General features: G+C 41.4%; 3 protein-coding genes and 2 long non-coding RNA genes across 7 annotated transcripts; 2 read left to right on the top strand and 3 right to left on the bottom strand.

The window, feature by feature from the left end:
* Window positions 1-19,589: 19,589 nt before the first annotated feature.
* On the bottom strand, window positions 19,590-21,868 carry LOC115598477. The gene is made up of 4 exons (XR_003987683.1): window positions 21,631-21,868; window positions 20,699-20,771; window positions 19,878-19,929; window positions 19,590-19,717 (listed from the first exon to the last, which is right to left on the bottom strand). It is a non-coding gene; the product is annotated as an uncharacterized LOC115598477 (long non-coding RNA).
* On the top strand, window positions 21,440-39,653 carry PCNX4 (pecanex 4). The gene is made up of 12 exons (XM_008501036.2): window positions 21,440-21,652; window positions 24,261-24,313; window positions 24,957-25,683; window positions 27,217-27,396; window positions 27,495-28,009; window positions 28,832-28,932; window positions 29,074-29,196; window positions 29,452-29,815; window positions 32,509-32,612; window positions 33,087-34,123; window positions 34,645-34,831; window positions 37,575-39,653. The coding sequence occupies exons 3-12, from the start codon at window positions 24,995-24,997 to the stop codon at window positions 37,824-37,826; spliced, it is 3,552 nt and encodes a 1,183-aa protein (XP_008499258.2). The 5' UTR covers window positions 21,440-21,652; window positions 24,261-24,313; window positions 24,957-24,994; the 3' UTR covers window positions 37,827-39,653.
* A 2,600-nt stretch (window positions 39,654-42,253) lies between these two features.
* DHRS7 (dehydrogenase/reductase 7) lies at window positions 42,254-61,961 on the bottom strand. Its single transcript, XM_030451826.1, has 7 exons — window positions 61,795-61,961; window positions 56,635-56,787; window positions 51,506-51,612; window positions 50,268-50,507; window positions 44,811-44,933; window positions 43,161-43,376; window positions 42,254-42,464 (listed from the first exon to the last, which is right to left on the bottom strand). The coding sequence occupies exons 1-7, from the start codon at window positions 61,928-61,930 to the stop codon at window positions 42,429-42,431; spliced, it is 1,011 nt and encodes a 336-aa protein (XP_030307686.1). The 5' UTR covers window positions 61,931-61,961; the 3' UTR covers window positions 42,254-42,428.
* An 833-nt stretch (window positions 61,962-62,794) lies between these two features.
* Window positions 62,795-78,267, bottom strand: LOC115598429. The gene is made up of 4 exons (XR_003987645.1): window positions 78,148-78,267; window positions 71,902-72,027; window positions 68,905-68,998; window positions 62,795-62,993 (listed from the first exon to the last, which is right to left on the bottom strand). It is a non-coding gene; the product is annotated as an uncharacterized LOC115598429 (long non-coding RNA).
* Window positions 77,805-112,832, top strand: PPM1A (protein phosphatase, Mg2+/Mn2+ dependent 1A). Of its 3 annotated transcripts, XM_030451825.1 has the most exons (8): window positions 77,805-78,202; window positions 80,237-80,291; window positions 86,947-87,000; window positions 92,385-93,236; window positions 95,022-95,139; window positions 100,105-100,213; window positions 102,550-102,607; window positions 104,906-112,832. In XM_030451825.1, the coding sequence occupies exons 4-8, from the start codon at window positions 92,403-92,405 to the stop codon at window positions 104,933-104,935; spliced, it is 1,149 nt and encodes a 382-aa protein (XP_030307685.1). In that variant the 5' UTR covers window positions 77,805-78,202; window positions 80,237-80,291; window positions 86,947-87,000; window positions 92,385-92,402; the 3' UTR covers window positions 104,936-112,832. The 3 variants fall into 3 exon arrangements, with proteins under 3 accessions (XP_030307685.1, XP_030307684.1, XP_030307683.1); XM_030451824.1 differs by lacking the exon at window positions 80,237-80,291; XM_030451823.1 differs by lacking the exons at window positions 80,237-80,291; window positions 86,947-87,000 and having other exon boundaries at window positions 77,810-78,202.
* Window positions 112,833-143,769: the final 30,937 nt, after the last annotated feature.

The raw sequence follows: 143,769 nt of genomic DNA, 5'->3' as shown, positions 1-143,769 counted from the left end.
GTTTTTGTGTTAAAGGAGACTCAAAGATTCAGTGCTTTAATTAACCTTTCTTTTCATCCCACTTACAAAGCAATTTCTTAAGAACTCCTATTCCTGATAAATGTTATTCCATTTCTCAAATGTAACTCTTAGAAATAATTTTCAGTATTCTCTGAAGAGGAATATTTGAGAAAAAAAATTGTGGTTGTTTTTTTAAAAATAAAATCATTATAATAACTGATCCAGATACTTCTGTTCACTTTGCTGTTTTTCTCTATTCAGAACTGTGCCTGATGGCTTTTTTGGGAACAAGCTTTCTGCAACAAAGAGCTGCTGCATGGCACATTTTGTTAATGTCTCAATATTTTATTCCTCAAAATGTTTTACACATGCTTTTTTCTAGTCTCATGAAAATAAGTAGCAAACAAATATATATCAGTAGCATTTTTAAATTTCACTTCTTATTCCTTCCCATCAATTTGGCTGAAAACAGGTATTTGCAAACACTGCTAGCCTAATTTCTTATGGCCTTTCATTTTTTATGAAGTGTTTTCAAAAGACTTCAATCAACCTTAATGGTGTGTTTTTAGTTAAGGAAACAGAATGGAGAGAAGTCAATTTAAGCTCCCCAATGAACAAGTGTGTACAGAAAAAAAGCCATAAATGGGTTTAGAAAACAGAGCCAGTACAAGCAAAATGCAGCGAGCAGAGCGCTCAGGGAAGCCAAGATATAATGGAAAGAGTAAAATACTGCAGAGCTTTTTAAACTATATACAATTGGAACAATGGCCTGGACCCAGACATCTATGTTAAACTGTTAGAAGATAGGTGAAAAGCAAGCTGCAATTCTGTAAGCAGGGCTAGAGAACACTAGAATGGCAGGGCTTAAAGCTGAAGCAAATGAATGTGGGGTAGTTTAGAAGCATAGAAATCAAGTCAAAATTGGCATATTTCACTGTTAAACGTTCCATGTGAAGGACCATCTCCTGGATTTCTGCATTAAAGGACTATTAGTACCAGCCTCCTTAATGAAGCTGCTTTTATGCCACCTGTGAAATAACAAGATGTTTTTTGGCACACCTATTTTCACCAAAATACTTTAAAAGCACTGGGTAAATAAGTCATCTATCTTCTGTGAGGGTACATCATTAATCTACAAAATATATAAAACAGAAATACATTTGGGAAACTACTCCCCAGCAATTGTTTAGTTGTCTCTCGTTATTTAACCATGGCATTAATCATACACAGAACATATTTTTCCAAAGCATCACAACCTCATTGGTAAAAAGGCAACTTTATAAATATTAAAAATCCAAAGACTAAAGCAGTTCAGTCCTGCTAAACCAGACTGATGCACACTCCCAGCTCCCTGGTCACCACCACCTCTTTGTAAGAAACCACCACAGAGGGTGTCAGCAGTTATTACCACTTGTGTCGCAGTGTTATCAGTTTATACTTTGCTTTTATGCATGCTTACAGCTGAGTGCAGTTGTTCCCAATGTCTGCCTTACAGTGTGATTCAATCCATTGGGCAGCTTAATGCAAAGATTTCCTAATGTACACAGGGCTGAGCAGCACCAAGGCAACGAACATCGTGCTCATTATTCTTTTAACGGCGATGTCAACAAGGAGAGGAATTAGAGAGGAAATCGTTGTAACTCCAAAAGAACATCTGACTAACCACTACAGATGACATGGGTTTTTTCCCCCCTTTTTATCCTCTTCTTGAGCCATAAAGCAGGATTTTTTCCAAAACAATTAATTTGGTTCCCAAACCCTTCTTAATTCTAAGGAGATTTAAAACTCATCTACTTGGAGTCTGTCTCATGGAGCCAGACCCACAACGGGATTAGAGGCTGCTCCATCATATGGCTGTTGTTAGCCCAGTTGCTGCTCTGGGGCACATAATTGAACTGTTTAAAAAAAAAAAAAAACTTAAAAAAAGAGAGAAGGAAGACATACAAACCTCCAAGTCTTCTTTATACTAAGCCCACCGGCACCTCGGCATTTTATTATTTGTGTTACTTTCTCCTCAAAATAAAAGCTCAGCATCCTGAGAGCAAAAGAGTTCTCCAAAACTTCTTCCAAGTAGCCTTGGTGTGTAGTCTTCATAACAAACATGAATTCTCTAAAGTAAAGAAGCAAATTGACAGCAATGGGCATTCCAATCCAACAGCAAAACAGAGGTTTGTCAGTAAAATGACTCTTTGTGTCTAGAGTTGGAGAGCATATGGCAAATTTCCACTTAACAAGACTGTTGCAACACAAACTTAAGACCCTTGTTAATTCTTTTAATTATTGTATCTGTGTGTGTTTGTGTGCACACAAGTCTGGGTCTTGTTTTGTTTTCTTAGAGAGAATTGGTGACCTTAAAAAATCCGAGACAGACTTAAACAGAGATTCACCCCTTTGTAACACGACTGACACAGAGCTGGAGTCATGGTAATATTTTTTTTTTCTCTGTTCATGGTGCACAATGTTCTGCATTTGATCTTTGCAAGCCAAGATAGGGCCAAGTTAGACAATGTCTACACTGATAGCTGTGGTCTTGGGCCTCTGATGATCCAAATAATAGAACACCAGGTTGCACAGGACCTCAAGGATCATCTGGGCCAACCTTTCAACCCAATCAAAGCCTTCCTGAATGCAACACACCATCTTTGTGAATATTACCTTTATGTGGGAAACATGGAGGCCATGGAAGTGGGAGGAATGTCCCAAAGTCTTGTCCTGAGATGACACCAGAAGCATTCATCGGTCATCCGGTTTTGGTATAGTGATTAAGTCCTCAGATCAGGATTTCAACCTAAAATATAAACAACTTGATTGTTTTACTGTCAACCTCATTCATCATCCTTTGTTTTCATTCAATGTATTTCTTTTATTTAATGTAATGTAGATATGTAATTATTACTAGGCTTGTAAGCATAATCTTGCAAGCATAAGCCCAGAAAGTGCAGCTGCTTGCCCACCTCAATGCAAAATTAACAGGAACTGGTTGTCTCTAACAGAAGAACAAAGGTCTTAGGCAAGTGTATTGAATAGGAAGGTATTTTTTCTTCCATTAACTTTAAAAAATAGTGTAATATGCTAGTATCCATTAAAGGTGCTGCTTTTAATTTTTTCTTCCCTTTCAACACACACTCCTGGGGTGCTGTTTTGTAACTTACACAAGTAACAGATCCCACAATATTAATCTGATCATATGCAGGTAGGAGGACAAAAGTTTCAGATAAGTAAATATATACCAGCAGCAGGGGTGTCTGCTGGTGTAATTTCTTCATTTCTTGTTATCTCTTTGCTGCACTGAAAGAGATGAACCCAGGAATAAATCAGTGCTCTTAGTTGGCAATAGTTTTCTAATTTAGCAAATCTAAACCACTTCCAAAGAGGAGATGCTTGTACTCTTTTATGTCCCTTCACTCATCCTGTCCCTTTCTAACCCAGTTTGTGACAAGACATGATTCTGAGTCAAAGGGATGCTGATGCATGTGAGAACTAATTATCCAAATTCCTATACAGCAGCCCCAGTTTTACTTACAGTTGAATCATTTAATTTAACCATTTAAGTGTGGTGTGCCAGGAAATAAATCACTTAAACCTAATCATTGAAATTCAGACAAACTCTTTTAAACTATAAACCACAAAATCAAAATGCACTGGCATCAGATTTTCACCTTTCATTTTTTCATTTTGGTTTCATTTTTCCAGCCTGTACTACGAGTCCAAGTTTATCTTGTCTGATAAATGCTGCCCTTGTCCTAGGAAAGGAGTTGTACCACAGTTCCCCTACCCCAGCACTGATCCTCTTTGAAGAGGAAGGCTGAAGTGTGATTAATTCCAGCCCCTAAATCCAAGGTAAGATTTTCTCCCCACCTCTGACAAGCAGCTTTGGCAGTCCCTCTGCTGCTCAGCAATGTGTGGGATCTGTTTATTGTGCCACAGAAAAGCACAAAGAAATTCCCTTACCATTCCTCATCCTTCTCCTCCAAGGCTTGGAGGAAATGCCCCTTCTTCACTTCTTTTTTGTGCAGCTCAAGCCAAATTTACTACCCTTAAATGGCAACACCCCTTCCTATTTCTGGTTTGTTTGGCCATATCCAAACAAACATCTCGAACCAAGCAAACTGCAGCATTTCCTAAAAGAGAAATTGATTTTTAAAAAAAATTGAGGCTGACCAGATGTTTGCAGCCTCCCACCTGGGAATGATTGCTGCCTCCAGAATCCACCCTGGATGCTCCTGCACAGTCTTTGTGTTGCTCACCAATCTGTCAATCTGTCTGCATGGCAACACAGCTCTTAAGTTGGCCTCATCTTTATCTGGGGTACCAAAGCAACCTGGATTTGGACTGACAGTCTCAGTAACTACAAGTGTCACTTCTTCTGCTAGAGGTCCCTTTACAGTGACAGCATGGCTTTTCTTGCTAGACTGTTATCTCAGGTTGGTATTTTGCTCCCTTTGGCCTTTCAAAACTGTTTCAGAAAATGACAGCAAGATACTAGTGGAGAGCCATGGTGTTACTAGGGAATATAAAATAATAAACATTGCGTTTCTATATCCATCATTTTTATCTACATAAATGTGTTGCTTTCAGTTTGGAGCTACATAGTTGAGGTACATGAAAATGCAGGGAAAAGTTGTGCTGTTGTATAACATACAAACGAACTCACAGAACTCCCACTAGTTTTACTGTGACCAGAATTTGCCCAGATATGTATTTTTGCTAGAGGTGGTTTAAAACAAGCAGGCCAGGACCCAACATTGCCAGTGTAAATAGAGTAGTACCACACTCCAAGGGAAGTCTCACTGAAATTAGTAAGCTTTCTGCTGCAGACATTATCCATCCTGACTCTGGATACTGAGTTCTGTGGGCAGTGAGTGTGGTTTTTCAGTATTTTTCTTTCTTTTATGTAGTTTTGTATGTGAATGATCTAGCTGAACTTGTCTTCTGGCACCACAGTGGGAAAGGCTTCTTGTTGGGGTCATGAAAATTTGTAAATGACTTCTACCATCCCTGGCTCAGCAGCAGACTCTTTCCTTGACAAATTGGTCTTCATCTCACTGGGCACATTTGCTCTGCAGCCCTCACAAATCAACAAGACACTGGGATTTATTTTTTTTTCACAGATCTGGGTAGTTTATGGACTAGACTGAGAGCAAGTACCAGGTTGTCATTGTAATCATAATGTATCTCAGTCTGTTGCTACACAAAGGAAGGTAAAAGTTTAAATCTTTAATCTGGAAATAATTGATTTAGTTTCCTGTTTTCCAAGATGATCTAGTTCATGCAGGGTTGACTACCTGACTGGAGAGATCTAATATTAACTTTTTATTGATTAATATAATTCAACATGTACATTATGAGCCTTTTTTATTTAAAAAAGGTATTTAAAAGAAACTGAAAGGAAATTTAAAGTGAGTTAAGCAAAGAAAATGGTGAAGTGAGATTGACATTAATACTTCCTTTGGTAAACTGCTGTAAGGCAAAGCTTGCATCCCTTCTGTGTATGTAACACAGCCCCTCTACCTTACAGCTGGCATGCTGGTGAGCAGAGAAGTCAGGCCTGGTTGTAGGAAGGTTGCCTGGCACTGCAGCAAGGTGGAAACACAGACACAGGCATTTAGCTGAGCACTGCCCCAGAGGCAACACACCACATCCCTGTTCCTGGCACCACTGAGCCCTGTCCCAGCCCGCAACCCCTCCTTCAGCCTCTATGTTTTGAGGGTTTTTTTTTTAAGTAAACAATCTGTCTTACATATGCATCACATAAATAAGTACTGATGTTCTATTAAATAACTTAATTAAGTAATCTTACTTCCCAATTACTTTTTATTCATAGTTAAGGGGATAAACACCAGCAAAAGTTATTGTGTTACACAGCTGACATGCAGACAAACATTTGCAGCAAAACTTTGTCTCTTAATTCAGTATTTAAGCACATTTTAGAAGTGCATATTAGGGCAAACCAAAAGATTTACAAGAGCTCTGAAAGCCCACTGCACATCTCTCTTTGCAAAGAAGGCTACAAAAGTGAGGCCACTTCAGCACATCAGGGAGTTTCTGAATCACATACTGAATGAAACCTTTCTGTATGCACCGGAAAGTTCTTGAAAATGTATAACCCATGAGCTGGGCATTCTGCATAGAGTTATAATTAGACATAGACAATTATTCCCAGATTTTCCTAGTTTCACTCTTTTTCACTCAATTTTTTATGGCTGTTTTTTATTCTTATTTGCTTGTATTTTCTGTTGCTTTGTTACTAGTGTCAATAAGATCCATCATCAGAATAAGCTCTAAAAGAAAAGACATGCACATCGCAGTGCACAGTTTCTCTACTGTGCAGAGAAACAACATGAAATCTGCAGGAGCAAAAAGCCATCCTAAACTACCCCCATACTTACACTGGCATTCAGGCCCTGTCAGTCCTCTTCAGGGGCAGTAATAACATTATAATGGGACTGGGAGAGGAAACCGTCAAATTCTTTCCACGACAATCTTCCAGGCTCATCAGCATAGACAATCATTCCTTTCACTTCTGGAGTAATAGGAAGATTTTAAGCAATATCTTTTGATTTGAGTTGGACTTGAAAAATGACATAGCTGGGTGCCTTATTTGAAATGCAACAAGACTGAAATATAAAGCGCAATTTCCCATGCGCTCTGCGGAGAGAATGAGGCACTTGTCCCAGTTCTCTTAATTGTCTCTGATTGCTGTTTGTGTAGCACAGTCACTTCCTCATCTTCAAAATCACCTTCAAGAGCTCCAACATTTTTCACTTCACTGTTTTAAATCAAGAAGGGCTAAACACCCACCCATCCAACCATTACGGCTCCTTTATGTTATTTGCGTGGTTTATGCTATTAGGCTGTAAAATTTTGTTTGTTTAATTGGCCTTAACAAGGACGTAAGTAACAGGTTTGAGGACACATCAGTGGGACTTGGCACATGTTGATTAAGGTGTGCTTAACCTGACAGTTAATATTTTGTACCATTTTCCCAGCAGCCATTACTGTTATGGAAGAAGTGCTAATTTTCCAAAACTGGTTAGAGCTTGATTATTATGTTGGTTCTTTATTCACATGGCTTCATTATTTTGTTGGCGCTGCTCTGTCAGAGATGAAGCAGTGCTATTATTTCTACTCCTTTCAGTCTCCTGCCATCATTTAGGCACATGTGTGGCATTACTCAGAGAAGCAATTCTGTTTGTCTTCAGTGAGGCTGGGCAGATGAATAACCCCTTTAAAACAAGCTGCTCACCTTCAGGAGTGACCATGCCATCTTCTGCTGTATACTTGGGGTGGTGAACCAGAAACAGTAAAAACAGGATTGTAAGTCCCATGAAATCTTCTTTAAGTAAATAGTTTTTCCTCTAGAAGAGATGTTCTGCCAGCTTGAAGGAGGCAGGGAACTAAAGAGGGAAAAATAAGGCAGTGGAAATTTCCAAGAAAAGTTCCAAGTGTGTGGAAGCCATAAAGGATTAAAGGATGCTTTAGTCTAGAAAGACTGTGTTGGTCTGTGGCTGGAATATTAAAAGCTGGTACTCCCAAGTTATCCAAGACATCACAAGTCCAACTTAGCTTTTTACATCAAATTATTCATGAAAGTCACCAGGAACTGGAGATAAACTATTCATTCTGTGCATATCTATGTGAAAGGAACTCTTGGGAGAGATCCTCTAGGTCCTGCCAAGAAAACAAATGGAAAGAAAGGAAGGAAACATTTATAATTGAAATCACCAACAGCATAATTTGATTAGTTAATTCTACCATAATAAAGATTCCACCTTTCCCTATAAGAAAGAGTGACACAGAGGAGAGCAGAGAAGAGTCTGAGGGCTGAAAGGAGTGTGACTGTCACCCAAGTGTGCTCTCCCAGCCTGCTTTTAAACATGACACCACTAGACCTCTGTGGCCCAATGCTCAAGGCATCCTGACCTGACCAGAGTACCCAGGTACACCTGCAACCTCTCTCCTTCCTTTCTTCCTGAGTTGCTAAGGGAAGTGGGAAGTGGTATGATGACCATCATCACACCACTGTCAGCATCTTGTGGAGGTGCACCTAATACAATATCTCCTGCAACCTCAGACTCATCCAAAGGGTTTCCAAGACCCTTTGAGAAGCCTCTGATCCCATAACATCAGAGTTGCAAATGAAAGGCAGGACTGTAAACAGAAGCTGTCTCTCATTTGCCTAAGAAGTTGAAATGCTGATTGAATGTTGTCTTATTTCTCCATGGCTTTTTGCTGTTATTAATCACAGTATCACAGGAATTCCCCAAGGAGCTCATAAGAACATGGTGAGAGAGCATGGATGGGCAGAGACGAACAGACCACAGGAAGAAATTCATAAGCCAGGTTAGCATGTGTCTGGGGAGGACTCAGAACACCTGCACTTTCATACTGAAGAAAATAAGACTCCAGTAATGCTAAGGACAGTGCCAGTCTCAGACCACTTGAGCTAACTTTGTTTTTTCCCCAGAAAAAGAAAGCTAACATCACGTGAAACATGTATTTTCTTTGAAGCTCTTAGTCTAGCAACCAGGAAAGGGAATAAAGTATGTTTTTAAAATTAAAGCTTTTGCTTTAAATACAGCATTAAAAATGAAAAGTATTAACTGTTTTTTGTTTACCTTTAATAACATGTTAAAGGGGTTCTTAGCAGTACTTGTGACAATGGGAGTAAGTCAGGGTTAACTTGGCAGAAACCCCAAACCACACTTAGCTGTTCCCTATTGTAGCAGTGAACAAAGGTTTTATTAACATCTTACCCCTTGTTGGGCCCAAGAGTCCCTCTTTTCAACACAACAGGAGCTTGAAGTCTTCCAATTTACAGCTCTGTGGAGAGGATTTCTGCATTCAGATTCAGCATGTTGTTCAGCATTTGTTTACATTATTTCCAACTGTCCCCATCAGAAGTTATATATAAGAAGCAGAGACAAAAAAAAAAAAAGGGTATGTTTAAAATGTCTCCAGCCTGGGCACAAAATCAACACATGAAAAGCTTTCCAAACTCCAAAACTGAGCTGCACATAAAAGACTGGATGGAGGCAGGGTTGTAGCTCCTGAAGTCCACAATCTGTATTAACAGCTGAGGAAAATGACAGCAAAAAGCCCTTCACTGAGAAAATCTTGCTCCTGAGGTGCCTACAGGTTCAGGTGCCTCAGAAAATCACAGCTGTAATGCTATCAGGAGGAGAAAAGGTGTCATACAGCTTGTTAAGGCAACCCCATTGAGTCACATTCATCATCCCACCCTGCTGGGGGGGTTCATGGGTTTTCTGGGTGCAGCCCCTCTGCAGGGAGTCACAGCCCCTGCTTGCTCTCAGAGCAAGTCCAGTTAAGCACTCAGTGCTCATCCAGTCTGAAGGGAATATTGTTAACCCAAAAACAGAGGGTTTGGTCCAATGGACATAACAGGCTTCACAGTGACCAATTGCTGTTGGGGTTCCTGGGTGGTTTTAAATTGCAAGAGGGTAGATTTAGGTTAGACATTAAGAAGAAATTCTTTAGTGTGAGGGTGGTGAGGCTGGAACAGGCTGCCCGGAGAAGCTGGGGCTGCCCCAACGCTTCCCATCCCTGGAAGTGTTCAAGGCCAGAGTGGATGGGGCTTGGAGCAACCTGGTCTAGTGAGAGGTGTCCCTGCTCATGGCAGGGGGTTGGAACTGGACGATCTTTAAGGTCCTTTCCAACCTAAACCATTCTGTGATTCTATGACACCTGGAAGAGGCAGGAGGTCTGATATGACTCAGACTTTAGTAAAACACAGCCAACAATTGCTTCCTGTGTCTATTCACCTGAAACTCCCATGGAATGGGATCAGTCCAAACTGTTCTAGTCCAAACCAAAAGTGACCCTTCACTGACTCTTAAGGACTCACCAAACTGCCAGTCCTTGCTCCTTGTTGGATTTAAGATGAGGCACTTCTGGAAGGACAATCTGCTGACAGCTGGCAAGAGATATTTCAAGACCAAACATTCAATAGTAATTTTTAAAGAGAAATGTACAGCTTGCAGTCCTTCACAGTAAGGTGGTGATCACAGCCAAGGTGTTTGGCTTCCACCCACAAGCACAACCCCCTCTGTTTGATATGAGCCCAGACATTGTCCTGGTTTCCCATATCAAGGGACATATCAAGGTTTCCCAGTGCAGTGTAGTAGCCAAACATGTCAGCATTTCCTCATGTGCTCTGTGCTCAGCTTCAAGGACACCAGAGCGTGTTGTGGGAAATGTTCCCTTCCTGCATGGAAACAGCCAGACTTTAACCTTGCCGTGATCCTCTATCTCACACTCAGGTGAAATTCACCTTTGTGGCCTCAGGGCACTGCAAAGCATCATCATACCCAGTGCTTTCAGTGTCCTTTGTAGTGGAAAAGCTGGAGGCAGTAGGATCGGCACAATTTTTTCTAAAATGTGAACTAAAAAAAACACTGACTTTGCATGGACTTTATAGCAAATTCAATTTGTTTTTCCAAGCAAACAGCAATTTCTCATCCCCTCCACCCAGGTCTGTGTTCCCAGTTTGTGCTCTGCCTGTTGTAAACGAGCAAACAAACCGGGATGCTCTCCTACCTCGAGGGGGCACCACAAGACAGTTGAAAAGAAAAATGGAAACAGAGAAGCTTTACCTCAGGCACCAAGTATTCCTGTCATGAGGATCTTCAATTACAGTAATTAGCAATAATCACATAAGCAACAGGAGCTTCCCTTACCTCCTTTCACCCCTCCGAAGAATGGAGTCTGCTTCATTAAAACCTCCATTTCCTCCTTAATCCCAGGGACACCTCCATGGGTGCTTCCTTCAGAGACCTGAGGACCTGGAGTCACCACCACTGCTTCCCAGTGCTGCTGCTGAGATGCTGGCTCCGTGTGCTAACTGCCAAAGGAAAAAAATAAAAATAAATAAATAAAAATACTTATCATGAATCACCTGACTTCAAAATGGAAATTTTAAAAGGGGAAAAAAGGACTTAAATGTTAGCAGGATCTATTAAACAAGCCAGAGCCTATTGTTAGTATGGCTACTGCTGTTGTCTGTAACAACTCTGACCTACTTAACAAGAGATGAGCTCTGCCTAGGAAGCAGGTTTTGGGTTGTTTTTTCTTAAATAATTATGTTTTCCTTCCTACCACCTGGTATCCAACCAACTTAGCCTGATGGTACCTCATTTGCAGGGGGAAAGCTGAAGTGGGCAGATGTCCTGAAGGTCAGGTGAAATCACATTTGTTTAAAGAAAACAATTCTTCACTTTTTCAGCCTGGAAGCATCTCAGTTCAGTAACTTCAACACAAGCCCATTCTTCCACCCTCTCTGGGAAGCTGGGAGGTGTGAGGCTCCACACTTGCAGGGCATGCAGACAGGAAGGCTGTGTCCAGCCAGGCAGGTAGAGGACAGGAGCTGAGCAGTTCTTGTCTGCAGCCCAGATCTCCATGAACCCACAGAGATTCAGTGCTACCATGCCACGAAGATCCTGTGTCCTGACCTGCTTGAATAGTGAAGTTCAGAGTAAGCAGATTAATTGCAAATATCCTGAATTAATTTTAGCAGTATTTCTACTTCTTTTCTTTGCTACAGCCACCAGAACTGTTGTTCTGGTTGCACACCATGACATTTTTGGTGCTATTGATAAATTTTCAGTAGAAAATGTGATGGGAACTGAAGAAATTTTAAAACAAAGAAGTAAATTCAAGTAAAATGTGTTTATCTGTTAAAAATCAGCCAGAGGGTAAAGAGAAGTAGCCAGAAGGTTTTGATTCTGGATTCAAGGTAGGGCCCAAAGCAACTGAGTTTCATAGCTGGGTTTAAATCCATGGCATGAATCCATAACCATCCAATGTGAATGACAAAGGTCAAAGAAAAAAACAAAAGCTCTATCAGACTGCTCCATGAAGATCTGTGTCCCTTCTACCCTCTAAGCAACAGTGGGTGACATTTCACAGCCAGCATTTTGCTGTATTTTGTATGCTCTAGAAACAACACAGACAATCTCCTTCTTCACCATGGGTGAGCTGAGGGCAAAGGTGGTGAGGCTTTGATGCTGGAAAGAACAACACTGCAGCAAGAAACTAGTATATAGAGGAAGCTGTGAATTTCAGTTATAGATATATACAGAAAATAAGTGGGTTTTCTGTAATCCAGGGCACTCCATTTACACACATTTACTTTTGGGCAGAGTTCCTGTTGTTAAAACAGAAATTCCATAAATACAAAATTTGAGGGCTCAGATTACAACATGGAGAGTTAACCACCTGCAGTTCCTTTCTGTACAGACTTACAAAGCTGTTCATTGGGGTTGGTAGGGACCTTTCAAGGTCACATCTAGTCCAACCCTCCTACAGTGAGAAGAGCCCTCTTTGATTAGATCAGGTTGCTCAGAGCCACATCCAGCCTTGTCTTGAATGTTTCCAGGGATGGGACATCTACCACCTCCCTGAGCAGCCTCTGCCAGTGTTTCACCACTCTCATTGCAAAAATTTCTTTCTTATATCTTGTCTGAGTCTGCCCTCTGAGTCTAAAGCCATCAACCCTCATCCTATCACTACAGGCCCTACTAAAAAGTCTGTCCCCATCTTTCTTATAAGTTCTTTAAGTACAGGAAGGCTACAACAAGGTGCCCCCAGAGCCTTCTCTTCTCCAGACTGAACAACCCCAACTCTCAGCCTGTCTTCACAGGAGTGTTCCTGCCTCCAGACCATTTCTGTGGCCAACAGGTCCATGTCTTTCCTTTGCTGAGGGCTCCAGAGCTGGACACAGTACTGCAGGTACTTCCAACCTCCTCACTGCTGTGACTGCCTAGCCAGTTTTGGTTTTTTTTCCAAGTTACTGATGTGTCTTGCAACAGGAAGAGCAACAAGCTGGATCAACAAACTCTTGCCACTGGAAAAGCTGAATTAATTACTCGAATCACACCAGGCAGCTGGAGTGAATATGAGTTTCTATTCTAAGGCTGCCAACATAAACATTATTGTTGCAGAATCTGAGCTCCAGCCTTGGGCTGTATGCCAGGTTTCTTGATGTGCCTCAAGAACACAGACATGGTTGGTGACAGCATCAGCACCCTGGTAAGTGCTGAATGGGATGGGGAGGGGTTTGCAGTGACCACAGGAGCAACAGATGCCTTGGCCTGGCCAAAAGAATCATCCTGTGACAAACATGGGATCACAGAATGGTTCAGGTTGGAAGGGACCTTAAGGACCATCTAGTGCACCCTAAAGATCATCTGGTATAGAATCACAGAATCATAGAATCATAGAATGGCTAAGGTTAGAGGGGACCTTAAAGATCATCTAGTTCCACCCCCCTCCATGGGCAGGGACACTTCTCACTAGACCAAGTTGCTCAAGACCCCATCCAGCAGGGCTTTGAACACTTCCAGGGAGGGGACACCCATAACTTCCCTGAACAACCTGTGCCAGTGTCTCAACACCCTCATACGAAAGAATTTCTTCCTAACATCCAACCTAAATCTCCCCTCTTCAAGTTTTAAACCATTTCCTCTTGTCCCCTCACTGCACACTCATGTAAAAAGCCCTAACCCAGCTTTCTTGTAGCCCCTTCAGATACTGGAAGGTTGTTGTACAAGTTATAGACCTGGACCATCTACTGTGGACTTTAAAGATCATCTACATGATAGAGGAGAGAACCATGAAGATGGTTACAGATTCCATTTCTAGTCTTCCACCCTGTCCCTGGACAAGGAACATTTAATGAACATTGATTTAAACAGAAATACTGTGCTGCTCCGTGACCCCAGGTGGACTGGGAGTAACAGCCAGGCAGCAGAGCAGAAAGCAGTGAGGGATCTGCAAGACTGAGCACTGGTGGGAAGGGGTGGGCTGGAAGGCACAGGTGTATTTACTGTGGCAGGAGAGGATGCAGGGAATGGCTGAGTCTTGTTAATGCCACGTGGTGCAAGGGCCATGGAGGCCCCCGTGACAGGGGACAACCACAGTGTCACAAAGGGCAGCCACACTGCTGGGCAGCCATTCTGCACCACCATCTGACCCACTGTGTCCAGCCCCACAGGCTGGTACAGGACATTGTCCCAGCCTGAGCACTGAGGTGGAACCATCCAAACCTCTTTGTGCATGGAAAACAGGAAGAGAGAGAGAGAATGGTCCTTCCTTTCCAGTTCCTGGTTAAATGATGAGCTGCTCAGTGGAGATAAGGGAGATTTCATTGCCAACTGTGCCTGTTTGGCTGAGGGCTTTTTTAAGCTCCAGTTCCTGGAATACATTTAAGCTTTCATTTTTTTTCCAGACCTAATGACTCCAGAAAAAGCAATGTAATTCATAAAGACCCAAAGCAATACTCCTTCCATCTCAAAATCCTTCAGCCTACTTTTTAAAGTCCATCACTCAGGGGATGTGGTCTGCCTGATTATTTACTGAGTATTTGCAGATGAAAACCCTATTCTCAAGTACATCAAGTGTATTATAAAAAGCCAAGTTTTAGGCCTAATAGTGCTGTCTGTTACATCAGTCACAGGAAGGTATTTTAACATGAATATGATTATAGGCTTTATTAGATTTAACTGCAATGCTTGCCCGACCCCTTCTATATAGAATGTCATGAGACAAAACAAGCTGGAGCTAGATACTTAGGAATTATTTATTTTGAAAATTATTTTGGTTATTTAATCAAGATATGGTTATTTAACCATGGTAGAGCTGGTCAGGAGCAAAATGCAGCTTTAGGCTGGCTTTATTTTTTGTTTTGAAATATGTCTCTAATGTTGAACTATAATTTATTTCTAACTGTTCTGTTGTTTTTGTTGTACACTCAGTAAATTCACATCTAAGAAAGGTCAATCCCTGCATTTTGTTACTGCTCAAGCAATTTTCAGTTCAAATCCTGTTATTCTTTACTTTTTGCTTTCTTGTCCAGTTCTGTACATCAAATATCTGTAATTGCCATCCTCCAAACTGCAAATACAGCCTGTTTATTTCTCACCTTCAAAACAGGAGCACAAGAATAAAGGTCAATTTCCTGAGATCCAACCCTAGCTAAATTTCTAAGAATTCATTTAATTTGAAGCAATTTATTATTTCCTTTGCCTTTAACAGAATGCATTTTATCTTCAGGCTTCTATAGAAATTGTCATATAATTCACATATAATTGTCAATAATTCACAGGCCAAAGAACATCAGTGGATAGAGGTCTGAGGACCTGAGCAGACCTACTGCATTAAATGCAGCCCTCTTTGTCTTTTAGAAACTAAATTCTTTATTGCCTTTACCCTGTAATAGACTCAAACGTCAACTTAAGATTTAAAATGGATAAGAGAAATATGACATACATGTTAAGTGAAAATTCAGATATAAGGTTTTCTAATTTGCAGAAACAGCTTTGCTGGAAATGGTTCATTCTTCCCAAATTACCTGTGACAAGTAAGAATTTCACTGATGAGCCTCTCAAATACTCCAGCTCCTGTTCAGAGGAGTATCTAAAAACTTATCATGCACAGTCCTTGGTGAAGAACAAGAATTCAATTCAAACTGAAAAGAGGCAGTGCTGGGAGAGGTTCTGACATTCAGAAAGAGTAGGAGGATAAAAGAGAGAAAAGTGACAGACTCAGTCTGCACCATTACTAAAATCATTTCTTTTGTTCTCTTGAACCTTCTGCTCTATTTGCCAGGAATGATATTAGCAACAGAAACTGTGAGAATCTGTCCAACCTTATTAGAGAAGCTGGACACGAAGAAATTATGAATATTTCTTTCTTTATGTGCTTGCACACAGAGGAAGAAAGGCAGAGTTTTAGAATTCTGCAAGATTAGATCAAAACCGATGTCAGAAAAACTGGACATCAAACTAATAAAGCTTAATTAACTGTATTGCAGTGTGCTGAGCACCAGCACAGAACAGGACATTTGTGTCTCTCTATATATTGTTTTACTACTTAGGACAGACTTGTGCAGTCTTAAGCAAAGGCATGCTCACAAGTTAGGAAGAAGTTCTTCACCATGAGGGTGAGACCCTGGCACAGGTTGCCCAGAGAGGTGGTGGAATCCCCATCCCTGGAAGTTTTTAAGGCCAGGCTGGACAGGGCTCTGAGCAACCTGATCTGGTGGGAGGTGTCCCTGCCCATGGCAGGGGTTTTGAAACGAGGTGATCTTAAAGGTCCCTTCCACCCCTGATGATTCTATGATTCTAAGTTTTTCTCAAGAGCAACCAGTCCACCCAAAATGCTCCTGTCCTGCCTAAGCACAGTGTTCAATGCTGCCACCCAGAAGAGCTCTGAAGGGCCAGCTCTGCACCTTGGGAAGCATTTTGGTGTCTGGCAGTGAAGCTCTTCTCCGTGGGGGAGATTCATCAGCAGACCTAATGGCCTCTGATGCTGTAGGAGCAAGTGATGATTCCGGTCTATACCATGACACTGCAGCTCAACTCCTCAATATTGTGGGAATTTTATGTGAGAATCCTCACACAGATCTTCCCTTGCTAGTCTGCTTCTTTGAAGACATAATTAGAAGCAACAGATAAGGACTAATTCAGGCACAGAAGGGAAATGCTCGTCTTTGGGTGATGGGATTGGGCCCCCTCTCTGGTCTGATTTTACTAGACAGCAGGTAATGGCTCTTCCATAGTCTTGTCTGTAGCCTCATGGTTCAGACATCTTTTATGGAGTGGAACAGTGAGTTTGACTCTTTCAGACTAAGATCCTTGGCCTCCTTCCTTTTGGGAGAGGCAACCACTACCCTACTTCACAAAAGGCAGTTCCTTTCACCATAACACTGCCTTTTAGTTCTTCTTAAGCAAGGCATGGCTGCTCTGAGTGGATCAAGGCACTTCATGCACAACCCCAAATCAGATGCACTAAGACAGCAAGCTCAGCCCTGCTGCTGCAGTGATGTTTCCTATTGGGTAACCTCAGCAACTCTCCATGTGATGAGCACCCAAGAGTCCTCCAGAGAGACATCTGCTGTGTTCTCTTCCCAATCTTGCACAAAGCCCAGATGTCTCATTTAGATCTCTGAAATTTTGGGGGGAAGGGGAAATCAAGAATAATTTTTTAAGTCGTTGCAAATCTGGATGCTGGATGGTGGTGATCTGAACTTGGTCTTTAACAACTCATATGTGTGTGATTATCATCCTTAATTGGGTGAAGTTCTCAAGGACATAGGATACTCTGCCTTGCATGTAGATGGTACAAACTAGAATACTGCTATGGCAGCTACAAATTGTCCCAAAGCTCTAGCAGTAAAAGGTTGTGTGTTGCTGGAGTGCAGAGTCTTGCCCATGACCTCTCTCCATTTATGACCACAACAGCTGTGTGGCCATGGACTGAGGTATAAATGACAATGGAGAGGTCTGCTGCACCCTGACAAAGTAAAGATGCAGAATATCCCATCATCAATCCTGGGTTGTCACATGTGGTGCTGGTAGTTTGCAAATTTGCAATTTGTAATTCTTCATCTCTTTCTCCTCAGATCAGAAATAGATCCTCAAAACACAGCAACTGAAAGAGACCTTCAAGGCAAGTGAGTCTTTCCCAAAAGAAAATTAACTAGACTGTATCCATAATCAAGATGTTTTCCAATAACTGCAATCAGGAAAGAAAGAAAGAAAAAAAATAAAAAAGGAAAATGTTGCTTTGCTGAACAACAAAAAGAATTCATCACACAGTTCCTGACCTTAAGAATAACCCATATAAGTGAAAGACAGGGGCACCTGCAAACCCACAGGTGGTTTTGTCCTTCACTGGCAGCAATATTGGAAGAGTATGGTTCTCATAAAAATCTAAACTGTACTGTACACAAAACTAAATTTATAAGAAATACTTTCATACTGCTTTAATGTCATGATAAATAGCTGGAATTTTTCATTCTGAAATTCCTTGAAGCATATGCTTAGCTGCCATACAGGAAGTGTGGCTGAATGTGAGCTGATGCTCCAGCTGATAAAACTTAACTACCCTGGACCATGGTAGGTCAGAAATGTCATCATAAACCTTTGCCTTCAGGAAAACATAAGTAACTTTCACAGGTAGGAGTCAGATTTATTTTTTTTAAAGTTTATTTTAAAGGGATTAAGCCTTGCAGAAAGAAGCAAGCTCCCCAGTGTGTCCTGTTTCTCTGCCAGCCTAAGGTATCACTTCCAAGGCAGCCATAGAAAAGTAGCCATGGATAGCACACACCCAGTGCCTGCAGCTATCTGTGGGCTACAGAACAAAAAGAGTAAAACGAGGAGTCAGATTTCACTCTGATAGCTGTCTGAGAACGCCAGTTTACAGACCTCAATATACCAATAATTCACTTTGGACATCAAGAAAAAGAGAATAAGTAACTTCCATGATGTGATTTGACAGTATTAATCTATTTACTTTTTGCCTAGTACTAATTCTTTCTACAAATCATTGTAAACAAATAATTTCCTAAAAGCTCTGCCTGCCTTAATGATCACTAAATGCAAGAAAGCATGTTTCTCCTATACTTAAAGGTGTACACAAAGATCCATTCCAAAACAGAAATCACTTTTTCAGTTTACCTACAAAGAGTATAACTAATTTAGTAAGAAAAGTATCCATAATTATAAACAAAGGATGCGGGTGGAGGAAGAGAAGCAGGAAATCATGGCTTGACCCTCGTGATCCCTCAAATTTATCCTGAGTATGAGGTGTATGGGATGGAATACTCTGTTTGGTCAATTCTGGCATCTATCTTGTCCATTCCTCCCCAAATGAGGCTGCAGGTGGGACCTCTTTATTCCTTCTGGAGGGTAAAATGTTCCTCAGAGCTGAGCAGTGTCCTTGGCTCTGCACACCAGTCTCTAGCATAACTATAAACATCAAGTGTTACCAGTCCTAGAAGCACACACTGTCTGAGGAACTTGCTGTTAATTTCAGCAAGTGCAGCTACTTACAAGAGACTTAGCTAAAAGCAAAAGTACATGACAGAAAATCACCTTTATCCTGGCCCCAAACCAGGACAATGCAAAATTATTATTTGGGGAGTCAGGATGAATAGTCCTCTCACCAACTAAAAAGAAGCAAACCAAAAACCAAAGTCCCAACTCTGCAAACGGTTTATGTGTATCATAATTTGAAGCAGATGAGGAATGCTATTAATTCCAGTGAGACAGTTCACATGCTTGCAGACACACATGGTGTGATAACCTGCAAAAGTATAGAATCATAGAATCATAGAATTGGCTGGGTTGGAAGGGACCTCAGAGATCATCGAGTCCAACCCTTGAACCACCGTTGCGGTTGCTAGACCATGGCACTGAGTGCCACATCCAGTCTTTTTTTAAATGTCTCCAGGGACGGAGAATCCACCACTTCCCTGGGCAGCCCATTCCAATGCCTGATCACTCTTTCCGTAAAGAAATTCTTTCTAATATCTAACCTAAACTTCCCCTGGCACAACTTAAGTCCATGCCCTCTTGTCTTGTTGAAAGTTGTTTGGTAAAAGAGCCCAACCCCCACCGGGCTACACCCTCCTTTCAGGTAGTTGTAGAGAGCGATGAGGTCTCCCCTGAGACGCCTCTTCTTTAAGTAGCAGGAGGTTGGCAGAATATACCTGGAACAGTTTACTCAGCTGCTTACCTTGTATTATCAAGAAAATCCTTAGAGCTCTTCAGAGAAATAAATTAGTATGCTCCCTTCTCCAGTAAATGGCTTGGAGTTTGCACTGACTGAAATGATGATGTATTCTTCTGAGCAAAAGTAGAGTCATAGGTGAGGTCAGGCAAGAAGCAGTCTAAGTTTTGAAATGCAGGTGGCAGAGCTTGAAACAAATAACAAAATAAATCTAATTATGGCTTTTCCCTCCCCCACAATTGGTTTTTGGGATTTACATATCCCAGAAGAGAATCATCTTCTTTACAAAATCATAACTGAATTAGTAAACTGGGGCAGGATGAAATTTGTCAACCAATATGTAATACCTGCTCCTGATGTTTAGTGAATTCTACAGTGATGCTGCTGGCCTGAGGTTATCTATGAGACATACAAATACTTAATATTAATAGGATTGCAGCAGGTACATTTGAAGGGCAGGGTGAATAAATCTTAAGTCAAAAATCCTGAAAAAAAAGTCTTTTTTTTTTTCTTAGATACTTCTATTTGTATTGCAAGAGGATGGACTCTAGATAAATCATTTGTACCACTGAACTTCATTTAAAAGAAAATGAGTACATTTAAATGACCATTTCTCTTTAGCAGTGTTTCCATGGTTTTACACTGGGCACTCCATCTAACCACCTTTTTATTTCCTCTGAAGAACAAAGATTAACAGACCTATAAGAAGGCTGTGATGATTCTGAGAAGTATTAATCACTGTGAATCCTTTAGTCTATCTAAAATTCTAAGCATATGCCTGAATGTTAAGTCAGGGATTAAAACTAAAATGGCTGCAAAGGTTCGTAAGAATTTATTTGGTGATTGTTGTAACATCAATATTAAGGTAGACATGCATGCCCATGGTGTTTAATGAGTACTGTGAGTTATTAATTTTAGCATAATTAAGCATGCTCACTCTTACATATTCTCAGTGCTTAATGAGTTTAACTGGAAGTGGTAAGTAGAATTGCTTTACTTCGATTTGCATCTGAATTTGCCAACATTCAAGACAAAGGAAACCTATTTTAAGTGTATTTTATTATCCTGTTAAATGTTGTGAAGATTCGTGCTAAATATTTTAATACTACCCTAGAATGTTGATGTTGCACTGATAAAAGAAACCAACCCATCTGCTTTTGCACTTAACTTGTTGAGACGGAAGATGATGGCAATGGCTGAAGTGATGAAAACCCTGGCCTCTTGACATTTCCATGCCAGCTCTGAGGGACAGAAAGAACCTTGAGCAAACCGAAGCCGTCTGGGTGACAAATTCATCAGCTGAAGTGGGACCGGTCTGGAAAAGCTTTGAGACTGGGAGGGCACCGACCCATGCGGGCAGAGAAGGCCCTGGAGACCCCAAGCCCTGGCCACAGCTCCTCTGCGGACCGAGGGGCTTTCTGCACTCTTTTTCTTCACTTGGGCAAGCTGCTGGTAAGCACGGCTGGACACGCCGCCTTCTACAGGGGAAGGTCGGTGGCTCTGTACCGCAAGCAGAGCTCCGCAAGCCCCACTACGGCTGAGGGAAGCGCGGCCGGGCAGGGCTGCGGCCACCGGGCTGCCGTGAGGAGCCCCCTCCATCCACGGGGACTCGGGAGGGCCACCAGCCCCTCCATCCACAAGGGCTCGGGAGGGCCACCAGCCCCTCGCAATCGCCGGTGCTCACAGCTCCTACGCTGACTCCACCGAGATGCCGCGGGCCGGGGCCATTTCCCGCAGGCAGCGCAGACCCCCACCTCGCCGCTCCGCCATCCATCGCCTGCCTGAGGCGGGCAAAATGGCGGCGGTGGCCGAGGGGAGGGAGAGGGGGCGGGGAGAGGAGGGGGCCGCCGCGGCGAGGCGAGGCCGGGCCTGACGGCCGCCGATTGCAGCCGTTTCCACCTTCTCTCTCCCCGCCGTCCTCAGCAGCAGCAGTAGCAGCGCCGGGGTGAAGGGGCCCTGCTGGCGGGGTGGAGCGCCGGGCCGCAGCCTCCGCCGTTCACACTCCCTCGGGGCGGGTGGGGGGACGCTCCGCCACCCTCCCGCCGCAGGCTCAGCCACTTTCCCTTTCTTCCCCCCGCCCCGGCCCGCAAAGCCCCTGACCTGCTCCGAGATCGGGCCAGAGGTAGGTGCCCGCCTCTCAGAGGCTCTTTACCGCGGCTGCCTCTCGACGATCGTTCGCCGCGGGGGTGCAGGCACCCACCTGCCCCCAAGGGACGGCAGCAGCCGAGCGGCCCTTTGACTGGAGCAGGCAGGGGAGCCGGGGCCTCCCCGAAGCGGAGAGGGGAGAGCTGGGGGAGGCTTTGCCCTCCTCGGCTTTGCCTCCTGAAGGTGTCTCGGCGAGCGCGGTGTCTGCCTGGCTCCCTGTACTCCTCCGGAGTGAGAAAAGAGCGAGAGGCTTTTGTTTTAGATCGTTCGGTTTGATGATTTCTGTGCCTGCAGAAGGTCAGGGGGAGAGGTAGCCGGGCAGGCAGTGTGGTGGCTCCGCTGGGAGCCCATGTATCTGGTGAGGTGTTTGGGGAAGGAGGGAGTCTGCAGAGCCCTTCCCAGAGCGGTCCCGGGGTGCTCATCCCGGGACTGGAGCGCATCAGCCTCGGTGTCACTGAGGGGGATGGCATGGATGCCACTGGGGAGAGGGAGGGTCCCCGCCTGTGCTTTGGAGCTCCAGGGTTGGCAGCAGAGCTGAACAGTGACCCAGGGAGTGAGTGTCTGGGCAGGGGGTGCACATCCATTTCTCTGCCCAGGAGCCTGCCGTTGGCTCTGTCCCCTGCCAGGAGGTGGTTTATGACCTTTTCCGGGGAAAAGACCTCTAAGGTCACCGAGGTTTAAGTATTTTCTGTGCTTCAGCGGCTTAGGTGGCATCTTCTCCAGGTACCTGAAATCAAACCAGACCCCACGGAGGTGATCCCCCAGGTGTGAAGGGTGATGCTTGTCTAGGGAAAAAAACCTCGGGCCCTGCTGTGAATTTCTGCCTGGATTTGAGCAAGACTGGCTTTGATTGCCTTTGTAAGAAGGGCACAGAGAGAATGGTGCAAAGTGAGGGGGGACTTCATGGTGCTAATGCCCTCTTGCCATCCTTGTGATAGCATCTGAGTGGCAGGGATGCTCTCTGGTGATGACAAAGTGTTGTGGTGGGGATTGTTTGGGTAACCAGGCAAGCTGCCCGAGTCAGGCCAGGCCTGTATGTTCGGAATGTCTATTGAAGCCAGGTCCTGTAAACACCCACTGATGTGTGGAGTCCTGTTGCTAGGGCTCTGCACAGAAATAACACATGCATGAGTGCCTCTTTGAAGTCCTAATGTGCTACCTGACCATTTGAAAGCCAGGAGGAGAGCTGAGGGTATCCTATCCATAGTTCATGAGCTTCACTCCGAGGATTTTAATTTACAAATAAATTCACATATTTTTATGGCTCAGTTTGGAGTATAGCCAAGTAGAACTATATTGTTTATGTACCTAGATTTTTTGTCTCACACAAAGATGTCTATTATTTACACAGAAACTGTAAGAAGAATGTTTTGTTAACATTTTGTTAGCAATATAAACTGACAAATACAAATGCAGAGTAGAACTTGAACCAAAACTAGTCCTTCTTAGAGCAGAAAGACACAGCTGCACAAAAACTGTTTTCCAAGGAAAAACTATGCAGGCTTTGATTCTACCTCTCTTATAAAACTCATCTTGTATCATTTATGTGCATCTAAATCTACTGCCTATAACTTTCCCAGCAAATTAGTCTGGTGCTTGTGTTGCCCTCTAAACAGTGTTTCTGTTTCTAAACATTGTGATTGTGTTGTGGTTTTTTTTTTCCTAATTACATTTGACATTTGTTTCTAGCTGGGTGTGTCACTGTTAAATTTCCAGATTCCTGAGCTGACTGCAATGAATTACCACTCTCCATTGTCAACATGTGTCTTTCCCATTAAGACTGATGGCTGCCTTCTCCTTCCCTTAAGAAGCTTTCAATGGCTTGAAATAGTGTGACCAAAAAATTTCCATGCTTTCAATATTCCACGTTCAGCACTGTATGTGTAAAAATTCCAACTTGCAGTTTTTACTTTGCCTTTTTTTTTTTTTTTTAATTTCACAGCCTCCATGAAGAGTAGCTACAGAGCCTGGGGGTCCTGCTTTTTGTTGTAGAGTGTGTTGACTTGGTGTACTTGACTGCAAATTTCCAGCATGGCTTTTAATCTATCTCATTTGCAGTGTTTCTAACTTAGTCCCTGGGTGACCAGACTGCTTACAGTCAAGTGATTGATGTCTAAATGTAAGGAGAACATTGTTCTCAGAAGCACCTAAAAGCATTGGTATTGGGATCACATCTAGCTTGGAAACTCCGTGGCAGCCAAGTGTTTAATATTTAGTATATCACCATTATATCAGTAATGGTGGCTGATAGGTTTTTATCAGATTATATGTCAAATAGAAGAAAGCCCACATTTCAGTACTGGCACATTCCTAATGCACACCAACACCTCTTTTTTAGAATTACTGTTAATTGAATGCTTTCACACTCTGTATTCATGCTGGTTTTCCACCCTGTTTCTCTCCCTGTCATTCATGGATTCTGGCTTTCATGACTAGTAGCACAAAATTATGTCCTCCTATCATAATTACCATCTTGCATTTGCTATGTCTACATTGCCTTATCCTCTCTAAATGAGCATTCATATCTAATTTATATTTGATTATTCACTGTAAATGTTTACAGGTATCTTTTTCCCCTTTTTCAGCTTTCTCCATTGACATACAGAACAGTATATGCTGATTCTGCAGGAACTCTAAAGTAATTTGTTATTTTGTTTTATTTTACATGTTTTAGAAAGAAAGAAGTGATTTGTTTATGTCTAGTGCAGTGCTCAGTATAGTGAGATCCTGGTCTGCAAGTAGGCTGTGTGGGGAGGACAGTAAAAATGCTGAAGTAGAAAGCAATTTTTAATGCTTCTACTATTTTTTTTGTTTTAGTTTATTTCATAAGGCTTAGATTTTTAAAGGGATCTTCCTTCCATTTATGTGGTTATTCACTGAAGTCACTGACTGTTCTGTTTGCACATTGAGATGTTTAACAGCATTAATTGCAATTAGAGGTCTGTGGCAAGATGTGGTTGGAATCAAACCAGAAGGAAAAAGCAATTCAGTTTTAGGAAGGTGGAGATGAGTTGGCTTTATCATCTCTCAAGAATCGGTTATATGTTTTTATTTCTTGTCTAAAGCTTCAATTATGAATTAATTCTTTATTTTGAAATAGATGTTTGCTTAGTAGTTGTATTTTATCAGTCTGTGGGTGCTTTAGCATGATGTTTATTAACACTAACCTGTCAGAATTCCACTGTAATTCATTAAATGAAAATAGGACAAAGAATTTCCTGGTTAAGGTTTGAATCAGATTCAAGTAACATTTATGTCTTTTCCTTTCTATTCTTGTACAGGAAAAATGATCCTCATCCAGCATTCCTGAGTAATAAGAATGGGTCCAGATGTACCTCTGCTGAATGATTACAAACAAGAGTTCTTCTTGAAGCGTTTTCCACAGACTGTGCTGGGAGGTCCCAGGTTTAAATTAGGCTATTGTGCCCCTCCTTACATATATGTGAATCAGATTATTCTGTTCTTGACACCATGGGTTTTGGGAGGACTAGGAACACTTTTGTACCAGTTAGGAGTTCTGAAAGACTACTACACTGCAGCACTTTCAGGAGGACTGATGTTTGTTACTGCACTTATTCTTCAGATGACAAATATATATGCAAAACAGAAAACAGTGACAGTAGAGAGAATGCAAATTCAGAATTCCCTAACAGATGAAGATGAGTTTGAATTTTCCAGCTGTGTAGGTTCAGAGACAGTAAAATTTATTATTCCTGGCAAGAAGTATATCATCAACACTGTATTTCATTCCCTTCTGGCAGGGGCATTGTGTGGGTTGGGAACTTGGTATTTGCTGCCAAACAGAATAACTTTGCTGTATAGCAACATTGGAGGAACTGTTGTGATCTTTGTGTTTGGATGGGTGACTATATGTATAGGAGAGTATTCATTAATCATAAATACAGCTACTGAAACAGCTACTTTCCAAGCACTGGATACTTATGAAATCACTGCTCTGATGAGACCTTTCTACATTTTTCTCTTCATTGCAGTGGATCTCGCACACAGGTAAACATAATACAACATCCAGCTAATTAAAATAGTGCTTATTCTATAGATTTTTAATGAGAAAGATTAAATGATTCTTTGGAGGAAAGTTTACTTTGAGATTTTAATCAACTTACGAGCTCCAAAAAAGATTGCATGGTAAAAGTCAAAACTTTATCTGTATAGAAAAGGTTGTTCTTAAATTTTTATAGAATTCCACATAAATTAGGAAGAGTAATTAGAGCAGTTTCTAAGTAAGGGACAGCTAAAATTATCATCTGCCAATTTCAGTATTTCTGTTCAAGAGCATTTGCATCAGTGTCCTTTTAAAGGATGTGTTTTCAGAAAGCATCTTCCTGAATTTGGTTCTAATGAATGGATAAGCAAATGCAGATGTTGCTGTATCTTTATTATACAGATTTTGGACATGGATTTTAAAATGCTTTTGTAGTACAAAAAATGATGTCAGTAGAAGTAGGAGGCTTCTGTATTTGTAATTTTGAGATGAGCATTTTAGCTTAAGTATTTCTAGAATCTCTTAAAGCAAAATGCTTTTAGATTTACTGTATGCATTTTTTCTCCCTGTCGGGTGATGTTTGTATCACTTTGTCACATGTACATATTTTATGGCTGAGGTACTTCAAATGCATAAAATCATGTTTGATTTGAGTAGTTTTGTACTTGGAAATGTCTTTGATAATAATTTTGTTGTTGTTGTTAATACTTTCTTTTAGTTACCTCATCACTTATTCTATGAGAGTTATGCATGTGGTCTTAGACCCCAAATTATTCTGATTTTCAGAAGAGAAAATTCAGACATCCTTTAAATTCCTGACAAAATTCCTTCTAAGCTTACTTACTTATTTAGTAAGAAGTAGAGAGAAACCAAGTATTTTGGCAGTCCACCCTTAAGATAATTAGGTATCTGGTGAACTATATATGGCTTAGAATTTATGCAGATTCCTAATACTGATTTTTACATCTTTATAGAAAGATTGCAATAGTTCTGTGTAGAAAATACAGAACATGTACCAAAGAACATTTGGTGTTCATAAGGGGAGTTTCATCTCTTGGTGCACAGACACCATGCCAGTTCTTTCAGTGTTAACACATTTTATGTCTTGGATTTGCATAAATTTTGACTTTTCTAATTCTGAAAAAAATACTTAGCATATTTTTTTTTTTGTTAAACCAATGAGGTCTTAGAGCTTGTGTCCCTTTGTTTTTGCACAAATATTTCTTCAATGTGTTATCACACAGTATCAAGATAATTAGGATACTTAACATAGCTTGACTGATCTGTGTAATCTGAAGGCTTTAGATTTTTTGAATGAAAACTTAAACTGTGTTCTGATGTCCTAATCAGTGTATTACTCCTCCAAGCATAAATATATGTCCTTATTTACCTTTTTAAATATACTATTTGGGGGTTTGTAGATCAAATATGTAACATTTATACTTCTGGATTTGCTGTAGCAGTTAAACAAAAAGTCTTCCCATGCGTCAGTTATCATTTACTTCACAGAAGTCAAATCCTTTTCTTCTTTTATCCAGGTTTGCTGTCAACACACCCATTCTAGAACAGACAAACCAGATTTTGCACATCATATTTCTTTTTCTGCCATTCTTATGGGCAATGGGAATCCTGCCCCCCCTTGACGCACTTTTTCTGTGGGGAATGGAACAGCTGTTGGAGTTTGGACTGGGAGGTTCACCCATGTCAAGTAACACAAAGTAAATGCTGCTTGTATAATTGTAAAATATATCAGTATTGTCTATAACCTTTTTTTTTTTTCTCTTCAAGCAAATCTTCTTTATTTTCTCCTTCACAGGTTATTAGTAATGTTTCTCATTTCTGCTGGAACAGCAATAGCACCGTATTTCATTCGCAGCACTCTCGGTGTGATCCTCTTCATGACTGGATTTGGGTTCATACTGAGTCTTAACCTAAGTGAGATTGGTTTTGCCTTCAAACACACCATGATCAGCCACTTAGCCTCCAGCAAATCTAAAAATATGCACAGAGGTCTTAGAGTACAATTCGGGTGGAGGGAATTTATTTTTTATTTGTCTATATTGGCATTTGCTCTCATTGAAGCCAGCCTGCTGCATCAATTTGCAGGCTTTTCATCATTTTCCAGAGCCAGTCCTCAGGCTATAGCAAGTTACATTCTGATTGTATTACTTATAATTATGTGGATTCTTAGAGAGATTCAGAGAGTGTACTTGTTTGGAGTCTTCCGAAACCCCTTTTATCCAAAGGATGTCAGGACTGTGACTGTGTTCATGGAGAAGCAAAGAAGGCTAATGAAAGTTGGTGTTGTCAGGAGGATTTTACTAACACTAGGTAGGAATACACACTGTCTGTTGTTTGTTAGATGATGCTTGTAGGAAGATTGAAGCAACACTAGAATTGCTGTATGTGCAAGATTCTGTGAATGAGCTAAGAAAAAACAAGTAGCTGGAGATATTTGTTCATGTTTTGCTAAGTTGTGCACTGAGGTCAAAATTATTAGTTCAGAACATTTGAAAGTTATTTTATATATTTTGTTTTTAGGGGTAAACATAACAAGGTGAGCTTTTTAAAGGTCCAGCTCAGAAAGCAAGGTCTTTCAGGGGATTTTAGGTAAAAAACATCAGTACTGACTTCTGAAAAAATGGCTCTTGTAGGTTTTTTGAAAGGTACTTAGAAAAAAAAAATGAGTTGAGAATCTGCAGGCTAACTAAATAATTTAGTTCTTACAACTTGCCAGTAAAGGGAACGGTCTCCTTTCTGGTAGGTTAGGGACAAATGTATCTGCTTCAGGGGAACCAAAACTTGATCTAAGTTATTTAATTTAAATAAAGAAGCATCAGTTTGGGGAAGTTTATTGAGGAGCACTATTATTTTTTTGCTTATGTAAGTATTCCCATTCTCGTGGGGAAACAACAAAAAGCAAGTAACAAGTAAAGATAAATTTTTGCCATCTTTGGCCATCAGTGCAAACGTGCTGGTTGGTATCCTGGAAGTGTCATAAAAAGAGTAGATTGTACTAGTGAAGGGAACTGTTTTGTTGTTTGTTTTGTTGGTTTTTTTTTAATGCTAAAATTTCCATTCTGCAATAAGACTGATTACCTCTTCAATTATGTTTTTGAAAGGAAATCAATGAATCTTTTATTTCAATTCCAGTGTCCCCGTTTGCTATGATAGCATTCCTGTCACTCGACCGTTCTCTGCAAAACCTTCACTCTGTGTCTGTTTGCATTGGATTCACAAGAATATTTAGGATGGTAATTTGGATTTTAAATATGTTAGCCTAAGAAATCAGCCTTCTACATGAATAAGGTGACCTGGAAGAAATATTCCAGGTCATGAAAGAAGACACAGATAAATATATTTTTAAAAGTATGTCTAACATGTCTCTATTGTAGGTCTGGCAGAATACAGAGAACGCCCTCTTGGATATAGTGGTTGTGTCATTGGCACAGATGTTGGTGTTGAATCCTGACCTCTGGTGGAACAGGAGCCTTGATACAGGAATCAGACTCTTGCTGGTAATTATCATAATGGAAATTCAAGCAGTTAATTCTCACTTCAAGTCTTTGTTTCCTTGCCCTCCTCTGTCAGAGTTCAGGCCCTAGGAAACAAAAGCTAAAAAGCTGTGTACTAACACAGGCACTCTAATACCAGTCCGTGATAATCACACTTCATTATCTTAACATTATTGGAGGTGAAGCAGCTTTGTCAGTGCTGGATAGGACACGATGCAGGACAGGAATAAACCTGTGCTTGTTGTATGCACCTTGCAGGTTGGTTTCCTACGGGATCGACTGCTTCAGTTTGTCTCCAAGCTGCAGTTTGCCCTCACCATCCTCCTGACATCCTGGACAGAGAAAAAACAACGCCGTAAATCCACAGCCACCTTAATCACACTCAACGTCGTTTTCTTCCCCATCCTGCTGACCTTCATCACCATCTCCACACTCCTTTCTTCTCCTTTGCTGCCTCTCTTCACACTGCCAGTATTCCTGGTCAGCTTTCCCAGGCCGGTCCGAAGCTGGCCAGGACCTGTGGGTGCTGCTGCCTGTGTTTGCTCCGATACCGTCTATTACCAGCAGATGGTTCCGAGCCTGGCTGTTGCTCTGCAGTCTGCACTGGCAGCTGGCAGCCTGGGTAGGTGCTCTTAACAACTCTGTGGAGGAAGGTAGCTAAATATTTTAGGGAATGCTGGAGAAGAGGGAAATCGCAGTGTTTGATTTAAACCCCTTTCTGTGGGTTTTTTTCCTCTGAGATTGTGCAAATGAGAAAAAAGTGATTACTTTTATCCTTCTGGCACATCTGTACTTCTTAAATTCTTGCAAGAAATCAATTGTGGCTTGTTATCTTTAAAATAACATTAGAATAACCAAGTGGTGATGAAACAATACCAATCCTAATCCTCTTATACTGAACAAAAAAAGGGTGGTGTGCATTCAGTCCACCTAATTTGAGGCCATAAATTGAGTTTTCCTGGCAGTCGGGGAGAGAAGGTGTGTGTCACACTGCTCTTTGTGGTTGTATATGTGTGTGTGTCTCTGCATCATATTACTCAGGGTCCAGAGTGTGACTTCACCGATTTGGCTGTGTTAATGGGGTACAGTGAATGTGGATGTTTGCAAAATACATCCTGTAGCCTAACGAGCAGCAAACAGTGGAGATCAGGACCAGCTGCTGAGACTTCAGGTCATGTCTTTTGTGGGCTGTTAGAGTAGGGTTGTAACAGGACTTGTAGTCTTAAAACAGGTGAAAAACATCACGATGGGTATTTCACAGAATTACTAAACAGAAGAAAGAGAGTTTTCTCCCAGCTGGAGAGAGAGTAACTGCTTAAATTGCTCATTTTTTTTGAGAAACACTTTGTGCAACCTAAATCAACCCAATCAAAAGATCTTGTCCTTAGACAAGAGGCAAATATTTACATAAACCTCTTAGAAGATGGCCTGTGACTAGAAAAAATGGACTAATGTTTAAAGACAGTGGAAGTTAACCCTAATCACACTTTTCTCAAGACAATATGGAGGTGCTTCACCAGGAAACATTAGCTGAAATTTATTTTAATACTGATACAGAGAGGTATTAAAAAATGAATCTAGGAAGTTTTTTTCATCTAAAGAAGAGATATTCACATTTTTCTGCTTACATCAGCCTACATATGGTTTTTATATATAATATAATACATAGCACACTCTGCTATGTGTCTGTGCTATTTTATATATTTTATATATATATATATATATATATATGCATTTCCCCTTTGCCATGATGACTGGTGGCATGTATGCCTCAGATTAAATAATTTAAAACACTACTCCTGAGCAGGGAAAAGTCTCCACTTTAATGGGAAAATCTGTGAAATAATGTCTTCCAGCAAGAAAAAGAAGTGGTGTTCTCAGATGAGTTCAAAATGAAGAAGTACCACTTTGTGTGTCTCTATTTTAATTTAAAACCATCCTTTTTCCTATGTAAAGGAGTTTTAGTAGCTTTAACAGCTAGCAAGAAAAGAATTAAAATCTTTGCAAAATGTTAGCAAGGAAATGCACTTCATTAGCTCAGCAGGATAGAAAAGGTTACTTAAAATTTAACCACAGCTTAATGGTTGGTTTCACTGATTTCATCTTACAGCATTTAAAACCTGAAATTCTCTGTGCAAGTGAGTGAGAGCAGAAGCAGGTCATAAACCAGCACTGGTGTGTTGGAGAAGTTGACAGTAGTCTGTAACTTAAAAGAAATACAATATAGCCATCAATTGCCAGGAAGTTTGGTATTGCACTTTTTACTGAAATAGGTAGAAGAGAGAAAAAGTACCATTTTTTTCCTTTGGACACAAATATCATCAGATTTTTACAGTGAGAGACAGATTATGGGGTTTTTGAGTCCTGAGTGCTTTGATGTCTGTGATCTGCAGTTCTTCAGGACTTGGTTTTCAAATTTCAGTTTATTTTGTGTGGCTGTATTTTTGTGACTTAAGGCAGTGGGTTCAGATTTATTCCCCCCAGACACATACATGGGTACTTGAGAAAGAACACAGAAGATTTCCACTCCATCTGCTGTTAGTCTTCAATGTGTGGGATAGTGATTCACAGTTTTTTAAAGATAAGCAGGTGTGCTTGAAAAGGTTCATCTTTATCTCTGCTTCTATTTGTGTGTCTGTAAAATGGATTTGATATTATAACACTTGAGCAGAATCATTTACACTCTAGATCTTGCATCCTAGGTGATATTTTCTAATAATTCTGAACTACAGACAGGTCAGTGTAGGACCTGGCAGTGTAGGTAACGAATCTTATTGTGTTAGATCTTTTTTTTTCCCATTAAAAAAAAATTCACAGTCCACAGCAAACAGGGCCATTAAGATTCTCACCTGCTGGGTGGTAATTTTTTAATTTATTCAGCAGTAATAAGGATTTAGATCTCCAGGTGACATCCATGTGAGCTGTGGATTTGGAAATGCAGGCAAATATAATCTTTAATCATGAAAATGGTGCCTACAAAGGGAACTGAGAGGGGAGTTGCTTAACCCTGGTCTGGTATGAATGTTGTAGTCCTGCAGTTCTGTGAGGATTGCCCAGTTTTGCACAGTTTTAGCATTACAATTCCAAGGTCTAGCTGGGCAGCCATTTCCTTTCAGATTAGGTAAGATTCAAATTAGAATCTGAAAGGAACCAGGTTAGAATCAGTTACTATTTCTAGCTACTTTTAACTGATCTTTATGTTGATGGAGAAATACTTTGTGTTTGGAGTTGAATTCCTCAGCTAGCATGTAGAAAAAAGGTTTTTCTCATTAAAATGCCACAATAATAACCAGGGGTTTTGTCCTTCTTGCCAAGGTCTCTCTCTCCCCGGATCACATTACTTGTGCCGTTTTCAGGACAGGCTGATGTGGATATTGGTGCTAGAAAAAGGTTTCACTTACTGTGGTGTTAACATCAAGGTAACTGCACGCTGAGGACTGACACATTAATGCTTTGAAATCATGCAAACATTTTGCTGTATAACATTTCAACAGTGTAACTAATTTACCTGATGTTAGTCAGTCCTAAAGGTGAGCATTATTGCTATATTAACTGCTCTTGCAGATGATACACTCAGCAGATGATAAATTTTGCAGCATCCAGCTTGAGATACAACATCTTTAATAAGCTGGCTAATAAGATCTATACAAGGCAAAGCTTTATTTTTTTTTAAGAGATTGATCTGTGTCTAATATTGTAGTGAGTGCTCTGCTGTTACTGTTATCTCCATCTGCTATTACCATTATCTCTAGTTAGATATGTAGTTGTGGGAATATTGACAGTGGAATTTACCTTTATTCAGAATTTTTTTGTTGCAAGAAAACAGCTTGCTAGCATTTAAGGATATGTACTGGTGAAAGACTAAATCCAAATTGTTTTCATTTATGTTTTAGGGACTGGAGTTGCAGGAAACATCCTGTCATGCAGCTGAAGCTCACAGAGTTGATGAAATTTTTGAAATGGCTTTTGAACACCAGGAGCACACAAAGATTCTTTCCCTGAATCACCATTTTGGACACATTTTGACTCCTTGTACCGTTCTACCTGTGAGGCTGTATTCTGATGCCAGGAATGTGTTATCTGGAATAATTGACTCTCATGAGAATTTAAAGCACCTGAAAGATGACTTCATTAAAGTGCTTGTATGGATGCTAGTTCAGTATTGTTACAAGAAATCAAAAACATGGGAAAGGCCGGGCAGTGCCAACAAGAACAAGACAGGATCACTTCAGGAAAATCAGCATAGTGGTGTAGTAGAGAAATCCAGGCCTCTGAGGGAAGAAGATAGCTTTAGTGTTGATACAATTGAGGACTGGACTGATGATAGTGACATTTTTGATCTTGAACCCAGTAACAGAATGAAAGACAGAAAAGAACGTGGGCAGTGGGGAACTACCCCAAAAGTTCATCTGTCTATTCCAGGGTCTGTAGAAACACAAAGCCAAGATGTCTCACAAGAAATGTCACAAGAAGATAGATTATACAGGGCTGTTGTGCTTGGGCTTCCTGCTGTAGACAAAGGGAAACGGCAGGAACTTTTACCTCAGGTTGAATTTAGTTGCTCTTACTCAGAGCTACTGAGCATCCCTGAAGAATGGAGAACAGCCCCAGTGCCTTCCTCCAAAGTCAATGAAATGAGACAGAGGTTTCCAGAGGAGTGGTACCGCTTCATTTTGAGTCAACTGGACTTTTTTCATCTGAAGGAAAAGCCTTCTAATTTACTTGAAGACCTTATGAAAGACAAAGCTTTGAAGGACTTGTACATCCATGGAGTTCTGTCGTGCTGTTTTGGTCTGTTTGGACTGGATAACACAGTGCCTGCCCCCAGCCACGTCTTCAGAGCATACACGGGTGGTATTCCATGGTCTGTTGGGCTGGACTGGCTCACAGCCAAACCTGAGCTATTCCAACTGACATTGAAAGCATTCAGGTAAAAGAAATATATTCCCTCAGATTATAAAAGAAAGTAGTTGGTGTTAAAGCCAGGTAATTTCAATATCCTTACAGCTTCTTCCTACACAAATACTGCACATAAACCCAGGCAGGGAAGAATGTCATAGGGAGATTTCATCCTTCTCTTCCCCACAGCAGCTGCCTCCAGCACTGGAAATCCTCTGTGCTAGGTGGGGGGGAAAAAAGCCCTGACCCATTTTCATTGTTCCCATAAATCTAAAAGTATTGTGATGGAGTGAGACATTTGGCACTTTCCATTATCAGGCCAACACAGGAACAGTGTTGGAGGTGAATGAAAGATGTTCAAGCTAATGTGTTTTACATCTGGGTGAGCTAAAAGCACACCCGAACTGCCAGTGACTCAGCTGACAAGCAGAAACTGTATTGCAAAGTGGCAATTGCTTAATAACATTTGATGGAGCCTTTCTGCCTTTCCTAGCCTTGCTTCCTCTTGTCTTTCACTGCACTGCTTACTGTGGGGCTTTTTGTGCCTTTCAGATACACTTTTAAACTTATGGTTGACAAAGCAAGCCTGGGGCCAGTTGAGAACTTCACAGAGCTGGTGAACTACCTGGAAGAGTATGAAAACGATTGGTACATTGGGCTGGTCTCAGATCTGGAGTGGCAGCAAGCAGTTCTTCAGGAAAAGCCATACCTGTTTGCACTGGGGCATGACCCAAACATGGTAAGAAGAAAAATTAATAGTAAGCAAGGTCAAAGGTTGGTTTTCTTTTCCACTGTTTGTTTGGGTTTTTTTCCTTTTGAATTGCATCTCAAAACATGAAGGCTGGGCAGCCAAAGTTTGTTTGTCAAAGCAAAGTTTATTGATGTCAGACAAGAACTGACATCACTGTTGTAAATCACACCACACCACACTGTTCTTCAGGTGCAGCAGTATTTCCTATTTGACTATTTTCAGAGATGGAAGAATTGAACTGAGGAGACTCGTTTATACCCTTTGCCATTTTTAAAGGGATGATATTCATTGTATCATAGAATCACAGAGTGGTTTGGGTTGGAAGGGACCTTTAACCATCACCTGATATCGAGGTCCTGGAGCGAGTCCAAAGGAGGGCAACCAGGCTGGTGAAGGGATCCAGCACAGATCCTATGAGGAGAGGCTGAGGGAGCTGGGGGTGTTCAGGCTGGAGAAGAGGAGGCTCAGGGGAGACCTCATCACTCTCTCCAACTCCCTGAAAGGAGGTTGGAGCCAGGGGGGGGGTTGGGCTCTTTTCCCAGATGACTTTCAACAAGACAAGAGGGCAGGGTCTCAAGTTGTGCCAGGGGAGGTTTAGGTTGGATATTGGAAAGAATTTCTTTACAGAGAGGGTGATCAGACACTGGAATGGGCTGCCCAGGGAAGTAGTGGATTCTCCGTGTCTGGAGATATTTCCAAAGAGCCTGGATGTGGCACTGAGTGCCATGGGCTGGGAACTGCAGTGGGAGTGGATCAAGGGTTGGACTTGATGATCTCTGAGGTCCCTTCCAACCCAGCCAATTCTATGATTCTATCATTCTAAGATCAAGTTGCTCAGAGCCCTGTCAGGCCTGACCTTGAATGTCTTCAGGGATGGGGCCTCCACCATAGAATCATAGAATCATAGAATAGGCTGGGTTGGAAGGGACCTCAGAGATCATCGAGTCCAACCCTTGATCAGCTACCGCCACAGTCACTAGACCATGGCACTGAGTGCCATATCGAGTCGCTTTTTAAATGTCTTCAGGGACGAAGAGTCCACCACCTCCCCAGGCAGTCCGTTCCAATGTCTGATCACCCTTTCCGTGAAAAAATTCTTTCTAATATCCAATCTGAACTTCCCCCGGCACAATTTAAGACCATGCCCTCTTGTCTTATTGAGAGTTGCCTGGGAAAAGAGACCAACCCCTGCCTGGCTCCATCCTCCTTTCAGGGAGTTGTAGAGAGCAATGAGGTCTCCCCTGAGCCTCCTCTTCCTCAGGCTGAACAGCCCCAGCTCCCTCAGCCTCTCCTCATAGGATCTGTGTTCGAGTCCCTTCACCAGCTTGGTTGCCCTCCTTTGGACCTGTTCAAGGACCTCAATATCCTTCTTGAACTGAGGGGCCCAAAACTGAACACAGTACTCAAGGTGTGGCCTTACCAGGGCTGAGTATAGGGGCAGAATCACCTCCTTGGACCTGCTGGTGACGATGTTTCTGATACATGCCAGGATGCCATTGGCCTTCTTGGCCACCTGGGCACACTGCTGGCTCATGTTCAGCTTCCTGTCAATCCAGACTCCCAGGTCCCTTTCTGCCTGGCTGCTCTCCAACCACTCTGTCCCCAGCTTGTAGCGCTGCATGGGGTTGTTGTGGCCAAAGTGGAGGACCCTGCACTTGGCCTTGTTGAAGCTCATCCCATTGGAGTCAGCCCATCTCTCCAGTCTGTCCAGGTCCCTCTGCAGAGCCCTCCTGCCTTCCAGCTGATCAACACTTCTCCCCAGCTTGGTGTCATCGGCAAACTTGCTGATGATGGACTCAATCCCCTCATCCAAGTCATCAATGAAGATATTGAACAGGACTGGGCCCAGCACTGATCCCTGGGGGACACCGCTGGTGACCGGCCGCCAACTGGAAGCAGCCCCATTCAGCACCACTCTCTGGGCCCGGCCCTCCAGCCAGTTCCTAACCCAGTGCAGAGTACGCTTGTCCAAGCTGTGGGCAGCCAGCTTTCTCAGGAGGATGCTGTGGGAGACGGTGGGATCCACCAACTAATCGACCCAGGGCCTTGAAGTCCTTTTTAATTGCCCTAGTATTTCTTCCATTGATATCGTCACTGCCAGCCTGGACTACCAGCAGTGGGTAATAATCTGAGGGTCGAATTAGTTGAGGGAGTCTCTTAGTAATGTCCCTCACCCGGGCGCCAGGAAGGCAGCATACCTCTCTGTGGGATGGGTCTGGTCGACATATAGGTCCCTCAGTTCCCCTCAGAAGGGAGTCACCAACTACGACTACCCTTCTTCTTTTCTTTGTGGGTGAAGTTTTAATCAGGCTGCTAGACAGGGGGTGAACAGGAGACCTTCTGGACAGATCGTCCTCTTGTCCGTCCTCCTCTTGATCCTCTGGGTCTAGGGCCTCATATCTGTTCTCTATGGGCACCTGGGGGGATGGTGGGGGTTGGGGGAGAATTCTTTTGCCTTTCCGGTGGGGGATCTGTTTCCATTCTCCCCTATCCACCATGTGTCTGGGCAACCTGTTTCCAGTGTTTCAGCACTCTCATAGTAAAGCACTAAAACTTAGTAAAAAAAATAAAGCCTAAATTTACCCTACACTAGAGTTTTAAGACCACGTATGTAACCCTGAAGCTTTGATTTGGTGCTTTGTAACCAAAAGCCCCAAAGCTTTGATTTGGTGCTTTGTAACAAAAATTCTTGGAGAATGAACTGAACATTTTGATCTGTTGATTCTTACAGGGAATTTACACCGGGCGAGTCCTCACTCTTCAGGAACTGTTAGTGCAAGTAGGAAAACTTAATGATGAAGCTGTCAGAGGTCAGTGGGCAAATCTGTCCTGGGAGCTGCTCTATGCTACCAACGATGATGAAGAACGCTACAGCATCCAGGCACACCCTGTTCTTCTGAGGAACCTCACTGTGCAGGCTGCAGACCCACCCCTAGGCTACCCTGTTTATTCATCAGAACTTCTGCATCTGCCTTTGTTCTAGAATGTCTGTGGCACTTTTTTTTTATTATTATTATTACCGTTATTTTGTATTTTCCATCTGCGTGTTGGGAACCAAATGCTCATGCTGTGTTTATACACTCTGCCTAAGATTTTACTCTCAAAGTGGTGTTGGGTGGCAGTGCCAAGCCAGCATGTGGAGTTTGCACAGAAATGGTGCTAGCCAGAACCTTCAGCAGGCAGGAATTTTGCTTTCTTGCTGATGGAACGTGTGAGACACCATTGCCTGCCTGGCTGACAAGCCAGAAGATGCTGAAATTCTCTTCTCCAGTTTAGAGAAGAGCAGTGTGCTTCTGGTTCTGATCATTAACAATTTTTGGTGTATTCTGTTTTATATTTTTTTCTTAGACAGGTGACTTGCACTGTACAGTCAGGTTACAGCTCCCTGTGGTACCATCAACTGTAGAGTTGGTACCAAAGTGTACATAGGACTATTTATATGATTTTTTTTTAATTATTATTATTATTATGGCCATTTTGTATTCGACCGAATTCAGTTTCAGAATTTGTTGCAAGACTTCTGTTGCTCTTCCTTAGTTGTAGGAAGTTACCAGTTATGCTTCAACGAAGTAAGCAGGAAGGGAAGATTTTTACCAATGTACTTGTTTTGAGGGGGAAGAGAATTTATACAAAACTGTACATTATGACACATTACTTACTGTGTGACCTACTGATGAAAGCAGCAAATATGTAATTAGAGAAGGATTTCAAATCCACATGGATTAAATCTATCTTCTTCAAATACTCACATATTTTTTACATATATATATAAATTGTATGCAGCCTACATCCTCGTCACTAACCAGTCTTCCACAACTCCTGTGAGAGCTTTGATGAGGATGAGGTGGAAATCCAGCTGCCTGTGCCAGAAGCAATTTATTTTTTGTAACCTTACCCCACAGGTTAGAACAGAATTTGGCAATTGGGTTGTAATGCTACAGGTCTCCTTGAAAACAGGGCTGGGCTGTCTCTCCAGTGGGTTGTTGATCCTGTTGGTTACAACCTGTCATTAGCACAGGAATGTCTTTTCTCTGCAGGTCAGTAGTTAGGTGGATGCCAAGCAGGTAATTGTCTTTAACTTCTAGAATCAGTTTAAGTCAGAGGTGCTGCACAATTGAAACAGTCCTGGCTTACAACACCCAGCCCTGGATAATTTGGAGAATGTTTATTACTTTTTCTCCTCACCCCTAGGAAGTTTTTGTATCAGGTAAAATTTCTCACAGGATTGTGTATTGTGTACTTGGCTATCAGGTGTTTCTTTTGATCAGTGGCTGTAAATTATTTTAAAGGAATACACAAACCCTGGAGTGGGATTCAGACCCCCTGGTACAACACCTTAAGGTACAGGGATGAAATTAACACAGAACTAAACAAAAGCAGCTTTTAAAAGGTGGGTGGATGGGGTGTGGGAATGTAAATAACAAAGTGCTGATAAGCTAAAATCCCCTTGCTTGGCCATAAACAGTGTCTGGAAACAGTCACTGAAACTGGTCTGGAAAGGGCTTTTAGAGAGCACCCTTTTCAGCTCCTTCTCAAAAGGAACTTCGGGCAAAGTATTTCATCCAGTTCAAAATTTTCAGTACCAGGGGTCTCATGAGCTCATCAGGTAAGTTTTCTACTTCTTGCAGCAGCTGGAAAGTTGTTTTTTTTCTTAAATCTAATAAAAGCTGTCCACCTCACCCTAAGCCTTTTGCTATTTGCCTTCTGTATGGTCACAGAAAACTGAATTACTTGTTTTTTTCTTCTTTTGTTGCAGCAACAGCAGTTTGGGTTTTTTTATTTGAAGCTGGCTGTAATTTCTGCCCTCATTCTTTGTAAACTGAATAAACCAGTTGAGAAAAATCATAGAATCATAGAATCCTTGGGGTTGGAAGGGACCTCGAAAGATCATCTAGTCCAACCCCCAAAAAAACCTTGACAAGAGCTGTGATCCTTTTCTCTTGCTTTCCTCTGGCTCTCTCCATCTGCTACACAGCTTTCTTGGGAGCTGACCCCTGGGTTCCAGCAGAGAGCCCGACTGGTACCAGATGGAGGAACAGAACCAGTGATGTGGGGAATTCTTGTTTGTGAACAGGAATGAGGAGCTGGGCTCTGAAGTGCTGTAACACCCTGTCCCTGCCACCACAGCATATCCCATCACCCTGGATTCCTTAATGGACCTTCTGGTGTTTTGCAATGGGACAATCCCAATTCATGTCATGATTTTCTGAAACCTTTAGATTTTTTAATTTTTTTTTTTTTTTCAGAACCAGGAGTTACATTCTCTTGTTCTTTGTGCAGCTGTGTATCCCTGCTCAGGGTGTTGTTTTGTTTGCAGGCTGGTGAACTGAGTCCTGTTTGATTTAGCAGAAATTTGGAGCACCTGAAGTCAGTAGCTCTGCTAAGCACATTCTGTGTGTGCTGCTGCTGGGGCTACTGCTGGAGGACTGCACTATCTAGGACTGAGCTGATGCCAAACCATCCCATAATCAGCCCCTCTGACCCCTGGGAACTGCTCCATGTTTTCTAACCAGGTGTGTGCATCAACTCCTACCAACACCTACCCACTTTACAGGTTCAACACATACAGGTAAGCACAAGACACCTTCACCATGGCTCTGGAGAACCTTTATTTAACAAGATCAGTTTTAGAGTTCTAAACCTTTACTTGAGGATTTTTCACCCCTTTTTTTGAGCCGTTACTGAAAACATGGAAGCCCTGGAGACTCTGTCCTGTTCAGGTACCAGAAAGCAACAGGAAATCACTTTAATGGAACAAAGTGTTAAGGAAGGAAAGGTTTCAAATATCAAATGCTCTGTTTTGGAAAGAGTGTCCTACCTGTATTTTCCTTGAACATCAGCTTCCTTTCTGAAAGGGGCAACTTCACCACCTGATCCAGGTCATCTCTACTGTCACTCCTCCCATGCCTGCCCTGTGCTGGTGATGGCACTGAGTCCATGTAGGTGGGTCTGCATTTACGTGCCCAGCAGCAGCAATCTTTAGCCCAAGCAAGAGAAGTGAACTCCTCCCTGAGCACAGAGGCTCACCCTTTTTTTTTTGGTAAAGAAAAAAAACGGGAACCTGAATATAAATGGCAGAGCAGCCTTGTGCTGCATGCACTACTGCCAGCTCGTCTGTGGATTGAAGGGCTGAAGCTTCAGCATCCTGTGCACATCATGGGTGTTGTACTCAGAGCTGCTGCACTGCTGTCTCTCCAACACACTGCTCAAACCCCAGCACAGGAAGGGCTGTGCCAGCTAGGGAAAGGAACCTTCTGTTCTCCCAGCAAAGTGTGAGACAAGACACTCATCATTTGATCAACCTTTTTTTTTTTCTCCCAGACAGTGGTTTCCATCTTTGTTAAATGTCATGTTACAAACAGCACTCTTGGCTTATTCTCTGCTCTGCTTGGAAAGTTTCAGTAGTTAATGAACAGGCTGTTACTCTTTTATTACCATTCAATGATATAAGGAAGAATTTTTCTTACCTGGCAAGTTTTGCAGCCTGAGGCACATCCAAACATTTCTGAGGACTTTGCCACCAGCAGGAAGGTCACCAAGCTTGGAAGTACAGTCAGTGGGATGGCAAATGTTTTTAAAAGTATAGTCCTAAGTGTCTCCAGACTGTTGCTGTCTAGTGCACCACAGCACTGTGCAGACTGACCTCTGCCCTGCACAGAAGGGCCTGTCCCTGGCCAAGCTGGGAAGACAGCTTCTATTTCAGGCTTAAATTGTCTATAACGCAATGTCTGTGAGACTATCAGAGGTGTCTTGGCTGTAAGTTATCTGCTGAGAGATGGATTTCTCATTAATACTGTCCCCCTTCTTGTCACTAGAGTCTGTTCTGGTTCAAGAAGTTTCCCCTGCTTCTCTCTCTCCCTGATGCTCCATGTGCCAGGTTCAGAGCAAGGCTGAGCACTGCCTGCAATAGGGGTTAGTGTTACACACTGGTAATTTCCTCAGCCTGTAAAAATAAAAATCAGAAGCCTGAGGACTGTGGGCTCTGCTCTGGTGCTAAGAGACCTAGAGATTAATAACTTCAAAATGTTGTGCCAGAAGATCAGGGATTTAGCTCTAAATACACACAATGACAATTTCATATATTTTGTTTTCAGGCTACCTGTGCAGCAGCTTTGGAGCTGACAGCAAAGATGAAATATAATCTCCTTTTCCCAAGGGAACACTTCCCAAACACAAACTATATATGCCCTTACCCTCTGTACCACAAGATTCTACTTGAGGATTTATTTTGCTCCAGCTCTGTCAGGAATGAAAGTGAAGGAAACAGGATCCTGTGGGTATATATAAATTTTTAGCCTACTCACCAAGTATTTGTCAATGTCATAGCAGCAGAAAAACAAAATAATACTGCCTGGCCTCTTCTGTCTCAATTCCTGTGAGCTTAAAAATTCAGCCTCTGGGGATTTGACATGAAATGGATACATTGAGATATTTTTTATTTAGTTAAATGTATATACAGCCCGATAGATTTGTCAAGTTACATGATGACAAAGATACAACAGATAAAAAAAAGCTTGTTTGCAGTCATGTGATATGAAAAAAGTTTCTAGCCTTAGCACAAAGAGGATTTTGTACACGTTTGTCCTTACTTCTTCTTCCTTGAGTAAGAGGCATCAGCATCCTGAAGTGAGAGAACATTAAATCAGTATCTCCCCCCACCCCTACTTCAGCCCTTCAGCCCCAGTGTTATTTTGCTTGAAACAACTCATGCCAGTGGGCAGTCACAGTGTGGAAGCAGGCAGTCTGAAGTTGCATGTGCCACCCTTTATTTTTTCATTTCCTGCTTTTGGAGTACTTTTTTTTTATTTATACCAAGACCAAAAAAAAAAAAAAGTAAGAAAAATACCATCTCCCAGGCAGTAGTGCAAGAACTACACCCCTGCCTTCAGGGTTGTAACTGAGTGAAGAGCCACCAGTAATGCTGGGAAGTGCTCAGACTACCTGCCTGCTCCAGAAACCAGACACCACTCAGGGAGAAGTGCCAAGGGAAGGATTTCCAAGGGTCTTAATTCCAACTCACATTAAATAATTTATGCTCTCACAGCTCAGCTCTGGGTTATCTGAACTTGCAGCCTCTGTTGCTGAAGATCAGGGTGAGAGCTTTGGCACTACCCAATGTCCTGACTGGGCTGCAGGAATTCCAGACTACTGGCACGCAGCAATGGAGTCTGGCCTGGCCTCAGCCATTAGGGAAATAAGGAGGGGGTGGGGGGAAAAAGAAAGGGATCCAAAAAGCAATCCTAACATTCCCATGGCTAAAGAGTCTGTCAGCAGCAGAGTAAAAAAAGCAAGCGAGCAGAGAGAGGGATAAACTTACCACTCCACTCTTAAAGTTCTCTATCCTCTTCTTGCCCATTCTGTTCATCAGCCACCAAGCCCAGGTGGGTGCATACTGCCAGAGGTAGCAGACAGCCAGGTAGGGGTGGTCACTGATCCAAGCCTCCTTCAGGTCGTTGGCCACGCTCACCAGGGTGAGGCGGACACAGCGCGCGGTCGGCATCTTGTGGGACTGATCCCCACTGTTCTCTAGGGACTGAAGGGAGAGCAAGGAGGGGTCAGAGGAAGATTTCTGGTCATGGCAGAGAAAGGGACAGGCCCTGGGCAACAGATGGATCCCTCCCCATCCATCCATCCCATTCCCTTCCCAGACTGGGGGCTGGGGAACCCAGCCCTCATTATCCTTTAGTCTTCTGTGTGGGAACGCTTCCCACCTTCCTTTAGCACACACGTTGAAATAAAGCACCCTTATTGAGGTTTGTCTTGATTGATGGCTTAAAAAAGTAGATGGATCTCCAGACTCTGTCATGCTTCAGTATGGCTTCCACTTTATCATGACACAGATGCACCAGAACAGGTTACCCCTTCTGAGAAACTTCCAGCTGCCCTCCCCATTACATGCTACAAGTTACTCAGTAACAGGGTCAGCAGATAAGGCCACGTTCCACATTAAATATTCCTGCCAGCTCTGCTCTGTGGGCAGCCACCTCCAACAAGAAACAAGCAACAGGCTTCTTCAGTGGCAGGACATGTCTTCCATGTCTCTTGAAGTCTTGTCCACATGCACTGCTTAGTGACCATGAGCCACAGCCCTGTGAATGATCATGCATTTCACTCCAGCAACAAGAGGCTGCTCTATCCATCTGTCCTTCTGTCTCCCAGAGCAAAAGCAATTCTGGTCGAGATTCAGACTTCCTCCTTGGTCTTTTGCCATGCTGAAATCTGAGGAATTTGTTTTGCAAGCCTTCCAGATTGCTCACAGAGCACATCTTTTCTTTCACGGAAGTCTGAAGATTTGCAAGCCAAAAATCCTTTCAGAACTTGGTTCAACAATGGGCAATTATTACTTTTTCCCCCTTACTCCCTCACTGGTGGGTTATCCTGAGCTTTAAAATCAACTGAATTTAGGACAGATCACATTTTGATGTGCCACAGTAGCAATTTTTGCCAGCTGCTTTGTTACACAGCCTTTATTAAAAGCAATTGAGCAGTTGGAAGGTTTTGCTTTTTCTCCTTGAACAATTGCTAACAGGAAAAGAATGCATGCCTGGCATCAGCTGATTCCAGAGGCTTTGCCAACAACAGCATCAACCAAACAGGGGACATCGTGACCAAGGCAAACAAAAAGCTACCTGTGCAGAAAGGACAGTATTGTGCATGCAGAATTGTGTCCAGAAAATCCTGGCCTTTCCCCCCAAACTGCAGCAGGGTGGCTGTAACAGTAAATGTTACTGGAGTTGGACTGCACAGGTGGGAAGAGAAAAGGCATAACAATACTCAGACTTTACTTTCAGTTGATATGGACTTGAAACCACAAAGAATTACAAGACTACACATGGTTCTGCACCAGTCAAAGCATTTCTGGGTAAGAAAATGAGGTTAGTGTTTGGTCTGAGAAAAGGAAAACCACAAAAGGATCACTGGGCCTGCAGCAAAAGTTGGATTTATCACAACAGAAATGAGTCCTCACCTTTGAGAGTTCCTCTGTAAAGACATTTTGTATAATCTGAGACTGTACAGGTCCTGGGCATATGTTGATAATACTTATCTCAGGGTAGTCAGTCAGCTCAGTCCGAAGAGAGTTGAAAAAACCCTGGAAGAAAAGACTACTGCAATCTTCATTTGCCATATTTCCACGTGTAGCAAGGCTTTACTGACTACATATTCTCATTCTAATTCTATACTGTAAATATAGCATTATCCCACCACAAGCAATTCCTACTGCTTTGTTTGACTTCTTGTGTTAAACAGCTAAATTAAGATTTTGTCTGCAATCAGACACCACTGATATATAATTCACTGAAGAATCTCTCCTTGACTTACTGAACACACAATAATGCCCCTAAACCACAGCCAGATTCTACTGTCCCTGTTCTGAGGACAAGTTCCACTGACAGGGAATTACACGAGCTCCTGGCTGGAGATGCTGCACATCTTCAGCTCCCACTGGAGTCACCCACAGCAACAAGTGCTCAGCCTCACTGGTTTGGTCCTGCAAAGGCCACTAAGTGTAAGAACTGCAATACCATGGAAATTGTCTTTTGCAGGTGAATTACCCTTTGTGGTGAGATTGAAGATTTTAAATTTTTTTCTATTAAGGAAATGGCACTTATTCTATGTAAGGGAAGGAGGAAAACTTCATCTTATCAATTCAAAGGTGCACCTGGTATGTTAAGGGGTAGTTCTGCATCACAAAATCCACTGCAGAGCTTGAAATTTTTAACCTCATAAATATAAATATTATTTCAGCTCAGGCATATGCTACCAGTGTTTCCAAATTAAACTTTAATTTTAAAAATACAAGTATTTATTATCTTTATGCTCTCAGAATAAAGGTTTTCTTAATATCTTGTGGTTATTCATATTTAGATAGCAACAGGCAACATGGCCAGTTCAGGAAGGTGCTTCCCACCAGAGTAACTGGTTAAACCCTGTAGAGCTGATTTAGCAAACACCATTTCATGTCTTAGCTTTGCCCTGTTTAACAAACATTCTCTGTATTTATTCTAAAACATATTATTCTAAACATACTATTCTAAAACATCTAAAACATATTCTAAAGCATATTATTCTAAAGCATATTATTCTAAAGCATATTATTCTAAAGCATATTATTCTAAAATATGTAAGAAAGAGAGGGTGAGTACAGGGTGATAAATTGTCACTACAGTGGGAGAAGTTTTATAATTTGTGCACCCATCCATCTTGGGGAGAGGGCTGGCTGACCAAGAGCTCTGAACTAAATTGCAACACAGAGCTTGAATCAGTCCTGTGGTGACACAGAAATAGGCAACTGGGACAAGCCACTGAAGCTAGGCAAGACCTGGAACATGGGTTCTTAATTCTCAGTTGCTCTTGACTAATTCCAGGTTCTGGCTTTCATCCAGGCTTTGCAATTTGGTTCTGTAAAATGCTGAGGGTGTATTTAAAGTCCCTTCCAACCCCTAACATTCTATGATTCTATAAAGTTATAAGGACCTGCAGGCCCTGTATCAGATCTTCCCAGCATGTTATCAAAGCCCAGAGATGTGCAACTTCTAGGAGACTGAGTTCTAACACTGAAAGCACTTGTATGCCAAAAGCCTGCTCTGGACACACCAGGAAGCATTTCAGATCTGCCACCCACCCAGCTGTTTCAGATTAAAAACATGAGGCACTCCCCTGGATTACCTCCTGCCTTAGAGTAATCCCCTTCTCCACCCCTGGTGCACACCTTCAGATGTAGCACCAGCACAGCTCTGCTTTATCCACCACTCCAAGCTAATGTTGGAGCCCTCACCTGCACTTTCCACATCCCCTCCTTTCCTCAAAAGGTCCTGAGGCTGCTTACCTGAGCCCCTTAAACCCTAAGGTGTGCAGCCCTGTCACCAGTGATGTGCCATCAGATGAGTAAGGAGTAACAAGTAAAAAGCACACTAGACCAAAAACAGGAGGAGGAGGAGGAGGCATCTGCCCTCCTCTGGGCACCCATCAGTTACTCCATCCACACCAAACTGCACCAGCAGGACTAAGCAAGAGCTCTCCCAGCCCTCACCACTCCCTGTAGATCTGGGATGGTGAGGAGCAGAACTGACTCCCACTTTGCCTGAAGGAGACAAACCCAAGATTTACTTCCAGGAGTCGAGGAGGTGGAAAGGGTGTGTGTCTGTGAGAGAAAGGCAGCCAGAAACATTGCTCAGTCACTTGTGACAAAGCACTTACTCCTGCTCACATGCTGGGAGGCTTCTGGGATCCAAGTTCTACCTAAAAATGGGCACCTGCTCACAGTGCTGAGTAGCCACACAGAGCAGTAGAACTGAGGTGGTTGAGCTCCATTATGGCACAGAGGACATCCAGCTCAGACACCTTCCTGCAGAAGGCTCTGGGACACTCCACTGAGACTGACAAAGGGATCCTTGCTGACCTGAGCAAGCTGCAGAATACCAAGAGCTGAGCATTGGCCCAGTGAGCTCCTGTTCTCTTTGGAGATCCTCAGTAGCACTGCCAGTCAGTGCTATTTTATTAAAGGGTTCTCTTGTTTCTGCTCTCTGGCCATTCTGCTGTCCCTCTTCACTCCAAGGGGTTTGTGTGGCTCCTCCCTCCCCTGTGCCACAGTTCCAAATTTACACCCTGTAGTTTAAACACCAGGAACTTAGGATGGCCAGGACACTTGCTCAGCTAAAATCCTGGCTGGTATGTGCTGAACCTCTCAAAGACCAGAATCTCACATACTCCCAGTTCCCTCTGGAGGCTTTACCTACTGTATACCCAGGTCCTCTAATTCCAACATTCATCTTTGATATCCAAAGGTAAGTGCTACAAAATTCCTCCACTTCCTCCCAGAAGAGAAGCATAAAATTTCTAAGGAAGGACAGTGTTTTTCAGTCAGAACAGACCCAGATTTGGGAGCAGTGAAGGAACTCGAGTGCCAGAGGAAGAATTTGAGCATTCCCAGTCCAGACTGCATGTCTGACATACAGACAAAGGGACTGTGGAACAAGAACTGCTTTAAGCTACCTCTGGGCCTTTCCAGCTTGGTGAGCAAATCCCAGAAGATGCTGAAGAAGGCAAGGCTGAACTGACTCCTGTTATGACAGAAACATTTAGTAATTCCCCTAATGACCACGGAGTAACCAGAGAGTAGTGGTTGCTGCTCGGTGCAGTCCAGGTGCTTATTAGTTCCTGGTTAAGGAACATTTTGAAGGAACCATTTCTCATCCACTCCATCTGCTACCAACTCTATGAATTACAAGTAGATGAATGGCACATGATTTCCATGAGCATCAGCACAATAGGAGAGAAACTGCACCAGTCAGATGCAGATTCCCATGGACTTGACTCATCATGCTCTTACAGCACTCCCAGAACTGATATAAATGGTAATTTCATCAGTAGAATGTTGTTATGAAGAATTCCAGTTGGCATGAACCAAAGCACAACTGTTTCAAGAAAAAGTTTAACTCTTAACAGAATTCCTTCTTCCCTCCTCCACCTGCTTTTTAAAATAAATTTTAAGAGGAAAAACAACAACCCCCACACACAAAAAAGGAGGGACCACTTCAAAAAAGGTATAATTAACATCACAGCATTAACAGTGTCAGCTATATTAGGCTCCAAGGCATGAATAAAGGTTGATGCTGGGAAAAACACAACAGAGAAACATCACTTCATGCTTTATTTTATTTTTCTCCTACCCCCTCTCTAGCCATTTCTTCTTGGTCATTAGAGATGGGCTACTGGGCTATCTGAAGAGAACTGTCACACCTACAGGATCCTACACCTGAACTGTACTGTTGAAGTTTGACATTTCAAAAAAGCTTTTCTATTTTTGAGGGTTTCACTGATTCATCTGGAGTTACAGCTAAACTCCAGATTCATGAGACTCTCAGAAAGATTCTTTTCAACAAAATCTACATTTCAAACCATATTTTAACACCTGCAATCAGTATTTGCAGAATTACTGTGAATGAAACAAGGTTACTGAGTTTCCTTGAACTGAAGTAACTGAAGTAACTGAAACAAGGTTACTCAGTATCAGCTGAGAAGCTGATAAGGATATAAGCAGTCCAGTTAGCTTATTTTTAATTATTCCCAAAATTTTAGTAAACTTTCTCTTTAAGACCTTGCCCTGTTCTTGATCTTAACATTAGATCCAGAGGTCTGAGAATTTTTTTAAAGCAACATATGAGATCCTTGTGCTCTGCAACTAATTAGCCAGGCTGAGACCAACTACACCACACCCATAAGATAATTCAACTGGAAGAATGCTGAAGAAATAAAGAGGCATACAGGGAATTAATGCTTCTGCTCATTGCATTCTTCTCACTTAAATCTACTAGACTTAAAGCAAAAGTTGGCCTCTAATGGGCAATTTCACCACTGCTGCTCAAATGAAGAGGAGCAGATGACTCCCTGTCACTAACTGGAAACTTTTTATGAGCAGACATCTGTCCTCTACATCTACAGTCTTCCAAGTGGCTTTCCAGTGTCAGCCACGTGTTAAATATTTGTTGTTGTTAGTCAAACTGTCAGAAATACATTGATCCCATAGCTTCAGCCCACTTGTTTACTCTGCTTATAAGTTTAAGTCTAGCAGGGCAGTACCAGGGTGCCAGATTTTTACACCATCACTGAGCACAGCTGAAGTTTATTTTACAGAGGTCAAAAGGCAGCAGAAGTCAAACAGTGGTGAAAAATAAATGTCTAAACAAATTTACCAGTTAAACAAACCATTCCCCAATGATACAGGCAGTCTTTTCCCCAGATACTTCTCTGAACTCTTCTTTTCTGTTTTTCCATGCACGAGACCACTTTCAAAACCTCTTTCCAAGCAATATAGAAAAGTGTTACTCAGCAGATGACTTCCCAAGACATTATGAGCTGCAGTTCTCTACATTACAGCAAGATCCAAAACTGCTGGAAAGGTCTGTTCAGATGTTCCCAAATAGACCAGGAATTCTCATTTCTCCAAATAGTTTGCTTTACCAATCACTGTTTTCAACTTACTGTTAATTTCATGTAGTCTTCAAACTATCACCACTGACTTTTCCTCCCTAACTGAATTAAGATGAGAACATTTGGGCTTCTATGTGAAAGAGAATAACCCTCTGATTTAGGTAATCTTTTATCTGAAGGCCTCAAAGTCTTGGCATTTCACCTTGGAATTTAACTACTTCACATTGGAATAACTACTAAATTGGGTTAGGCCCAACTAGGATGGCACTTGAATTTTAGTCAGGAAAATAAATCTACACTGGGAGCTGAGATATTTCACATTTCAGCACAAACTAATTTTGAAGGATTTTCAAAACATGGGGAAGTTACATATGCTGTGTGCAAATTCAGAGAAATTCGTGCTTTCTGCACAGAAAAAGTCCTCTGCTACAGTCCTAACTGATGCTGGCCTATTACACATCAAAACTTAATTCATTTTAGAAATTTAACTTACCTGCAGAGCATGCTTGCTGGCACAGTACCCGGTGGCAAGAGGAGCTCCCATAATACCCATCACACTGCTGACAGTGACAATCTTTCCTTTTTTCCTTTGGATCATGTGATCCAGGACATGTTTTGTTAAAGAGATTGTTCCTAGGTAGTTGAGCTCCATTATGGCACTGAAGACATCCAGGTTTGTGTCCACAAACAGAGAGCGTTGGGAACGTCCACCATTGTTGACCAAAACATCAATCTCAGGAAAGATACAATGATAGATTAATAGAAAATAGAATAAATATTAATATGTATATTTCTTCAGGCAATTGTCAAGGGATTATTCTCTTCCCTTTAACCTTGTCTCTGCAACATACAAATAAGATACATCAGCTGCTGAAGAAGCATCAGCAGTTGCCTTGTCCCACTAAACTTCCCCTTTGAACTGGATAATTTTGAGCTGAGTCAACAAAACAAGAGCACAGTGTTTGATGCCAAACAAGGTTAACTCCTAGTACAGGACCCCTGGCATCTAGAAAGTTATTTTTCACACATTTTTTTTAACCTTGCTGTGCTGTAGCAAATTACACTAAATGCTCAGGTTCTGCAAGTGACCATCGAAAATAAGTTTTATGCCCAACCAGAAACCAACTACAACAGAAGAGACAAGTCTGGTACTAACAATTTCACTGGTAAATCAAAATATCAAACAGGTCAGATTGAAGCTTTGAACATTGCACTTAATATCAGTTAGATCTGACTGATATCATTTTAGCTGTGTACTCTGGACTGGAAATATAGAAAACTAGGCACACACACAAAAAAACCAAACCAAAACAAAAAAACCTACTAGTGCCTGATGTCTAATTTTGTCCCATATATTTGTCTGAACCCAAATTAGATACAAAATAAAGGTTCCGACTTTCACACATGCTTTTAAGCCCTAAATAAATAGATGAGGATTGTTCCAGTTGGTCCAGAAATTCAGGTGATACCAAGTAAATTTTCAGTTCTTGGTAATGACCAGTGATTATTTGTTTATTGCTGCATCACTGCAAAGCCTAAGAAACTCAGGAGCAAGCAACAGAAGGGATGAAAATTCAGGTAACTTTTTAGCAAGTTTCACACTTGCAACTTCAGAAAGATGCAGACACTGGTCAATTTACCATACAATAGAATAAAAGTGAAATACAAATGTAAATGCAAATATAGGAGATAGAGAAGATGAGCAAGTTTAACCTTAGAAGCACACCTTACCTTGCCAAAATGCTTAAGAACACTCTTGGTTGCAGCTTCATGAGAGTTTCTATCAGTCAAGTCCAGACGCAGAACAAAAATATCACTTTCACTCAAGTTGCTGGTCTCTAAAAACCATAAAGTGAATGAGATCCAGTAAGACCACTGACATAACAGTGGTGGGAAATGTGAGGAAATTTAACATGCCTTTAAATATCATGTTTTCACTAAAAAGACACTAAGAAATGATAACATCTGGCTGGAAATAAAATGCTTCCTTTGTGCTCATTTTGATCTCCACAAAGTATCCATTTTTCTTGTTTCTACCAGGTCTTTCTTTTCTCATCAGCATGTTTTTGATTCTGAAAAGCTTGAGACTTTGTTAAATAGGCTTGTGTAGCACAATATAGACAATTCCATTCTGGAGTAAAGTGCAACAGTTGGAAATAACATGTGACAGGATTATTGGCTACTGAAATTTTTCATGGAGCCACTCAGAAGCACAGTGTGTTGGCAGCCTTGACACTTGGTATGTGAACTGGTCAAGCAGTTTTTATTTAGACCCATCTTTATTTAGACCCAAAACACAACATATACACATGAGTAGCTATGAAGCAAAGCCTAGAGAAGCTCGATTACTGGGGGAGGTGGAAGGAGAAGGTTTTTATTTAACTGACAGCTTTTAATATGTCCATCTTCTGAAATGAAAGTCAGCTGTCATCCACTTGAAGCCTTTATGTTGAGTGTTTCTACCACTGTCTCTTCAGAACAACTGACCTTTTCCATAGAAAGTATTTCTTGAGCAATCATTTGCTACCCTGGGGTTTTGGGGCAGGTAACTCACAAAAATAAAATCTTCAATGTTAATTTTTTTAGGTTTCTTTAACTACATATAACATGATTTTTAAGTCATGTCATACTACTTTGATAGCACTATTTTTGTTTCTAAATTCATTTGTAGCCACAACTGTCTCTTTTCCCTTCTAATCAGCTGCCCTCTTTAGGGAGCCTAAGGCTCTGTTTTTTTAGTTACTATTTCTTACATACACAGGGAAGGTTGAACTTTGCTTTTACAGTGATGTACAAATAAAGAGGTCACTGGAATCCAGACGTTGCCCCTGTTCAAAGGTCATTAGTATTTAGGCTATTTGTTACAATAAACCCATCCATCTGGTTTAAAGCCACCAGAATTTCCATTAATTCTACCCTCCAACTCATCCATCTGCATTTTTTCCTCCATATCTTCCAGAAAAAACACAGTAAAATCCATGTAGTTTAAAGTACCCTCAGAGACACTCCACCTCATGCAGATTTGCACAGTTGAAGTCTACTGGGGAGTGAAGTGTTTCTGCCATGGATTAAGAAGACCACACAGTCAACCCAGCCAAGAAAGCAATACAGGAGAACAGAAAAATCAGAGGAAGAGACCCAGACTGCTGATAAGGAAGGAAATGCTCTTTTATACAACATTAGAAACTTCTGACCTCAGGAAATGCCAAACTGGAGGCCTAGTTCTTGTTTTGGGGCAATCAGTAGTCCATTCTGATTTCTAGCCCCAAAACACTCAGGCTCTATCAGATCTCTGTCAAGTGAGAGGTGTCCCTGCTCATGGCAGGGGGGTTGGAACTAGATGATCTTTGAAGTCCCTTCCAGCTCTAACCATTCTATGATTCTATAGTTACAATAACACTCACTCCCAAGTGGGAGGCTGTAGTTTAGAGTTCATCATTTGACACAACTGCTAACATATTACTTCAGATCCTTTCGTGAAGTATCTCCAGCTGCAGTGATTTCCACATGGCCACCAGAGGCAACAGCTCTGAAGCCAAGTCCTCAAAGCTCACTCTTACCCAGAACAAAGGCCACTTTCATACAGCTGTGTGTATTTTCCAGAGGTCTTTTTAAAGCCTCTGTACACAGCAGCTTTACACTACCTGGCTTCTCATCGGGCTCAAACTGACCAACTGCTAATGACTCATTAGGCTTTAGTTACTTTTTAACTAAAACACAGTTACAATCACTCAAACCCAATAAGTAATGGTAACTTAGAATAATACTTTGGTAGGACACCAAGTGTACACTTTAGTCCTCTGGGATCCCCACAAGGATTTCCAATCAACAAACCTTTTCAGTACACGTTAATCCAAGAAAAGAGTTTCTCATAACACAGTAAATGCCATTACTCAGCACAGACCATTTATTTCATAGTTCTTCAACACTTTAATTTCTATCTTGTACAATGCCCTTTGAGAGAACATGAGCTTTTAGCAGAGGCTGAGCAAAACCTTCCAAGGTCCATTCCAACCTCAGTTACTGCATAATTCTATAATTTATAGATTATCTGTCATTCTGTTGACCTATCAAATAATATTTAAGCTTTCTCAAACCAAAAACACCCTTTCTGTCTTTTTCTCTTTTTCTTTCCTTTTTAGAGTTTTTGAGAGAAAACAGCCCCCAAAATTACTGGTGAAATTCAACTCACATTGCAAAGAGTGGTTGGGAGAAGAAATGCAGAAGCCACTTGCAGGAACCATGTAAGTTATACAAGTTGTTTTCTCTCCCTCCTGCAGAGAAGTGTTGAGTGTGCATCTGTATGACTCAACAAGTATTACCATAGCTTTTAGAGCATTTTTCCACCTCCCCTTCAGCTTTTAAGCAGTGCAGAATCCATAAACATTTATCACAGGGTGGTGTCTGAATGCAGAACAAGACAGATGTGCCTGATTCTGACATTTATATGAAAATTATCCAGTTAAATTGCTGCTGTGTATAGCACCTACGGGTGGCATGTTAAAGCCTATTAGCTCCAGTTTTGCCACATAATTCAGCCAAATTCAAATTGATGTTCCATGAGGCAGCTCTTCCTTAATCCACCCCAAGCTACTCAAACCCCACTGAATACTCAAACTCAACTGCAAAAAAGAAAACACAGAGGTGGAAGCAGGGAGGACAAGGTGCCCAGGAAGCACGTGCACCCAGTGCCCCAGCATGCAGGGTTGGAAACAAGAAGCTCAACACTCAAATGGAGTTCAGACCAGTGAGGAATGTGAGAGTTAATGAGGGCTTTATAGGTACAGCACCACTAAAAGGAAGACCAAAGAGTGAGCTCACAGTTTAATAGGGATGGTGATGAAGGGCACACAAAAACATAAGGTACTCATTGCTTTCTGTGCCTTGCTCTTCACTGGCAAGATCTCCTCTTAGGTCTCCCATGCTCCTGAGGCCAGACTCTGGGAGAAAGAAATACTACTGATATCAGAGGACAGTCAGGTTAGGGACAGACTGCACATATAAGCTGGGCAACCTATACATCCAAGATTTAGCACCCAAGCATGGATTTAGCATGGGCATACAGTGCCTGACCTACTTAACTGCTTTCTCTGATGAAATAGTTGGATCTGATGTTGTTTACCTTGACTATGTAGCTTTCTATGTTGTCTTCCATAGCACCCTTGAAGATATATTGGGGAAATACAGGGGAACTAGAAGACTAGATTACAATGCAGGTGAAAATCAGGCTGCATCACCAGTCCTGAAAAAATATTCAAACCATTCAAAGTCTAACTGGTAGCAAGTTATAAGTGGTATCCCTTCATGATCATTATCTTTTAATGAGTCAGATGATGGGACAAAACACAGGTTTTCATCAGATTTTCAGTTAACATCAAGTTCAAAGGAACAGTTGCTATGCTGGAGGGGAAGACTGCCATTCAGAAGCATCTTAACAAGCTATAATAATGGTCTGACAAACCTTAAGCTCAAAGTCAAATGCAAAATTCACACCTGGGCTAGAATACTGCCATGCAGTGATGCCAGAAGGGGCCCCCTTATTATTCTCTTGCACTACTTAAAGGGTGGTTCTAGAAAACAGAGTAACTGTGTTCCTAAACAGGTTTCAATATTCCTGCTAGTTTGGAACTACAGTTAAAACAAAGTTCAGTAGTGTATGTTTGCCAAATACATGGCTATCTAAGACTTTAAAGATAGAACATACCACACCTAAGACACTCAAAGGGTTACTTCAAGTTGGCAGAATTTATCTTATGTAAGTCTGTACTCTCAGTTCACATGGATAGAAATAATCTTTCTGAATATTCCTTAGTACACTGCACTCTCATACAAGTGTTGCCTGAAAATACATATCCAAAATTCTGGCTCCTGCCAGCCTGTCTACTGTTACCAGTTTTGCAATGACAACAAACAGCCACAGATGCAAACACAGTTACTGACCACTAAACATTGCATCATACAGAGTGGGAATCGTGCCATGAATCCCACTTAATCACACTGTCATCCTAAGTCCCTTGCCCATTTTTTTTTAAAGATATCTATTTAAGTGTCTGGTTTTTTTAAGCACCAGAAAATAAAAATAAGTGCAATTTTTTAAGGTCCTTGACAGATTTCAGTCGTTCTAGAAATGGTTAGGTGCTAACCCAAGATGAACATTTTATTATTCCCCAGCATTTATCCCATGTGAACTGCAGACATACTGTCAACATTATCAGAAAAAAAACCAAAAACTATCAATGTCATAATAAACTCAGTAAGAGACACTGCATACTGAGCTACAGAGGACACAGGCTGAAAAAGAGATGTTAATCATGTTTAGAACCTCTGTTTTATCAATAGGAATTAATTATCTTGCTTGCTGTCAAGCCAGAAAACAGAAGAGAAAAAGAGGAACAGGAGATCCTCTTGCTTGCACTTGCTCAGAACTGGTTTATCTGAACATTTTTATTCATTCCTTTTCCAAACAGAAAGTCAGCTGTCAGTCTGTAACATTCACAAACCTGAAGGAAGAAGACTTCTTAGTAGCATGCAGCTATCTGGTTTGGTTCTTAATAAGATGATACCCCTCAGATTGTTTCCTCCATTCCCCACAGTACTTATTCCTTAATCTAGTTCCTTACAAGGTCACTTAGAATTGAAGAGATTTTTAGGTGATACTGGGAATTATGAAGGAACTCATAATGCAAGTCTATACAAAGGCTTCTCACAAAAAGAAAATATCAGCCTCAAATGTACAGTGTCACTATGTATAAAGTTCACTTTCATCATGGAATTTATTCCTGTGCTACATGGGTATTTGGGTGGCAACTCCATCAGAGTGAGAGTGGAACTTCCTGCATGAGGTAGCAAATTGTACTTACGAAGGCATTTCTCTTTCACTCTTTGCAGCTCATCCTCTCTTCTTGCTGAGATGGCAAGCAGGGCTCCTATCTTTGATAGCTGGTAAGCCAATTCTTCTCCAATTCCACTTGAAGCTCCAGTCACCCAGACAACCTTGCCACGCAGTTCATGTTCTATCAAAAGAATCAAGACAGTGGTTAACAAATTGCCAATGCTGGGATAAGCATTTAAGTCACTGCTGGGGTATAATCTGATCCTGTTTTTAAGAAGTATGCTCATTTTTTGTTTACTATTATAAAATCCTCACCTCTTTATTTTTCAGTCACATGCAGTTGTGAAACCATTCAAAGCTGTTCTGTTATCACTTGAACTTTGTTCCAAGGCCTGTCTGTATAAACACTGATTATCTACCTGATGGAAGAAATGTTATTGCATTTCTGTGAGCCATCCACATATAACAGTCCCACAAACCTTATTAAGAAAAGCTTCAGAGGAAAATGAAGGAGAGAATTCTTGGGAAGGACACGAAACAGTTACTGTATTGTATCCAAACAAAAGCCTAACCAAGCCTTTCCTAATAATGTTCCACCTCAGTTCCTAAGTAATTGTCAACAGAAGAAAATCCTCAGAACAAAGACAGCTAATCATAACAAACCATATGGGTGTTCATCCACTCTGTTTTGTACCTGCTGCAGGTTAATTCCTGCACTGGATGGAGCACAGTACACAGAGTTCCCAAGGTGTAAGCTCATGTGTGAATTTCCCATGTACTCATAGCTCCTGCCCAGGCATGCTTTTATAACCTGTAGTGAAAACAATAGCATCTTACTCCTTTTACTCCTCTGCTTATGTAGCTGTTCTCCTTTGTTTGGAATCACCTCCATTCCATGATCCACTTAAGCACTAAAACTGACCTTCTCATGTAATCTAGCAAAGCATTTCATTTTCTCTGCAGCCAGCAGCTGGGACTGTTTTGCTTCCTGTTTACTTCAGCAACCAGTTCCTGGTTCTCTCTACACCATATGGTGTTTCAAATTTCTACTTTCAGAGTCCTAATGACACAAATCCCCTGAAGAGATCAGCACCAAAACCTTCCACCCTTCTGGCAAGAATAGAGAGTACTCAAGATTGACTAACAGAGCTCAGCTTGAGTCTGTGGAACTGGCAGTGAGTATTTTTTTCTCTATTTTTAAGCTGACTATATTTCAGTCAAAGTAAAAAACCTCCTAAGCCCAAGCTTTGGTGTTTCGGGGTTGTCTGGGTTTTTTTGGTTTGCTTTTAAAAACAGTATCAACAAGAGCCACTTCCCAAAGCAGAGGTGCATTCTAAGCCCATGAACTTGAGATGCCAAGAGATTTTGCTGAAGTTGTAGGAATGGCCACTGTATTAACAATTACACCAAATGGCTGCTGTCTGTACAGCTTAATGACACTCCTGCAGTTTTACTCCAATACATTACCAGTTTATTGAACCCATGGGGGTTTCTCTCTCTCTCTCTCTCTCTCTCTCTCCTTTTTTTTTCCCTCTCCTTTCTCTCTCTTTTTTTTTTTTTTTCCAGAACACTTATGTAAACAGACACTACGTGAACAAAACACACACGGACATAATTCCAACCCTGCTTACCACACTCCTCTTGCTACTGAAAACAAATCCGCTTCCTCCCACCACTCAGTTTCCCTGTTCCCAACCTGTCTTGGGCACCTCCACTGCAGTTATTCAGGATCTTGGTCTGCGGACAGAATAATTAACTGAGACAAGGAAAGTTTTCCACTGCTTCCCCAGTACTGATAGTTACCAAGCACCTGAGCTGCTAGGAGTTAACAGAATGGAAAACCTGACTCGAACACTGTTGTAGAACAAGTATCAAACCACCAGCTGGCTCTAGAATAAATGTTGTTACAGGAAATAAGTTTAAAAATTAACAATTCCAAATTAGAGAAATAAAAGCAGATCATACAGTTACTAACCATTAACCACTGTGTAACAAGGCAGAACAAATGAGAGGTTGAACAGAGTAGTACTGCAAGTAATCCAAGAAGTGCTTCTGTAGCTCTGTTTAGGGATCTTTCCCAACATTTTATAGCTCGTACAAAAAAAGGTTTAAGCATCAATTCATTAATGAAAAAATAAATGGGGTGGAGAGGTTTAAAACAGAATTTCCTCCTCACAGCTCTAAAGAACCACAGATTAGTCACCGTTTTAAGAGTAGACTTTAAGACATGTAAGCTTCAATACATCAGCTTGATAATATTAGGCTGCCTGTGAAAAGCACAAAAACTCTGGTTTATGGTAAGTGAAACACAATGCATAAGGATAGTCATCCAGCACCCAGTTACCCTTGTCTTCCCATCACACAAATATTTAGAAGATGGGAAACAATTCCACAACACCTGCCAATGACAAAATCCAGAAGTGAATTCTCCCTGTAGAATTGAATCATTAAAATGGAACTGGTCTTACACAGATCAAGGACTTTCTTCCTTTATAGCTATATTTTAGTGTATATATTTATACATAAATATTATTAAAAATATACACATTTAAATATATAAACTTATAAAATCTCATTTATATCATAGAGAGCAGTGTGCTTTCTGGTTTATCTCCAAAAACTCTGATTTCCATAGTAATGTTGTAGATGCAATAATACAATATAATGACTGCAAAAGTGAGAGCTCCAATAACAGCTTTAAATAAAAATAAGGCTTTTTTTTTCCATGGGATCCACATGCTACTTACCTATGCACATTATGAGGAGGAGGAAGAGACAAGGGGTAACATATTTAAAGGAATATCTTTTGCTCTGTTCCTTGTTTTCCTATTGGAACAGTTAGGATTCTACATATATATGGCTGAACTATCAGCAAAATGCCACTGAAATCCTGCTGTGTGAGGTACACATTATAGCTGATTACAAGCACTAAGGTGGGAAGGAAAACACAGCTCAACTCTTTGCAAAGCAAAGGAATTTATGTTGACAAAATTCTGCCTGATTCTTCTTACATTACATATTGAAACAACTACATCAGAAAATGACTACATTGTTCTTTACATAGGAAGTTTGGGAAACTACTTAAAAGATTTCCAGGCTTCCAAGAAGACTGAGGGCTACATTTCAAATAGCACTATACCTACCTGAGAGCTCCTACATCTTGACATCTTGCACATAGATCCCTCAGGACAAAGCTTCCATTCTGTTTGTATTAGTCAAGATCTATCTTATTTCTCTGCCCTGAGTCTTTCAGTGATCTTTGCAAAGTCCACTCATGAAGCTTTTTTTGTAGTTTTCTTATACTAAGTGAACTGCCTGCAGTTACTATAAAACTTTGGGCTGCACACCCAAAGTGTTTCCCAAGATTGCTCGCAATGTTCTTGATTACCTTTTTACCATTTGAAAAATGAGCATTGTGAAAACCAACTGATGGTACAGGCAGCAAGTATTTTTTTTCATTTTATATGAAAAAATAGATTTATATATTTATATATAACTTATATATATAAATGTATTTATATTTAATATATTTATATTTAATATAAATAAAGGTTTATATTTAATATTTATTTTTAAATAAGGTTTATATTTAATATTTCTTAGACCTTTAATATTTAATATTTCTTAGACCTTTAGAACTTGTGCATGCTTTACTGTTGTCTCTTATAAGGACTAGCACTTTTGCAGTAAGCTTCTACTGAAAGCAGAAAACAGGGATGTCTCAGCAAGCTTCTCCTACTTGTCTCTCAAGCCCTTCCTAATGCCACCCCTCACCCCATGACCACTATGGGATCATGGTATCAAGACCAGACCTTTTCTCCCCCATTCCCTGCAGGCACACATTTGTGATCCACCTTCACTCAGCCCAGTCTCCATGTCTCAACCCAATATGCAGTTTCATTTCCCACATGGGAAAGGGTTGTAGTGTCCCATGTTCTACTTTCAGATTCACTTCTTTGCCTGATGGGTCAGATGTAAGATGAAGCTGCTGGTGGTTGCTGATGGCACCAATTCCCCACTTTAACCTCAAACACCCACACCCAGCACAGCCCACAGCAGCCCCAAACTTCCACTTTTGGCTAAGCTGAGGGGGTGGGAGGATATTCAGAAATTTGGGGCCTTTCTGATCAGTAGTCTCTATTAAGCAAATAAAAGATATGATCTTTAAAGACCTTTGTCCAGAAATAGTATTTGAATACAGCCAAATACAATCACATACAAATGTACAATTTGACTACAATCAAATACAATAGTATTTCATTACAGTCAAATTAGAAAGATCAACGTGTGCATGAGTTGAAAAATCCCCATCTGAAGGCACTTCATTGAACCTTTGTACCCACAGGTGTCAAAGCCAGCAACTTACAAAAGTGGTGCAAAGCCACTGACAGCCATTGCTTTCCAAAGCTCCATTCTCAGAGGAGGAAACCCCTGTAATCCATACACTAACATTCATGTTTTCTACTTTCAGCACTACAACTGGAACCTACCCGAAGATGTCAGAACAAACTGAAACACAAGGAAAACACAACCACTACCCGTGCCAAGCTCCCCCCTTTCTCTTCCCAACCCTTGCTTCGACATTCCCTGGACCTGCCACTCCCCAGGCAGCCTCCGCTACCCGCACATCAGTGCCAGAACCGAACACTGCCCAGAAATGCTGCAAAACAACTGGGTTTGGTCCAAACAAGCCAGTGCTTACCACAGAACCGCTGGAGCTCCCTGTCACCGCAGAGGTGCTTATAGACTGATGTTTTGTGGATGTGAGGAAGCCACCAAATGCCTCGCTCGTTAAGGGCAGGAAAATTGTACTTTCGGGGTTATCTTTATTATCACAGAATGCCAGGTTGGAAAGGACCTCCAGAACAACCCGATCCAAACTCTCCTAGGTAGGCACAGGGTTTAGATGATGGCCCAGCACCCTGCCGAGCTGTCTGGCGAAGTGTGCAGCGTTGGGGAATCCACCACTTCCCTGAGGAGATGATTCCCCCAGGGAATAAACTTCCAAACAAGACTGCGGGGCAGCTGCCAAGGGCTGGCTCCCCCTCTAGGGGACCCCCCGCTCCCTCAGAGGCCGCCATCTCCCCTCCCCTCACTGAGCGCCCCAAGCCCGCTCCCACCCCGAACCAACCCCCCCGGGGCCGCTGCTACCCCCACCCTCCCGGCGGCTGCTGGCAGGCGTCTTTACCTGGCTTCTTCCCCTGCCACTCGGCCCACAGCAGCGTGAGGTCGCCGTCGGCCCGCAGCCAGCGGAATAGCTGCACCAGCAGGGCCAGGAGGGCAGCGCCCGCCAGCGCCAGGCAGAGCGCGCAACCCCACGCCATGGCCGCCGCCGCAACCGCCGCCCTGCCCTCCCGCCTCCCCTTTATCGGGGGCTGCGGCTCGGATGGAGCCGCCCCCGCTGGCTCAAACCGAGCCTGCCCCACGGCAGCAAACCGCCGGCCTCTTCCTCCTTCTCTTCCCCGCCTCTCTTTCCACCCTCCGGGCAGAGGGCGGGCAGCTTCGGTTGATCAGCGCTGCCCCTTCCCCCCGCCGCGGCCTGATGACGGTCCCGACCGCAGCCTCGGGGAAGGGAGGGATGGAGGATGAGTGAGGTGGCCCCGGGGCTGGCGGAGTCAAGGCTGGGGTAGTAAGAGCTGGGTTTGTGGGGGAGAGGCCATGCATGTGGCGAGGGGTGAAGGACAGTTTCTGGGAGCGGGACCTTCTTTTGTTTTCCCTCCTGGACGTGACCCCCAGGGGAGAAAGAGTGCTGCTCGGCCTTTTCCTGCTCGTCAGCAGCGCTGCCTGTCCTCGGGTGCTGGGCAGGTGTCCAGGACAGTTTGGCTGCAATGTCTGGAGATCAAAACTTGGTCTTTGGAGACATAAAGCTGTGCCGGGCTTCCTACGGAAAGCCTCATGGCTGTCTCTTGGGGAGAAGGATGATTCCCCTCCCTCCTCAAGCTGCCCGGCAGCCCCAGCCCAGCCGCACTCACCCCTTGCTCTCCTCGCAGACCACACCGCATCCCTTTTGCAGGAGCCCTGGGATTTGACCAACACCTAAATTCTCAAGGAAAACTAAAAATATTTCTCCTTCTAATACCTGAACTTTCTGAAGAGGCCAGTGATGCTAACAGTTTTTAGAAGTCAACTAAAGTCAACCAGAACATCAACAGAAGTAATGACAGCTGTGTTGCACTTTGAGCTGTGACCGATGCTTCCAGCACTTTGGGAGTTTATTAAACTCTGGTATCTATACAAAAGGACTTGACTGCGACTGAAGTGTAAGAACCAGTGTAAAGCTGAAGTACAAGGCCCTGAAAACAACATGAGAAACAGTTACCAAAGAAGCAGGTCACAGTCTTGTTCAACACCCTCTTGTGAACCTTGCTGAGGTTTCCCATGTTGACACTGTCGCAGCAGATAACAGATAAATTAAACACAGCACATAACATGATAACATGACTTATTCTTAAGAGTTGCACAAATTATATTGACACACTTAATGTAAATAAAAGCAAGATAAGCTGTCTTCTGTCTCCAAAGCAATAAAGCAGAAATAAATGTTTGATTAGATTGCTGTTTCTGTATATTTACTTTTTGGGGTTTTTGTGTCTGTGCAGTCTTGAGAAGACCTTGTGCAAATGGCACAATGGAACTGGGAGATTAATGGATTGAGAGCTGTCCTGCAGAGAAACACTCTGGGGACATTGCTGGGTGAAAAATGGGGAATTCACAGACAATGTATGCCTGCAGCCTACATTCTGCCCCTCTGCTCTGCTCAGATGGGAGAGCCATGAAAATGATCAGAGAACTGGAGCACCTCTCCTGTGAAGAAAAGCTGAGAGTTGGGGTTGTGCAGTCTGGATGTTGGGGAGACCTTATTGTGGTGTCCTAATATATTAAAAGCGGCTTATAAGAAACACAGAGACAGACTTTCTACCAGGGCCTATAGTGACAGGACAAGGGGCAACAGTTTTAAACTGAAAGTGAATAGATTTAGTTTGGTGATAAAGAAATTTTTTATGCTGAGGGTGTTGAGACACTGGAAAAGGTTGCCCAGAGAAGTTGTGGATGCCCCATCATAAGAAGTGTTGAAGGTCAGGTTGGATGGGGCTTGGAGCAAACCTGAGCCCTGCCCATAGCAGAGGGGTTGGGCTACTTGATCTTTAAGGTCCCTTCCAGCCCAAACCATTTTGTGATACTATAAAATGAGGAAATTTTGACAGACTTATGGGTGAAATGCTTCCTCTTTGAATGTTCACCAGGGGGCCTCAGACAACTTGATGGCAGCCATGGTACTACTACTTGCTAGAGCATGGGTATGAGTATTTTCCACAGTACTGTGATGCAATTTCTTTGATCTATGTTAAATAAAGCTCCACTGCAATTATCTGAGATTAATTCAGTGTCTGTCTAAAACATAAATTTGAAAAAGGCTCTTACTTCACTCAATTATTTATGCAGCTACAGTAACATTAAAATGAACAGCAGTAAGTAGAGCAGCACTGTATTCCCTTTTCCTGTATTTCCTCTTCCACTGTCAGTCAAACAGAACAGCTGCTCGGAGAAAAGCTTTTTGCTTTGTTCAAGGAAAAAAAAAATAGGGACAATCCATCATACACTGAGTGCAAGTGAAGTAAGGCCAGTTTTGACTCCAAGCTATCTGCTTCAGTATATTACCTATGGCATGTGGTTTACTGTTGCTAGAAGAGGGGACAAACACACACATCCAGACAGACATTGCCAGTTAAATGTAACTGAGTGCCAAAAATCCTTCTTAAAAAAATCTGTCTGGTCAGACAGTGGATATATATCTTCCTCCATTTCTTTATTTTATATCTGGTTTAACTTCAAATAATTAAGAAAAGGTTATCTCTTTTGTAATAAAATTTGCTGATATCTTAAATCTTTATCCTAGATAAGGGAAATATATCCAATTTTTTTAAAATGCAGGAGTCATTTTGATCTGATCCCAATTTGAGGTACAATTCTGCTCTCATTATGTCAGTGAAATTTTCCCTGCTGCTTACAAAGAGCACAACCTGTCTGCTTTCTGCATCAGAATTATCTTACTGAGTTCAAGTCTCTGAGCTTCTGTGCACTTAAGCCTCTGTCTTCCTAGCTACCCTAATCTCCTCTCATTTTAGCTCTTAGCATGTTGTTCAGTATTCATGGGTTTTTTCACTCATAGCCCCTTCTGCCTGCTTTCTTACTCAGGCTACTTAAAGACAGACTTGAAAGTAACTTGGTGTTTTCCTTCAAATCTCCCCTTAATTTTACTTCTTGTATCCATTTCATTTCAGTCTGTTTAGTTCAGAGTTTGTGTTTAAAACTCAGGAGTCTGGTTGTTATTAGAGCAAACTGAACTACTGTGTCTTCTATCCATTTTTAAAACAGTAAATAAAGCTGTTGGAACTGCCTTCCTGGCCACTGCATTGCATTGTAGTACAGCCTGTTCCCAAGCAATAGGAGGTAAACCAGAGAAATCACTTTTTTGCCAGAGTAAGTGAAACAGGTCCAAGGCATGGAGTCATACACTGGCACGTGATCATCCATATTTCAGCTCTGCTATCTTGGTCCATGGTGCTTTGCCCACACAGTCTCCCAAGGAACGTGAGGTATGTCTGAGGGGCAGCAGCTACAGACAGAAGCCAGGTCAGGCCAATTGGTCTCAGGACTAAAGGTCCACAGTTTGTTTTACTTACTATCAAAGACACAGCAAAGATTATTTACACAAGTCTTTGCCACTGTTTAGTAAAGCAAACTCTTAGTTAAAGTGGTGTAACTGTGAGTAAATAGTTGCCTCTCCAGGCCTCACTGTTTTCTACCTCAGAAAAAAAATATATGGAAAAACAGATGATAACAGAGCATGACAGAAGAATACAAAATAGTAATATATAAAAAAATAGAAGACAATTCTTATTCAGACAGGCAGGACAAACATAGGAAGCATTTTCAGATATAGAGGTAGATGACTCATGGTTATAGGTCAGTGACTTTTTGTGGTGTCCCCTGGGAATCACAGAATCATAGAATTGGCTGGGTTGGAAGGGACCTCAGAGATCATCAAGTCCAACCCTTGAACCACCGTTGCTGTTGCTAGACCATGGCACTGAGTGCCACATCCAGTCTCTTTTTAAATATCTCCAGACACGGAGAATCCACTACTTCCCTGGGCAGCCCATTCCAATGGCTGATCACCCTCTCCAGAAAGAAATTCTTTCTAATCTCCAACCTAAACCTCCCCTGGCACAACTTGAGACCCTGCCCTCTTGTCCTGTTGAAAGTCGTCTGGCAAAAGAGACCAACCCCCCCCTGACTCCAACCTCCTTTCAGGGAGTTGTAGAGAGTGATGAGGTCTCCCCTGAGCCACCTCAGGAAGGATTCCCTCATTGTAAGCAAGAGCCATTTTCTACCCTATACCTGGTGAGACACTTGTGTTTGAAGCTGCAGAACTGTGCAGTGATCCCCAGCCACCTGCAGCTACACTGGGCCCTGTTCTTCTTCCAAATTTCACATCCATGACTTTTCAGTTAGGTTACAGACTGCTTGGCTTTGCTTTTTTGTTTGCAAAGTGCTTGGAGTGCTTTTACTGACACCTGCATTAACTGTATCAGTTTAAAAGAAGCATGTTACTTTTTAAAGGACAATTTTTGCCTCCAGACAAAGAGGTCCTGCACATCAAATCTCCCTCATTGACCTAACTGCATATTTGAATATGACTTTAAAATGTTCCAGATGTGTCCTGATGGTGAGCTTTATTCAGGACTGCCTGCCTGAGCTCTGCTCATTCCTCTAGCCAACATTACTTTGACTTCTCTTCTGTTTATTGACATTAAAAGTGCCTTGACTCAGAAGTAATGAAAAGAGAAATCTAGAAAAACTCCAACCTTTTCTGCAAGAGATGAAGATAAGGTTTGTTTAGTATGATGGGACAGTGATGGAGTCCTTACCCATTTCCTTTTCACAACATGCATTCTTTAGTTTATGGTAAGGGGTATGTCTAAATGGTCTATGTTTATATAAATAAGAGAATCACAGAACAGGTTCAAGCGAATTGAACAAAACTCAATTTGATGATAATGCCATTTCATTTTGTGACATTACTTCTATGTAATTCTTCATGTTATTCAAATGATACATTGGAAGAAGTCAAGATACAAATATATAAAGAACTTTTCCTCAGAGGAATAGCTATAAAGGATAGACCATATCCAATCATGCCAAGTTGTAAGAATGTATCATATCTGGGTAAGAATGGGAAAGCAAGATTATTTTTTTTTTTTAAAAGGCTTTTGGGATTTCTTGATCAAAGAATAACGTTCTTCTGATGGTGAAGAAGAGGGGGAGACATTATTGATACTTACATCCTGATTTAGATCCCTGTTCTGTGTCTGTCATCCTGGGCCAGGTTACAAGGTCACCAAAGTCACCAGAAAGATTTGTGCCCCTTTTTCCATATTTGTAACTCTTCAAGTTAAAAAAAAACAATATTTGTTCAATTTAAATCTGTTTTGAGGAATCTAAAAGGTTTTCTTTCTGTGTGTGCTCTCTCACTGCATTGGTACTGAAAAGACTTCTCATACAGGGAACCTGAGAAAACTTCCTCTCCTGCCATCATCTGATATTCAGTGACAGACAAGAGGCAGAACAGAAAGTGTTGTCCAAAAGCTGGTACTGCACAGTTTGGTTTCCCTGAGTGCTCAGTATTGTCAGCAGAAACAAACTCCATCCTGGGGATGGCCAAGGAACATGAATTAGGAACCTGCTCTTAATCTTGAACTGAAAGATTTTCTCTTCCCTCTATCTCCTTACACACAGGTAGCTTATGGAGTAGCTTAATGGAAGGAATGTTTCCCAAAACCCATGAGAAGATACCCTGGGGAACCAATCCTTTAATAGCTGTTAGCAAATGCCAGAATCAGATAACCAAAATTCCTTCCCTAATTCCCAAATAAATTTTCTTCCTCAGTTATTACTACTACTTTTTTTGACAACCTCTTAATAATGCAGTTTTCCAAGACAGTAAGTTTCCCTTCCTTTCATTAATCTTTGGTTTATTTTTCAATAATTTCTTTGGTTTTAATACAGCACTAAATTAAAGTTTACCTCTTTCCTTAAACTAATATTGTTAACAGTTCCACCACAAACCTGGGGAGGGGTTTGCTGTCTCCCTCTCAGGCCCCCTCTGCTGGTCTTTCCAAAGCAAAACACGAAATATCAGGGAATTTTCATTAACAATCATCTTATTTCATGAGAAAAATCCAGATTTCTGTTTCTAAGCCTTTTACTATCAGCATATAAATTATGAGAAAGATCAGCTTTGTGGCTGTAAGCTGAGCATAGGGGGAGTCTTTTTAATGAATTTGAGAAAATAATTGTATAATCAAGCATGTGAACCTGTGGAATTTCTCAGGCAAAAAGTCCAAAAATGAACATGTCCCAAAAACCTGAGCACAGTCTGACCTGGCTCTTAGCAGAATCCTGTGACAGGCATTTTAATGAAGACATTATGTAAGGAGTTCCAGAAGCATACACCACTTGGGACTTGTTTCTCTGTCTGTCTTGGTTAACAAAAGTCATGAGCAGTAGTTCTGCACAGACAGCACATATTTCAAGGAGGTAAAGAGGTAAGGAGATACAGTGGCTAAATATAGGCTTTTATTCCAGCAACACAATAAACAGAGAGCTGATCTAATTATTCATCTGGGAAAATCCCTGGATGTCAGAGAAGTAGAGCATAGTGCTTTCTTAATCAACTGAAGAATATGCTGGTGTTGAGAAAGGGTAAATTTGATGTACCTGGTACTCCAACAGTCCCTTTCTGGTCACCAAAACCAAGAAAAAGTAACTCTAAGACTGCCCTAACTACTAACAACATCTAAAAAGGTTTCCTGCACTGCTGAGGATCAGACAGATATGGGTCTGTCTGGAAGGTGGTCCTGTTCTGCTTCTGAAGTGTACAGGATACTATGCTGCATGAATGCTTAATTATCTTTTAAATCTACAGGAACACAAATCCAAGATGTGTACATGATCTGAGGAGCATTTCACATATTATGCTTTCTGAACTCAACTTTTACTTGACATTAAACCTCAATTCAAGCAACTGGCATCAGCTTTCTGTGTATGGTAGCACAGGTGTCGACCCAAAGAGGATCAGAAGAGTCACAAAAACACAGTAATGTTTTATTTGGAATAGCTGAGTTTTTAAATTATGTTAAGAAGTATTTTATATACCACAAAAAAAAAAAAAAAAAAAGGCAAGATAGTAGCCATGAGTATTTAAATCAGAGCTATGTAAGCAGCATCTTGTTACCTTTCCTGGGTCAGCAAATTCTTCAGTGTAGTGAAGAAAGTGCAGTGGAGGGCCACCAGGATGAGGACAGACTTAGAGAATCTTCTTTGTTCATCTGGAAGAAGACAATGATAAGGGGAGACTTAATGGCTGTCTTCAACTGCAGATCTTTTCAGAGATCTGTTGTGGTAAGATACGACACAAATTGCAACACAGGAAATCCTGTTTGGAAACATGGGAACAGGTGCTCAGAGAGGTGGAATTTCTATCCTCAAAGATATCTAAAACTCAACTGGACAAAGACCTGAGTAACCCCATCTCTTTGGACCTGTTTTGACCAGGGGTTGAACTAGGTGACCTTCAGAAGCCCCTTCAAACTCAAATTATTCTGGGATTTTATGGTAGATGACTACAGTATCATTAATCCAGATTAAACTGACAAAAGTAATTTTGACAGTACTAATGCTTCCCCAAGCAAAAAAAGAAATTTAAACTCAGTCCAGACTCACTGAAGTCAGTGGGGATCTTGAGTTTAACTTGAAAGGCATTGAACCAGATCAGTCATTTTTGTATTTTTGTTCAGAAAAGATGCTAAACTTCATTTTTGCAGACAGCATTAGAAATTGCATCAGGGTGGTGAAGTTTTATCCCCGTGTGTTTCTCAGTAAGTTGCTTTTGTGGTGAGATGGGAAGGAACCAGCCCACAGCTGAGATCTTTGAGTACTGAAACACTCTACTTAGAGAGTTAGAGGCAGAATGAAGTGTTTGCAGAAGGTCTCTAACTCTACTTTTCAATTTGCACTTGGAGGAAAATCCCTGATTGCAAACTGCTATCAGTAATGAGCCTCTCATGTAACTTGGGGTCAACTCAGGTCAACTGCTACTTTCATGTTGAGACACTGTCTACATTAATTGAAATTTATGCCATAGAATGGCAAACTTGTGACCTCTGTAGAGTGAGTTAATGATTCCAATCCCATTTTCAGTAGGCTGCTGTGAATTAACATCCCTTTTTCACCTCCTTGGTTTTCTCATCTTTGTAAAACAAGTTTTTTTCCTCTTCCTTATCTTGTCTCTGTAGTTTTATTTTTTAACATAAAACAGAGTGAAGTAACACAAGGGAGTAATTAGAATATGACAAGATAAATGTCAAGTACCAGTTACTTTGATTACTCCTATAAAGGTTAAAAAACAAACAAAAAAACCAACAAAAAAGGTGTTTTAAAAAACAATGTACACACACAAATATAATGGAAACATAGCTTTATCCTAATAAATACAAGCGATGTGCTACAATGAATGAAAAGAAGCAAGAAAACAAAGATTTAAAATCCTTAAATCACATTCCCAAGTCTCTGAAGAAGTAGTTGGACTCCTAATCCATTGGATTAATGGAAATTTCCTGAGAGGAAAGGATGTCTTTATGTTTAGGGTGGAGACTAGGATTGTCTCCAAGTAGCATCCATGTTCTGAGCAACAGGTATTGACCTGTATCACATTACTTGCACTTAAACATTCTATGACAGATCTTATACTACATGAGATTTTTCTCCTCCAATGGGTTCTTCCTCTTGAAACTCTGATCTTGAACTGCACAAGCAGTTTCTTTTCTCACTGGCCTGTATTGCTTTGCTAAGATTTTGTTCTGCACCATCTCCAAAGAAACACAACACCTCTGAGGGGGAGGGTTGTGATAAAAATGCTAACAATCAAAATTACTACTTGTTTTGCTTTCCTAAGGAAAGCCTCACATGTAGCTTGTGATCCATTTTTATCATGTTCCTTCTGCCAGCAAACATGAAACAATGACTTCCTACAGTCATACCACATCAGCACCTATGTCATGAAACTAAATTTAAACTTCAGTTATGCTGTCAACTAAAAAAGGCCTAAGTAGCAAAATCCAGCTCCAGAACAGGATTACCCACCCTTTTAATCTTGGACTCTCCAGAGTTCTCAGTACTGTGTAAAACCTACTTTGCAAAATACTAAGAAATGTTCAGATGACAAATATCTCCACACCTTGGCCACTGGATTCTGATATGTTGCTTTTAGTTTAATGTAACTAACACAAAAAACTTCTCCTCAGCTGTGTTCCTGATAAAAGGCTTGTTAAAAGAGACAACTGATTGAACAGATTTAGATGAATGAATGTAGCAAAAAAAAGTTGTGTTTGGTTGTACAAAGAGGGTAACTGGATCTGGCTATTTAAAGAAGGACTACACAAAAAGTAACAAAAAAGTAACACAGAAAACAGAGTTTAGAGAATATAAGTCTTGTCCTCTGTGAGAACAAACCTCCTTCACATCTGGAAGCTCCAGTCTTTATTGAATTCCAGAATCTTTTGTTTGAATGTTAATAATTATAAAACTCTAAGAGCATCATAAGACTCTTGATGACTCAGTATGAAGCATTCTTATGCATCCACAGTCGGACATGTAATTTTAGCAGTGACTGCTAAGCTAATTTTTAGGTTAAACAACTGACAATTGTAGGCAGGCCCATTAAAAACTGGCTGTGCTAACAGCAGTTTTTACAACATGCTAATGACTAAGGGTTTGATCCTGCAACTCTGAGGTCAATGGAACCTTTGTCACTGACTGCAGTGAGGATACAGCCCTTCATGCACGGACTACTAATAGCAAACAGCAACTTTAATATACCCTTGCATTTTTAAAACAGAAGAACCATCTAATGGTAAGACAAGCTGAGAAAATATTCTGTTTGTTCCCTTCTTCACAGCTTCTCTTATAACAAAAGATCTTGTCAGGAAAACTAAACTTTGAGCAATCAAACAGAAAGTCGTTGTAAGGTGTTATCTGTGCTGGAGTCCCCCATCCTGTGTGAATGTGACCCAGCCCTCAGAATACTTCAATTTAACATTTGCTACTAATGTAGCTTTCAGCTGATTCATGGTTTCTACGCTGAAGAGTGATGCAGATGGTCCCAGTGAGACCATTTACATCGTACCACCAGGAGTCTGGTAGATAGCAGAGGGGACAAAATTAATTGGCATACCCTGACATGCCAGGAAGCACTTCTTCAAATGTCACAGACATCTGTTGTATCCCGTTTTATGTAAAAGGTTTGGGACAGTCTTGCTCGTGAGACTTTTCCATTTAAAACACTGAGGCAGCTGAGATTCTAAAGGGAGAAAAAAAAAACCAAACAGAATAGTTAAATAAGAATAGTTAAATGGTTATTTTTTTTTCCTTTTCATTTTCTGTAAAATGCATACAGCCTATATAGATCTTTTGTTTGGTTTTTGTTTTGTTTGTTTGTTTTTCTGGGTTTTTTTTCCACATGAAAAGCAAGTTTTTCTGGCTACCAGGTCTGCTACAGAAACCATGTGAAATCAGGTGATTTTTCAGATGAGCTCCAAGAATTCTGACAAATTGAATTTTGTTTCCTGAGCTGCCTGAATTTTTGTCACCTTACTTTGGACTTTTGAAGAAACTGGGAGATGCCATGCTTTTCACATACAAAAACAAACAAAAAACCCCAACCCAAAACAAACAAACAAAAACAGTAGTAGAAAAATGGAGGGACAAAAGTAATCACAATATTCTAAAATAAAGCTGTATCTTAATTCTCAGTATAAAAGGGTTTTCCCTCTATTGATATTTAGGTCTTTACTGTACTTTGCTTTTGCTGATTTTCCCAAATTGCAGGTTACTTACATCAGCTAATTCTCACTGGAAAAATAAAACTCATGACTGAGCATTGCTTTCTGTCTCTTACAGTAGAATAAGAAAAGCACATTGTGCTGCCCTGATGACTTTGTACCTGATTTTGGAGACTGAAAATGACTAGCATTTGGTTTTTAACAAATGTCCTGTTTGAATGTTCCTCTAAAGAGCTGCCAGGAAAACATAACTCTCCTCTCAGAGGAGGCAAAGTGTGGCAGTTTGTGTAGCACTTTTGAAGATTCTAGTAGAAAGCTAAAATTACCAGAACTGCTGTATTTCAAGAACGTGGGATGTTGGTACACCATGTTCTTCAAAGAACCAAAGTCATTGTGACATCTTTCAGATAAATTCAATTTGGATACAGGACACACCCTAGTTGAGCACTTTGGGTGATTTTAAGCATGAGGTGACTATTAATCACAGCTCCAGCACTGGCATTTTCTGGAGTTCCCCATGGCACAGCTGGCTGAGCAGACACCTACAGATGTCATCACACAGCAGGGTGTTGCAGGAATAGTACCAAGAAGACATAAAGCCTGCAGTATAGTCATCCAGCTGGCTTCTAAATTCCAAAAATAGGTGCAGCCCACTGGAGGAGATGAGGCAGAGCATCAGTACTTCACAAGACAAGTATAAAGTTCTGGCAAGATAATGATCACACTATTATAGGCCACACGTATCAGTACCATGAAGATGTCTATTAGATAACCTCTAAGCATCATAGAATCACAGAATCACAGAATTGGCTGGGTTGGAAGGGACCTCAGAGATCATCGAGTCCAACCCTTGATCCACTCCCACTGCAGTTCCCAGCCCATGGCACTCAGTGCCACATCCAGGCTCTTTTGAAATATCTCCAGACACGGAGAATCCACTACTTCCCTGGGCAGCCCATTCCAATGCCTGATCACCCTCTCCAGAAAGAAATTCTTTCTAATCTCCAACCTAAACCTCCCCTGGCACAACTTGAGACCCTGCCCTCTTGTCTTGCTGAGAGTTGCCTGGGAAAAGAGCCCAACCCCCCCCTGGCTCCAACCTCCTTTCAGGGAGTTGGAGAGAGTGATGAGGTCTCCCCTGAGCCTCCTCTTCTCCAGCCTCAACACCCCCAGCTCCCTCAGCCCTTCCTCACAGGAATTCTGCTGGATCCCTTCACAGCCTCCTTGCTCTTCTCTGGACCTGCTCCAGCACCTCAATCTCCTTCCTGAGCTGAGGGGCCCAGAACTGGACACAGGACTCAAGCTGTGGCCTCACCAGGGCTGAGCACAGGGGCAGAATCCCTTCCCTGGACCTGCTGGCCACACTGTTCCTGATCCAGGCCAGGATGCCATTGGCCTTCTTGGCCACCTGGGCACACTGCTGGCTCATGTTCAGTTTCCTGTCAATCACAGGTAATTGATTCATTTTAGCCATCTTAAAATTAGGAGTCTAGTCTAGGTGGTCACTTCAGCTTCTTCTGTAGTCACAGGAGCTACAGGAGAGAAAAATTAATCTTCAGATGGCAAGTCACCCAACCTGCTTTAGAGACCAATGTAAACACAGGAGTAATGATCACCCAATGCTTGTCTCTTGCTGTTGAACCAGGACAGCCTGGACAACAGCTTGATTATATGTCTAATATTTAGATGAGTGTTATTAGGTGATACAAATCCTACTCCAAACAAAAAAAACCCAACCCAGTCTACCAGCTTTTCAGGCTGCAGAATAACCTCAAATACATTGTTTCAATATATTATTTCCCATCTATGTCAAATAGTTGTGGCAAGGATGGTAAGGAGGGGAAGCTGAAACTAAAAGGCTCTGCCTTTTCTGACCTTTTGAATAAATTGCACGTGAGACACTGAAAGAATGACAGCTCTTTCACAGAGGGATCAAGAAATTGAAATAATGCAACATAGCTGTTAATACTTGTCCCTTCCTTAAAGAATATACAGGAAATTCTGCTAGTTCATGATATCCCTTACAGCAGCAAGCAAGTTTAACCAGCTGGTATTAAACCTGAAAGAGTTAAAAGGGGCATTGGGCAATAGCAACACAGGGGATTACAACAGACTGGTAGAGAACATGGCCATCCATGGAGATGGAAAGTGATTCCAAAACGCAGCTTAACTGCGGTGTGATCCCAGCAGCAACTGCAGCCCCGTGTTCTCTTTTTATGGGAAATGATGTCAGTGGGAACAGCTTCATCAGGCAGTGTGGAATTTTCTAAATTGACAGTTTCCATGAATACCCTGGACAAAATCATCCTCCTGCCTGCAATAACCAGCTGTGCTTAGGTGGTAAATATCTGTTTATTGAGATTCACTTTTTTTTCTTTTTTAAATACAAATGCCATCCTTCTAAAGCCTTTTTCAAAGCTGTAACAGGAAGCAGAAAATAATTTTAAAAAAACCCAACTCTAAAAATAACCTGCTGAATAGCACACCATTTTAAATAGGCTGTATTATGCTAACAGAAATTAAAACAGTGAAATATGATTCTTCTCAGTAACTCACTTATGGCTCACTAAGCAGCACTGGAAGAGTTTGGCAAAGGTGCTCCCTAGGGCCTCTTTATGGTGCTCATGACTCCAAGGATTACAGGTCCCAATCCATCCTGACCTACAGCTAAAGGAAAAATAAATAAGAGTTGTATGCTGGGAGATGTAGTCCCTTCAGCTACAGAGATAACATCATCAAGGCACAGTGATGCACAGCTGTTCATCCTCATCAAACGTTATGTCTGAATTTCTTGTATTTATTACTATTGTCAGCAAAATTGGCCAGGCAAAATTAGCAAACTAAATAAAAGTTACACTTTGACAAAATAACTGTGGTAATTTGGCCCCATTCAGTTTCCAGGAAAAATATATAAATAGAAAATTACTGCAGCAAACTCTCTGCTGTCATGACATTCTTGCAGCTTAAAACTAGGGCATCACAAAAAAAAAAAAAAAATGCTGACCCATGTTTTAATTCAGTTTTATTTTAAAAAAAGAAACAAGCAGCAAAAACAACAACAAACCCTCCCACAAAAAGCCCAGCTGTAATACTAAATAGAAGCTAAATGAAGTCCAGAATTGTGTGTAATTCAGAATTTTAGGAAAGGCTTTTGAAGTGGAAAAAGAGGGTGAAAAACTAAATTTATGCTTAAGTGCAGAGGTGAAAGCATGGCACATACCTGCAGGACCAATTCTGATTATTGCCTGCCTTGTCTCTACATTGTAAAAGCTTTTTAGGAAGAAAAATTAAGGGGAATTTAAAAAGCAGTTTTATAAATCTGAACTACATCAAAATTGTCACTAATGGTCTTTGGATACCAAGAGGAAATCCAAAATTGCATTCATGAAGATTATTACTCTCTGACCTTCCAAAATCTCCAGTTCACTGTGAAACACACTGCATATCCTCTGCTCCCCATCCCCCAACATATTTTCAGAGTAGTTTGCATTTAAATTTCCCTGAGGGCTTGTTTTCACTAACACATTTTGCTGCATTTAACTACCAATTCAAGGCCTGAAACAGTTCCCACAACACCGAGCAGTCCTGAGTGGTGTTCAGTATCATGCTAACAAACACGATTAGGATGAACATGCCAGTCAGTCGCAGTCAGCAATGGAAACTGGAGATTTTGTAATCACACAGAAACAGTCAGCTTATCTATTCCAGGAAAGCCCGACAACGATGGGGTTTTGTTGTATTTGTTAACAGCTTTTCCAGCTATCTCTGGGTAAAGCTTTGCTGGTTTTGTAGGTCTTACCTGGGCAAAAAGCCCTCTATTAACTCCCTTCAGCGTTGGCACACTCTGTGCTGATTGCTATCTACAGTGGAACATAACCAGCAATTTCAGGGCTTTCCAAACATTCAGCTTAGAGAAACCTTAACATATAGCTGTTTGCTCTGATTGCTGTTAACGATGGAACTATTTAAAGCAGACAACCTTCCCGATTCTTCAGCTAAGTACCCACTTCACCCTTCCCCGGCCCTCTTTGCTATCTCTCCCCTCTGTAGTCAATTCTTTCTTCACATTCTCACAACTCCTATGCATCCCTAATGCTTCCTTTTCATAAGCACAGCTTCTAGCACCCACTCCACCTTACAAAATAAAATTCCCAGTCCCATGGTTTAACCCTGACCTGCTGGAATGAGCCACCCTCCTCCACGAGTTACCCCTCTCCCAACCAGGCCCTGCTCCCACCTCAGCCTCCTGCATCCTGCCCCACATTCACCTCCTTCCTATTAGGAGAAAAAAAAAAGAAAAAAAGAAAAAAAAAAAGGTGTGTCCAGGAGTTCGTCCTCTGAATTTGTTCCCTGCAGACGGGGGGGGGGGGGGGGGGGGGGAGTCGTTCCCCATCCTTCTTGTCAACAGGCCAGCCTTCATCAAAGGGCAGCCGAAAATCATGGGATTATTAAACCCATTATGCGTTCATTACTGCTAATCCGCCGCTGATTTTGCCGGCAGTTGTGCTTTCAGCAGGGTAGCCTGCAGGGCTCTGGTTTAGGCGGCTCAGAGGATATCCCAGCACCTGCCCGCGGCTCTGGGGACCGGGACACCAGAGGAGGGAGGCGGGAGGGACTTTCCTCAGCCTGTTCCCGCCTGAGAGCGGCATGCGCAGCTTTCTAACCCGTTCGCCTCCTCAGGGAGGCGAGACACCGCGCCGAACCCCCAAAAAGCCTCAGCCTCCTCCTTATCCCCGTTCCCAAGCCCTGAGATGAGCAGCGAGGCGAACCCCGCTCCCGCCCCGATTTCTCCCCTCAGGGCAGGGGGCGGTGCCGATGACGTCATCCCTCAACACCCCTCTTCCCCCTCCCCCCGCTCCGCGCATGCTCACTGAGGCGCAGGTCCGCGGGGTGACGTCATAGCGCTACGGGCGCCGCTCTCCCCCCCTCAGCCCCGCCTTTGCAGCTCTCGCGGTCCCGACATCCGGGTCTCCCGCCCGTTACGCCAGAGGCGGGTTTTTAAGCCCTGAAAAACGCGGCCGTTTTGTGGCGTTTTGTGTTTAATTACCGGAACGAGGGAGGGGCGGCTCTCCCGCTGTCCCCCGTCCCGCTTCCTTTCCCTCCACCCCAAATCCCGGGGAGGAGGGAAAGGGCCCGTGCGTGCGCGCTCCCGCGGCGGCGGCGGGGGGGAGGGGAGCGGCGGCAGGCGGGAGGCGCGCCTGCGCAGAAGGGAAGGAGGCGGCGGCAGCGGCGCAGTGCGTGTGTGCGTGTGTGTGCCTGCGGGAGAGGAGGAAGGGGGGGGGGGGCGGCCGGCGCTCCGCGGCGCTGCGCGAGTGGGCGCGGAGCTCAGGCGGGAGGGGGTCGGGAAGAAGGGGGGGGGGGGGGGGGGAGACGGCGGCGGCGGCCGAGCAGCAGCGGCGGCGAGCAAGGAGCGGAGGCGAGATGAGCGCTGGGCTCCCCCTGGGTAGAGAGCCGCCTTCTACAGCCGCCGCCTGTGAATGAACTGAGGCGAGGCCGCCAGCCGGGTGCCCCCCCCCTACCCCCCCCCCTCCCCTTCTCCTCCTCCCCCCTCCTTCCCCTTCTCCCCCGGCCGGCCCGCCCGCCGCCGGCCCCACCGCGGACGTCCCCGCCTGCCCCCGGCCTCTCTGCCCCCCACGCACCTTCGAGAGCGCGGCCCTAACCGCCACAACCGGCGCCGTCCGCCGCGGCCGGGGGGTAAGTGACGCTGCGCAGTGCGGGGCCTCGGGCGGGCCGGGCTGAGGCGGGGTGAGGGGGTGGCGGCGGGGCCGGGCTATGCCGGGGCGCTGGAGGGCCGCGTTCGGCGCCGCCTGGGCCCCGGGGCCTGTAAACAAGCGGGGGTGGCCCTGCGTGTGGGCTGCTCTCCCTCTCGGCTCTGCGGGAAAGGGGGAGGGCCCTTGGGGTAAGGAGTGGGGGGGGGAGCGGAGAAGGGGGGGGTCGTCTCTTCTGTAGCCTGGGTGAGGATCCAGGCGCCATCCCCGGCAGCAGCAGCTGGTACCGGGGCTGGGCGGCGAGAGGGAGGGAGATGGGAAGGGGGAAGGGGGGCGGCGCGGGTGCGAGCCTGCTGGGGATGCTGCTGCTTGGAGCCACCCCCAACCCCCTCCCACCCACCACCACCCCGAGGGCTGAAGCGGGCCCGGACGCGGGGCTCCACCGTTCAGTCCCTGCATTGCAGGGGCATTCACAAGAGGATGGGGGGGGTGGCAGGGCAGCCCCTTGGGGCTGGGCATGGGCTAAGAAAGGGAGGAGGAGGGTGAACAGAAGGTGCTGGGCCTGTCTCAGGTAGCAGCAGCTTTCCTTCCACCCACCCCCGTTTCTCATACCTTCCGTCCTTTTCTTGGCCGATTCAGAGTTCATTTAATAATGGCTATAAACAACCTCCTCTCCCATCGACACCCAAGCGCTTGGGGCATGGACACTGGGGGAAAAAAAAAAAAAGAAAAAGGCAAAAACCGCATCTATTTATAAAGCCACCCCACCCTAGCGAGGGTCGGAGCATCAAGCACTCCCCACATAGTGACATTATTACGCAGCGGGCGGTTTTCTCTTGCCAACGCCTTTCAGACGTTTAAAGTTTTGAGAGAGATTTCGCTGCCTTTGAAAACGATGTCATGAGCAAAGGTTATGCTGGTGATCTGTCATAGAGTGCATGTTAAAAGTGGATGGAAGAAAATGCTCTCCTTAAAGTTTGCTAAGTGATGTACTCGATGGTTTGGCTTGTACGTTAAATGCCAGAGTTTCATTTCATTACATTAACTTGTGTTATAGTAGATAGGATACAGCTTTAAGACTGGCTGCTGGTTAATAGTTTCAGGAGTATCTGTTGGGGAGGTATTCGTTGGCATTTATTACAACTAAAATATTGTTGTTGCCATATGTATGGCAAAATTTTGTTGTTGCAAAACTAAAATTTGCGTTTACAGGAGTCTTTGTGAGGTACTAATTGTTCAACTAAAAGTTGTACTTTTTTTCAAATGAGAAGGTACAGGTCATTCAGATGGCCCGTGGTGTGGTAACCATAAGGCTTAAAGTCCTCTATGTCATATAAAGAGGTGGGGTTTTGGGGTTGTTTTTTTTGGTTGGTTGGTTTTGTTTTTTTAAGACCGAAGGCAGTTTTAGATCCTGGGAGCAGTAGGTTTGAGGATAAGCAATATTTTTTCCTTAGGTTCTGAAGTTCATTTTATAAAGTAGAACTTCTAACTCTTGTGATTCTAGGAAATAACTTTTCAACTATGATCCCCTTTAGCACTTTCCTGAGCCTTTTTACATGTCCTTTCTCAGTGGTTAAGGGGCTGAAGCAGGATTTGTGAAGCAATAGTGAAATCAAAGAAGACGGCTGCTTTTACTCTGGACCCTGTGTGCATTCCTAAATGACCAAGATTTGTGCAAGTTCCACCCCCGTTTCTTCTCTGATAGCTTCCCTTCTGTTACTATTCATAGTTTTTCTATGAATAACAGAGACAGGGAAGGGGGCGGAGGGGGGGAGTGAAAAGCAAAAACACGAGTTAGGGAAGTTTCACATTTTATGTATCCAGTCGAGGTAGTAATCAAAGGAAGGGTGTTAAGGGAAATCAGTTTGGATAGGTGTATCACTATTTTTTTCTTGGGCAGGGACAGATGCTACTAAAGTTGACTCTTCCAGGCCTTTCTAGGTCTTTTTGTATATCATACTGAGCTAAGAGTAAAAGATTTGCTGATGCATGGTGCCAATTATTAATGTTTTCTTCACAGATGTAACTATCTGATCAAACCCTCTGATAAATGCAGCTTGTACTGGAGAGAGCAGGTCTGTACTGAAAGGTTCTTCTGGAATAGCCATATTTTTCTTGTATATGGATACAACCTAGCTCTGGTTTATAGGTTTAGTCCTTTGGTTGGTGGTTGTCTGGTAAATCTCTCCCCTTGAGGTACAGTAGAAAACTATACCTGTTTTCCAAGTATTTACTTAGCTGTCTATAGGCAAGCATGAGGTGCAGTTGTGGAAACTGAGGAGGAGAGATGGAAATGCCAAATGACTGGGGAAGCTTGCAGGTCTAAACAGGCAGAACTCACTTAGTGCAAATTAAGTTAAAGCAGAATACAAAAAAGTTTTCTCTATAAAATCTAGCTAGTTGCTTCTTATCTGGAGTGCAGCTTATGCCGTGAAGTTGAGTCACTCTTGCTGAGATAGCATTTTAAGAACTGTTGTTAAAATGCTTAGATATTTAACTCTGGCACGGTATAATTTGCAAACTTATGTAACTGGTATGTTTTTGAATGCAGCTGTCAATAAGAGATCTTATTGCACTTTTCCTTTTTAGTGGAACTAGGGAATATAAAGCAGCTGCTTGCACAAGATGACATGAATATAAGTCATTTAACAGTAACCTATTTATCACTAAATATTGATATTATTATTGACTTAGTTTTTACATGTTCAAGTCTGTTCTGATGTTAAAGTGAGGTTTTTTTCCTGGTTTTTGTTGTTGTTTTTACGTAATTGGCTAAGCAGAACTGCATTGGAATTAAGTGATTGAATAATGCAGAATAAGCAAGCTTTAGAATGGAAAGTACTGTAAAATAATTGTATTCGTTTTGTCTCTGCAGACCCACAGCTAATTTCAAAGACTTTAATAGTAACAGTGTTTGAAGTCCAGATAATAGCAGCTTAGCATAGCTACACCTGAGCCAAGCAACATTTATTCTTAACATTGCTTGTGGCCCTTGGTAATTTTTACTTCTCTTTTCATATAAATTTTACTTTGCTTTTACATTATTTCAAACATTGGTCTGTCCTCTGTTTTTAACTGATGCAAACTAGTCTTATTTGTTTGTTTGAAAATTAAGCTTTTTGAATAGTTCTTTGGTTTTGAATTTGTATTGATCATTGTCGCTTTAGTCAGGTGATGCAAATTTCAGTTAAAATACTAGGATAAGAAATAAACTTCTCTAAAATATAAACATGATTAACTACAGTGCTCTTCACTGAAAGAATTCCAAAGTTTAAAGTCCGTGTAAACTGCATAATCCCTGAAAAAAATGCTGCTGGTGGTAGGATATATAGAAGATCTAAGGAATAGACATAAAATGTGGGGTTTATGGCATTTTACACACATTCCATTAGCCAGTGCATTAAAATATTCTTTAAGAAGGATTAATGTGTTTGAGCCATGATGTGCATCACAGTGGAGATGGAATCATCTCCTTGTAGCTTCCTTATGTTGCTCTTATTGCTCTCTGTGAAGGAACAGTTTAGGATTTATTACGATTTAATATTGCTAGAGTAAATAATTTAAATCTTAAGACTAGGAGTAATGTTTAGAGCAAGAAAATTGTAATCGGAGCAGGAGAAGGAATCAAGTGTGGTGCCCTGGGAGTGAGCAGAGGGAATTTTGTTCCTGGATAAGGGGTAGTATCTGGCTCTTACTGGTGCTCCATATTTCTATCTGCTAAACTCTGCTCTGTGTTAAACCATATACTAAGTTAGACATATCTGTCAAGTCTCAATGTAATTTTAAAAATTTATTTTTGTGTTTAAACTGGACAAGCCTGGGTCTTACTGGGTGTTCATTTTTTTGTTTTGTTTGTTTCACCTACCAGTAAATTAACTAATGGATATTTCAGTTCACTGCTGAAGTGTCTGCAAAACTGAGTGTTTATAAATATATGAAACAGTTGCTCAGACAACTGGAAAAAGGTGTTTATATGTGACTAAAGCAACAGAATAAAAGCTTCATATAGCAGCAGTTCCCATAAACTACGCTTTTACTGTCGAGAGTGTGGCCCTTATAGCAGTACACGAGCAAAAGAGCATCCAGAAGTGATACAAAAGAAAAACAAAACTGGCTAATCAGGTTTCAGTATTGGAATGCAGAGAAATGCTGACAGTTTACACAGAGAAAGAAGTACATTAGCCTCTATTACTAACATCTTAGTTCTCACTTCTGGTAAGTATATTTTAATAGATAAAAAGGTCTCAAAAGTCTAAGAGAATATTTTACAAACCCAAGAAACTCAAATGTAACATGACTTGTATTCTGATAGCTGCAGTTTAAATAAAGCAAAGCTCTTAACTGTGCTTACATTGTTTCACCACGTGCAACTGAATTCTTTGGGACCACTGGAATGGTGTTGTTCTCATGCTTACATGCCTTGCTGGATTGTGACCTGGAGGATGAAATGGGCTTTCATGTTTGGGTCTCAGCTGTAACTTGGAGGCCTTTCTCTATTTGTGTACAATTTGTTTTAACTGCCAACTGATCTGGGTTTTGACTGGTAGTCTCTATTCTTGTTGACCATATATCATACCTATTTGTGCATAAAATTCCATTGTGTTCTTTACTTATAATAAGTTGAAATGCAGTAGCCATGAGAACTGTGTAAACTATGCTTAAGCTTTTTGTGTTGGAGATGAATTTAAGGAATTCTCTGTCTGTCTGCTAAGTTAAGTAAAACCCATTCTTTGGAAAGGGATGCAGAGTGCAGAAAAATATGGGCAAGCAAGTGGTTAGTATTAAACTGTAGGAATTCTTCATAGGGAAAGAATCCCTTTCTATCATTCAATAATTTTTTATTTCCCCAATCAATTACAGTAACCAATTGGACAAACCCTTCTTAAAAATCTAGTACTACTCTGTGAAATACTGTTCTGAGGCTGCAGAATGAGACCCTGTAAGCTTAGGAAATGCTGACATTAGCACTGCTTATGTTTTGAAGAACAGATGAATTTGATGATATCCTCATTCAGTGACCAGAATATTTAGAGCTGCAGTGAGCCCAGATTTGGACTAAGGAAAGCACCTCATTGCCTTGTTCACCATAGGCAAATCTGTTAACTCTGAGCAAATAGTGATAGAATCAAACATGGCAATCAGAGGAAGGCCTTCTATCCTCAGAGTCACTGTCTGCATAAAAAGCTAAAGCAATAGTTGTTTGGGTTTGGGTTTTTTTTCTAATATGTAGTCTTGGGAGAAAAACCTGATTTATTCTAGCTGTCATTCTCTATGCTTTTAATGAGATACGAACGCTGAGGGTGTGAGGGCAAAATAACATGGTAAACGTGTGTGTACAAATTAGCAAATTCTGTCTTTTCCTAAGCTTTGAGGATTTGACTTCCAGGTCTTAATGAGATTCTGACATAGTTTTGATGTAATTTCCTTGCAAGCAAAGCCAGGTTACAGCTGAACACTTCAGAACATTTCCTACTTTATTCCCATGTGTAGTCATCAGGTTTTACATCTCCTGTATGCCACTTTTCCTATGTCCTCCCCAGAATAGTGGTAATGTTGCTGAAATTAGAAGCCCATAAATATTTTCATGTAAAAGGAAGGGTCTGGGAAATTGCTTATGTGTCTTACTTTGAATTAATTCATAATATTGAGTACTTGGGTAAACAGGAAGTTTTGGAACCCTCAAGCAAACATGATCATGAGTGCATGCATACTGGTTCTATTTCCTCTAAATTATTTTTCTTTTACTCCCAAGTAGTACCTGTCTAAACTATTTTCACCTAGATTTTATGTTTCTGCATTTATAAATTAATCATATGAAAAATCAGGAATAGGTGGCTGATGTTCATTATTGAGCCTGGGAAATCTGGAGTTTAAAAGCCTTAAATATTTTTTATTTTTTTATTTTTTTTTTTAGAAAGAGCAGTGACCTTTGTGAGCAACTGCAGACACAGACTAAAAATTAAAGAGGAGATGGTGTGAGGATGCCATGTTCAGTTTGGTTAAAAGTATATTGGACTGTATTCGCTTAAATTTCAAAATATCTGTTTTAATATATGCTAGTGAGGATATCTGTTAGCGTAACAGAAGGGTGGTGTGATTTTATGATTTCCTACACCTTACCACAGGTGATGATACAGATTATGTTAACTGTAAAAAAAGTGGCAGTTTCCTGAACTCATCCCCAGAGATGAGAGAGAGAGTTTGAGTGTGATTGCTTTGCTGTATTTCAGGAATGGTTCCATTGATGCATTTGCTGTTCTGTTGGGTTTTAAATTATTATTCAAGCCTCCCTTTGTTGGAGTCTTAGTGAATAATCCCATTGGAACCTTTCTCCACATAATATCTTTTTCCTAGTTTAACACTTCAGATAAAACACTGACAGAGACAAATTGGGAGTGTTTGACTTCATTCCAGTGGCTTTTGAGCAACCTGAACAGTCCTGGTCATTCTAATAAGTCATTCTGGTCTAGAAGCTTTTTACACAAGAGCTTCACTTTCTTCATTTGGGTAATGGCTGGAGGGGCTAGGAATCCAGTTCTGCCTGATTTTTCCAACAAAGTTTAGCTGAACTTGGTAAAAAAGCAGATGCTTTTTGTCCAATTCTTTCTTTGTTTTCTTCCTCACAAAACAGTGGAATAGTGTTTCTTCCTCTAAACAAAACATTCCTCTATGAATCAACTGTTTTTTAATGGCAGGTACTGTTCAGTTGGTAATAGTACCAGTGAAAGAAGATGCTAAGGATTCAAGTTGTAAATAAGAGATTTAAAAAAAAAAGTTTAAAGAGTGGAGTTTTTAGCTATTACTTGGAGCATCTGATATGTTCAGATCTGTTCAGTTTTGGGACTTTTAGTGACTTGTATCCATGAGTAGGCCCATGGTATCCAGGAGTGGGGTAATATTATCTTATGACATAGGTGATAGTGACAGAATTGGTATTACAAACACTAGGGAAAAATTGTAATTAAGCTTTCATGATTTACTATAAAATAATTATTTTTTCTTGTCCTTTTCTGTTTCCTCTCTGCCCAGACTTTCTTTCTGGCAAAATTGTACTGCTGTGCATAGTTCTGTTGGAATAGCTGCTGTGTAGTTTTGCTAACATAAGTACTTTGGTTGGAATTCTCATTTTGACTTGTTTGCCTTGCTCTTTCAAGAAATGTGAATCTTACTGAATCTCATTGATACACAAAATGAAGAAGGGCCTTTCTTTCTCCTGACTTCTGTCTACATAGACTGAAGCTTCCTTGGATCTTCCAGTTCCTTTTTACAGTGCTTGCTTCAATGAGGCTTTGAATTTTGGCTGGAGTTTGCAGGAGTTTGTGTGCTATTAACAAAGCTGTTGTCTAATCTGTGTGTCTAAAATGAGAGTGTTTTATCTTCCAACACTTTTAAGCAAGAAATCTTTGGAAAATAAAGTATAGCCAGAAAGGTGCTGAGCTAAACACCAGCATGGACATGTTTTCTGCTTATTAATGCTTTCAAGCAAGGACATTGGCTTTTCATTCTCCTGCTGTTCAGAGAGCAGCATATGAATTTATGCAGAGTTACCTCATTGATTTCCATAGTACCTGTTAATACCATTTTGATTGTCTACACAGGTGGGTTTTTTTGTGGCTGAGCTTCTCTCACTTTGATACTTCTACCTAGTGCTCTTTATTTTTTCTTATACTTTCCCACCTCTAGTTTGTAGTACAAATGTTTAGAAAGTACCAAGTATTCTGTCTGAGCCAAGAAGTACTATCTTAATTGTGTTCTGAGGTTCCCAGCCATCATAGATCAGAACAAAATGAAAACAACTCCATAAAGAGATCTTGAAACTGCATCACCTTATTTTCAGATTTCTGCAGGAGCAATTTGTTAGAGAGATTAATTATGTTTTTCAGTGTCCAGGGCCTGCTTTTTAAACCTCAGTTTACATTCGTCTCTGTTGGAGGGAGTTTGAACATCAGCCAGCATACTTCCATAGTGAGAACAGCAGCTCCTAGTTTAATCTTGGAGCAGGTTTAGTTGTCTGCAGAAAAGGTAGGTAGGAGCAGAAAAAAGATGTTTTAAGAAAAAACTAAAACATGTTTTTGGAGGGAGGGTGTCAATTTAGAAATGATTACCTTCTGTAAGACTTTTTGAACCATTAGCAGTCCTCCTCTAAGCCCTGCCTGCTCTGCTATACTCACACACACACAAAATTGAAATAGGAGAACAAGTGGGATAAAATATTTTGCTGTTTATTGTGGGGAGGCAGTCAGAAAGGTTGTCATCTCCTAGCAGGGAGAGGAATTTAAGCAGAGAAGCAGCTATGGTTAAAAACTATACTCCCTCCCACCCAAGAACAATGCAGCTCTGTGAAATGGCAGTGCTTGTGGAGCACCTATCTAGAGGTTGAGCTAACTGGTGTCTCTATCAGAAGTTTAGTGATTTGGTGTTTTCTGCTGTGGTATGAAGTTGTAATTGTCATTGTCATTAATTACAGGGAGAGAGTTACAGACAGTCATTAACTTGCTTACCTTTGGGGGGTTTTTTGCCCTCTCACTTGCATCCATGTGTAGATGTTCTTGTGTCTCTGAGAGCTTTGACATACCTCTTCTTTAAATTCATGCTTTCAGCTGTCTGGCTTTTCCTATTTCCTTTGTTTGCCACATGCCACATCTGTCTTAACATCAAAAAATCATTAATGATATTGCAAGTCTTCTACCCCCTATGGGTAGTTTCTTCTTAACATTCTTCTATTTGCAGGTCTCTGAAATACAGTTCAGGCTACAGTTGCATCACCAAGAAGCAAGTGTTCTGATGAGGAAATTGTGTGTCCATGTTTATTAAAATAGCCCTTTTTTTTTTTTTTTTTTTTTACTTTTTCATACAGTTTGCACCTTCTGATTGGCTAAGTATTCCTGTGTCTGAAAGTATACATTCAGAAATATTGACTGTGATTTTCAGTACTTGATGTTGTTGAGCTGTGAGTGCCAGAACTCCATGATATAACCTCCAATAGCTTTTAAATAGTTTCATTGGCAAGAAGCTTTTTCATGACTTCATTCAGCCCATGACTGTGGTGTAATTATGTCTCTTCATCTGCGTGTTCTGTTTTATTTTAGTCATTCTTCCCATCCCTGGGGTGTTCTCTGACATGTTTTTTGTTCACATTCATTGATTTGGGGCATCTAGTACATACTGTCAGTTTTTCATTCAGGCAACAAGTTCTGAAGACATTTGGCTGTGCACAGTTACACACTGACCTCTTGCCTGCTTAAGGCAGGGGGAAAAATTGCACAGATCACATTGAAGTGATCAGATGCCCTTTCTCTATTCAAGAGCAGTCTGTATAATTTGGTGACTTTTGTGTCCTGTTGTTGAAGTAAAGGTTGTAATCTTTCTTCATGGTGCTCATTACGAAACACAGGGTGTAGTGTCACTGGGAGAATTGTTCCAGGGAATTGGAGTACAGGGACATTTTTCTGCTTAGTTAGAACAAACCTATGACTTCAGTCTGGTTCATGTAAGCAGCTTATCCTAGTGGAGGGAATACAACATGAACATTGTTTAGAAAGGATTACTAACTTACATGTTGTTAAAGTACAAGTTTCAGATTGGGGTGGTTGGTTTTCTTTGTTAGGACTGTCAAATCCTTGTCTGAATTCCTTGGAAAAAAAAAAATCCCCGTCTTTTCACAGAGCTGCATGGAGTTATGTTAACTGTCCTTTATGACCAATTTAAGACTTTCCTTCATTTGAAATTTAAGAAAATGAGTGAGTAGCAAAACAGTAAAATTTGCTTTAATGTGTATTAGAAGGAGATACAGTTGTGCTGCCTTGAGAGCACAATTTGAGGGACAAATGAAGGGGCAAAGAGATTTCATGCATTCCAGTGATGTATCTGTGGTTGTCCGTGGCTGTCTGTGGTGCAGTATACTAATTACCCTCCTTTTCTTTGCCACTCTGTTCCCCAGTTGTGTCTATTTTCAAGGAGTTTAGCTACTGACTCTTTGGCATGCTCCATTCATTATTTCAGTTTTGTTTCTAATGCTGCAGTCCATTGAATTTTGGCACTCTTGTGCTTTATCCAAGATTTTGTTACTTGCTTTTTTTTTTTTTTTTTTTAGGTCCAAGTATTTATTCTTGCTTTTCTGTCTGCAAACTGAAACTTCATTTTTCGTGCACTTGCTATAGAGTCTGTCCTTCAGTTTGACCTTTGCAAAATCAGCATTTCAGAACTCATGGTTTTAGGTGCATTTGTAGATAGAAAGATGTGTTTCTTTAATATTTTTTTTATGCATAGGTATCAATTTTCACTTCTGTTGAGAAGACACTTTCATCTCCAGAGCCAAAAATTCAGGAACTTTGCAGAAAACTCTTTTCTTGTAGAAGAAAATAATGGAAGTAATGAAGGAAGAATCACCAAAACTGATGTTTGCTTGACTAATAGTGGCAGTTGCAGTGCCAGGTGGTGTTTTAAAGAGACAATTTTGGGAGAAAGTGTTACACCTCTGATCTTTCTGCAGGGCACTGCTACTATAGTACAGTTGAGAATTCTTCTGTAAGAGGAAAAAAGCAAAACCAAAACGGAACAGAGGGTGCTGTACATTTGCCACTCAGCTTTAAGATCTTTAGTACCTTATGTGCATCATTTGAGCACCCTGTAAGTTGAAGCTTCCAGAGTACAGGGCTGGGTCTGTCTCCTACTATGAGACTGCAGTTGTCTAACAAGATTGCAGAGTTGTACTAAGAAGGGGAAGGGTAATAAAATCATTTGGAGAATAAGGATCATAAGATGTAGATTCCTGTTTAGCAACATGACTAAAGAAATGCAAGAGGGCTAAGTTAAACTGTGCAGAATATATTTCTTTATTGCACATTGTGCATCCAGACTATTCTGGGCCTGACTTCTCTCTCTGATGTTAGTGCATAACAAAGTTGTGCTGCAACTTGGGCACTTGCACTGCTTTAGGTCTAATCTGATTTTTGTACAGACTTATATGCTTAACTAAAGGCATCATTCCAACTTCATCAGCACTGGGCATAAACCACCTCATGAAAAATGTACTGGTGCTGTAGGTAGACATTGATGTGTGAGAGATGTTTCTGTCGATATGGACTCAAAAATGAATCTGAAAGATATTTTTAGGAGGAAGGAGGCATGCTTTTCTTCTGTCAGCCTGTTTGTGTATGTTGGCCCCCCTCCCCTCCTTTCTTTGAAAACTAAGCTGGGATTTTTAAAAATAGCTAAAAACTCTCAAATTCTTCAGGTTTTAGTCACATGGAAGGGTGTAGGGGGAGAAGTAGCTGGTAGCCTCTGATTCATAAGAATTCACAGGTTGGGTATGTTATACTTTTTTTCTGAATAAGAATTGAAATTTTGGAAAAACTAAAGTCTTGGTGTTTTCATCCTATCCACAAGTAACCCATGTATTCCCCATGGATACCCTATGGATAGAGTGAGGATTCTGAAAACCTGGTCTGCTCCCCTTCAGGTTCAGACAGGCATTCAGGTGGAAGTATGATTATCCTGAGTGTTGCATAGAAGGCAACTGCAGTCTGTTAGTGCAGTTTTCAGAAGGTGACTACTTTATGCTGTGGGCTGTGAATAATTTCCGAAGTAGAAGTTATGTGACCACATTGTGGTTATCCTCCTGTCTGCTTTTATTCACATCTGTGGTGGGTAGCTTGCACCCCTGAAGAATCATCTGTCAACATTTCACCTTTGTTTCAAATACCAGTAGCTTTCAGTTTACCTTCTGGGGAGGATAAGGCAACTTGATTTTAAATGGAGAGTGGTTTTGTTAATTTTTGAAGTCTGCTAGCAGTTCTCCATGAGTTGCTAGAGCTGTGTGTGACCTGCTGCTGTATTTTTAAACGTAGTTTATGTGACAAACTACTGAGAGGGAAGAACAGCTTACAAAGCACAGCTCCAAATACTGTGTACCTAGGAAAGTGAGAGATCAGAAGGAAAGCTGCCATTAGTCCAAATCTGACAGTGCTTGTGGTCAGCTTAACTGTATCCTGTTCTTAATGCTTTTCTGTTTCATTTTAAACACAATAATAAGGTAAAATACATGACAAAAATGTTGCATATACCATTTGTGGGGCAGTTTATGCTTTTTGAGCTTTAAATTAAGGTGAAATAATAGAGCAGTCACTTTCTGTTGTATGATTTCAACAATAAGGAAGTGTTAGGCATTAGTTTAAACTCTGATACTATCATGTAGTGAAAAGTCCATTATTCTGCAAAATAATTCCCCATATGATTTACAGCAGCATTCTGTAATTATTTTGATCACTCTGACTTCACTGGACTTGCATGTGAAGATAAAAAAATCCAAGTCATATTTTTTTCCTAGCAACTGCAGTAATGTGAACCTCATGCATGTGCTTAGGATACAGACCAGTGTACAGGATATTTTGTTGGCTAGTCACAGTTTGTGTGGGCATCATATTTTGTGTTTGCTTGAGAAGAGACAGAACTTAAGAGCAGGGACTGAGATGAGAGGAAGCAGAGGTGTGCTGCTGCTGACAGGTTTCTCCATACAGCTGAAGTATGTGTGGCTTTTGTTTGTTTTAACCAAACACATCAGCCAAAGGGTGTATATCCACTCCCTGTGCCTCACATTTGAGTCACCACATATTGTGGTGAGATCAACTATAAACATTACTTGACTGTTTATTCAAACACCTAAAGATGTTTCAGAAAGGTTGACAGCAGCTGGAAGAGACAACCTGAAAAGCTTTGTTGGATATATTGTCATTTTTGTTGCAGCAGGAGTTACATGGCAGTAAAAGCATGTTACCAAAAAGTGATGTTATCACTTAGAAAACTGGTCAAATGTGTTTCACACACAAGAAGTTGAAATCTTCTAAAACCCCAAATACAGTAGCTTTTCTGTTAATGCAGCTCTTTGGTGAGGGTCTAAGGTAAAATCAGTTTCAGACTCTTCTCACAGTTAATTTTTGTCCACCGTCTTCAAACAGAAAAGCCCATAGTCTTTTTCTATTCCCTTATATTGTATAACAGTGTTTTTGCACACTTTTTGATGCTTCCCAAGGCAGCATTTGCAAGTATGTAAAGTGTGTGACCTATTTTGTGTGATTCTTTTTTAATATGCACAAATAAATGTGCATATTTTAAATGCACAAATAAACTGATGTGGATTAGAAGGGTGGGTTGAATGGTTAGGGTGTGAAAGTCATGAGGATAAACCAGTCAGTTTACTGCCTGCAAATAAAGTTCTTACTCTCTTAAGCATGAATATTTGCTGCATCACATCCCAATAAAGGGAGGTGGAGGGTGGGTAGGATGTACAATATATTGGTCTGGTTTGAAAAAGGAAGCCTGAATTTACAGTGCTTATGATTTTATTTTTAAACATTTCCTTAGACTTGTCAGGGGCAGTTGTCTTTCAGAGAAGCACAAATGCATTAAGATTTTAAGTAAATCTGCAGCACAGACATCCGAGAAGTTTGCTGTGTAATTTAACTGAAAACCTACAGGTGAGCTTGCACAAGATGGCTGAGCCAAACTAATGGCTTGCTGCTGCCTAAAGGGACAGCTGCTCTGTTCCTTCTCAGTCCTGCTTCTAGTTATCTAGCATTGCCTCTTCCTTTATGCAGCCTCTGGCATCATCTTGATCATTTGGATCACTTTATCTGTTTAAAACAAAGTCCCTCAAACCTTCTCCCTCCCAAGAAAAGCCAAGTTAGCTTTCATTTCTCCATCACTACCTGAAGAGCAGAGGGTGAGCAGGACTTTGTGGCCAGCAGGTAGGGATCTTGGGAATGTCACTGTCCTAGACTCTTTCATTTGCTGGGTAATAACAAGGAACACAGCTGTCCAGGTGTGTGTCAGTTTAGTCCTCGTTCAAATGAATTTCATGTATACTTACAGGCTTTATATATACTATACAAAGGCTTTTGCCAGAACCATGAGTAGGATGTAAGTTCAAGTAAAACAGCTGAAAATAATTACAAAAATGGAAAGTGCATCTCAGCTAGTAGCAGTGTTCTTATTTGAATTAGATGAAAGCAATGCAAATTTGACTTCAGAGGGACAGAAAAATCAGCTATGTATCTGTGGGTTTTGTTTTGGTTTTTTTTGTCATCTTAGCATTGTTTGAGCTATTATTAAGTAGTTTCAAATAGGATGCTTAAGAAATATCTTAATTTTTTTTCTTTCTTTCTTTATAGAACTGAAGGAAAGTCATCATGGGAGCATTTTTAGACAAGCCAAAGATGGAGAAGCATAATGCCCAGGGGCAAGGGAATGGGCTTCGTTATGGGCTGAGTAGTATGCAAGGCTGGCGAGTTGAAATGGAGGATGCACACACTGCTGTCATTGGTTTGCCAAATGGACTTGATGGATGGTCATTTTTTGCTGTGTATGATGGGCACGCTGGATCACAGGTTGCCAAGTACTGCTGTGAGCATTTATTGGATCACATCACAAGCAACCAGGATTTTAAAGGGCCAGATGGGCCACCATCTGTGGAAAGTGTAAAGAGTGGCATCAGAACAGGTTTTCTGCAAATCGATGAACACATGAGAGTCATCTCCGAGAAGAAACATGGCGCAGACAGAAGTGGGTCAACAGCTGTGGGTGTCATGATTTCTCCCCAACATACATACTTCATCAACTGTGGAGACTCGAGAGGGTTACTTTGTAGAAACAGGAAGGTTCACTTCTTCACACAGGATCACAAACCAAGCAATCCACTGGAGAAAGAGCGTATCCAGAATGCAGGTGGCTCTGTCATGATTCAGCGTGTGAATGGCTCCCTGGCTGTTTCACGGGCACTTGGGGACTTTGATTACAAATGTGTCCATGGGAAAGGTCCCACAGAACAGCTAGTCTCACCTGAGCCTGAAGTTTATGAAATTGAGAGATCAGAAGAAGATGATCAGTTCATCATACTGGCTTGTGATGGTATCTGGGATGTTATGGGAAATGAAGAGCTCTGTGACTTTGTAAGATCCAGGCTTGAAGTCACTGACGACCTTGAGAAAGTTTGCAATGAGATAGTTGACACCTGCTTGTACAAGGTAGCCAGACTTGAGAGGAGAAGTTTATTGTGTTTTCACTGTTAGAAGTTTATGAGCCAGTTAATAAGTTTTTATTCCAGTCCATAAGCATCCAATGGCTTGTGTTAAACATGGCTTTGATAGTAATTATTGTGATTCCCACAAACATGGTGATAGAGGGGGAGCAAACACATGGGAGAAACAGTATGGCTTTCTGGGTGGTTTTGGTTAACGAAGAATTTAAAATCATGTGCAGAGACATTTTGATCACTGGAAAACTGGGAGATGATAGGAATTTATGGGCAAGCCAAAGACAATAACCTCGCTGTTTTCTGTTACACAATATACTTTACAAAACCTTAACTCCCAATACTTAATCAGGATGGGGAATGCTCTTTTGCTAATCTTCCATCCTTGGACATTCAGTAGTAACATTGTTGTCATACTTGCACCAATATAAATGCAGAACAAATGAAGGTAGACTTCATATTTTGCAGTTTAAAATTTCTTCTTGTCTTTGTGACTGTCTGACTTACCAGTTTTTATTCTGGTTTGATTACTGTATTTCTTATGCAGTGTTGTGTCACACAGTTCTGAAAGTAGCTCATGTAGAAGACAACAGTTTTGTTTAACACATCTGAGTGATTTTTGTCTACAATAGCTTCTGCTTTGTATTAATAAGTTGTGGGGTGGTACAGTTACTGAAGAGGTTTGAAACACTCAGTTTTACAGCTCTTAATTTTCCAAAGACAAGCTCTAAGTCATAATGTTAAAAAGCCAACATTTTTTATACAAAAGAGGCAAGAAAGCATCTCAGCTCTTGCCACATGGCTAACAAGTTCACTCTTCCCCCTTGGGGAAATGCAGTTGTTTTCCAACACTTCAGGAGGTGGATAACGGATATATTTTTGTTTACAATTTTTGTCTGGTAATCCTGAAAACAAATACCAGGGAAGGAACAGTGTTTTGTGGATGCTGTAAGCTTTTCAGTAGCCAAATGTTAGCATCTCCCTGTAGGTCCATATATTCTTGTTCTAAAGACTGGCTTTGTTCTTGATCTTGCTGACTTCTGTGGATTTAACTGGTGTTAAAAGTTAAGCATATGGATGCATGTTTGTAGACCGAAGCACAAGGGTATTGACAGTAAACTAAACAGTTACTTTTCATAAGCAGAATGTCTTTGTATTTTAATGTATTCAAGTATTAGTGTTCTGTTTAGTTGGAGTTTTAAATGTTTCCATTTCAAAGAACACTATTGTGTGAAGGCCTGGGCCCCTTCCAGCTGGTCTTTAACAAGTTCTCTCACTTGTAACCTTCCTTGTTTTAAAAGAAAAAAGGGAAAAAAAATCCCTAATAGCTGTGATTTTAGGTGGCAGAATTCAACATGATTCCACTTAGTAGTTTTAAGAAGTGATGATTTTGTTTACCCATCTAATATTCAGCTGTTTTCCCAAAATGATTGGATAGTATTTAAAGCCAGATGGACCTCAACTTTTAATTGTACATCACTCATTAGTAATGTCAGTTTTTAAAAGACAGTGGCCTGTCTGTAATTGGCTCCATGTAGTCTTCAGACCACAAAAGAGGAAAGAACAAAGTGACTTAAAAGTTGCAGTGAATGAATGGGCAGACTCCTGGAATTCTGTAAGGGAGCATTTGGTAATTTAGGCTAATGCTAATATTAATCCTTGTCAGTTGTATCCTGATACCATACATATAGATTTTTTTGTGTCTATAATGCTTTGATGTGTATTTAGCCTGGTGCGTATACATTCTGAAATATATAATTTTTTTCTTTTCCACCAGGGAAGTCGAGACAACATGAGTGTGATATTGATCTGTTTTCCGAATGCACCAAAGGTATCACCAGAGGCGGTGAAAAGAGAGGCAGAGTTGGACAAGTACCTGGAAAGCAGAGTAGAAGGTGGATCATTTAAAAAAAAATAAGTAACTTTGTTTCTAAACAGACCCCCTGGCCCCTTTCCCCTTGCAACAACTAAACTCTTAACACCTACAGGCTTTTTACTAGACCTTCAAGTGCCATTGGCCATCTAGTGTACATCTCTGAAAAAGACACTCATACAGTCCTAATGTGTGTCCTGAAAAAATTCTGTTATGAAAGTGCAGCAGCCTATAGCTCTGAAAGTTATTCAGGATGGCAGAGAAAGAATCCATTTGTGTTCAGTGTTCTTCATGAGTCCATTTGACAGCACTAACTTCTGACCAGTAAATCCTGGTTCCTGTTACATGGAGTTAAATAAAATAATCAGAGTACTTTTTAAAGTGTGAAGATTTGGAGTGTCATTTTTCCATATAGTAACCAACAAATTAGTAAGCCATAATATTTTGTTATCCAGTTAAGGCAAGGTTGCAGCTTTATTACTGTCATCTTTAAGGCACCTGCTGACATATTTACTTAATTTGAAGGTATGTCAGAAATTTGAAAGTTAGTCTTGAAGCATTCATGATGAACAAAAGCTGGAAAGTCATCCTTCTCTGATAATAACTTCAGAATTTTGCTTTACATTTGTATTTTATGAGTTGTTAAACTTTAAATGGCAAATCTTAGGTGTTTTAGTTCACCTAAAATAATGTGTTTGCCAAATGAAATCAATTTGGTTTAAAATGTTTCTCATTAAGACTGGGTTTATAGTGCCTTCTGGTATTTAAAAACAAACACAGCTTGTACTTTTGTTTCTTAAACAAGACAAGCTGTATGCTTTATTTGCATTTATTAAGTCTGTTTTTGAAGTGGACTCTTCTAGACCTATATGTTCCAAGCCTAGTTGTATATACTCCAAGAATCATTAATGGTACACAGGGCACAGTTCTTCACAACTTATGGTATCAGTGATCAGTAAGTTAGAGGAATATATTGTGCACCTTTTTTTACTCCTTGACTTACATGAAACAACACAGTGCAGCTGCAGAAATTTCACAGAGGACTTGTCTGCATGGGAATTTTGGGTTCAGACAAATTACTGTGCAATTTTAAAGTACTTCTTCAGGAAGTGTCACTTTTTTCAAAGGCTCATTCCCTCACATCTTGGCAAACCACAACCATTCTGCCCCTGAATAACTGTCCAGACAGACATTTCATGTTTTAATGTAGCAGTTGCCTAGTAGAAGCTGATGCAAAGAAATCAGTAGTGTGAATCTTTTTGACAGCTCAGCAGGAATATCCAAATCCAACACTGCATTGAGTTACCTGTCAGGTGGGTTTCTCCATTTCAAAGCAGTGAGCAGTTTTGCACCAGGCATTTGAAGAGCTTACTACATATTCCCACTCACAAAATTGGTGCAGAAGTATTGCTACAAAACCACACATCAGTTGACAGCATTCTAACTGTCCTGATTTGGGCAACTATTACCTTCATATCTTAGATTATTTTTTTGTCTGAATTGAGACAAACCCATGACCTAGAATACAAAAACTTGTTCATGTTCAGGCTGCATCTTCAGCTGATCTCATTGTGTCCCAGGAACATGATGATGAGGAAAGCTGACACTTTTGTACAGACACTTCATTTTGTAAGCAAATAACCCAAGCACTGAAACTGTGTGATTGTGGTACATACAACAATTTTGACTGCCAGTACTTTGCATTTATATGAGTACAAAATTTCAGGAGTAAGCAAAGTGTGATACTTGGCATAGAGGCAGAAGGATTCTGTATGTAGTTAAAAAGCACTTTAATAATAATTTAATGTGATGATTTCTGGACAGCTCGAGGAAATACATTGTACTTCCCCTCAAGAGTCTTTGCTCCTTTTTTAGTTGTCCTCAATCAGTTGTCTATTGTTGCACAAAGATATTTAAACAAATGAATATGTAGTAAACACTGTTCAAGCCAGCAGTGATTTTTATCAGCTGTGTGCAGAATTTGGCCTTTTATACCTTCCCTCATGAGGGAAGTTGAAAGGCTGAACTAAAGTGGAACTTCAAGAGCAGGAGTTGATTAACTTTGTTGTGTTTAACTTAATTTTTGTGCCACTGAATTTCTTCCTGGTGTAAATGGATAATTCAGTGTTGGCTGGTGTAAGGTAGGACAGCTACAGCATTTGAAACTTTATAAACACTACAGTGGATAATCTTGCTGTTATCCTGAATACTTCCAGAAGTGGAAGTACTTAACTTTAAAAACTTGATCTTCAACAGAAGGAACTAGAAAATGTAAAGGGTACTTTTAGAATTATCTTACTAATCTATCATATTAATTTGAAGTTAAAATTCATTAAAATGGAAACTTGGTGAAAATGCATATTGTTTTTTTTTATGCACATCAGCATAGTAATGAGATTTGATGCATTACTATTATGCATTTTCTTCTGCTTGTACTTGTGTTCCCTCAGCTCAGAATATTTTTTTATAAGTAGTGGTACAAATTTTAAGACTTAATGGAGTGTAGTACTACTGATGGTCACCTTGAACAGGTGATTTAGATTTTTGAAAACACAGAAAACTTCCTACTTACCATACCACCTAGGACATTCCTTTTAACAATTTTGATCTGTTTGTGGTTCAGATTTGTAGCAACAGATATTAATGGAAGAAGCAAGTGTGGAGAAGCATCTTGGTGCCATTACTTGCAATAAAGCAGCATTGCTCCTAAAATGCCACGTGAACTTCATGGTAGAAGTAATCAGTTATTCCAAAATGCCTTGCTGTTATTTGCACTAATATGTGTTATTGATGTCTTGACTCTAAAAAGAAACATGTCAAGGTTTTTTTCTGTTCTCAGTTTTTTACATAAAAACATTCCTTGATAGATTATACTTGCAATAGTTTTACCTATCTAGAGATAAATAATTTTAAGTTAGCTGATTTATCTTCCTTCCTATATTTCAAATTTTTAAAAATTAAAGCTCTAGCTTTTTCTTAAACTTTGTGTGGGATTCCTATTCAGAATATAAAAAAACATGTGTTTTGAATCCTTTATTTTAGGGCTGGAAGTGCGTTTTTTCCAGTACTTGATGCCATGAAAATGTGTAGAAGGTTTAAAAGTAAATTAAGGGTGGGTGGGAAGGTTTTAAGATGTATTGAAAGAAGATAATTCCAATAAATCAAACACAGCTAGCAGACCGACTCCATTTGTTGTGTCTTCAGTGTTCATTCAGTGTGTATCTCTAGTTATATCAAAATATAAATGTATTCATTTAGTGGAGACTGTATGTTAAATGTACTGCAGTTACAGGTTGTGAAACTGTGTAGTATAGGAAAACTACAAATTCCTTATTTTTGTACAGCAGAACTTTAGCACTAGCACAATGTAGAATATACTAGATGTTCAAAATTGCACAATAAAAGAACTTGGCAAACCAAATCTGAGATCTTTGCTTCTTATTCAGATTTAAGAGTGCTAGATTATTTATTGACTTAAATACTAGATGATAAAATGAATTTTGGCTATAGAATTTGAGGAAATGGCAAGTTTTTGAGGTGCCTGTGGTGTTACTGTGTCATGTTTTTAAAATGTAGGTTTTGAAGTAAACAGCTTAAAGCTTTGTGTTGCAGAATTTGACACTGGTTGAGGGCTAGACAGTGTTTCCTCTGTACCTTGCAAATAATTTACACAGCTAGACTGAAAAAACCAGAGCTGATGCTCTTTGTAAGCACACACAGTCCTGAAAAACTATTACATACACAAAGTAATTGATGATTGTTGGTTTGTTTGGTTTTTAACTAAAAAAGGACTGGATACATGGTGGTTTTAACAGCTTTTAATGTGCCTTATCGCACTGATTATATCATGAAAACTTGGTATGCTCTTCTGGAATTATCATTTAGGTCAAAACCTGGATGCTAGAGGGTTGTTTGCTTGCTTTTTTTTTCTCGAATGTCATACTGGTGAATTCCAACTACTCTTCCAAGCTGTGTAAATGCTTTATTACATGAAGAATAGTATGCATGTATATGCATGCATGTATTTATATGCAGGTATGTACACATGACTGTATGTGTGCTGCATTATTCACCTGAAGATCAACAGCTCCAAGTCTTAATTCATATCTCATATTTCTAAGATCTCGTGTTTACAGAGAAACTCCTGAGATGCATTTTTAAAAAGTATGCTTATTCTTTAAATTTCATCCCTATTTAAAGGGTGACTCTTTAGAGGTGGTATGGTCTGAAATTTCTTGAGTTCTAATAGAAATATGTGCTGACAAGTTATAAAAAAACAAACACCAAAACACAGCCTAAGCATAAAGTTAAAGAATTAATTTCTTAGCAAACATGACTGTGGCTACAGTACAGATTCTCTTCACATAGAAGATGTGAATAACTTCTCAATATTCACATATCCCCTCAGTTGAGGATGAACTGTTTCTTAAGTGTCACGTCCCTGGCTTTTAGTTTACATGCAATAGTTCCTAAAATTGGCATGTTGCTGTAATATAGTAAGGTACAGGTAATGTGTTGAACACATACAGCTATGACAGTTATTTGTCTAATATTTTGTGTCTTGAAAACACTGTGTTTACTATGATGGTGATAATCTTTTGTCTTCTATTGCAGCCATAAAGTTGGTGCTTGTATCTGCCTCGTGCCCAGAGCATTTTGTTGGGAAGATATTACATCTTCTTTTATATCTAATGTATGGCAGGAGAGCCATTAAAGAATTCTTTTCCCACTTTTATTTGGTAGCTCTGCATTTCTGAAACCAGTGTGCATGTTTCCAGTTCTCAGTATATCTTTGTTGAATCTGTTACAATTTCTTTTTCTCAGGGAACCAAGGTTAACAATTACGGTGTTGAATATGGGCTGTCATTTTGTTTTTAATATGTTTATATATTAACAAGTTAAGCTGCATTTTTATAAAACTGAGTGTTTCAATCTTTTGAAGTTAAATTTGGACTGCACTTACAAAAAAAGTACTTCTGATTCCCAGAGATCATAAAGAAGCAGGGTGAAGGAGTCCCAGACTTAGTCCACGTGATGCGTACGTTAGCAACTGAGAGCATCCCAAACCTCCCGCCGGGGGGTGAATTGGCAAGCAAGTGAGTTCACATCCATGTAAATGTGGTTTTTGATTTAAAGCAAAATTTAACTGGAAGGCCACTCTTAAAAGTGGGGGGAGGGAAGAAGGGTATCGGATAAAAGGTGATGATCTGTTCTCCAATTCTTACTACTCTTGTTCTGAATGAAAAGGAGAAGCATAAGAACGGAGTTAACTATGAATCACTGCTAAAACACGTAACTAGTTTGGGGAAGGACAGAGGGTTTTTTAAGGGTGGCCTGAGTGTGTCTGTTTTTTGTGATTACCTGGGTGTTCTGGGTGGGAGGTTACATATGAAGATGCAAAAAATAGTGCACAGACTTCAGTAGGAACTTGGATGTGTTCCACAGTGCTAAGAGTTAATATGCGTATGATGCTTTGCTCGGCAGTGTCCTTTTCTTGTCTAAAGCAATGTTGTAATCGCTTAAAAGTTTGCTTTTATAGATCTCTCTGCTTGTGGTAAATCTGAAAAGGAGGTAAAAGTCTATCAAAAATAGAAAAGGGGAACTTAACTTCACAACTTTGTATAGGCTTTGTCCTTGAAGAGTTCAGTGTTGATGCTCTGTTGCCTTCTCAGTCTTTAAGGATGCCATGCACTTTGCTGATCTGCACACCAAGTGCTTTTTGATCCAGAAAACTGTTCTTGAACCTATGCTGGGACAAAACAGACTGGGCACACACTGTACAGACTAGTGGATCTTTAACTCTTCAGAGTTTTGGTTTTTTTTTTTATACTATCACACCAAAACATGAAGACTCTAGGAATGTAATTGAATAAATGATAACCAAAGTGTAAACATAGCTTCCACAAAGCAAAGTTGTTTTTAGATGAACTGTTTGACTAGGAAAAGAAGCAATTTTATATATAATAGCATCATCTAATTAGGATATGTTCCTGTAGTCTTTGAATTATTGATGAACCATTCATGAAACATGGCATACAAATTGATTTTTCTCAGTCTCCTTTGGCTACCACTAGCATCCTGGTTATGAGGCAGTGCTGAAGTGACTGACTTCCTTGGGGTCTTTTGTGTCTTCGTGATGCTAGTTTGAATAGGGATTGGTGGAAGTATGGATTTAATTGGATGTTAGTGTAACTCGGATGGAAGATAATGCTTATCAAGAAACCTGCCTTTAGAATCAGCTACCTACTTCTTGTGAAATAAGGGAGACTTTCCAGCTCATACACAGAGTATGCTTTGTGTATAATTGCTTGATTTTATTGCTTTACATTCAGCCTCTTCTACTGTGCCCTAAAATCATTCACTTGGTTCACTGTGATATTGATAGTGCTGCATGGTATTTCCTGATTTTTTAGTGTTATGGAATGATTATAAAGCCTATCATCTTGCTTTTTTTTTTCCTAGTGCTCTTCTTTGTGATTGCTCTGCGTGCATTCATGAGCAGTTTAAAGGTTGTTCTTTGAAGTTTGTTTTGTATTGCAGTTGCATCCTGCAACTTGGTCATACTTGCTTCTGCAGAAAGGGATCTGGAAGCAAATTACTTTCCAAGTCCAATCTATAATTTCTGTCTTTTTACTCCCCTCTTTCCTTCCTGTTCCCCCTCCAAAGTTGTTTTGTTATATACTAGGTAAGACAAAAGCTTCCTCTTCCTTCAGTCTCTTTTTTTGTTTTTTTAAAGTATCAGTTTTTCTTAAACCTTTTCACCTGTGTAAAAATAACCAAAAACCACAAAACAATCGAAAAAACCCCAAACAAAACAATCCTCCCCATCTTTCTTATTTCTGTTGTTTGCAATTTTTATATTACTATTTTATCAATATATTTCCTATCAATATTAGAAAAGTAGAAAGTCCCAGAGATGGAAGTTAATTACAAGCAATCTTAAATATGCCAGTGATTGCTTTTTTTTTTAAAAGCAGAATCCAATTCTGGAAAACCAAAACCACTGTTCCCCTGTGCAAATGCCATATTATATCCAATACTTCTGCAGTGTTCATCAGAAACACAAATGACCAGGGCACTCAACGACCATCAAGTTTTCTGACACCCTTTTTGAAGGTCCAGAGGCATAGCACCAAACCACATTACAGCCTCAGCTGGATGTCAGGTTGTGCTCTTCTCCTGCTGAACTCTGGGTGGGATTCTGCCTTGTTTTTCTTGAACCTGAAGATTTGAAGGGGTATGGTAGCTCTGTTCAGTGTTTAATTACAGTTAGGGCTAACTTCCAGTGAACTTGGTTCTGTGAAATTAAAAGCTTTTGAAGTTTGAGTTTTAAATAAAAATTGGGCTTGGGAGAATTGAGTGAAACAAAAGAAAAAAGGGACAGAACCTTAAAATCTCCTGGTTTGTTTTTGTTTTTTTCTTTCCTCTGTAGACGGAGTGTGATTGAAGCAGTTTATAACAGGCTGAACCCCTACAGGAATGATGATACTGTAAGTATCCTTTCTCTTACATTATCTTCCCTCCTCCCAGATAATTAAAATTTCATCCCTCACCCAATTATTAAAAGACCCTTCCCCCCAAAGAGCTCATAGCCATGTTGTATTCTTTCAACTGTGTTTTGCAACTGTTTTCTGCTGCCTTTTGCTGATCATAGTCTCAAGGTTGGGTATGGTTGATTTGTTTGTCCTCTGGAATGTCATTATTTGAATCCTGCCTGGGTTTCCTAATTTTTTTCTGCCAAATGAAGCAGAGTTGTATATTTTTTCCCCCTATTATTGGAGACATTTTTCTCCAAATAGCAAGAAGTGAAAGTTTGTACTTTCAGGTTAAACAGATTTGTAACTAATAGCTTTAGAGATGTATTAATTTTTTAAATGGAATGTGTAAGAACTTTTATTCTTAAACATACAGCACCTTACAGCAAACACGGTTCAGGATCTTTTATGTCGGTGATCAGAGTGACAGGGATCCACTGTCAGTGGGGACAAAAAACCCACAAAACTTTAAAATATGAACAATTAGCTTTAGCTAGATCACTGGTTATGATGGTCTGTCACCAAAATTCCTGTACTTCTTAAAGTAGTTAAATCAATCCTTTACCTATCAGGAAAAAATTGCTTAGATGTGACATAAGTGAATGCTTCCAGACATAAAGAATTGTGCGTTGGCTTTACAGCTGGGGACGAGTGTGTTTGGCAGCTTTCATTATATCTTTACCATAAAAATTCCTAAATGGTGGCTGGAAAGAGGATGCTTTACCTTCAAGATACGTTCTGGAGCATGTTGCTGTTCCACAAATGTACAGTACACAAACTTCTTTTTGTGATGATGTTGGCAACTCCAATACAGAACCTGGCATACTGAATAGCTGGCAAACAGCTCCTGTGTTTTTACTCACTACTGCTTTTATTCTTAATCCTTGCACTTGAAACATACACAACCATTTTGGTCTTTCATAAAATTGTTCTCCTTTGCTACTTCTGGTCTTTAAGAGAAAACTGGAGGTGGTACTTTTGCAAAGGGTAATTTTAGTGATTCTGGGGCGTGTGGGGGTTTTTTTCACTTACACCTCCGTGCCAACTGTTCTTTATGGTTCATAATGAATTTTGTGTACTACTGTGAATGAAGGCTGCAGAACTTAAGTGCTAAGAAATTACCATGCATGGTATTGCCAGAGACTTAATTAGCCTCTTTTCTCTCAAAGGACTCAGTAAGTCAGTGCTTCTAAGCAGGAGTAGCATTTCCACCTCCTGCAGCCTTAGTAATGATGATGAAGTGTGGCTGTGGAAGCACAGCATCCACTGTTGTTAGAGCCCATCGTGGCCCATGGGAAAGGCAGCAGTGAAACCACCAGAGGTTGGGGTATGGAAGCATTTTGCTCTGCTGTCTGCTGCTGACTTGGCTGTTGCTTCTACTGAGCTGTGGTCCCACTTCTCAGGCACAGTGTTAACGTGTGTGCCCAACTTTTGGGGAGAAAGGCTGAATATAAAACAGAAATGGGAAAGGAAACAGATATGACACACAAGGCAAATGGATTATGAAACACTTACTACAGTGAAATATTTGATTTATTCTAGGATGGTTTTTTTAGCTGATAGCAGGTATCAGTTAAACATTTTTCAGGGGTGTGGTAGTTCCACAAAGTCCACTGTCACCTGGGGACCTAAATGGACCAAATTTTAGGGGTACTTGGGCATTGGATGCATGGTTGTAGTGCCATGTGCTGGGGCCATATGGTTACAATTTAGAGCATGGCACATCTCTGTATCTTTTTTCTTATGTATTATTTTTTTTCTCCCTGTGGTTTTACTGCCATCCAAAACTAAGATTTCCTGCAGCTGCCCAAACTACAGTTCTCTTACCTTAAATGATAAGTGTTAAAATTTATCTGAATTACAGGAAGGTATCAGTGGATTAGTGTATCTGCTGATCCAGGGAGGGAGGGTTGAGAACACAAAAGATGGCAAGAGGCATGTCCTGCTCTTTTAAGCTTGTTAGTGTATCCATTTTGTCTTGAAACTATTTTAAAATGCTTCTGAGTAATGCTCATAGGATATTATTTTGAGGATTGATAAAACACTTGGTGAGATTTTTTGAAGTATCTTGGTACTAATGATTTATCCAATGTATGTGGGTTTTAGATCCTTCTTAAATTGCTCTTTCTGAAATGGGAGAGAAAACACTCCTAAAATGATTGAAATATTTACCCTTTTCAGTCTGGATTATCCAGAAATGGCTATAACTATGGGCACTCCAGACTTTAAAGGGCTCCTTCTTTTTTCTTTAAGGATTCTGCCTCAACTGACGATATGTGGTAAAACTGCTCATCTAGCTGTGGAGTTCACGTTTCATCCTTTGAATGAAAGTGCAGCCCAACCTCAGTGACCCTTCTTAACACCCATCCTCAAGCTTAATTAAAGAAGGGAATATGATGTGTTGGTGAGATTGACGACAGCAGTGTGACATCTAGCCCCAGGAACTGATCTTTTTTTTTTTTTGTAAAACAGACTTCTGTAAACGTGATTTCAAACCATAATTCATGTTGTAAATCAGACTCCAGCAATTTATGTTGTATGATTTTGTTTTTGTAAAGTGCAATTGTCTTTGTACAAAATGCTCATATTTAATTATGAACTGCTTTAAATCACTATAAAGGTTAGAAGAAATGTTTTGGCTTGTGTGATGCAACAATATATATCCCTTTAAATTCATGTTGTGGTTTTGGATTGCAAGGAGCAGCAGCCTAGCCAGCGAGGTGCTCAAGAGGTGCACAAAACTGTAAAGATAACATTTTGTTTTACATGGAAGCTCAACTTGTGGGCAACTTACCAGAAATCACGGTGTGTGAATTTGCTTGGCAGTGGAGAAACAATGAAGAGTAGTGCACATTCTTCAACAAATGTATCTCATTTTCTTGGATGCACTCCTGCTCTCTCGTTGTCTTGAAGGGAGTTCTGATTTTGGCTTCAGTGGGAGTTAAATCATTCCCTGTTAATGGTATCGTGTTCATACCTGTACGAATCTTGGGATTAGAATGCCTTGATTCCTTGCACCTCTTTTTGCATTAACCCTTACCTGGAACTACTAATCACTGAGCACCAACAGGCAGCTTTCTACATACAGTAGGAGTCTGCAGCATTTTTACAATCCTGATTGGCTGGGTCTGCTGCTTTTCCAAGTAAAATACTTCGAATTCCATTTTATCAATAAAGCTTGATTTAACGAACGAGAAATTTATCCACAAATGTGTAATTCCTTTTTTTTTTTTTCCTGCCTTTTAAAAATGTCAGTGCCATTGTAAATGATATTTTACTTGTGGAAGAATATTTTTATTAATTGGTAGCCCATTTTTAAAATGGGAAGGATTTTGATTATTGCCCAAGACATAGCCATATGCTAGAGGATGGTGTGGGATTAATCTGTTACCCTATTTTTTACAAGTGTGGGTTTTTCCAGGCTTCTTGTGTTTGGTTTTTTTTTCTCCCCACTGAAGATGTGCATTGGTTTGAATTTGCCTACTGTTTGATAAAAATACATTTGTCAAAGCCTGACAATCTTTAACATTTTATGGTGTGTGTTTTTAATTGACCCACTTACTTAGAATGAGAGAGTAGTGGTTAAATAGTATTTGTGATTTGAGATATAGCATGTTGACAATATTTAACTGTTCGTTGTTTAAAATTCTAATTTAAAATTTTATAAGATAATAAACTAATTTGATTTAAGCTTAGCTTTCTCCCATTGAGCATACAAAAATTAAGTTTTCAAGTCGTGTTTGCAAAACTGCTGTTTTGTGCACCTTGTATTGTCTTTTTGGTTGAGAATATTGTATTTAATATGTAGCTTACTCATTTAGTAGGCAGATTCCCCAAAAGGAAAATCAGTAAAACAAGTAGATTGTAACATTTACTGCAGTTAAACAGAATCAAAACTTGATGTATAATTACTTTTTGATAGGAAAATGTAGTACAATGCATTTTGCTATATTTGTCTTTCCCTAACTTTGAAATATACATATTTGTATATATAGCCTTAAAACTAATGCAGAGTTAGGGAACACTGAACAGTGAAAAAGTAACTTATAGTGTCTTGGAACTAAGTATAGTATATACCAGCAAACTTTTCTTTGATCCCTCTTGTCTATGTGGGGTGCTTAAACGTAACTTCATTGTATTCAGTTTGTAATCTGTTCAAGCATGAATGAAGAAAAACATAAGCACTATTTGTATTTATAAATTTATAGCAATTTTTTGCTTAAAGAACCAGTTCCTTACCTACATATGAATAAATGCTTAAAATGTCTAATTTTGTTGTAGAGTGCAAAACTATAATAATGTTAAGTTATAGCTTCACAGGCACCTAATTAACAAGCATATTTAATAATACGTGGCGTATTAGTGCAAAAAGCTAAACTTAATTTAGAACAAGGCAGATAATAGTTCTGTCCTTCTTGAGAGAGAGGCTAAAGTTTAGTTTTGGAAACTGCAAAACCTTGGACTGGACTGTGGAACCTTTGAGTTTTAAACTTTAAAAGTTGGAAACAAAACTGTGGTGTGAAAAGCCATACTTCAAACCATGATCACTTAAACTTCCTCAGTGACAAGTGGTATATTTGAAGCCTCTTCTTACGAGGCCTCTTAAAGGTTAGAAAGAAAATAATTCAGCTGTTGCTGCAGGTGATGTAAGTAGGTTTGAGGGTAGTGGAAGAAAGCCCGTTTCAGGCCTTTCTCTCCCCCACCTACGCTCAGCACAGAGCACCGAATCTCTGATGTATGCATAAACACTGCCATTTTAGATACAGGTTTTGATTATGAAAGATACGAATTAAGTGTATAAAGCATCCTAGAAAAGAGGCAAGCTGTAACTTTTCACTGCTCTGAAAAGAAAAAGGCACTTTTGCACCTTTGTGCATCTCCTTCTTGCACCAGAAACTTTTTTTTTTAAATGCTAAAAACATTAGCACCTCAGGGGCAAGGCAGCAATTTTTGTTTCTTTTCTTTTTCTTTTTCTTTTTTTTTTTTCTTTTTTTGTTTTAAGTATTGTGTGCTATTTATTTCCCTCTTGGAAAAAAAGATTCCTGTGTGACAAAAATGAAAATTGTGTGATGTCAAAAGATGTATTTTTAAATACATGTTCAAATAGGATGGTCCCAGTTTGCTTGTTTTTAAAAGGAAGTAACGTTTGTAAAGGAATAACTTTGCTTCGTATGCCATGCAACTCTGTTTTCCTTCTACATTTGACAGCTTCACTGGCTTCAGTTTCTGTGAGTTTTGTTATAGTCAGATTAAATGTTTCACTGGTCATTTGGGGAGAATACCTGTATTGCTTTGTAGACAACTGTTTCAGATAATTCTCACTAATTCAGCATTGAAATATGTTCAAGACAGAGGCTTCCAAAACGTGCTTTAAAACCGATGTTGGATTAACTAAATGCAATTACACCAAGTAAGGTCCTAGATTTGCAAGGCTCTGTAAATCTGGTGTAGCAGTAGAGTCCCTGGTAAAAATGGGGGGGCAGAAATCTGCAGGTCCCGTGGAAGTGGTGAAGCCAAAGGCTTCTCCTTACCTAGCCAGGAGAGAGCACCACGGAGACCCTCAGGTGTGGCATCATTCTTGATAATCTTCCAGTTGAAGTCAGAATCTATGGGAGAAATTTCATCTCCTTGTCCTTAAACCATGCTGAATTGCACTAACCCTGGGTTGTGTCATACTAGGAAGGTGCCTGATGAATATTAAGCAGCAGATGAGTAATGGTGGCACTTACCTTGATCCTTCATGGTGCTAAAGCTAATAATTTTAAGATGTACTTCCGATAAGCTGACTTCAACATCCATTAAATTGTTTATTGCAAAGCTGGTACGGTCTCACCTGTATAGCCTAAAACCTGAGACATTTTGCTTAGGTGAAGAATTGGAAGTGTTAAAAAGTTATTAGAAAAAGAAAAGGGGGAGGGGAAGTTTTCGCTGCAATTGATGCCCTGATAAGAATCCCATTGGATTAATCTGTTATGGGATAGGATGGACTTCCTATTGCATTTCACTCTTTAGTAATTAATGAACTAAGGATATGGTTTCATGGTCGACTTATATCAAGACTCAAGCTATTGCTACAGGTTTTCCCCTACTGCCATTTTTGTGCCATCAGTCACCCTTATGTGGCCATGCAGTTAGGAGAAGAAAAAAAATAAAGTATCTGTACTAGTCAGCTGGGCAAGCTGATGTTCCAGCATCCCAGAGCTGGATTTAGGGCAGACACAGAGTGGGGAGACAGGAGTGAGAGCAAAGGCACAGTTGCACCATCCCTTCTGTTACAGGTTGGGAAACCACACCCTACACACAGATTGATGATTGACCTGTGTAGGGAGTACTGAAGCCTTTGCAAATTTTTCTTCACTCTGTACATGAGACAGTTTGCTTTGGTAAACATTCTTAAAACTGGAATTGTGAGACTTTGCTTTTAATGTTGTCTTGTGTGTGAGTTTCATGCTGACAAACTTGTGTTTGCTTTCTCTAGGCACCTGTATCTCTGTGCTGTGGGACAGACAGCATGGCTGCCACAATTAGGTTAATGACATGGTTTGCATCTTCAATGTAAATCAGGATTTCATCATGCTGAGATGTTCACATTCATCTCTACCTGCACCTGAATTGCTTTTAAGCACAAATGATTCAGTATATTTAAACTTCTGTATGTGAACTTGGCCATGTCTGTAACAGGTTAACCTGTTGGAAAGCAATGCCCTTTCCCTCAACATTAGGCAAATAAAAGATTTTAATACAAACCTGAGGTACCCTGCATAGATTTGGGCACGCAAAATTGTGTGGAGCTTTAGAGCTGTACCTGGCAGTTTTCTGTAGAAAATGGAGATGATATTGTGACAGGTGAGGTGTTAAAGTTGTGTCTCCTGGATAACTCCTATAGCTCCTTGTTCCTGCAGCTGTGTCTTTGAGATGATCATAACCTGAGCCATTATATACCAGTACAGGCTGTTAAATCTCTGCCTGGCTGGATAGATTTTTTTTTTTAAACTATTTAAGTGATAAAACAAGGCTTGGCACATGAATTTCTAGGATGCTGTAGTGCATAAAATAGATGTGATTCCTGCTGTAAGTTTGTGAAAATGGAGCAAAATTTAGGAGTAGCAATCTGAGGCCAAGTATATTTGACTGACCTGTTGATGAAATGTTGATCAGGGGATCTGATCCTCTGGTGAGCTCTTTCTAGGCTGACTGCAGAGACTTGCTGTGGAGTGTTTGCATTGTTTGAAGGTTTCTGCTGACCCAGGCCTGCACCTTCTGAACCTCTTCAGAGCCTTTCTTGGCTCAATGTCATGGTGCAATGAGGTCACAGTCACCTGGGCTGTGACATTTGTTCACAGAAGTTCAAGAAGCTGTAGGAAAACATTAAGCTTTTCTTCTTATGGACCATCAAATGCTTTCAAGTCAGAGAAAACAATATATAGCATGCTAAAAATTGAGTTTACAGTTTTCCCCACTGCAAGCTTGTTTCCACTATAATCTACATCTATTTCTCCTGTTTTAATCTATGAAAAAAACATCTAGAGGTTTAATCTGATTGTGTCAGAGCTGACCTATAGTGACCTAGGCTCTGTGTTAATTACTTGCTTTATGTGTGTTGTTATTTGTTGTTCTCTTTGAGTAGCAGTAAAACAGATTTCCCTGCACATAGACTCCTCCAAAGTCTTTGCTTCCCAGCTAAGAGAACAGGAGTGATAATGGTGTCCTGGGAAGGAGGCTTGGAGGGGGCCTTGCTCTACAACAACAAAACCCCTCTGACCACAATATCTGGGAAACTAAGCTTAACTTTCAATATATCTTTTATAGAATTTACATTACAGCTCTATCCTGAAAGTGAGGCAGGATAACAGATCAGATTCCTAGAATATATATTGTTTTGTGCCCAGCCACATTTTTACACTTAACTTGTACTGATTCCTGCCCAAATGCTTTTGAAAATGCCATTGGACATTTTTTTTTTCCTCCCAAGAAAAGGGAAATAAAGCCAATGGACCTTACTACTGTGTAACCAGGCATTTATTTGCAAGGGTGAGTGCTGTGTCAGACAGTAACATTTTCCTTTAAGAGCACTACAGCTGCACTTCTCAGCTTGCTCAGTAACACTGAGCCAAAACTGAAATTCATTTTTGCTTCCATTAAGTGCATGGCTCTCAAGAGCTGGTGGGAGTTTGAGGTTGTGGTTGTTTTGGGGGTTTTTTTACAGCTAAAGAAGACAGGGGTCTCAATACATATTGTGAGTAAGGAAGCCTTCAGAGATGAAGGAGTTTCCATTGTTGTCTCTTTAGAAAAATATCTTTGAGAAGAAAACCGAGAAGAGTGAGACTGGCAGCTCATAAAACATTACAGAACTTTTACTTCTATCAGTGCTTATAGGGTGAGGTGTTCAGGGTTGAATTTCACTCGTGTTACTGAATTCATCCCAACCTGAGCAATGGAAATACTGAATAGCTGGGTTTCACTGGTAGGACTTCAGGCTGAAGCACAGTGTTTTTGCTCAAACTGCAGTGTTTTTTGCTCAAATGAGGCATGTACTGTCCTTAACATCCTACTGGCATTGACAGAGCATCACTTGCAATATATAAAATTTACACACATATTGCTGGAACCTTAACTGTTCCACTTTTTGTGGAATGAAGGAGAAATGTAATCTTTATTCAGTTTCGGTTTTGAAAAAGCTTTTCATAGCCGAAGGGAAGAAGGTGGTCATGTTAAAGCAAGATGTTAGATTAACTGGAGATAACAATTTCATAATTCTTCAGACACATAAGTCAGTGTTTTGTAAAACATCAGAAGAGCACAGTTCAAGAGCTCTGTTTAATGTAGTGCTTTTAGCTGTGAAGAATAAAAAGAATGAAACCCAAAATGGAGTTACACTGGATGCTAAAACAACGACACCCTAAAATATCGGATTAAACATCCTGAATTTATATAGCATTATTTCCATGTCCTCTGATGGGCTTATAAGGATCTTTGTTGATGTTTTTAGGGGTACTTTTTATTCTTGCTAAGTGTTAGACTGATGCCAGACTGGCCAGTCTGCCACAGTTTGAAATTCCCAGACTCTTAATTTGGAAATGGGGAATTCTACAGCAGAGTCCCCAGCGTGTGGGATGCTGCAGTACCCGTCCCCACGCATTCTGTGGGCTGATGCAGCTGTTTGAGGCTGGAGGTTGGGATTTCCTAGCATAACTTTTTTAATCACACTCGTGGTGTGATTCTCAGTCACCTTGAGTACCAAGAGTTAAGTTGTTTTCATTAACCAGATTAACTCTTTGGTGCCAGGAATCATGATTGGGAGCAAGTGATTGGGCAAATCATCTTGACAGATCATGCCAGACAGCTCACTACTCAGAAGAATGTAACCAGTGAAGGGTTAATACAAGACAAAAGCCTAGATTCTCCTAGACATGGAGTGCTAGATATTGCAAGAGTGTGAGGTTTGATTTCTGGAACTGGCTGCTTTAGAGATCTTTCAAAAGTGAAGATTTTGGGTTGTAGCATCTGTCTTGTGACTGAGGCCACGTACAAACATGCTGAATTAGAGAGTTTTCACCTGTTTTCTCACAGAATTGACTCCACATCGTATCATAAAAAGAGTCTCATTTGTAGTGACATGCTGTGCCTGTCTTCTTAGAAAATTCATGACCTCTTTATATCTATTTTGTGGAAAGTGTAACTTTTTTCACTGATGACCTGTATAAATGTGTGTAACGAATGGAGAGATTTAAGCTTGAAAAGCATGTTTGCAGACTACACAGCTTCATAATGGAATTTATAAATTTAACAGAGTAATATACAAGAGCATAACTATTTTCCTTAAGTAGAATGTATAACAATATATAATAAATTATTCTCCACATAGTTCACCCACTATTTACAGTTTTACACAATTCAAACTGTGTGTTTACAGAGCGTTCAATAAATGTATATTTTGTACTATGTACAGATTCCTGGTCCCAAAGAAAATGTGTGAACTTAGTTTCTAACTTAACTTTTGAGATTGTATTTTTTTTCCTTGTTTTTCCTTTTTTTTTTTTTTTTTTTTTTTTTGGTTTGGAACCAGTTGAACAAACTGCGTTATGCCTGTGGATGGTGGAGGCTTGGATTGGAGTAAATGGGAATTGGAAATATTTCTAATCTACAAAAGTGATTCCACTAAATAAAACAGGCAATGACATCCTCTGTGTGTATTTTGAGTGCTATGCTATAAACCCTTTTCACACTTAATGAATTTTCACTTAATTGCAAATTTATCAGTCCTTCAGTTTTCTAATATGAGCTAGCTATGTTAAAATGGAATATTGGGTGCTTAATTTGGTCATTTTTAGTTACACTAATGAAAATGCCCCTTTTCACTGTGTTTCCTCTTGCATTCCAAGATAAAGAAATGTGCATTTGGCTCCAGCCATGGTGTTCTCCTGATGCCACCTGCTCTGGGGTTTTCAGGAAAGTTGGAGATGGATTAGGTTGCCCAATGTTTGGAAAACCCATTCACAGAGGAGCAAAATATATTTGTGTCTTCTGCTCTGATTCAGACTCAAGTAATATAATTTCTAAGAATTTAAGGATACTTAAAATAAATCTTTACACTGGTTTTAGCCCATGTGATTTGGAGACAAAAGGAACCTGTATGTTATCTATTCAGATTTTATCATCTCTGGAATTCTTTTCTAGACAGCTGGTAGGATTCTGATGTGGACTCCACAAATTGAAGTAGGGAAGAGGGAAGGGAGGTTGCTCTGCTGTCACCTACAACCTGAAGCAGCCTTGTCTTTTCTAAAGATTCAGCCCCATCCCTTTGAGGATTAAAAAATGGAACTACTGAGCTGTCTAGCAAAATGAGGGAATATTTTCTGTGGATCAAGCAACTGAAATTTCTGTGGTACAATCAACTGTTAGCCTTGGTTTGCATTAATGGAGGGACAAAACATATTCCTTTGTTTTCTAGCTCAAAGTTTATAAAAAGAATGGTTTACCCCATCTAAATGGAAATTTACATTTTAGTGTATTTTATTCTCAAAGACAACCTCTGATTGGCATTGTTGGTTAACTTAAATGTTGGGGATTCTTTTAATCTTGATGTGTAATGATAGCTTTGAATATCATTGGAGATGCTTAGGTAGAAAGGTTAAGCTAACTTAATGTTCCTGGTGGCTGAATTCAATCAGTGAACATCTATGTGGGCTAATTTAAAAGAGAACCCTAATGCCCAAGATAAAATCATTCAATGATTTAAATTTTAATTTCTGTGATTTTTTAAGAATGTAAGAGCTTATTCTAATGTGATGTTCTGAAGGAAGGTGAATTTAGCAAAGAGTAGTAAAAGGAATTGTTTGCAGTTACTGATAGAAATAAGTAAGATAGTTATCCCAGCAAATGGACTACTCAGGAGAGGCTCAGGGAGCTGAGTGAAATTGGGTGTATGGCTCTCATTGAAGAATCGTGTCAGATACTGTACCCCAAAACTAGAAAAGGGTACAGGGTAAACCAGCTATGTATACTCACTTCAGCAAAATAACTCAAAGTATATTACAAGCACGCAAAAAAATGCATTTAAGGAAACAAAATCTTTTTGATCTGAGTATAAAATTGCCTGTGATCTTGCTAGACTGAGGTCTAGACAGAGGAACCTTTGGACATGGCCTCCAAGCCTTTTTATAGCTGTCGTTTCAGGTTTTTTTCTACATTTTCTACGTAATAAAATTACTTTTTCCAAAAGGCCAGAAGTCTTTCAGAAGCATTTTTTTAAAAAAGCAATTTTTTTTTGTTTTGTTTTGCTCCCTTGTGTTGTGAATGTATTGGGAGTCTGTTACCTAAAGAATATGAGAGAACACAATAAAATATACCTTAAGCCTAATATTTTACTTCATGTTACAGTTGTCCTCTAGTATGTACTTCAGAATTACTTTTTAATTATTTATTGTTGCAATGTTTTGTTTATTTGGGGGATTTTAATGCCCAGTGTCAGCTCTCTTAACAGACTATGTTCAGTTGGAATAGGGAAATAAGTGAGGTCTCCCTCCACTGGTTTGTTGTTTGCTCCCAGTAATGAACTGGAGACCAGCAAGGTATCAGGAATTGGATTCAGGGAAAGACACAAAACCAACAGGAGGCTGATTTTAGAAAACTTATACTGAAAATAATAGCAAGGAAATGTACAGAATTAATTGAAATAATGCAAGTATTTAGTTAAAGAAGTATATTAGCTTAATGCTTTTACACTCTTAAAACTTAGAGGAATTTTGATATCAAAACTGTGTTTTTCTGGTAGGAGACATTAATAGGTGGCCAGTCTAAAGGGCTGAAGCTTGCCCCAGTTTCAGATGTTGAGCTGAGGGTGGGGGTCTCAATTTACTGCATCTGAAAACCTTGGTACTGGCATGAGAGAAGAAAGCTGCTGCAGGCTGCAGCCCAGCTCTTTTTAGCTAATAGGTAATGCAGAGCTTTCATATGAAAATTTGATAAGGGGCTGTACTCAGCTTATCACCTTCTTTCTAGCTAGACTGTAACCTTTAGCCTGATTTTTATATTCCCTGTGTGCACAAATCAGTTGGGTCTTGTTCTGTGGTTGACTCTCACTTTGCATGCAGTGAAGCATGTTCCTTCTGCCACCTCTTGCATACACCCCATCCCTTTGATTTTCTTCCTTAACCATGTTTTTTGGCCTGAAGCTCCCAGTGTTCTCAGTCTACAACTTGTCTGGGTGTTGTTACATTCCCTCACACATCTTTCTGCATTTTCTACATTTTTTGATGCACTGGCACAGGTTGCCCAGAGGAGCTGTGGCTGCCCCATCCCTGCAAGTGTTCAAGGCCGGGTTGGATGGAGCTTGGAGCAACCTGGGCTGGTGGGAGGTGTCCCTGACCATAGCAGGGGGCTTGAAAGTTGATGATTTTAAGGCTTTTTCCAACCCAAAAATTCTGTAATACCAGAATTTTCTCCTATTAGGAGAGGTGTGTGCTTTCTTCAGCACCTAGGTCTGAAGTTTAGCTCAAAATGTTTTTTTTCTATGTTTTTCTGCCATCTCCACAGGCAGGTAGTTCATGCTGTTGTGTGAATACCTTTGTCTCAGCTTATCTGACACACATTTTGGGCATTGCAGCTTGGTGGGTCCTGCCTTGGCAGAGCCCTGCAACACGTGCTGAACATTCAGTCCCAGCTGAAGCCAGTGAGCTTCTCATGTGCTTAAAATTGAGCCCAGTCCTAGGTTTTTGTGGCAGCTGAACCCACAACTAATTTCCTCTGCTGTTGCAGCTCTGGGTTTTTCTGAGAAAAGAAAGAGAAACAAAAGAACACACAATTGTACAGTCTACATTATCTCAGGCAAAGAAAATTAATGGTGCAGGTTTTGACCTTTTTAAATTTTTTTACTTCAGCATTTCTTGGCTTCACGAGGTTTTTGCACTGTTGCCTGGAAAATGTGATCAGTCTAGTGAACTGGTCCTGGTGGATCTTGTTCTCCATCTTTGAAGAGTGTGTGCTTTTAGGTGATGTGCTCCAATTTTTTTAGAAGAAGTTTTTTATAAGAAGTGCTCTCCAACCTTATTCTCAACTCCTTTATCAGTATAGAAAAGTTTTTATGTGGTTAGCCCAAGTATCTTCTGCTCTTTAAGCACTGATGGAGAGAGGAGCCTTGATGCATGTCACTGAACCAAGAACACTACTACTTCTGCTTTAATGAGGATGTTTCCATCATCCTCTGGTGATGGACCATCCTCTAGTGAGGATGCTGGAAGCAGCTATCAGGAGCTAAATCTCTTCCAAGAGATTTTCTGTGCCTGCTGGACCATGAGTCTTAATGTTACCTCTTCTTTTCTACCCAGATCACACTCCATGGTTCTCTGTATGAATGCTCTGCTCACTGGGAGCAAACCCCTTCCTTCTCCTGACTTCATTAGGGCTTACCCTGGCTAAGCAGAACAGCTTTAATGGGACAAGTAGTTACAGATCCTGAAGGCTACAAGCTGAAGTGCAAAAAAGACAACGTTGGCAATTGGATCTACCAGATAAAACTCACCCCATTTCACCAGTCCTCATTCTCCTGCACTTGCAGCTAGAGAAAACCTTAAGACAAAGACACTGGGCAGCTCAAGCCTCCAGGCCAGCTGTCTCTTTTGACATATATTTCATTAGGCAGTTGGAGCTCCTGAATTACACACGTTCCTTGTCTCTTACATCGTGACCCCTAGCACAGCTGGTGATGGTTTTTTTTTTTGAAGGGGAGGAGGAAAACTGGAGTTCATCTGTTTTGATGAACTGGAAATCAAACCTGCATGAAAAGAAAGCCCATCTTTTCCTCTCCTGGTCTGAAGAGGACCACCTGGGAGAGGCTGTTTCCATAGGTCCCCTTTTGCCAGCCACCATGAGGAGCTTGGGCCAGCATCCCTCATGCCCATTAGCTCAGAGGGGATGTGGCTGTTTTCCTTTTGCTGTGCATGGGTAGGGTCATTGACTCCATTCAGCTGAAGGCCTTCTGTAATCAGTTTTCCAAACAGTCTGAGGTCGTTGCATACTGTGCCCTACGGCATCCCAAGGATTTGTATATTGTGTGCTTTGACCTGATTCTTTTTTCCCCCCTCTCCCCCAGCATCCTGAGATAGATCTGCCATGCTTTGTCGTCTCTCTGAGGGGGGGTGGGATGGTAGAGATTTGATTTTTTAATTAATGCCTAGAAAGCTACATGTAGAAGCAGCTTTTGGCTTTTCATCACCCAACCTTTGGTGTCATTGCCCTGAATTACAGCCCTGATGAGGCCTTTGCATGGTGTGTTCAAGATGTTTGGACCTGCTCTGGCAGCACATTCACAAAAAATATTTATGAAGCCACAAGACTGGACCATGGGTCTCTATAATGCAGAGAAAATACATATTTTGAGTCATGCTCCCTGCTTCTTTGCAAAATACAGAGATAAAGGCATATCTTTGCATAGAGCCCCAGTTTAAGCCAATTCACCAAACATTCAAGAGAGCTTTCTTCATTGTTGGGCTCAGTTCAGAATATTTGGGTTTAATTTGACACCTGCATGAGTTATAATGCTTATTTGGATCTGACCATGCACATGTCTGGTGCTTTACAGTGAAACATAAACAGAGGATGCTAACAGAGTACTCCTTACAGCAGGAATTTAGAAATGAAAGAAATCTGCACAAATTAAGTACAGGGGAAATTTATAGTGAAAAGAACCTTAGAACGGGAAAAGATGATAACTGTGATTTCTGTAGATTAAATGTTAATTAGATTAATATGTGCACATACTGCATACTTCTGGTTAACGTTTGATAGAAGTATGAAAATCAGTGAACTGCTTTTTAAAACAAAGTCTGGCAAACCAGCTTATTCCTGTATAAATGTCAAATCTGGTCTGTGTTTAAATGGAGCCACCCTGCTGTCAAAAACAGGCATAAAAAGTCTCAAGACACTACCCAAGCAAACGCAGGCTGACGTTCCAGTCTCATTTAGGAGCTCGATCTCTAATTGCAAAAGTGCTTTTGAAAACTGTATTAGGAATTTTCTCCACTTGCAAATCAGCTATTTTCTCTGCAGAAGTGAACAATGGAGAACTGACCTAAATACACACAATTATGCAGGAAATCTTGCTTTGGGGCACAAAATGGAATTGTAGGCTGGGTATGAAAGTTAATTTGAATTTCAGACCACGTCCCAACTGTTGCAGGAGGGAGGGTCAAAGGAAACTGTATTTGTGGGATTTTTCCATCTGCAAACACTGAATTTTCCTGCATTAAGCTCCTCTTTATAAATTAAACTCGTAAATGCTTGTGAAATAGGCTGTCACTAGTGAAGTTTTCTCCCCCTCTTTCCTCCTGTGCTTTAGATAATTATCTGCCCATTCTCAGAGAGATGTCCTAGAATAGGGTGGCCTCTTTCTCCTGCTCAGTGATGAATGCTGGAGCTGCCTCAAGGTCTGGCTCCTGCAGAACTGAGCAGTATAAAATATGGAGGGTATGAAGACAAGGTGCAGAAATCTCAACACTAGAAATCAGCAAAAAAATTTGAGGGTTAAAATGCTGCATTTGCCTTCTCTTTCTCTTTGTAGTCAGGGCGTGCTTTCCAGAGCAAAAAAAAGCAAAGAGAGAAACAAGTTAATGAAAAACAAAACAATCCCATGTAACGAACAGGAAGAGGTCAGAACTGTCTGTTCATCTTGACTGATTATAATGTGGAGTGATTATTCAGAGGAAATGGAACAGAACACTAAAATAGAAGAATTAATAGGAAGCTAATAGAAAATCTGACAGAATTAAAAGAAAGTTAATAGAAAATCAAAAGCTGGTGGTCTTTTAATTGACAGGCTAAATCTGTAGTCTCTAATAGCAAACTTGGATTTGCAGTGTGCACTAAAAATCAGGATGCTGGAATGTGGTAAACCTACAACTGCAACCTGCAATGCTTCTTACCAAAGCCTTCACCTAGTGATGTCAAAGCTTCTCCACAGGTAGGATGTCCCAAATTCTGTTCTTAGGCTGTAAAGCAGTGCTGCTGCTTCTGGGAGAGCCAGGAAGTGAGAGGTGGAGGGATGTGGCAAGCAGACTTGCTGCTGTCAAGTCTGGAGCCCAGGGGAACCTCAAAATTCTGAGAATGCTGCAGTGCAGCCTCTTACCCATTCCTGAGCTCTGTATTTCAGCACCTGAGGAAAAATGCTAAGGATAATTGTGGGGTCACCTAAGGAAGCCATGGAGAAAAGAGGCAAGCAAAAGCTTGGTGAGGGCTTGCATATGGAATAGGATCTTCATCCCACTGCTGGGCCTGTTTCCTGCAGTGCTTGCAATCAAGCCCAGTTTGGAGATAGACAGGTTTTATTACTTCTTCATGCTATTCCTTTGCAATTTAAAATAACTTGTCCATGGCAGAAATAGCTAATGCATCAAACAGCAAGGCTGAGGCTGTTATTCCCAATGCCTTGGCAAGAGAAAGTGTCCCTGAAGATCATTTTCCTGTTCTACTGGTTTTGACTCACTAACAACAGTCTCATTGAGAGCACAGATGGTCCTGGGCATGGCCAAGTGTCCTAGGAGCTCTACAGGGAACTGTAGGTTTATAGGGAGAAGGTGGAGATGGTAGGGAAGAGGAACAAATCTTTTGCCTCAGAGGGCAGCCAGATTTCTCCCATATTGCAGGCTGCAGCTTGGGGCTGTGCACGTGCTTTGCTCATGCCTTAATTTCTTTAGGAATATTTATGCTTGGCCCCACTCATGTCTTACAGCTCCTACAGATGGAGGATATAAAAACCCAGTGATGTAATGTCTCCATCTGAAACATCTGCCCACTTCTTCCTCCAGCCCACAGGTCAGAGGAAGCCATGAAAAAAAGGCTCCAGGACATTCCTTCTGCCTCTGATTTCTGCCTTGATAGGGCTTGGACCAATGTTGCTTCAATTAATTTATTTTCTTTTAAAGCACATGTTCCAGAGCACTTCAAAAGCCAAATTCCCTAATCTCTGGTAGATCAGCATGACTCAGAAGCATCTGCAGGAAGAGCAGAGGTTTCTCCATAGAGTATTTCACAGCATGCAATGGGTGCACTCATGCAAGAAGAGCAGTGCTGGAGCAGAGAGAGGCTGGGATTCAGCAGAGGGGATTCAGCAGAAGGGGGTTCAGCAAAAGGGGATTCAGCAGAAGGTTGTGCTTGAGTTCATCAAAGCTGCTGGCCAGTCTGTTCCCTGAGCCTGTTGTAAGCTGCTGCTTTGGGAATGTCACAGAGGAAGTGACTTCTGTACTACCACCCTCCTCTGAATTTTGATTGCGCGTTTGGCAGTGGATTAGAAAGTAAAAGAAATGAAAAAAAATTATGTAAAAATTAATATTCATACGTGCAGGAGCACATCTGACCTTTCCTTTTGCTGCTGGGGATCTCTGCCCTGTGACCTCTGGTGGAATGACAGAAGGTGGGGGTTCCCATGGCAGGTGTCAGCAGGTCTGAGGTTTTGTGGTGGGGCTGGAAATCTTCAAATTTCTCTACAATGTGTATAGCAGCAGAGCCCAGAGCTCTCTGCTGAGATGGGGCTACCACCTCTGCAAAGCTCCCAACGAGCCTACCTGGCCAAGACACATTTCCCCATACTCTAACAGAGCTGCCCTGGGTGGCATCTCCCTTGACCTGTTGGCAATGTGCTGCCTGAGGAAGACCCAGAGACTGTTGACCTTCTGTGCCATGAAGACAACTTCCTGGCCCATCCATGGGCATCTTGGTGTCCAGCAAGACCCATGGGTTCTTCTGTGCAAAGCAGCTTCCCAGCAGTCAGCCCCCAGCCTGTGCTGGTGCATGGGGTTATTTTTCCCCTGTGTAGGACTTTGCAGTTCCTTTTGTTGAACTGCATGAGATTCCTGTTGATCTGCTCCCCCATCCTGTTGAGATTCCTCTAAACACCAGCACCACTCTCTGGTGCATCAACCACTCCTCCAAATTTTACACCACTTGCAAACTTGCTGAGAGTGCACTCTTTCCCATCACCCAGGTCAGGAATGAAGAGGTTGAACATTCTTGGCCCCTATACCACCCCCTGGGGTACATACAGCACTTTTTCAGATGTGTGTCATGACCCTTCCCCAGCACATCTTTCTCTGGCTGAAGGTCAGGCTAAGAGCAGTGGGCTGCCCTATTTAAAAGGGAAAATTTGGAGAAAAGGGAAAGCATGGCCAGGGTATGCTGCATATTCATTGAGGACCAGAACCGGGGCTCCCACAGCCTCCACTCCAAGTCTGGATGAGATGACAGGAGCTAGGGGTGTAGGGTGAAGTTGGACAATCAGGAATTTCTCCCCTCTGGCCTCCAGAATGTGTTTAACTTATTGCACACACTTCTCAGGGAAATGAGAATTTCCCAGCCATTTCCCATTATTTCTCCAGCCATGAGAACTGGCAGGAGAGACGGTATTTACCTGGTGTCATCATCCCAGGAGATTTGTTTGCATCTCCATGTGTCCCACAACCTTGGGATTTTTTTAGGGGGATGGGAAAGCCCAGAGATACCTGTGATTTAGACAGGTAAAAATGGATTTTTTTTTTTTTTTTTCAATCAGCCAGGCACACAGTTGTGTCTTTGCTACACAGCCAGGGCTGAGCGAGGAGCACTCAGGCTCCCATCATCCTCCCCTACACCTAGTCCTGGCCTTCCTGCATCAACCCAAACCAGCCCTGCAAACCACAACAACCCCCACTCCTCACTTTCCCCCCTTTTTGCTCTCACTGTTCATTTGTTTCACAGCATTGCCTGGGGGCATCCGCCCTGGGTCGGGCATTGCCGGGGGGGAGCTCCCGACCGCACACAAAGTCCCGCGCTGTGTGGGTGCAACAGGCAAATTCCAGGAGCTTCCATGAAACAAAGGGGCAGTGTCACGAGGTAGGGGGGGACACGGGAGACCTGAGTTTTCCACAGCATTTCTATTACCCCACCCCAATCCCCAAATGCAGCCATCAGCAAAGCTGAGGGCAGCTCCGTGCACAAAGGGCCAGGCCCCGCTGCCTGAGGCGAGCGGCCATGGGGGGGTCTTCTCTTAGCAGTTGGGAAGGGGTGGGGGGAGCCCTGCTGGAACCCTCCAGAAGCATCGAGGACCCTGCCAGAAAAAAAATCCCAAACAACTTTTGTAAGCTTAAACTTTAAACAGTGTTTTTTGCTGAAGTGAAGGCACCAAGCAGTGTGGTTGTGCCCAACCGTGGGCTGCCGGCATGGCCGCTGCGCTCATGGTTTTTCTGTGAGCTCAGGCTTTCTGTCACCAGAGACCCCACAGCCAGGTTGGTGCAGTCACCTGGGGTTAGAGGCAGGGAGCACTAATACCCTTTGTCAACTCTATTTCCCTTGTCACTGTAACATTACACCAGGGCTTAAGAGGATAAAGAAACTTTGGGGCAGGCCAGGCAAATTGCAGTCCTTCAGCTGTGAATGGGGACCTTGCAAGAGATGGGTTGGAGCAATGCACCTGGTGTGAATAATTGCATGCCTGCAGTGGGGAGAAAAGGCTGAAGACAAGCTAAATGCCAGGTGATTGTTTTGGTTGGCAAAAGAAGGACTTTTCATGTGGGAAGAACAAATGCCCTTCTCAGGAGTCTGCTGGTCGTGGAACCAGTAATCTTTTCTCTTTTCCTCCTCATTCTTTCCTTGACTTTCGAGGGGATTTTTTCATCCACTGACTCCCCCTTTGTTTTCATTCCCAGAGCAACACCTGGAGGTAGAGGCTGCCTTAGGAAAGTAACAATATAGTGGCTTATTCCAACCAAGATTGCATTTCAAATAACCTGGGTCTTGATTTTTCACAATTCTTTCCAAGACCCCTTTGATCTGCAAACCACCCTCTAAGCAATTGAAGCAGGAATCTGACTTTGCTTTCCCAGCCATCTGAGCTGGTTTCCCTAGACCTGCAGTAACTGTGCTGCACAAGTTGATGTTGTAGGTGATGGTCCTCGGCATGCAGAGATGTGTCATGCAGCTGGGCTCACCACGACCAAAGCTCTTTCTTGGCATTTCTCTGTGTCTTCTGCCACTGCAGGAATCAAACAAGCTTATAGGGGAGGAAATGTAAAATACAGAAACATACTTCCTTGGAAGGGTAATGCTGTGCTCTTTCTTTGGAAAAGGCAAGGAGGACGGAATCTTTAGGGGTCCCTGCATATAACCTGGTGCTCAGTAATGTGTGTGCACACAGGCAAACCTTTGTCTCTGTTCCATCCCTCATTTCCCCATGGGTGGGAAGAACAATGTACCTCTGCTCAGTGTTTCTCTGATCCTGGGGGCTGTGCTGCACTGAGCTATACCTCTGCTCTCCAAATGTTGCTTTCCATCATACTGTTTGCCTTTGGACTGATACAGAAGCTGCTGGTTCCATGGACAACCCTGACCTGCCTTGGAATCCTGCATCTCCAGAAGAGATCATGAAGAGCTGCCATGATGCTTCCATGCCTCTTGTAGACAAGGTAATGGAGAGAACACCCTGGGGCCAAACACAGAATCACAGAATCACAGAGGCTTTGGTTGACTTCCCATCAGTGTAGCAGTGAAAGGGCTGGTTAAGAAGTCTCCCTGATTGGGTCTGGGGGAACCTGCTGTATATTCTGCTTTTCCATATGGATTTTTTGATGCTTAAATGAGCAACATGATACAATAGGCATTGTGGAGATAAGACTAATGATGACAGGTAACTCAGCCCATTAGCAAGTGTTATTTATAATGCCTTAAACCAGAGCAATATAAACTCTGAAACAAAGCTCTTCGTTTCCATCTTGTGTCTTTTCCTTCACATTCTTTGCTTTTCAAATTTTAATATCAAACACCATAAGAACAATAGTGATTGTACATTTTTGCACTGTATGTTTTTTAATGCATCTATTTATCTATTGTAGTGCTTCTCTCTCCCTCCCCCCTCTCTCCCCAAAGTAATCACTTTAACTCAAGGGGAAAGAGTTAGGATTCTGGCAAAACCTGTTTCTAACTAAACATGTGAGATCCTGCCCCCACTGACACTGCTGGCACATCTTCATTGCCTCCATTTGTGGCCAGAGTTTCACCAAATACAGAGTTTAAGCTCTATTTTTGTGTTAATGATTTTGGAGTGGGCATCACCAGAGAAAAAGAATTTGGAGTAAAATAAAAATTCAATTAAGAGTGACCTATTGCCCCATTGCAGGTAGGAGAGTATACGTGGGCTGAGAACTCCCCTCTTGGACACCAGAGTCAGCAACAAGAGAGCAATTAAATGTTAGCAGATTAGCTGCTTTGCCACCCCAAATCTGAAGCCACTTGAAAAAAACATGTTTGCTTTATTCACCATGCAACATCTACAAAGCATCCTTCTAAAAACAGTGATTTCAAAAAAGATGCAAGTCCCCTTTAAGAGCTCTTTATTGCTTTTCACATTTAAAAAGCCTGGGAAAGCAGAGAGGCTGCTGAAACGTGGACATTTCCACACTCACAATCTTATTTAGCTCTTGTCATGCTCTGCTTCTTTGTGCCATTACAAGTGACTTAATGTGGCAACACAGCCCTGAGCGCGGCTCTCCCTGGGGCTGGAGATCTCATGTCAAGAGGGGAAGACCCAATTCACATTGGGATGGAGACATTAAATATTTTTACTCCATGCCTTGTCAAGAAAAGTCCATCTGCCTGCTGTGCAATGCGTGGGGAGTTTTTTGTGCTCAGTGATACAGGATAGGTTATTGCTAAACCTTTCAGGCATTGTTGTCAAGGTCCATGATACTGATCTATTTTAGCACAACAGGGGGGGTAAAAAAGGAACGCTGTCAAGATGTGACCTTTAAAAGACCTCATCTTTGGAGAATCAAAAATAAAAAAATAGCATGGAAGTGATGTTATTTTGTTACCTTTGGGCTTATCTGACCTGGGAGCAATTATATATATTAGCAAGAAAGTAGTTCAAGAAATTATTTGGTTAGTAGTGACATGTTCCACGCAATAAGGCAAACAGGGCACTAAGTTGGTGAGTTCGTGTAAAGATGGTTAAAAGCCATTTTTCCAGCTGTGATTTCCAGCAATATTCAGCCAGCTTTCCCCTCACGAAGCACAGAGATCACACATCCAACTGCACTCGCCCTTTCCAACCACTCCTCTTACCTTATGCTGCATTTCTGCTGCTTTTAAACCAACCAGTTGGTCTTCACAACAAGGACTGGGGGACTGTGCTTTCCTCACGACTGCCCTTGGGTCTCAAATGGGATCTTTGAGGCCTGTGATGCTGTGAAATATTTGGTCAGGTCACACACAAGATGCCTGCATGCTCGACAGTCATCAGCTACTGAGAAGGCAAAGCAGAGGCAGTGGCAGGCACCCTACCAGACTCAATGTGTATGCTGAAAGCAGTTCAGTTGTTTTAATCTCAGTCTCAGCTGACTCCTGGGCCAGCTCCTGCTATTGGTACAGACACAGGAATTCAGTTCTTGATCTTCTTCTGTACATCCTCTCTCCAGTCCCTGAGATTGGACACTGGGGCAAACTCTTTTCTCCAGTTTTCTGTTGCATGTAAGCAGACTGCATTGGGATATTTTGCAATTTAACACTGCTAAATATGGCTGAGAACATGACCTTACAACCTTTCTTTAGGTGCATGATTAATTTCTCACTGCTTTTCCTCCCTTATAATTCCTAGAATGGTTTGTCTTGGAAGGGACCTTAGAGACCATGTAGTTTCAGCTCCCTGCAATGAGCTGGAACACCTTCCACTAGACTGGTTTGCTCATAGCCCCATAACTGGGGATGAAGTTACATGTCTTCACCCATGATTCACTGCCAAGTGGTTTAACTCACATGTTACATTAGCCAAAATCTACAGGCATTTTGTACCTAATAAGAAGATCTGATACACAAAATCACCAGGCTAGCCAGCCTTACTTGAGAAGAGCTCTATGTAGGAGAAGAGCACATGTATAGAAGCAGCTTTTCCAGCCAGCATAAGTAAGTCATTGCCTACTTTGCTTCAGGGAGCTAATTTTTCATGTGCCACCAACACTGCCTTTTTCACTTGACTTGATCTGTATTGTGGCATATGCAGCAAGCCCTTCTCCCTTCCTCTGTGCTGCATTTATTTTAGGCCAGTACAAATACATCTCCAGAAAGCTGAAGAGAAGAGAATCTAAAGGTCCTTCATGCATTCTCTTCAAAAGCTGCTTTTACATGATGTGCTCAGAGCTGCTGTCCTGTAGCCTGCAAACAAAATCCCACCTATTTCTGAGATCTACCTCAGCAGTAGCCCACCCTGCTTGCCTTGGCTGTACTCTTCAAGGTCTCATCCTCAGTAGCAGCAGTAGCAATCATGGGTCTTCTGTCACTAGTGACTTGACAAGGGATTCAGGTGGCTGTTTCTAGCAGTTAGTTCATCTATAAGAAGTTTCCCAAAGAGATAACACATAATACTTTTCCTTTAAAGGACAGCAGGACTAGGGCCTCAGAAGTGCTGACAGAATCCATCTAGCAAGTGACAGAAGTTCCTTTCTTCATCTCAGGTAGGCTGGGAAGGGTTACTGGAAGCATCTCTATCTGCATGTCTTCTGCACACAAGCCAAGGCAGTTTTGTCTGAAGAATTCCTCTCCTTCTGACTGTTCTGAGGTCCCCATCAAATCTAATGTTAGATGAGGGACCACTGAACCCTTGGACTCCCTTGGAGTGTGAAAGTTTAACTGTGTAAAAAGGGAGTTTTAACCATTATTCTTCTTGGAAGTTACTGATTTCCTACCACTTCTAGCAAATATCAGGGACTGCAGCTTTTTGTCCTATTTGGGTGGGAGGACCTTTGGGAGCTGACAGACAGCAGAGATCTTCCCTGCTGTACAAGGAGCAAAGCCTTACTTTGAGAGAATTCTCTGAGGTGGGGAATTCCCTTTAACTTTCCCATCTTTTGGTACAAGTGCAAGATGTTGGGTATTTAGGACTCCGTCTGTTGAAGGAATGTATGTGATAGAATTTTTCTTCTTGCACTGTTAGGCAGGATTGCAGGGTTAGGAGCTTTTGGCAAGAAACTGGCTCAGAGATCACTGTCCTCCCCCTCAGAATCAGAGGCTGAAATGAACTTCCATCCCTAATCCTTTGCTCTTAGTCACTTGAACATCTCTGGGAGAAGCTGGACACAAAAAAATTACTACTGATGCTCCTCAGCCTTATCCCAAAATCCCTGGCCTAAGAGTGTCCCAGGGGATGGGACAGAGGTTCAGCTCCAGGCTGTATTGTGGAATTCCTCTCTCCTAGCTTCTGGAGCACAGCAACAACCACATTCAATTGGAGAGTATTTCTTGGGTCACTGAGCTAAAATATCCATTGGGGGAACAAAGTTCTCTAATCCTATAGATAGGCAAAGGCATACACAAGAAGAGAAATGGCTATTAGTCTTGTTGGATTATCTCCTAGAGTATAAATGGACAGATGTATAAATGGACAGATGCATAAATGAATGAATCATTCAGGGCAGTGAGTAATCACAAGACAGCAACATTTCCATAGCCTGGGAAAGTCCAGGCTGTTTGCTGTGAGCTGAGATGGAAAATGGTGGGTTTAGTAGGTCAGCTGAGATATATCCCCACAGAAAGATGCCTTTTGATAAAGCAAGCAAATGCATGTGGTGCTGCCCAACAGAACTATTCCATAAACCACATGCATTATACTTTTAGAAGAGAGACCAAATGTATGATTACGTGATAAAGTTTAACAGAATCTGTGAACTCTGCCAGTGTCCTGAACCATGAAAGCTGCAGATATTTATAAATGTCAGCAAGATCTCCAGTGCAACTGTAAGGTTGGTATTTACTTCAGGACTTCATCACTATTTATTAATGTGTAAGATCATGGATTTGAAAGTATAAATAGATGGAGGAATTTTCTGTGGACAGCAAGAGCATGATTTGGAATATATGCGTCTGGGAGGCAAGTGGAATACTTGATGCATAGGAAACATCAAACAAAGGCTTTTTTCTTGGAAATCTATTTATATGCTCTAGTTCAGTTTATACATCCACCATCACAAGCAGGGCCCAAGTGCAGACAAGGAGAAATTATGTAACTTTTCTTTATATTTCCATTATTTTAGCTGATGTATTTAGAACAGTTTGATAAATTAATCATGACTTGTGGTCCAATTCACAAAAATTTGCTGGCCAGCTTGCATCCCTGCCTTCACAAATCTTAAAACATGATGGCATTTAAACTTGGGACATTCTGCAACTTGCCTCTGCATTGAGCCTATGCTTTGCTGAGCACTCCCTGCCCTGTAACACCTTCTCACAGATTGTTATGAACCAGGAATGCAAATGTCCACAGAGTGTTTCTTCTGGTAAGAAGTGAATTACATTACATTTATGCAAAATTAAAGATCTGCATTGTCAGGGGAGCTACTGGCTGACTTCTGCCTCCTTCCTCCCCCATAAAAATTTAAAAAAAAAACCCATAAGTTAAAAAAAAACCCATGATGTCATTGAGAGAATTACACTTCAGATCTAGTCACGCATGAATACATTTGGTTGGATTGTGGTTGTTTTTTTTAACTGATGAGTTATCTTCTGCATATTGCCTGAAATAAAATGAAAATTTCTAGCAGCACTGATTTTAGATCCAAAACTATCCTTGCCTTTTTTTCCCTCTGCTACTCCTTACCCACAGTTCTCTCAGTTTCATGGAATTTCTAACTTACCCACTAGCTTATATCCATTCTTCAGAGCATCTGTCCCCAGAAGTGAATAAGGTTCAGCTTCAAAAAGTGCAAAAGAACTTGTCATTTTCTCTCCAGGTTTCCAGCTGCTTTAGCTCCTTCAGATTATCTCCCTGACCTCACTGTCAATTCTCATGTATTCTCCACAGCCCTATGAGCAGTAGCAGCTCATGACATTCCAGTGCAGTGTCACAGCTCTCCCTGACTCCAAAGCTGACCCCCCCTCCCCATGCCAGATGCTGCTGGCCATCCTATGCCACAGCACACATTGCAGAGGGTTCCTCGAGCAGCAGAAGAGCTATGAGCAGCTGGGGACTGCCACAGAGCAGGTTCCTCTGTGGTCCTGATGATCCTGCCCAGCTCTTGGTTACATGGTCCTCACTCTCAGCTTCATATCCCATGGCATGACATGCTGTGATGGATGGTGCCAGCTTCATTATTATCTTCACCCCTCAAAGGGGTCAGCAAAATTGCATGCAAAGCTCCTCTTAGTTTGCCATCATCACAAGAGGTTTCAGTAACCTCAGTAACAAAAGGTTTCAGAGGTTTTCATGCTCTTCAACACCATCTTCTTAAGCCATGGCACCAGAGACAACCCCCAGCCATCGAATTCTTGTGGACGAAGCAAATCCACATCTCCATTGGAGGGTTTTAGGAAATCTCTGTGGAACTACAGGGGATTTGTTAACTATGTATGCAGAAAAACTCCACCAGCAGTGGCACTCCTGAGCTCCTGATGTGTTAAGTGGAAAGGACTAGGCAAAACAAAGACAAATAATTAGGGAGCAGATGCCACCTCCATAGGCAAAGCTGTGTCTGAGGAGCAGGGGGACAATACAAGAGATTCTTTAAGAACAACTCACAGGACAGACAGCTCTGGGGCTCAGAGTCCCTGGGTAAAACAAGGAGAAAGATTTAGCTGCAAAAGATCTCAGCAAAGACAAATACCAGTGAGAAAAAAAAGATCACTAGTTCGGCTATTTCAGAAAGTTGTGAAGTACATTGATTTAATTAAGCTATTAATAACAAGCTATTTTACCATTTAAAAATTTAAACATTTCCATTTCTGTGAGAATTTTTAGGTTTCCTTACTTAAAAAAATATTTCAAGGAACTCTGAAGAAAACAAAATTCTACATTTCAAATTAAACAGAAGATTAAATTAAAACAACTGAAAATTGTAGCTTAAAGAAACCATCACTCCTTTTATTATTGCAAGCTGTGTTTCAAAGGGAGAGAGGAAGAGGATCAAGCCCTTAGGGTCTGATCTCCCCTTAGCCAAGACCAGGGGCTCAGAAGACTGAGCAGAAGCAGCCATCTATAGCACCAGCCCATCCTGGTACCACCTGGCCCATGACTGATCCATATGGATGAGGAAGACAACCATGTTTGAAAAGATGAAGGTGGAAGAGGGGGATATTCCAAGGGGGAGTGGGCAGCAGCAGAAGGAACAGTGGACACTTTCATCTGGATGAGAACTGGATTGCAAAAATTTGTTGAAGAATAAATCACTGCAGAGGGTAATTAGTAGATTGGAATCATGTGATGATAAACACCATCATCACATCCATCATCAGTTCCTGATTCACTTAGGAGGAACACATGTGCTCGTGCAGGGCCTGGGCTGAGGCACAACACCATGCATGCAACATGGATGATGGTTCTCTACAGCTATTGGTAAGTTTATTAATGTTTGCTCTTGGTTTTTTCATTAAGCATGGGTTGTAAAGCATATTTATTGCTCTAGTAACTACAAAGAGGAGTGCTAGCTCTGTTCTGAGCCTGGTAGAGTTTCTACAAGTGACAGGTGACTTTGTGCTGACCTTGGCCTTAGGACAAATGTTGTATTTCAAAAGATTATCTTTCAAAAGGTAAAAGATGGGAATGCTGCCACAAAGCTTGCTCACAGCTGTCAGGTTTCCACCAGGGATGAAGTTTCTGTGTATCCTTTTTAAATTTTTAAAAAGAAAGTAAATGGAAAAATACTGTAATGTGGGCGTGTTGGCTTGTCTCAAATTGTACTGAGTGCAAGTATCTTAAATATAGAGTTGTAAATAGGGCCACAGCACACGGGGAAGAGACTGTGGAGTGTTTAACATGCTACTTTATTCAAATCAGCAAGTCCCATTACAGTGCATTACTGTAATGTCTTCTGTCAGAGTCTTCCTCCTTTGCTTCATTAGACCACTGTGTCTCCTCAACACACCCAGGGCTGCTGTTTGCATGAGGTATTAGGAACTCTCTCTCAGCAAAAGGTGCTATCAGCATCAATTACTTCCATTTCAGCTGTGCTGGGGTGAAACTCAGCCACCACGAGCTGTCGTTCAATCTCTGGTGTGCTCTGCAACACAGAGAGTAAAAGCTGAAATACCTACAAGTTGTCTCTTTCAGTTGTTGTTCCTGCAGGCTTGAAACATGAAATAGCATCTTGTGTGTAGGTGTTGTAGTTAACCACAAGCAGAGGAAATGCATCACTTGCAGGAGACATTTCTGTGTCAGATCACAGTTGGGATCTTTGACAGAGGGTGACAACCAGGAAGCAAAAATAGAGAAAGATCAAATATGACCTTCACCTGTACTGGATATATCTACATTGCCAGTCTAATGCAGATAGCATGTTTTAAGTGATTAATACTTTGGGCCATTTCTGTCAATGTTTGGGTTTTTTTCTCCAAGAGAACAACTGGAAGCATCTTTAAAAGCCCTGAATTTTGAGAAGATGTCTCAGAAGTTCATGAAAAGCCATGTCCTGTATTGTCTTACAATCTAGGAGCCTGGAAAGCTCTACTCACTCAGAGAATGTTGGCCCACAGCTTAGGTTCTTCTTTCACAAAGGTCTTGGATTGGACCTAGGGAGAGGGGACATGGTAATCCTAGAATCATAGAATCATTTAGGTTTGAAAGGACCTTGAGATCATAAACTCCAATTGCAAACTTAACACTGCCAAGTCCACTGCTAAACCCTGTCCCTAATTGCCACATCTACTTATCTGTTAAATACCTCCAGGGATGATGACTCCACCACTGCCCTGGGCAGCCAGTGCCAGGGCCTGACAACACTTCCAGTGAAGAATTTTTTTCCTAACATCCAATCTAAGCCTCCCTTTGCACATGCAATGAAAAGCAGTGAAAGTGTTCAATGAAAGCAGTGAGAGGTAAAACATTTGCATTTATTTCTTTGCCAGTTAGTATGTAGTCTGGACAAGTATGTAGTCTGGGCTCAGTCTTCCAAGAGTTGCAATGGTGGCCAAGAAGGGTCAACTGGTGTTAATAACATGACTTATCTTTCATTTCACCCTCAAAATCTTCTTTAGAAACTTCTTCCTTCATGGGACCTTTTCAGGCTGACTTCCACAGGGAATGTAACCACAAGGGCCTGTACTACATGATGTGATTCCACAAATTTTCTGCCTCTGAGCTAGAGAGTTATAGGGCAGGGACCCAGTCAGCTCCCCAGTCTGTGCAGTGCCATTGCAATTTGCAGTAAATAATACCAATCTCTAATAAAATGGTTGTAAAAAGTATAATATAGAATTAGGGTCCCTGTCTAGAGGCTGTCTGAAGCCTGTATACAGGAGTGAAGAGCACAGGTAGTATTTTTCAGGATGTCTTAAGACATGATTTCACAACAGGAATTATATTTTATGTTATTGAATGGATTGTTTATAGCAACTTTTATCAGAAGGGGATTGCAACAAATAGAAATCTCTCCCCCTATATAAACCTAAGGCAAATATAATCTCAGGTTTTTTCCAGCTTTGAAAAAGTGAAAAGATTGTGGCTGCATAATAAGAATTTTCATTTCTCAAAATGAAACAATAGTGCTTGTATTTAGAGGGTTTTCAAAATCAGCTTCACATTCAAGCTGTTGTCACTGAAAGAGGCAGAAATGTGTAATGTACAAATAAAAATAATGAAAAATAGCAGCAAGTTTACATTGCTATAAAATAACCCCATGAATTCTCAGATGTTACAGTGCTGCCTCTTCCACAACACGTGTGCTGTTCTGTTAGAGCCTCATCCTGAAAGAGCTCAGGTTTAGGGAAACTCACTCCAAGTTTTCCCTCAGTGGAAATGTGTCATTTTCCACAGCTTTGTAGCAGGTTGCACAGGGATTGAATTAGTCCACTCAGCTTTGAAACCCAAGTGAATTCAAACTGCAGATCCTATACTCATCACTGCTCTTTCAAATATACACTTCCTACATAGCTGGCATACATTGTTCTCTATTAATTAAACTCCAGTCATTAAAAAGCCATATTTTTTCAGTGGCTGAGATTAGAGCAGACTGGTTTGGTATCAGAAGAATTTTTTATTTATCTTTTTAATTATTAACTCTGTGGCTTTTGAAGCTGAAATCTGTCTGGGAGTATCACCATGTAAAGTCTCTCCCCTATCAAAGGCAAGCAGCTGGTCTGCAGCATCCCGAAGAAGCTGGGAGTGGCTTCATCTAGAGGGATTTCTAAAAGGATTGTTGCAAGCTTCAGAACTCAACACAAGAGGGCTCCAGTTCCTTTTGTCAGGAAAATAAAACCACAGCGGATGAAAAGAGCAGACAGAGAGGAGCAGATCCCTCATGGTGTAGTTCTGGAGCTTGGTGACAAAGAGAAGCACTGCCAGCAGAAGTTGCCTTGTCTGTGCTTGGCCCTCTGTTCTCCAGGGGATGGGAAGAGAACAACCTGGGATAATGGCAGCAGGAATGTAGCTGTGAAAATGAATGAAAGCATGTGGTGTCTGGAAGTTTTGTGCTCACACACTGACCGAGCAGGGAAAGGTCAGGAGAAGCTCACCTCGACTGCTCCATCCCTTGCAATCTGCAGCCTGACTCAGTCTTAGGTCTTTGGACCCAAGCAGGCCAATGGTGGGTGCTGCCACCGTCCCTTGTAGGTGTGCAGGAGAGCTTTGAGGCATCCTGGCACCAGGCTCTTGACTCAGGAGTACACAGCATCCCCTCTGATCTGAGGGAAGACTGGCTCAACAAGTTGTGCTGCCACAGGGTTCTCCTCAAGCCAAACTTGCAGCTGCACACCCAGCACATACCCAGTTTCACAAGCCCTGCCTCCATATGTTGGGCTCCATAGGTGGAGGAGAAGACCTGTCAAAGAAAGACTTAAATCAGAGGCATCCTACATGTAATTATCAAGGTTGCTATGCTATAGGCTTGACTTTCCATTATCAAATACTATAAAAGTAGCTTTGCCATCTTTATTTCTTGTTGGAGAGGAGTGGTGTGGTTTGGGGACTGAAGCCATGGCTGGAGAACTCAAGTGCCTTTTCTTCTACTCTTGGTTGTGTGATGTCCTCTGAGATGTCCAGGGGACTGATTGATCATTTCTGCCTGTGAAAAGCAGATGGGGGTGCTGCCATTGTAGTGTGCTTTGAGATCTGCTGGTGGGAAAAGGGCTGTATAAGAGCAATGCTTTACTGGTTAGTGTGTGTGGAAGTTGCTGTTGGAGCATATTCTGGGAAGAGCTGACCATACTGGAACCTGCTCTGCCCCAGCAGACTTTGAGAAAAAGCTGATCCTTCTTCTCAGGCTGCTTTGGGAAGGCTGCTCCAGTGAGAAACGTGTGAACACCCTGCCAGTTTCCTACACACAGAAAGTAGCTGCTCTCTGGAGCCTGTGCACTTGCTAATAGTGAGAAAGGAGGAAGGAACTACATATTTTCTAGAAAATAAGTGGACTTTAGAGGAAGCAAGTAGGGAAAACATCATCAATCATCTCTGAAAATAGCTCTCAACAGAAGGAAGGAAAGAGTTGTCAGCCATTTCTGCTGCTCATCTCACTTTTCTCTTGGAAAACTTTATTCCAAAATAGTTACAAGGCAAATCTGCTCTCTGGGGAAGCCCCTTAAAGCCTGCCACAGCTTTCCTGTGCTATGAAGCACAGATATATAAACATATATAAATGTTTAAAAACATAAAAAATGTTTTGATTGACACTAATAGTTTCATTATTTCCCCTTTGTGGAGTTTCTGACCTGTGTGTCCAGGGCAAGAGGCATCTCATGGAAGCAGTGTATTCCATGTGCCCAGGAGGAATGAGGAAGGAAAACAAAAGCTCTTCTCTCTGCTGTTGCTGGCAGCTGGCAAGTTTCAGCAGGAGGTTTGGTTGGGCTGCAAGCTGGAATGAAACCATAGAGCACCTTATGTACAGACCATGAGAGTATGATCAGGCTGGATATAGTAATGAGGCTAGTAATAGTAATGAGACTAATACTAATGAATCCAATTAAAAAAAAAAACAACACTGGTAATGTGTAATAGAACTGGGTATTGACTCTTGATTTGAAGCACTGCTTGAAATACATCCATGGTGCTCAAAAGGACTCACTAAAGCTCACAGTACATTTGTAGAAATACAGAATCATTTTGAATAGAAAACACCTTTAAGATAAAGTCCAACCATTAACCCAACACCAACATTAGCCTAGCACCACTAAACCAAGTCCCTTAGCATCTACACAGCTTTTAAACCCCTCCAGAGATGGGGACTCCACTACAGCCCTGGGCAGCCTGGGCCAGTGCCTGACCACTCTTTTCAGTGATGAAATGTCTCCTAACACCCAATCTAAACTTCTGTTGGCACAACTTGAGCTTATTTCTTGTTCTAGCACTTTTTACTTGGGAGAAGAGACCAATCCCCACCTCACTACAACCTCCTTTCAGGCAGTTGTAGACAGCAAGATGGTCTCTACCTTGTAGAAACACAAATTTTGAACAGTTTCTGTGTATTCCCAACCATGGACAGGTAGTGAGGAGAAAAGCCCCATTTCCACTTATATTTATTGAGCTCTCTAAGTTATCTTAATTATCACCCAGCTCTGTTTAGTGGCTTGTCTCTCTGTTCTGCACACCCTCAGCAGCAGAAGTTTTCCCTGGAAGGCAGACGCTCTGCCACCTTCTGCTGCCTCAGCTGCAGGAATCATCCTTCTTCACTGAATAGAGTGTTTCACATTTCCCCAGATGCTCTGGCCCTCTAGGAGGGTGGCAAACATGGACAAGTGGTGGAAAGGGCTCTCACTGAAACCAGGGTGCCTCACCCAGGATATGTCCCCCCCATTTTATAAGGTTTGTCTGAGGGAGTGTTGGCACAAGGCTGTGGATATTCTCAGGATTTTAACATGCTTTTTACAAGGAGGGAACCCTTGTGTCTCTGATGGGAGGGATTATGTGCACTTAGCAAGTTGCTGGTATTATGACTGGGACATGTACACATGAAGCTTGCATGGCTGACTTGTGTTATGGCACAGTCTATATCCTCCAATCTGCAAGCAACTGCAGAGCCATTTCACTGTCAGACCCCTTTGCACTTCATTCCTTTAAGAGCTTCATCTTGCAGCCCTTTCTACTGCTAGTAGCCCTTACTCATGGGAGTAAACAGGTCTTCCACTTCAGCCCTTGTAGCCTGTAAACTGCTCCCTCTCCCTGGGAAATCCTCAGTGCCAGGAGGTTTTCCAGCCTTAGTGTTGTTGCTGTTATGTTATTTGTAACCATCATATTTACCTCATTCACTCTGACCTGGCTTTTAAATGAAGATGGTTGCCTGCTGGTTTTGGTTCTGTGGGCTCAGGGGCTTTACCTAAGGAGCTACAGCCTGGAAAGCCCTGAGCACTGTCATTATGTCCAGGAAAAGCTAAAGAATGGGCCAAAAGGTAAATGGCACAAACTGACTCCACTGCCACTCTCTGAAAACCACTCCCATGCCAAATTCTTGCAGTCAGCTCAGCACTGCCCCGGGTTTAGCTCTGGCAGTCAATAATTTGCAGGATTCCCTGGCACAAGATATCAACCTCCCCCGTTTAGTGGTTCTGTGCAGCCCCAGTCCTTTAAATACCACCTCTGGCTAAATAGCATGTTCTGAACCCCGAAAATGCAGATTCTCAATGAAACTCAGCTTTCAAAAATGCAGGTGTTTCAACACCTGGTTTTGCTCTGACAGCACATTCATGCAATCAGCTTCCCAAAGCTGTTCTCTGGGAGGAGAAAAGCACAGGAGAGCTGGAGGCATCGCCCCAAGCACTGAGTCTCTTTTCTTCCTGATGTCAGAAGCAGGAGACAAAAAGTTTCATGGGTGGTCCAGAGTGAAGGGAGAAATCTTTTCCTTTCCTTTTCTTTTGCCTCCTCCACAAACAAGCAGTAAAGAATACTTTGCTTTCAGAGGGCAGAATGTCCCTACTGCTTTTAATTGCACCTTTCAGTGAATTTACTAACTGCTCCTTTGCCATTTATTTTTTTGGGGGGTGCAGGGTGTGAAAGGTGGTTTTCTGAAGTGTGCTCTGTGCTCACTGTGAGGTTGGTGATATCCAGCCCTGGACCTTGTTTCACTATGGTCATGTCCAGTCTAAGAGGTGTATTTTTGACTTGTAATAAAAATAGTGCCAGAAAGTTCTATGAGACTTAATTTCCTTGGCTCTCAGAGAAAGCAGCTTCCTGGACTTGGTTGGGTTTGAAGTGAATGAATTGCATCTTTGGTGCTGCCTGTATTACATGGCCAGAGGTTTCACAGGTCTTTACATTTAATTAATGCCTTCCCATGCCCTGCCATGTCTCCAGGCAGGTATCACTGATGTTAGCCAGATCACATCAGTTTAATTTCCAGTGCATCTCCTTCAGTCTCTCCAGCTGTCCCCTAGAGCTGGATCCCCATTTCCTGCTTCATAACCTGCTGACCGTGGGAAAAGTCTTTTTTTTGTGCTCCAGTATTTCAGACTCTTCCCACAAACAGTGAAAGTCTGTGCCCCAGCCCAGGCAGATTTTCCTTCTACGTGAGGAGAGGAGCAGCTGGCCCTGTGGTCAAGCAGGGACACTGTGTGGTTGGCACAGATGTGGTCTGTGAACAGAGATGGAGTTTCGGGAAGCTGGCTTGCTCCTCAGCTGTGCTCCCTTTGTGCTCCCTTTGAGGTTCTGCCCATGGCACAGAGCTACCTCTGCTCTTTCTGAGCACCAGGTACTCTGCCCTTCCTCTGGGACATTCTCTCTAATCACTTCTACTTGTAGAATTAGATGGGGGCAGATGGGAGAGGTTCCTGCTTCCTTTTCTTGACCTACTTTGATGTTTACCCCATCGCAGCAGCCAGAGAGAGGAATTGGTATCATTGCATGATTTGGGAGCAGAAGCAGACTCAGAGCCCCACACTGTGTCCTGGGTTGAGGACAGTGTGACAACCTGGACAGCCCCCATGCTCACCTTGCTCACAGCCTTCAGAGGAGGAAATATCTGCCATACTCAGGCCAACATTTGATCTGTAAATTCAGCCCCATGGAAATAGAACTTGTTGATATCTGTAGCTGAAATCTGAAGCCTTTCTACAGGCAAAGCAGTTGCCATTAACTTTGTCATCATTTTGAAGGGGAATTTGCTCTTTGATGGACTCCTGTATTAGCAGCTTCCCCTGGACTTGTGCTCCCATTTGAGCATGGCTTGGACCACATCTAAAAAGAGTTATTTCAGAAAGCAGGAAAAAATCTGACAGGTTAAATTGACTTTTTTCCAGCCAGATCAGATGTTTATTAGTGGTGAAAACGTTTTCAGATGGGTCTTTCTTCCTGCTAAAGTGAAGCATGCAGGAGTGTGACTTCAGCACAGCTGAGCAGAGAGCCCAGGTAAGTTCAGTGCTGAGGAATGACATGAAGAGGACCACAGAGCCCCTCTCAGGGTTATAGCACTAGGGCTGAGCATGAGCATCTCTGACAGGGACCAGCACAGGGCAGACAAAGTCAGGGGGCCCTCTGGCAATCTGCCCACCTTTTGGAGCATCACTGCCCTTACCTGACAGCAAACAGAGAGAGCTGCTTAAAAATGCTTCCCTGTTTTCATTTCACATTCCTCCAATGGTACAACATGTCTCTTCCCCAACCAGATTTTTCTATATGCTGCAATTCCCTTGAAGAAATTATAATTTTATAATCTTTTTGAAAATAATTTTATATTTTATACATAGCTACTACTTAGTATTTTGGTGACTTTTTTTTTTTTTTTCTCAGTTTCATCACTTCCAACTGTGTGTTCAAATGTGTGGTTTCCTCCTGAGGACTGTGATTCTTACAATGTGGGTAAAAAAGCCTCAAAAGAATAAGTTTATCCAGGCCAAATATCCAGGGCACAGTATCTGCTTTCAGAAGGGTCTGGACATCCTGTTTGCCATTTCCTAATCTTATCCCCCAACTTTTTTTTTTTTTTTTAATGCTGCTGGAGACAAACTTCTGGTGGCAAAGTCCTTGTACAGAAAAAAGTGAATATTTTGACCAATAGCCTGAAATCACACATTCTTTCATTGAAAACAGTTAATTAGGAATTGAGCTCCGAAGTTAATTTCACCAAGGTCATTCACTGTTCTATTGGGTCCAGTGACCCTGTCTTAAGTAATCACAGCATTAACATACAAGGTTATAGCTTTCTTTTCAGTTGATGACATAATCTCTTTAATTGGTGTCAGGAGGCCTGCTTATGAAAGAACCATGGAAAACACCTATAGACTATAATTTTACTTTCCCCATTCACAGAGCAAATGAAACAAGCCTTAAGAATGTACTAGAGGCTCATTACATCTCCTAGCCTGTCAACACAAAGCCCCTCCATTTCAGCCAAAGCATTAGGAATGATCAATTCTGTTTACTTCTAACTTCAGCCTGTGAACTATTAACCTTTTCAGCAAAACTGGTGAATAGTAAATGTCAGATAATCCTCTCTGAGAAAGTTAAGAGGGTAGATAATGCATTTTAATTGATTAAAACTTGCACGGACAGAAGTTTAAAGTATCAACAGGAGAATCCCTCGCGTTTCCTATTTTTGGTGGGATGTGATCCAACTATTCCTCATTGACCCCAGTGTCTGCTTTAATTTTATCTTTGCTGAGGTAAAGCTTTTCTAAAAGCTATACCTGAAAATTAAATATCCTGCCTGGCAGAATTTCTGTGTGTGGAAGACAAGGTCAGTTCAGCAGCTGGGGGGCACTGGCTCAGCAGGAGAGGAGCTACACAGAGTTAAGCAAGGGCAGGATTTACACAGGTTGTTATTGTAGGTAGATTAAACCAAATAACCCCATTGACCATATTTACAAAGCTCCAGAAATGGCTGTAAACACTTACAGGTGTTCTCTTCACTCTATAGAACCAGAATTACAGCTTAGCCTAAATATTTGTCTTTATTTTTTTCCCTCCAGCAATTTGGGCTGTTGTATATTCTATGACTGATCCAACTCCTTCACAGGGGATTTTCTTTGTAATTCCTACAAAATCTGTCAGCACATTCTGTCTTAAACAGTAAACAACACTACACTGTTTCTGGAAATAGCAAGTTGTATTTCATTAGCATGACAATTATTCATGTCTTCTGCTATTTTTTCCGTGACATCCCTCTAAATCTTCTATGATTTGAGGTTTCTGGGGGTTTCACATAACCCACTTTTCTACTTTTGCACATTATATTCTGATCATTCCCAATTTTATTCCCTTAAGCTCATATTTATTGATTGAAATTATCTTCACAATTTTTATTTTCTGGTTGGAAACAAATTTCAGTTTTGTTTAAAAGTGGGAAGGAAATATTTGAAAACTAATTTTTTTTTCCAAAAGGAACAATCCTTTTAAGAGAGAAACTTTAAAAACTTGACTTTTTCTCACTTGCTGATGCACAGCACACTCATGGTAGCCCTTCCCAATCCTTTCTTTTTTTATCAGGCTGTGGTATATTCACATTAGAGTGACTACTGCTTGCATTAAGCCTTCTTATCATCAGAGCCATGGCTATAACATAAAGGAAATGAAGAACCCAACTTCTCATTTAGAAAACAATGCAAAGGGCTGGCAAAAGCATTGGCATGGAAGAGAACTCGTTAAACATGTTTCAATAAACCAGAGCAGAAATTCAGCTTCATCCATCTCTTATTAGGGAAGCATTATTCCACTATTATCCTTGTTCTGTGAGATGATCCCTAAGGAAAGTCACCAATTGCCCCTGGCTCTGCCATGCCAAGCATGAAAAAACCCCAAACAAACAGGATCTGGGTGTAAGTTATCAACTGAGGTACATCCATGGGGAATTTTCTTCCCCAGCTTCCTACAGCTCAGAGCAGGCCCCATGACAAGCTGAGCTCTAAGGACAGAGCCATCATGGGCACAGATGGTCACTTGGGCAGAGCAAAGCTGAGGACCAGGTGAACTGTGACCACATCTCCCAAATCTCTCCCCTTTAGTGGTGGCAACAGAGAATCAAGAATGTTTAGGTTGGAAGAGACCTCAAAGATCATCCAATCCAACTTTTGACCAACCCATAACCTAACTACTGAACCATATCCTTAAGAACCAGGTCCAAATGCCTTTTAAATGCCCCCAGGGATGGTGACTCCACCATTCCAATGCCTGACAACCCTCTCAGTGAAAAAATGTTTCCTAACATCCAGCCTAAAATGTTTTATCACTGTGTATCCACTGAGTACATGGTGGCCTTTGTCTTTCAACCCTTCCCTCTCCAGGAGAGCAGAGGGTGGAAACAGCTGAACTGGAGTGAAATGCAAGTGGGTCTGTTTTGATGGGATGAAGCATTGTACCCATCAGTCTTATCCTGGCCTGCCACATCCTCCAAGTGATGCTGTTCTGTGAGCATCACAATACACATTATACTGTCATCTTTTCCATCCACTCTTAGTTGGGGCACCAAGAAGTTTTTCAGTCTTCTGGGTAGCTTTTGAGGGGGAAGAAATCTCACTGCTGCATTCCCTTCTTTCAGGACTTTTTTTTAATATACTGTGGGGCATGAAGAGATGGGGGTTCTGATGTCCAGGGAGGAAGGTGCTGTCCAACCTGCAGCACCAGTGTTTTAGGCAGTGAAGTGATGGGGCTTCTGCCAGTACACGAGAGACCTTGTTTTATTATCCAAAGAAACTGAGTTTTCCTGACACTCCTTACCTGTGCTGTGCTCTATTACTCATTGGGATCTGTTTCTCTCCTCTGCAGTCCCAGTTTTAGAAATAACAATGTGCTCTTCTCCAATGTGCTCATTAGTCTTATTCCTGAAGGGACTCCACATCATCTCTGTGATGTGGAGACTCCACATCATCTCTAAACCAGGCTACCCCTGGTTTAGATGGCATTGCACAGTTGCAGAGTCAAGTGTTTGATGCTGATGGAAAAGTTTGTTGTGTGTTATTGCTGTTATCTTCACTTGGGGAGCTCCCAGGTTGCTGGTCCTCCCCTCCACTAGGTGCTCTACAGAAAAGGTAAACCAACCCTTTCTTCCCCAAAGAGCTGAGCATGTCTGTTGGGCTCAAATCACTCTTCAGGGGGCTTGCTTTCTTCTGATGAGTTTGTTGTAGGTATATATGTGAGCTGGATGGGGCTGTAGCTTCTCTCCCATTACCTGCTTCACTCCTTCTGCTGGAGTCTGGACTCAAGACAAGACCAATGGGTCTCAGGAAGACACGGAGCACCCCAAGTCCATCACCCTTGGCTGTCCTAGTGGTAGCAGCCACAACACTGCTCTGAGAGGGGCATTCCACCCAAACTTCTGCCATGGACCAAATCTTAGACTTAGCCAAGGCTTAGGTCTTTTTTATCCCCCCCTTTTGTTCATTCTTCATATTTAGATGATCTTTATCTCAAAGCACAGTCCTGACATTAGTGCAGAGGTAGGGATGTGTGTGTCTGTGGGTGCTCAGCTCATTCCTGAGTCTGCTTATCCCTTACTGCACAGACTCAGAGATAAAACCACTCTTCCTCTCACACACTGGTACCTCTCAGGTAGCCAAACCAGTTCTAAAATATATCCTGCCCTCTGCACCCCAGCTTCCCTTCAGGAGGAAGGCAGCTTCCCTCCACTGCAGAAACACACCACAGTTTCCTTATTTGTCTTTTTTTTTTTTCCCCCCAAACTTGGTTAAGTCTTCAGGAGCTTGTCTTGCCCATTTAGCCACAGAATGCATGTGCGTGCATGCGTGTGTGTGTGTGTGTGCTTCCAGTGAAAAGAAGGGAAAAAACCCACAGGTCTGAGTTTGTACAATGTTTGCCCCTTTTCCCAGCAGGGATGGGTTTTGAGAGCCAGGAGACAAAAAGCATGGCCTCAACAAGCTGAATTTAAAAAAGAACATCATTTTCATTATGTAGTCAATCTCAATTACAAGCAAATGTTTTCTCTGTTGAGACTTTTCTCTTTTCAGAGCATTATGCAAGCCTCTTTTGTGGGTTGAGAGAAAGGATCAGTGGTCAATAGGGAGCAGAGTGTTGTGTACAGTGGATTTTTGTATCCTTTAGTCTACTACATAATGTGTTTTGTCAGGAGAACAGCCCAACATCCTGAGCAGATTTGCTGAATTAAAGAGCACAGCAGGGATAGGAAACTTGTTGCTAGGTGACTGACAACTGCTGCATGTCCGTATCTCTGTGCCGGAGGTTACTCTTTCCTTTTCTTCCACCCCTCAGTCTTGCCTTTTAATCTGCATCTATAATTAACTCCCTTAATACCACACAGACATTTCTTCCCCTTTTGCTTCAGATGGCCATCTTGCCATCGTTTAAGCTTGGACAGAGAGGGAAAAACTATTTAATTTTTGTGCTTGGCTTGGCGGGGTGAAGCCAGGAGTTCGTGCAGTGCAATGTCTCATGTCTGTGCTGGGATGAGACAGCTTTTAAAAGGCATCCCAGACCTTATATGCTCTTTGTTTGCCTTAATGCTCAGTGAAACATTTCTGTGTTTACCGTTCTTTCTAAAGCCTGTTTGTTTCAGTTCAACTTAATTGCTTTTAACTGTTTAGGTTTGGTGACCTTCCAAGCCTCTTCCACTTGTGTATTTTGCAAAATAGGTTTTCTTTGTATGAGGCTCTTTCTTCAATGACTGGAAATCCAGGGCTGCATCTGGCCTAGATTTGCAGTGGCAGAAGTCAATGAAACAGCAGTGTTTACCCTGCTTATTTTTACAGTTATTTTGGGGGTGTCACATTTATGAAGCTCTGTGTTGTTCCGA

The sequence above is a fragment of the Calypte anna genome, chromosome 5A, assembly GCF_003957555.1.
Source record: "Calypte anna isolate BGI_N300 chromosome 5A, bCalAnn1_v1.p, whole genome shotgun sequence".
Taxonomy (NCBI): domain Eukaryota; kingdom Metazoa; phylum Chordata; class Aves; order Apodiformes; family Trochilidae; genus Calypte; species Calypte anna.
This window is presented reverse-complemented; position numbering and strand designations above follow the sequence as displayed.

What these genes read in the sequence shown, in the direction of transcription:
- DHRS7 (XM_030451826.1), bottom strand. Translation starts at nt 61,930, where the DNA reads ATGGCGTGGGGTTGCGCGCTCTGCCTGGCGCTGGCGGGCGCTGCCCTC. An exon ending in GTGGCAGGGGAAGAAGCCAG is followed by an intron (nt 56,788 to 61,794) that starts GTAAAGACGCCT and finishes TTCTTTTGATAG; the next exon opens with AACATGAACTGCGTGGCAAG. An exon ending in CCAGCAAGCATGCTCTGCAG is followed by an intron (nt 44,934 to 50,267) that starts GTAAGTTAAATT and finishes CTTTTCTTCCAG; the next exon opens with GGTTTTTTCAACTCTCTTCG.
- PCNX4 (XM_008501036.2), top strand. Translation starts at nt 24,995, where the DNA reads ATGGGTCCAGATGTACCTCTGCTGAATGATTACAAACAAGAGTTCTTC. An exon ending in GAGGATTTTACTAACACTAG is followed by an intron (nt 28,010 to 28,831) that starts GTAGGAATACAC and finishes TTTCAATTCCAG; the next exon opens with TGTCCCCGTTTGCTATGATA. An exon ending in TCACAAGAATATTTAGGATG is followed by an intron (nt 28,933 to 29,073) that starts GTAATTTGGATT and finishes TCTCTATTGTAG; the next exon opens with GTCTGGCAGAATACAGAGAA.
- PPM1A (XM_030451824.1), top strand. Translation starts at nt 92,403, where the DNA reads ATGGGAGCATTTTTAGACAAGCCAAAGATGGAGAAGCATAATGCCCAG. An exon ending in TTGACACCTGCTTGTACAAG is followed by an intron (nt 93,237 to 95,021) that starts GTAGCCAGACTT and finishes CTTTTCCACCAG; the next exon opens with GGAAGTCGAGACAACATGAG. An exon ending in GGGGGTGAATTGGCAAGCAA is followed by an intron (nt 100,214 to 102,549) that starts GTGAGTTCACAT and finishes TTTCCTCTGTAG; the next exon opens with ACGGAGTGTGATTGAAGCAG.